Raw genomic sequence first — 102784 nt, forward strand, 5'->3', positions numbered from 1 at the left:
TATGAATTCCATTTGACTTGTTAATTCGATGAATATAAATAGAGAGGGGTAGTGAGAAGCTAAAAAAATGTGTGACTATCACTTCCCATTTGAGATTTAAAGAGCTAAGGAAGAAAACTGAAGGAAGCAGCCATAAACACTTGTGATTCAGTTATGCAGACACTTGGAATATCTTGAACAAGAAGGTGCTATACCAGAGGATGTTCTGTTTCTTCACCCGACGGTAATGAAGACTATCAGAGTACTGAAGCCGAAATGTGCTATCAAACGGCCTTATTTTTCACTTTTAAAAAGCAGTTTTTTTGCCAAAATTTTCATCTGACATAAGGAGATTGCAGAAAACGAAAAAATGAAAACAATTAACTAAATACATCAACCGAAGAAAATCCAAATAAGAAAGTATAGCACAACACTCTAGATACTAAGCTTTCTCTTCATCTTGACTAGACACATTCTTAACATCACATAGAGATTTTGTGCATTGTCTAGGAATTGGAACTGCGTATATCTGCGGATCTCTTAAACACGGAAGAGCCACAAACTCCGAAAAATCCTGTCCTGAACCCAAGTGAGAAAAAGAAATGAAACCATGGATTTGGATTCCCATTATCTGAATCTTGGCTGTTCTTATCTGCACCTTCACCATCAACTGGTTGGTACTCATTTGGAAGTGGCACACCACGAAGTTTCAAATTCCCCTAGAAGGCAGGTGAATTGAAGCTTGAGAGCTGAGTGCTTGTTGGTATTGGTCCTCTAGACTATCGTATGATACATTTAAAGATGACATGAAATTAAGAATTGCCAATGACGCTGCGATTTTCTTGACAGATGATTCATGGAGAGATCCAGCGTCTCCAAGTTTTTTAGGTTAGATATTTGGTCTGGAATGTAACCGAGTAGTTGTTAGAGATAAGATCCAATGGGTGGAGAAGCTGCAGTTGGCAAATGTCAATACGTATTTTGCCAGTAAAACAATTGTTCGGCAATAATAGTGCTTGCGGCAAGTTCTTCGAAAAATAGTTTTGATGCAAATTAAGAATTTGTACTATCAATGATAAAAATGGGGAGCTCAAGATAATTGTGGTCTGTTTGAGCTTCAGTATGTTCAGATAACAACGTTGGCAGCCTGCAAAGTTCCTTTAGAAATTCGCCTGAAATTCAGTTGAAGTCTATATTCAGATATATGATCTATACTTTTAGGCTTTAGTCACGTGTAAATTTGTCTAATATGTTATGTTATCAAACTTCCATCGTGATTTCATCAGCTGATGATTGATAGTTTGGTCCATAATTTCAGTCTAAAGAGGAGATAAAATAAATAAAACAGCTATTCAACTTACAGTCCGATTATGGAATGAACATCCTACACTCTAATAGATATTTTGCACCAGAGAATTTCTGGCTCAATCGGTACACATTAATATTTCTTCGTCTTCTGGGCAGGGAGCTTTAACTGGAACATTGAAGAGAGAGGTGGTTTGGAAGTTGTCAGGGACCATGAAAGAGTTACTGTTTGCATATTCTGACTGATTTGTACACTCAGTTTCACTATCCGGCTTGCTGCTTTTAACTTCGTCCTTTTGATTTGGGACGTGGCCTTGGGTTTTCCTGTTAACAAGAAGAACAAGACTTAACCACTGTAAACCAAATTGAAAAAAAAAAAAATGAACAAAGAGTCTAGGTTCTAGAACACTACCTTCTAAGCCTTCCCCACTTCACATAGAGCATGAATTGAACATTGTCTAGGAGTTGGAAATATGCGTATCTCCACGTCCTCTTGAGAAGCAAAGGGCAACAGAATCCCAATAACCCCACAAAGAAACCAAGCACGACGGATAACCCAAACCATAGACTTTGATCCTCATCGTTGTCCAAATCCTGCTTGTTCTCATCATCCGTAGTAATGCCATCAGCTGGTTGGCACTCATTTGGAAGTGGTGCGCCACAAAGTTTCAAATTCCCCTCGAAGGCGGACGGATTGAAGCTTTGGAGCTGGGTGCTTGTTGGTATTGGTCCCTCTAGACGATTGTATGATACATTCAAAAGTGACAAGAAATTAAGAACTGCCAATGACGCTGGGATTTCTCCTGACAGATGATTCATGGAGAGATCCACCGTCTCCAAGTTTTTGAGGTTAGATATTGTGTCTGGAATGTTACCGGAGAAGTTGTTAGAGCTAAGATCCAACGCGTGGAGAAGCTGCAGTTGGCCAATGTCAATAGGTATTTTTCCAGTTAAACAATTGTTGTGCAAGAATAGTGCTCGAGGCAAGTTCTTCGAAAAATAGTTTTGATGCAAAGAATTTGTAGCATCAATGATGAATATGGGGAGTTCAAGATAATTGTGGTCTGTTCGAGATTCAGTTTCAGATACCAACATCGGCAGCCTGCAAAGTTCCTTTGGAAATTCGCCTGAAATTCGGTTGGAGTCTATGTTTATATAAAAGAGCCTTGGCAGGGTCCCCAACCAACTAGGAATTAGGCCGGTCATTCTATTGAAAGGCAGATACAAGATCTCTAGCTTCTTGAGCTTCGATAACCAAACAGGTATCTCACCGGTGATCTCACAGTAACTCATACCCAAAATTCGAAGATTTTGGAATCCATAGAAACCAACCATGCCATCATAAGTAGGCATTTCCTCGTGTAGAAAGCTATATCGAACGAGGAGAACAGTGAGACTTTTACAACCCATCAATATCTTGATTGCCCCTGTGATATTGGTCAATTTATTTCCACCAAGGGAGAGAAAGGACAGAGATTTTAGCAAAAGAATCTCAGGTTGTATCTGCCCCTCTAGATCGTTTAAGCTCAATCGAAGTGCTTTCAGGGACTTGCACGAGTAAAGGCTTACTGGCACCATACCAGTGAAGTGATTACTCACAATGTCAAGTTTGCTAAGCTGACTAAGTTTGGAGAAATTAAGCAGGGAGATATCTCCTTCAAAGTTGTTGAATCCCAGATTTAATTCGATAAGCTTTGAGCAGTTTGTCAAGGATGGGGGAAGATAACTGTCTAGAGTGTTGAAGTGAAGGTACACAAGCTGCAATTTGGAGAGCTTACCGATGTTAACAGGAAGTGTGCCACTCAATCCGTTTGTGTTGAGGTCGAGAAGTTGAAGGTTGGTGAGGTTGCCAATTCCCTCACTTATGACTCCATACAATTGGTTCCGGGGAAATGAGATTTCTTGAAGTGTTGTAGCATTATATATGTCACTTGGAAGTAGCCCTGAGAGATTGTTGTTACCAGCACGAAAAATCTGCAGTTTGGAACACTTCCCTAATCCAAGAGGAATGTTGCCACTGAATCTATTGAAGGAAAAATCCAAGACTCTAATGAAGGGAGAAGAATGAGGACAAATAGCGGATGGGATTGACCCTGTTAAAATATTGTTGCTGATATTGAAACTAGTCAAATTCCAAGCGTCTTTGAAGAATGAAGATGAAATTTCGCCATGGAAGCGATTGCAGGACAAATCCAGCATCCGGATATTGCTAGATGGTAGAGAAAATGGTAGTTCTCCATAGAGATGGTTATAGCTCAAATCAAGAATCTCAAGACGATTCAAGGACAAGAAGAATCCGGTTTCAAGTGAACCATAAAGTGAATTGTGAGAGAAATCAAGGTGGGTGAGATGTGTCAGATTTCCGAGTGATGAGGGAAACATACCTCCTTCGAGGCCTTTTGCCGGTAAGCTCAAACGGGTGATCCAACCATAGTGATCGCAGGTGATGCCTTCCCAATGACAGCAATTAACTGAAGTCCAATTTAAAGGAGCGGAAGACTGCAGAGTGAGAGAGAAGGACATGAGAGAGCTGCGTTCGGTTAGATAGCATGCATGGATTGTAGACATAAGGGAAGAAAATAAGAGGATGGAAAGGAAGCCATGACAGCTTAGGTGACCGGGCTGCAGTAACATGCTTCTTCTTGGATTCAGATTACTAACAGGTTGGTTTGTATTTACACACACACACAGATATATATAATGAGAATGAATTCCAAATAAATAATTGAGTTATTTCGAAATCATCAATAAATTTTATATTGAAAAATCAACTTTTTTCATAGTATATGGATATGTTGTTTTATGTATGAAGCTCAACAACCATATGTGGTTCACATCATCCAATTTGTGTTATCTATTTGTTAATCTTGAAATTTTACTACATGAAAAAGAATGTTGATAATAAATCTTTCGTTAATATAAAAAAAAGATTTTGCATCTAAATATATTCTACAATATATTATATATGTACAATTCCTGACGGCTCCCGCGGCCCCGCCACCCGCAATGCATGGCACATATATTATTCTTTTTTCTGCAACGACTTCAAAGTGTTCTTTTATTCTTTAATGTTCGAGTCCTTTCCCAAGAAACTCTATAGAAATAAAATAACAAACCAAAGACTTGAAGAGTTATTTAGGATTAGAAATTTATAGACATGATAAATTAAATAATTTGGTATTTTAGTTTCTAAAAGCTAATACTTAAAGCTAAAATCAAAGTTTTAAGGAGATATTTTATTTCTTAAGTAATTAACTATGTTAATAAATAAGATTAAAGTTAAATAAAATTGGTCATAAATAATCAACTATTTATTTTTTTAATAAAAGATGTACCCATTTTTTTAGGGAACTTTAACGAAAAGCACCTGGTACTGTTCACTTTAACGAAAAACCACATTTTTACACTAAAAAGTCAATCCTGGTACTATTCACTTTACCCTTTATTTTGTCCTTATCATTAAAACTCAAAGTTTTCAAGCCCTTTTCATTAGTTTTCTTTTTTTTTAATATAAAAAGTATCCATTGTTTTTTATATAAAACGTAACACCTTTTTTTGTATGTAAAATGAACCGTATAAAAATTACTAATTTTTTGTATGTAGAATGTCATTAATTTAAGTAATGACAAATCATGGGTTTTATTTAAAAATATTTTATTTTTTACTATTTTCATCCCACAAATCATGGATTTTATTGAAAATCTCATTAATATAAGTAACTACATATATCAAATTTTAATTTAAAATTATAACAACCTACATAGAAATGCATTATTGTATTAATTTCAGGACTTCAATAAAAAAACTAAAAACTAATAAGCTTTCAATCAAAGAACGTTGATAAATAAGAACCACATTCAAAGTCACTCATTAATTATTCTCAAAGCATAACATAAACAATTAATTTATATAAAAAATGACAAACTGAACTATAGTACTAAGACAGAGACATGAAATTCACACAAGCAGTTTGGAAAATGAAACTAGTCTAAAGCAGCACATGTCTTACTAATCTCATCCAGAAAATCTTGAAGATTCTGGTCGGAGGAGCCGCCCTCAGCCACCGCCGATTCCGCTGCCAGCTTCCATTTCAATGCGTTTTGCTTCAATTCTATTGCCTTGTGTCCAACTGTTGCCTCCAACAAACACTTCCCTATCTCGTCTCTCATGCTCAATCTATTCTCAGCCGCCCCACGGCTCAATCTAAGCCCTACACCAAACACATCCACTAAGAACTTTGCATTGGTGACTTGGTCACCCCACTGGGGAAATGTCACAACTGGCACGCCTGAAGTGAGTGCTTCAACTGAAGAGTTCCAGCCACAGTGAGTTACAAAACATGCGATAGATGGGTGAGCTAAAACCTGTTCTTGTGGACTCCATTTCACCACTTTTCCTTTATCTCCAACTTTTTCTAAGAATTTATCAGGTAAAACATGTTCTTCGAATCCACACTCTTTGATGGGTGGCTTCATAACCCATAAAAATGAGACCCCAGAGCTCAATAATCCATGAGCAATCTCATCAACTTGCTCTTGCTTTAAGTACACAATACTACCAAAAGAGATGTATACAACAGATGTTGGAGGCTTGGAATCGAGCCACTCAAGACAATCATCAGCTTTCATTAGGTCTCCACTTATGGTTGTTTGGGGAGGTTTTGGGTTCTTGAATAAGGGGCCAACAGGCTTCACTATGCAGAACTGGGACATGTGCTCGATGACCTCAGGCTCGAGCTCTTGGAACGTGTCTATCAACACATATATTGATTTTGATAACTTCTTGAACTGGCCTAAAATCGCCCTCCCCAAAACCTGAAAATTATTTTGCTAATTATAAGGTATCAACTTTTTTTCCCCTTAGGAGTTAGGACTATATGTGGAAATTCAGACAAGGTACCTTTTCCCAACATAGTAGAAAGAATAACATAAGTTTCAAATTAGCTAGACTAAATACAATGAACAAATGAAACATGGTAGTTCTGTTCTAAAACTTTAGAAACTGTTTTGGTAGTATAAAGTGGGAAATGATTGCTTCCTGGATTGTTTGTCCATCCAAAAGGTACTTCCGTACTTATGATGCTAGACTGCGAAATTTGAACCATGGATCACGTTGATTCTTACCTGAATTTGCGGTATAGACTGACAATCTGCATGAACACAAGTATAAGAGATCATTTCAGTGTATAGTGTACACTCACCTGGAATCGGTCGAAAGGGTGCAAGAAGCTGGGTATCTCATCGTGCTTCAAAATTGGCATACCGGGCAGCTGAACATCCAAATTTGGCTCGGTTTCGGTCGGAAACCACACTGCCTTGCTGTGATAATGGTAATAAGCTGAGAACACAGCACACGACTGAACCCAAAGCGTGGCACGAGGGATCCCAAGCTCAGTGCCAATGTCACAAACCCATGGAATGAATGGGTTGTTCACAAGGCATGAAACTGGACGACCTTCATTGGCATGCCGTTTGATCATCTGGGTTACCAAATCCTTGCCCACAAGTTCAAGCTGTGGCATATAGTAGTCCAAGTCCGTGCGTTTAGGGTCCTGTTCTGGAAGACCATCGTCAAAAAACTCAAACCTGATAAAACCATCGCCGACAGGTGTGGGTTCATCACTGATGCCACTGTTGGCTGCTCTCATCTCTTTGCCAAAGTTTTCAGTGGTGGAGAAGCTGACTAAAAACCCCTTTGCAGCTAGGCGTTTGCCTAATCTGAGCATAGGGTTTATGTGTCCCTGTCCTGGGAAACACACAAGAACCATATGAGCGGGAATAATTTCAGTTCCCATTTTCTTGCTTAGTTTTTCCTCCTCGCATACTTGAAGATGGTTGTCATCCGAATCCTCCAGTAGTCGTAGTGTTCTCCATCAAAGATTGGAGCTTTGAGGTCGCCACCCCCAGATCCTTTCCTCTTCGACTTGTATTGACACTTAGGGTTTCAGCCTTTACCTGAACAACCCCAAAAACAGATTCCACAAAACGCCCAGATTTCAGTGATCAAGAACTAAGCTCTGAGGCCATGATAGTGTTTTATAAAGTTGATGTTTTGTATGATTGTTTTGGAAGGATTTTGGATTCAGAGAATGGTGATGATTGCACAGAAATTCAGAAGGGAATGTCGGCTATGTCAGTCTGCTATTGCAGCAGCTCATAGCACTCATATATATATGGCATCAGTAGGGTTTTAGGTGTGCACAGTCAGCCCTCATTTCCATTAGAGCTAGCTGACAAAAACTTACCTACCCTGATAGTGCAAAGCTAATCTTAGCCCTTCATTGGAGCTTTTAATCTAAGCCTTACACTTGTCAAAAACTATAACTAAAACTAACTAGCCGTTACAATTTAAATAAACTAGCCGTTGGCTCTTTTGTGTTGCTGCTGCATCCCTTCTCGATCAACCCAGAAATGGTTTAGCATCCAACAGGAATATGAATGGGTTGTTCACAAGGCATGAAACTGGACGACCTTCATTGGCATGCCGTTTGATCATCTAGGTTACCAAATCCTTGCCCACAAGTTCAAGCAGTGGCATATAGTAGTCCAAGTCCGTGCGTTTAGGGTCCTGGTCTGGAGGACCATCGTCAAAAAACTCAAACCTGATAAAACCATCGCCGACAGGTGTGGGTTCATCATTGATGCCACCGTTGGTTGCTCTCATCTCTTTGCCAAAGTTTTCAGTGGTGGAGAAGCTGACCAAAATCCCTTTTGCAGCTAGGCGTTTGCCTAATCTGAGCATAGGGTTTATGTGTCCCTGTCCTGGAAAACACACAAGAAACATATGAGTGGGAATAATTTCAGTTCCCATTTTCTTGCTTAGTTTTTCCTCCTCGCATACATGTTATTTGTATATCTCCCTACTCTTGTAAGTTTGTAACTGACCACCTACCATTCTGAGACTTGGTAGGTTACAAATAACGAAGGTTAGTTGACAGAACAAAGTATATGGGCTTAGGGGTGGATTTTTTTGCCAAATTGTCATGCCAACCGAATTGCCAACCGTGCCATACCGATTTTGTGCCAAATTTTTTGTAACAATCGGTAATGGTACGGTATTGTACCGTACCGAAATTTCATGGTACGGTATTGGTAATGGATATCATTACCACGGTATTACCGTACCATACCGAAAATACAATATAATTTATAATTTATAATTTATATAATACATAATTATATAACACATATTTATAATATTCCAATAATTTGAAAATAAAACCCTACTTATATTAGCATTGTTGTTGGTGACTTTGATCTCTTAAAATTGTGGAAATCAAACACAAAAGAGTTCCTAATTCTTTCACAAATAGCCAAAATATCTTTGTAACCCCCACTTCTACTGTTGCTAGTGAAAATGCATTTAGTTTAGGGAGGAGGATTGTGAACCCTTTTAGGGTATCCTTGACTCTTAAAATAATGGAGGCACTAGTGTGTACTAGTGGTTGGCTTAGGGCATGTGAAGTAAACTTCTACAAGGACCAACGGAAGATATGCTTCAATTTTACAAGGAAATAGAAGAAGAGAAAACAAGAAAGATATGCTTTAATTTTTTTAGTAAATTTGTTATTAAATGGTTTTCAACTTTAATTCTTCTTGCTACTAATTAATATGTTTTCTTTGTTTGTAATGTAGGCTTGACACAAACTCAATCTTCTACCAGTTCAATGCCTCATCTAAAAGTTTCGACATCTCAAGCTTGAATAACTGATAAATGAATTCTCCTTTTTGAAGTTTACTTCCAATTTTCATTTGGTTTGAAACTTTAATTTCTATTTGGATTGTTAACTTCTATTTGTTTTAGTTCGTAACTTCTATTTGGATTGTAAGCTTAATTTTCATGATGAATCTTGATACTTCATTTGAATTATTATGTGTGAGAATTGTGAATGATGAATAATAGATGAATTTAATCTATAATGTATGAGATAAAGGTACAAAAAAAAAAAGTTTTGCCCTTGAATTGGGTTAAAAAAACAAAAACATATTTTGTCCCAAAACAAAATGGCAATTACCATTGCCATACCATGCCAACCAAACTTTTGGCAATACCGAACTTCGGTATACCGAAAGTTTGGTACGGTAATGGTAATAGATTTTACCAAATCGAAAGTTTGGTACGGTAATTGGTACAAGGGTTTTGGTACGGTAACCGTACCGAACCCACCCCTATATGGGCTACTCTTTAAGTATGTAATTCACCAATTACTAGGACTCTGAGCAATTAGTTTTGTGGTACGAAAGTTGTTAAGAGATCACATGTGCATATGTACGAAGAAATATTCTACTAAATATACATTTGTATGAAAGTTGTTAAGAGATCACAATGTTTTAGGCCTCACTACTATTTTTGTCCATTTATTTTTTCAGTTTTCAAATAAAATATTCGATTTAATATACATTTGTGACTCAATAAATGGCAACAACTTTCAAATTTTTTATAAATTTTTCCTTAAACATGATGGAAAATATTTAGCAAGAATAAAAAAATTGCATTTTTTCTCAAAAAAATAGTCTAACCATCATGGTTTTTAAGCGGTTTTAAAAAACTGTTCAAAAATCGTCATAAGCTCTATATGTTTTCATCTTCATGCACTGTGATGTTTTGAAAATTCATGTAGAACTTTTCGTTGATATTCTTGAGTATAGAGTATAGTTTCGTTAATGTTTTGGGACCTACTACTATTTGTTTCCATTTATTTTTCAATTTTCAAATAAAATATTCTACTAAATATATATTCGTGGTTCAATAAATGGTAAAACCTCTTTAAATGCCTTACAAAGCATCTCTTAATGACCACATGAAATGTTTTGTGAAAATAAAAAAATTTACATTTTTTTGAAAAATGTGAGCTAACCATCACGATTTTTAGGTTGTTTTGTAGAATTACAAAAATCTATATTTTTTTCACCTGCACCATACCATGAGGTTTTGAAAGTTCATATAAGAATTTTGTTGATATTCCTGTGGATGGAGTCTCATTCCGATAATGTTTTGGGCCCCAATACCATATTTGTCCATTTATTTTTCAATTTTCGGCATAAATACTCTATTAAATATATATTTGTGGCTTACTAAACTGTAAAATCATTTTCAAATGCTTTATAAAGTTTTTCTTAACATGATAGAATATTTCGCAAAAATACAAAATTACATTTTTTCTCAAAAAAATTGGGCCATTTCGATGGGGTTGTCATGTTATAAACTGGTGTGGTTTCTTTTGCACATTTTATGCCATTTGGGTTGTCCTGCACATTTTATGCCATCTGGGATGTCCCAATCCAAGCTCCTATTGTTCGTCTAGAGGAATTTCCGATGGGGACGTTTCCTGGCCGACGAGCACACAGCTCCCCAAGAGATTGGCGCCAGTTGATATTGTCTGTCGGGCTTCTGCTTATTGGCGGGCTGTAAGAGAAGGACAGAGTTAATTCTAAAAGGTGCCTTTGTGGGGCCTTAGGTGTAGGCCTTGAGGCTCACAATCAAAATTAACTTTAGGTGTTCAGGCGTGTCACTGCCATCTTTAGCATGGCAGATGTAAAACAGATGTTTAGTTTAATTGTATATGCCCGAGAGACCAAGTTAGCTATGAAAGGTGCCTTTGTAGGGCCTTAGGTGTAGCCTTTGAGGCTCGCAATCAAAACTTAACCAAGTACTCTAACATATAGTGGTTGTTTCGTTGTTGCAGAAGTATTACAACCATTATACTTTAATCACCCGAGCCCGAAGAGCAGAACGAACCCAGATATGTGCCTTTGTAGGGCCTTAAGTATAGGCCTTGAGGCTTCCCATCAGAGTTAATTCTATACTCAAGTGTTCTGTGGCAATCATAATATAACAGAAGTAAAACTAAGAAATAGGCTAATTACTTGCGCCCCAAGTAACTTCGGACTTTTTGTTATCAAGGATTGTCGTGGATGGGTTAAGTCCACATAAAGTTCTTTTTTATGCCTTGAGACCAAGGACTTTTGATTGATAAATCTTGTATGCCCGAAAGGTTAGAACTTAAATCTGGTCATGCTATGAGTACGGATTCCAACTTTATCTTTTGCATGGTTGGGCACCATTAAACCGACCAGATCCAAGAACCAAGAAGCCTTTTAATCATAAACTTGCTAGAAATAATTTGGATACAGATGGAAGTATACATCATATCATATTACTAGATTTCTGAATGAAAAGACAAAACAAAGAGGGTCGGGCAAGGCTGATCGTCTTGCAACTTCCTCTCTTTGTGATTTACAAAGGGTTTAAGTACTAGAATGGGAGATTGGGATATGAGTTTACAGGAGAGAATCGATACTACAGCAAGATTCAGACAAGGTAGTAGAGCTTTTACAAAAGCTTTCGGTGAAGGTTGATCCTGAAAAGGATGAAGGCTTGGTGTTGACTACAGCTTCGTATGCAAATCTAGCTTGAGTAGAGTTTGTGTATTTGTTTGTTTGATTAAGTGTCCTTATCTCTGATTTCTCTTTCCCTTTTTATAGATGATTTGGCTTGGCTGCCTGCAGCATCGATCTTGCCCGAATGCGGCTGAATGGTAGTGACTCATCAGCTTTTTTATTGTACTGCCACTGTAAAGTACTTTTGGGATGATTAGCTGGCTAGTCTATATCACTTGACTTCTAGGTAGGTGAGCAAGTGGCTCAAGTGATCTGCACTTAGTCGGGAAAAAGGCTTCTTCTGCTTTCTGGGCTTTGGCTGAGCCTTGGGCTCCCTTCCTTCTATACCTTCTTCTGGGCTAACTTCCTTTTGAGCCCAAAGTACCAATTTTAACCCAAACACCTATTACCCGACAAAAGTTAAATAGGGTTGGAAGAAAGTCGGACTCTATCAATTATATTCATCAAATAATGTGTCAATGGAAGAAAAACTTTAGTAGAAATGTACTTAAGACAACTTTCATATTGAATGTGACAAACATACATAGATTTACATTTTTATAATTATTCTAACAATAACGTAACCAAGATGTTCTATCTGAAAGTGAAAAAGAACTAAAGGACATATATTATGATGATTCATTTAGAAATAAATATTTTGTGGTTAACCAACCAAAGATTGGAGTCGAATCAAGCTTTGGGGTTCATTTTCATAGACCCCGCAATCGAACACCTAAAAGGTCACGTTCACCTAGGGATATTATTATATTCTACTCACATACACATTACAACAAAAAAAACAAAAAACAAAAAACAGGTGTTTTTGCCTAAGTTAAATGCACTTTCTCAACCAATCTACTATGCCTAGCTTCTCTCACAAGTAAATGATTGAAATAAATATTTGGTAAATTACAAAAAAAATGTTGCCATCAAAGTTTGTTGAAGTATAAACTATTGCAAGTATAGCACAACAATCACTACAAGATAAGGCTAAGCAGAATAACAAACAAACTCAGGTGACAACAATTGAGTAGCTCTTGCAAGTGACCCTCTACCACAGTAGTAATGGGGACGATGCAATTCATGAGGGCTTGGGGTAGTTGCTTATTGCCATGTTCCAACGAAACCTACAGCTCAAAATCTGCAAACCTCAATTACGCATAGGCTATTAGTTCTTTATTATTATTCATAATCAACACTATCTCAATTAGGCATAGGCTATTAATTCGTTATTGTTATTCATTAGACCATCTCCAACCCTTGGTTTAAAATCTAAAATTTTAGCCTAGAAAATTTAGGTTGAATCTCTATGATGATTCAATCTTTTCTGGAATGGGTGTTCTCAAGCAGCTGTCATCTTTGCATACAACTTCCTTGCTGCTGCGTTGGGGCGACGATCTGAAGTGAAAGGCCTCAAATTTATAGAGCTTGGTGGTATGAAAGGGGGCTGTGAAATTTTATCTACTTACCATTTTTTCTAGGGTTTATGAAATGGGTTTGATGGAAGGGAAGCCGATTGCTCTGCAGTTGGTTGCGCCTCTGATTGTTTGCTTTCTGCTGGGTGCATGCGATTCACATAGGGTGAGTAAGAAAGTATGATGCTCAAGTTGTTTCAATTTTTTAATTTTTTTCTATGTAATTTGAACTGTTAAGATGTTTTACATTGTGGATTCACTTATAGAAGCTGCACTCTCATTGTTTAGGTGTATAAGGAGTCGATTCGCAGGCATTTGGTTGCTTCTGGAACTGAAGAAAGTAAAGGTGTGAGTAACCCTTTTCAGCTCAAGGTAGAAAAAGAATAGTGTTGTTGGGAAAGAGGAGGAAAAGAAGCAAAAGAGTCATACGGAGCTCGACTTTGGATTGTCAGCTGCTAAATGATTTGTTATATTATTCAATTGTAATTTTTTATTTTTCCTTATCAGTTATCGTTTGAAAGAGGTAAAAAGGGAAAGGGACACGGGAAGAGGACAAAAAGAGAACAAAAGAATGGTTTCTGCTATTTCAATGCTTTAGGTAAGAAAAAATTGGTATGCTCTCTTATAGTAGAAGGAAGCTGTTTTTTTTTTCTTTTTTTTTTTTTTTGTTGTAAAAATTTTAGTTTTTGTTCATTTTTTTTCTCAAAGGAAATCAGCTGATAGCAGTATTGCCAATTAGTTATAGAAGCTATATATTTTGTATGCAGAAATTCAAAGCATGCAGAGATCTCGAGTCGAAAACAGAGGCACCCATACCTTTTTGTTCGATTTTGGCTTTGCTCTTATCTCTGTTTTCAATTTTGGGTAGGATTTTGTGCTTTACAATTGCGTTTGATGTGAAATTTTTGAAGCAGCTAAATCTCATTCGGATCAGTTTGATTGATTGTTTATTTAGGGTTTGTTCTGTTTTGCTTGGTAGGTTTAAATTGATATGCATTTATATTTGATATCGAGTTGATTAATTTTTTATTAGTTGTAAATCATATTAGTTGTAGATCATGAAACAATTTCATATTTGCTTTAAAAGAATAGGCCTCATTCAATGAGATTTGGATTCATGAGTTATAGCCATCTGAGATAGGCAAGAGTGTTTGCATTCTTTAGAAAAATTTAGGAGCTACAAAACTATGCTTTAAATTTGAGTTATGTGATTACTATTTTTGTTCTTCATCTTACTAAAATTTTGGTAAATTTTCAGCAACTCTTGCACAGCGAAATGACTCCCACCACCCAACAAATGCAACTGCTGCAATTTCAATTGTAGTTCTTGAAGAAAGGTAAAGCTGCAACCTTTCTGTACAAAGTCTTGGATTTTTATGTGGGGGACTATCTCGACTCCTCTCTCACTTTCCTGCTGAAAAAACCAACCCAGTAGAAATTTTTCCAGTTCTTTCTCTTAAAAACTACAAATCACAACTGCCAAACTCCAAAAAAAAAAAAAAAAAAAATCTCGAATTCGAAAAGCCATTTGCTTTTCCTTGCATTTGGGTTTTGCTTCGATTCCTACGTTGTCCAAAACTTTGCCGGCTGTAGTGGAGGGGTTTGGTCATTCGTTCTTAAAGTTTTTGAGTTCCATATGTTATATTTGTGATAACTGGGTATTTTCCGATATGGGTTGCTGTTTTTCAATCCGTTAAGTCCAGATTATTTTGCGTTTGTTTATGTCTGATTTGCACCGATTTTGGTCAGTCACAGATTTACCAACAGTTCCGGCGGTCCTGTTATTTTTTGGGTAAGTTTTTTCTCTTTTCCTGGCTTGACAACTCCTTGGTTGGTGTTAAAGTAAAATATGTTTGTAATTTTTTCGAATGTTTGGAACATTAGAGTTGCAACAAGAGATCAGTGATGTGGTCGAATCAGTGGCTGAGCGTCTGAAAACTTTGAGCCGCAAGCACAAGCATGGACTTCCATCCTGTTCAGCATACACTACTTCTGGGTTGGTTTCTCTGAGGTTTCCTTTAATGATGTTGTTGGAATACAAGACGATTACTATTTCAAAGGAGAAGAAATACTACTTCTTAGATTATATGTATTTGTTTAAGCAGCAAGTTGATAAGGGTTTTTTTGTACCAGTAGGAACTAACGTGGGGGACATAAGTTTGTGGGAAGTTAGTTCGAGGGAGAAATTGCTGTCGAGAAGTTTTCAGGTATGGGATATCGGAGCGAGTTAATGATGCTGAAGGTATGTTCCCTTATCAACCGAGTCATTATACAGACGACATTTACATTTAATGTCACTGGAATCATCTTAACCGATTTGATTCTAATGACACTCAGGCAACTCTGATCAAGGATCCATGTGTCTCAGTAAAGCGTATATTATGAGCCCGATGGTACTCTATTTGGAAAGTTCTCGATTTGGTAAGCTTGAATACGATCCACGGTAGCTTTTTCTAGAAAACTTTAAGTGCAATTGTTCTTTCAAACAGGAGTTGCATATCCAATTATACGCTTATTTTGGTGGGAATGAGATTCACCAGCATTTGGAGGTAGGTTCTGCATCTTCTACCTTTTCAGTATATTTCATTTTGCTGTTCTCGCTTCTAATACTTCTATAAATTTCTAGATTGATGCTCATGCTGGTAGTGTTAATGATTTGGCGTTCTGCAACCCGGCTATGCAACTTTGTGCCCTACCTTGCGGTGATGGTAAGGCCATTAAGGTTGGTTTTGAAGAAGTGGTGATATAATAGGTCATAAAAAACACGATAAACTTATACATCGATTTGTGTTTTATGCGTACTTTCGAAGGTCATGATGCTCCCGTGCATTCTGTGTGCCCTCATAACAAGGAAAATGTCCATGTAAGGACTTCGCTTTCTCATTTTTTTAATCCCTTGATTTGTCTCTCTTCATTTGCCATCTATGAATTATTTAGTCTGTTTTGAAACTCAGCTTATGCCTTTGTGTTTCAGTTTTTCTTTTCAACATCAGTAAATGGAAAAATAAAAGCATGGCTATACGACAATATGGGATACCGGCTGGATTACGATGCTCCTGGTCACTCATCCACAACAATGGCCTATGGTGCAGATGGTAAAAGGTTGGTATACCACTCCTTTCTAATGTTAATAGTCCAATTTTTTTTTGATATGGTATTAATCTTATATGACACAATCTTTTGTATATTTGAGGCATAATTTTTCATAAAATTTGTAATCCCGCAGCAACGCGCGGGTACTATTTTCTAGTGTTTGTCCTATAAGTGAACTTTAGGGGAAAAAAGAATTTGGCTTGACTATGTTAGTTTTCTCGTTTGATTACGAGAAGGTTTTTTTTTTAAGGTAATTATTACTAGATTGAAGTTAGTTGACAAATGGATTGATGATTAGCTGATTCTATGGCTAGTTGACAATAAGAAATTAACTTGGCTCCTCAATATATGTAACTACAACAGTATTATAACATTTACCAAATGCCATGACACTATTTTTCCTGATTCACAATGCTGTTAATATTTCAAATTATCAAACACTTAACTACTAAATCTAGTTTTCAATGAATTATTCTCAAAGCATAGCATAAACAATTAATTTATACAAAAAGCTACAACAATACCGAACTATAGTACTAGGAGAGACGAAATTCACAGAAGCAGTATGGAAAATGAAAATTACTCTAAGCAGCACATGTCTTACTAATCTCATCCAGAAAATCTTGAAGATTCTGGTCGGAGGAGCAGCCCTCAGCCACCGCCGCTTCCGCTGCCAGCTTCCATTTCAATGCGTTTTGCTTCAATTCTATTGCCCTCTGTCCAACTGTTGCCTCCAACAAACACTTCCCCACCTCGTCTCTCATGCTCAATCTATTCTCAGCCGCCCCACGGCTCAATCTAAGCCCTACACCAAACACATCCACTAAGAACTTTGCATTGGTGACTTGGTCACCCCACTGAGGAAATGTCACAACTGGCACGCCTGAAGTGAGTGCTTCAACTGAAGAGTTCCAGCCACAGTGAGTTACAAAACATGCGACAGATGGGTGACCTAAAACCTGTTCTTGTGGACTCCATTTCACCACTTTTCCTTTATCCCCAACTTTTTCCAAGAACTTATCAGGTAAAACATGTTCTTCGAATCCATACTCTTTGATGGCTGGCTTCATAACCCATAAAAATGATACCCCAGAGCTCAATAATCCATGAGCAATCTCATCAACTTGCTCTTGCTTTAAGTACACAATACTACCAAAAGAGATGTATACAACAGATGTTGGAGGCTTGGAATCGAGCCACTCGAGACAATCATCAGCTTTAATTAGGTCTCCACTTATGGTTGTTTTGGGAGGTTTTGGGTTCTTGAATAAGGGGCCAACGGGCTTCACCATGCAGAACTGGGACATGTGCTCGATGACCTCTGGCTCGAGCTCTTGGAACGTGTCTATCAACACATACATTGATTTTGATAACCTCTTGAACTGGCCTAAAATCGCCCTCCCGAAAACCTGAAAAATATTTGCTAATTCTAAGGTATCAACTTTTTTTCCCCTTAGGTCTATGTGGAAATTCATACAGGGTACCTTTTCCCAACATAGTAGAAAGAATAACATAAGTTTCAAATTAGCTAGACTAAATACTATGAACAAATGAAACATGGTAGTTCTGTTCTAAAACTTTAGAAACTGTTTTGGTAGCATATAAAGTGGGAAATGATCGCTTCCTTGACTGTTTATCCATGCAAAAGGTACTTATGATGCTAGACTGTGGAATTTGAACCATTGATCAAGTTGATTCTTGCCTAAATTTGTGGTATAGACTGACAATCTGCATGAACACAAGTATAAGAGATCATTTCCGTGTATAGTGTACGCTCACCTGAAATTGGTCGGAAGGGTGCAAGAAGCTGGGTATCTCATCGTGCTTCAAAAGCGGCATACTTGGCAGCTGAACATCCAAATTTGGCTCGGTTTCCGTCGGAAATGGCACTGTCTTGCTGTGATAATGGTAATAAGCCGAGAGCACAGCACACGACTGAACCCAAAGCGTGGCACAAGGGATTCCAAGCTCAGTGCCAATGTCACAAACCCACGGAATGAATGGGTTGTTCACAAGGCATGAAACTGGACGACCTTCATTGGCATGCCGTTTGATCATCTGGGTTACCAAATCCTTGCCCACAAGTTCAAGCAGTGGCATGTAGTAGTCGAAGTCCGTGCGTTTAGGGTCCTGTTCTGGAAGACCATCGTCAAAAAACTCAAACCTGATAAAACCGTCGCCCACAGGTGTGGGTTCATCACTGATGCCACTGTTGGCTGCTCTCATCTCCTTGCCAAAGTTTTCAGTGGTGGAGAAGCTGACCAAAAACCCCTTTGCAGCTAGGCGTTTGCCTAATCTGAGCATAGGGTTTATGTGTCCCTGTCCTGGAAAACACACAAGAAACATATGAGTAGGAATAATTTCAGTTCCCATTTTCTTGCTTAGTTTTTCCTCCTCGCATACATGTTATTTATAGATCTCCCTGCTCTTGTAAGTTTGTAACTGACCACCTACCATTCTGAGACTTGGTAGGTTACGAATAACGAAGGTTAGTTGACAGGACAAAGTATATGGCCTACTCTTATAAGTATGTAATTCACCACTTACTAGGACTCTGAGAAATTAGTTTTGTGGTACGAAAGTTGTTAAGAGATCACATATGCATATGTACAAAGAAATGAAGTCCATTTGTTTGTTGCGAATGAGTATTCAAACTAGAAGTCCAGATGAGAAGATCATTGGAAATTCAATGCCTGAGGGCGAAATGAGAAACAAATACTACATTTTTTCCTTGCAATACTTACATCCACAACCTGGATTAGCTTATTCCAATCCCAACAATTTTTGTCCATTTATTTTTCAGTTTTTGTCTTAATTATTCCATTAAAAATACATTTGGGGCTCAACAAATAGTAAAATATCTTTCAATTGCCTTAAAAGGTTACTGTTAATCATAATGGATAATGTTCTCGATAATAAAAATTTGCATTTTCTCCAAAAAAAAAAAATGATCTAACCCTATCACGGTTTTTAGGCAGTTTTGCAAAAGTGTTAAAAAATGGTCATAAATACTATATGTTTTCACCTTCACTGCACCATGACGTTTTGAAAGCTTATGTAAGACCTTTTGTTGATATTCTTGTAGCTGGAGTGCTATTTTGCTATGTTTTGGGCCTCAGTACTATTTTTGTCCGTTTATTTTTTTAGTTTTCAGATAAAATATTCTATTGAATATACATTTGTGACTCAATAAATGGCAAAGCCGCTTTTAAATTTTTTATAAAGTTTTCCTTAAACATGACGGAAAATATTTAGCAAGAATAAAAAAATTGCATTTCTCAAAATAATAGTCTAACCATCATGGTTTTTAAGCGGTTTTAAAAAACTGTTCAAAAAACTGTTAGGTTTTGAAAATTCATTTAAAACTTTTCGTTGATATTCTTAAGTATAGAGAATAGTTTCGTTAATGTTTTGGGACCCACCACTATTTGTTTCCATTTATTTTTTAATTTTTAGATAAAATATTCTATTAAATATACATTAGTGGCTCAATAAATGGTAAAACCTCTTTAAATGCCTTATAAAGCTTTTCTTAACATGTCAAAAATATTTCGCAAAAAAAAAATTGCATTTTTCTCGAATAATTTGAGCCACTTCCCATGGGGTTGTCATGTTCTAACCTGGTGTGGTTTCTTCTGCACATTTTATGCCACATGGGTTGTCCCAATCCAAGCTCCTATTACAAAGCATCTCTTAATGACAAAAATCTTCATAAAATTTATATTTTTTCACCTGCACCATACCATGAGGTTTTGAAAGTTCATGGAAGAATTTTGTTGATATTATTGTGGATGGAGTTCCGTTTCGACAATGTTTTGGGCCCCAATACCATATTTGTCCATTTATTTTTTCAGTTTTTGGCATAAGTACTCTATTAAATATATATTTGTGGCTTAGTAAATTGTAAAACCACTTTCAAATGCTTTATAAAGCCTTTCTTAACATGACAAAAATATTTCGTAAAAATGAAAAAATTGCATTTTTCTCGAATAATTTGAGCCACTTCCCACGGGGTTGTCATGTTCTAAACTGGTGTGGTTTCTTCTGCACATTTTATGCCACATGGGTTGTCCCAATCCAAGCTCCTATTACCCCACAAAAAATTTAAATAGGGTTAGAGGAAAGTTTGACTCTATCAATTATATAATTTATATTCATCAAATAACGTGTCAATAGAAGAAAAACTTTATAAAAATGTACTTAAGACGACTTTCATATTGAATGTGACAAACATACACAAATTTATATTTGTGTGATTATTCTAAAAATAACGTAAGCAGCACGTTCTATTTGAAAGTGAAAAGAACTAAAAGACATAGATTATGATGATTCATTTTCATATTGAATGTGACAAATATACACAGATTTACATTTGTGTGATTATTATAAAAATAACGTAAGTAGCACGTTCTATCTGAAAGTGAAAAGAACTAAAAGACATAGATTATGATGATTCATTTAGAAATAAATATGATGTGGTTAACAACCAAAGATTGGGGTCGAATCAAGCTTTGGGGTTCATTTTCATAGACCCGCAATCTAACACCCAAAAGGTCACGCTCACCTAAGGATATTATTATATTCTACTCACATACACATTATACAATCCCAAATAAAAAAATGAAAAAAAGGTGTTTTTGCCCAAGTTAAATGCACTTTCTCAACCAATCTACTAGGCCTAGCTTATCCCACAAGTAAATGATTGAAATAAAAATTGAGTAAATTACAAAAAAAATGTTGCCATCAAAGTTTGTTGAAGTATAAACTATTGCAAGTATAGTACAACATTCGCTACAAGATAAGGCCAAGCAGAATAACAAACAAACTCAAGCAACAACAATTGACTAGCCCTCGTAAGTGGCCGCCTACCACAGTAATGGAGAGGATGCAATTCATGAGGGGTTGAGGTAGTTGCTTATTGCCATGTTCCAATGAAACCTACAGCTCAAAATCTGCAAACCTCAATTAGGCATAGGCTATTAATTCTTTATTATTATTCATAATCAACACTATCTCAGTTAGGCATAGGCTATTAATTCTTTATTATTATTCATAATCAACACTATCTCAATTAGGCATAGGCTATTAATTCATTATTGTTATTCATTAGGCCAAATTTATTTTCAGGCTGTGGTGATACACCAATTTTAATTTGACAAACCAAAATTATTAGGATAGTGTGCCCGCCTCATCTCTTACTCTCAAGTTCGAATCCTCTTTCCTGTAAATCATATTGTTGCTGCATAGAAACAATCTAATTTTCTATACTGAAAACATGAATTAGAAATCATATACTTTAGACGATCCGTTTGATGTAACTTCATAAGAAAATATTCCCAGTCATGAACGTAAAACCAGTCTTATTGACCATGTTTTTCAGTCTAAACGCATTTAAACTTTCTACACTGTCATCATGCCAATCCAGGGACCAAATTAAGAAGCAAAATAATTACCAATAGTTATTCTTTGGGCAGTGATGTGTTGAGAAAACTTCATGTTTGCTCTTTTTTTTTTTCAGCTTTGATCTTATTTATTAACACGGTTGGTCGTCTTAAGATAAGAATCACCGTTTAAATCTTAAACTTTAAGGCCTCCTTTGATGTTTTTGTTTGGATTTGCTTGGACAACTCATTAAATTCAATGAATAGTTGATGAAAATATGAATGTCAACTTGCACATTTTGTCTAAGTAAAGGTAGAAGAGGAGAAAGAAGAATACTTCTCCCTCCTAATGCCCACAAAAATAGTAGGATTGAGAGGGACAAGTTCTCTTCATGACTTCTTTATCTTCATTTTGACAAAATATGCAAGTTGATATCCTTATTTTTATTCAAAATTCAATGAATCTAATGAATAATCCAAGCTAAGTCAATTTAGAAATCAAACGAGCCCTAAGATTCTACGCTCGGATTCTAAAATCTAATGCTTAAAGCTAAAACCAAAGCTCTAAAGGGCAATTCTATCCCTTAAAGAATTAAATATGTCAATAAAAGAGATTAAAGTTATATAAAATTGGTCATAAGATGAGATATTCTAGAAATGTTTGTCCTATAAGAAAGAACGTTAATCACGTGACGTCCTTTATAGGGAATCTCCATAGTTAGAAAAATGTCTTGACAATAACAACTAAAGACACTACGGGTTCGTTTGGATGTGCTTTTAAAATGACTGAAACCGCTTTTGGTGAAAATGTTTTTGACACCAATTCTTAGTAAAAATCTAAGTGGATCCTGGAAAAGCACTTTAAGTGCTTCCTGTAAGAAGCACATATCTGGTGCTTCTTCCAAAAAGCACTTAAAGTGCTTTTGGAACTCAAAATCAATTTACCCAAAAGCACTTTCAGACATTTTAAAAGCACATCCAAACAAGCCCTACTTTGCTCCTTACATTTAAGAAAATCATCATTCCTTTACTGTAAATCATCATCTAGCAAGTAAATAAAAGTAACTCCTTAAAACTACAAAAGAAAAAAATGTACACATTTCAAACTACAATTGTAAAGAGAAATAACTCTTTATATTTGGGTGCATTTTTTCTCTATCACACTACTACAAAATTAACTATAATTGGCGGTTCAAAAACCGACAAAAAACATATATTACTGTCGGATTTTAAGCAAAATCTGACAGAAAATGGATGCAGTGGCGGATATAATAAGCGACAGAATTGTCTGCGTCAGGAAACGAATTTTCCGACAGAAAATACTCTAAAACCGACAGAAATCCTGTCGGATATATCCGACAGTATATATATTTATTTATTATAGTTTCTGTCGGATAAAACCGACAAAAATTACTAAAAATGAATGAAATCATTCCTGTCGGATAAAACCGACAAAAAATATATTAATAAAAAAAAAATTATGCATTCACCATCTGAAACCTCGCCGGAGCTCGATTTGATGGATTCAAAATGCAGTAAGGTGTAATGTTGAAGACCTTCATCTTGATTTTGAAAACACCGTGTCTTCATTTCCATCTTACATCTTTCGTTCTCAGTCTTTGCGCTCTCTATCAGTGAACTATCGGGGGATATTTTAAGCACCGTCTCTATCCTTTTCCAGTAATCTTCATTACTTGTCATTGACTTGTGTTCCTATAGAAGACGAGAGGGTTTTCCAATGGGTCTCGTGTTGCTGCAAATGCATTAAGGAGTTACATATTTATTATATTAAGGCTATGAAAAGTATCGCCATTGAAAGTTCGTCCTTGGAGTCCTTCTCTGTTTCCAGTCGTGGTGAATCCGTCCACCTTAGTGTATCTGGTGAGAAACTTGAACAAACACCCAAAAACCCAGCAGATCCCTCCATGGGCAAGAAAACACATCAGATCCCTCAAGAACTTAAACAAACACCCACTAACCCAAGAAAACACACACAAAAGCTAATAGGGATTTCTGGCGTTTATGGGTTTTTCAGATCTAAAAGAGTGAGTGCATGTTCTTCCTCAGTACAATCTCTGAGAGTGTGAGAGTGATGGAAGCTAACTAAGGACATAGAAGGAAAGATAGGAAAAAAACAGTGTGCAATCTCGAGCAGCATCAGCATCATAATGTTGTGCTAACCGTTCTGAGCGACGACATCCGCTCGTAGCACCACCACCAACAGCATCCAACCCACTGAAACAAACAACACAAAATTATTCGACATATGAGAGACAGAGAGAGAGAGAGAGAGCGAGAGGGAGAGTGTTACCTTCTTCTTCACCATATTCGAGATAGCGAATGAACTTTGGTTGCAAGTAAATGAGGAGAGGAGAAGGAGAAGGAAATGAGGAGTGGAGAAAATGTGGAAGGGAGAAGCACCGGCGCAAGGAAAAGATGGAGATGTTATAATGTGGAAGTGTTCATTACTGTCGGTTAAAACCGACACAAATTATTTTTAAAAAATAAAAACCGACAGAAACTTCTCATTAATGTCGGTTATAACCGACACCGTCCCCTCAAAATTCCCTTTGGAAATTTTAAACTTTCCCCCAAATTTTAAAATTCCCCCCCAAAATTCACTCTGAAAATTTTAAACTTTCCCCCAAATTTTAAATTCCCCCCCCCCCAATCTTGTTGAGATTTTAAAATAATAAAATAATAATAGTTTGGTTTAATAAATAAATAAATAATATGTTTTTAAAAATTAAATAAACAATTGTTTGGTTTAATAGATAATAATCCACGTAAAATATGCGATAAAGAAACAAAAAGAGAATTGTACAATGAAAATGTCTTCACACAAACTAAATATTGTTTAATCAATACTTGAAAAACATAAATAAAAATTTAGCACAAATTACTTTTCCCACTTCAAAATTTTGGCAAATTTATGCAATCTACGAAATTAGTTTCCATGATCTAACTGTCAAACTTGTTTGTAGATACTACAAGATTGCATATGTAAAAAATCATAAAAAACAAACATTCAGAGATTACGTAACGGAACAAAAGTTTTCGACTGTTATAAACAAAAAATCACAATTTAACGGTTATTTTAGCTCCGATTTTGATGATTTTTTACAGCTACACTCCTCGACCCTATTAGAATGTAATGAATAAATTTGATCTTTAATTTAAAATATTTACACTAGTGGATACCACAAAATCTTATTTTATACTTAATAGAAGTATAATATTAACTCTTAAGTGTTTGTTTAATCTACCGTTTTGATGCAATATGCATTCTACGAAACTTTTTTCAACGATCCAACCGTCAAACTTATTTGTACACAGTCCGAGATTGCATGCGTAAAAAATCGTAAAAAACAAACATTCAGAGATTGCGAAACGGAACAAAAATTTTCGACGGTTATAAATGAAAAATCACAATTTAACGGTTATTTTAGCTCCGATTTTGATATTTTTTACAGCTACACTCCTCAACCCTATTAGAATGTAATGAATAAATTCGATCTTTAATTTAAAATATTTACACTAGTAGATACCACAAAAGCTTATTTTATACTTAATAGAAGTATAATATTAACTCTTAAGTGTTTGTTTAATCTACCGTTTTGACGCAATATGCATTCTACGAAACTTTTTTCAACGATCCAACCGTCAAATTTATTTATACACAGTCCGAGATTGCATACGTAAAAAATCGTAAAAAACAAACATTCAGAGATTACGTAACGGAACAAAAGTTTTCGACGGTTATAAACGAAAATTCACAATTTAAATGTTATTTTAGCTCCGATTTTGATGATTTTTTACAACTACACTCCTCGACCTTATTAGAATGTAATGAATAAATTTGATCTTTAATTTAAAATATTTATACTAGTGGATACCACAAAATCTTATTTTATACTTAGTAGAAGTATAATATTAACTCTAAGTGTTTGTTTAATCTACCGTTTTGACGCAATATGCATTCTACGAACTTTTTTCAACGATCCAACCGTTAAACTTATTTGTACACAGTCCGAGATTGCATACTTAAAAAACAAACATTCGGAGATTACGTAACGGAACAAAAGTTTTCAACGGTTATAAACAAAAAATCACAATTTAACGGTTATTTTAGCTCCGATTTTGATGATTTTTTACAGCTACACTCATCGGCCCTATAAGAATGTAATGAATAAATTTGATCTTTAATTTAAAATATTTACACTAGTGGATACCACAAAATCTTATTTTATACTTAATAGAAGTATAATATTAACTCTAAATGTTTGTTTAATCTACCGTTTTGACGCAATATGCATTATACGAAACTTTTTTCAACTATCCAACCGTCAAACTTATTTGCACACAATCCGAGATTGCATACGTAAAAAATCGTAAAAAAAAAACATTCAGAGATTAGGTAACGGAACAAAAGTTTTCGACGGTTATAAAAGAAAATTCACAATTTAACGGTTATTTTAGCTCCGATTTTGATGATTTTTTACAGCTACACTCCTCGGCCCTATAAGAATGTAATGAATAAATTTGATCTTTAATTTAAAATATTTACACTAGTGGATACCACAAAATCTTATTTTATACTTAATAGAAGTATAATATTAACTCTAAATGTTTGTTTAATCTACCGTTTTGACGCAATATGCATTCTACGAAACTTTTTTCAACTATCCAACCGGCAAACTTATTTGTACACAATCCGAGATTGCATACGTAAAAAATCGTAAAAAAAAACATTCAAAGATTAGGTAACGGAACAAAAGTTTTCGACGGTTATAAAAGAAAATTCACAATTTAACGATTATTTTAGCTCCGATTTTGATAATTTTTTACAGCTACACTCCTCAACCCTATAAGAATGCATTGAATGAATTTGATCTTCAATTTAAAATATTTACACTAGTGGATAATTTTTTACACTTAATAACTCTTAAATGTTTGTTAAATCTATTAAATTGATAGGATATGCATTCTACGAAACTAGTTTCAACGATCCAACCGTCAAATATGTTTGTATATACTCCGAGATAGCATGTGTAAAAAATCGCAAAAAAAAAAAAAAACATTCAAAGATTAGGTAACGGGACCGTGAGTGAAAAAAAAAATTTAAACCATTTGTTTATTTATTTTTATTTATTTATTTTTAATCAATGTAACATTTTAAAATAATAAAATAGTCAATTTCTGTCGGTTATAACCGCCACTGTTAACTTAGAAACCGCCAGAATATGTTAAAAATATTTAAAAAAAAGAATTCAAAAATATTGAGGGTTACAATAATTTTATGGCGGTTAAATCCGTCAGGAAAAATCCGCCAGTAATTTATGTCGGATATATCAGACAGAAAGTAACTTTAATCCGACAATAAATAAATTATGTGTCAGATATCTTTTATCCGTCAGAATGGCTTATTAACCATCAGGATTGTCCGACACCTAAAGCTAATATTGTAGTTGTGTCACACTTCAATGGTGATAATGTTCACCACCCTAATTATTATAATTGAATGAGTTTGAATTTTGAGATTTGTGTTTATCCACTACATAAGTTTTGAATTTTAAATTCATCCAACGGTGGTAGAGTGATAAGCATCATCATCGTGTGATGAGGAAAAATATTCTTCTATATTTAAGGAGGAAATTACTTACCGACAAATAAAGAAATGGATCCACCCAAAAACAGTAATTTGCTCTATCACGCATAATCATTAAGTTAGTTTTCGGTTAGTTTAAAGCCCAAAGGGTGCGTTTGGTACGCAGACGGAACGGAACGGGACAGGACGGGACGAGACGGAACGAAACGGAGGTTCGTGTTATGTTTGGTACGCGTAGGACGGAACAGTTTGGATTTCGTGTTAAATGACTAACTTAGCCTTGTTTGTACAATTGCTGAGTGCGAGTATGAACTCAAACAATCAGACTCCAGTTTTCGTTTTCCTTCGTTTTCTCGGCAACCAATCCAGTTTCAGATCTCGTCACCAGCAAACCCTCCAATCAATTTCAGATCTCGTCACCAGCAAACAATTACAAGAAGAAAAAAAAAAGAAAAATCCCAAAATCAAACACAGAAAAATCCCAAAATCAAACACAGAAAAATCCCAAAATTCAATTCAATCAATTTCTGCAGCTTCGTCATCGTCCTCCCTGCAGCGTCGTCATCGTCTTCCCTGCAGCGTCGTCATCATCCTCCGTGCAGCGTCGTCGTCGTCGTCGGCCTGGCTATGGTGACGGCGCCAGAGAAGAAGAGGGGTTGCTGGTGACGGCTCCATGGTGACGGCGCCGGAGAAGAAGAGGGTTTGCTGGTGACGGTGGTGACGGCGCCGGAGAAGAAGAGGGGTTGCTGGTGACGGCTCCATGGTGACGGCGCCGGAGAAGAAGAGGGTTTGCTGGTGACGGTGGTGACGTCGTCGTCGTCGGATGGGTTTGCTGGGATTGGGTTACTGGGTTTGTGGTGGATGAAGAGGGAGGTTACAGGAAAGAAGGGATTGGGTTACTGGGTTTGTGGTAGAACAGAGGGAGGTTACGGGAGAGAAGGGAGGTAGACAATGTAATTAATGAAAAATAAAAGGGGTATTGTTGTCCAAAAAAAAAAAAAATTTGTCCCACGGGATGGAAAAACCTGTTCCAGGGGGGGGAGGGGGAACCAAAATCTGACCCTTTTTCGTTCCGTGGGACGCGCGTTCCACACAATTTTAACGCACCAAACGTGGGACGGAACCGTTCCGTCCCACTCTGTTCCGTCCCATCCCACGTACCAAACGCACCCAAAAGGAACACAAAGCATGCATCCTTATCCCAATCCCATGTCGAGTGTAGGGGCTACCAGTTTTCTCACTAGCTAGCCCAACAACTTCCGTTCTACATTGCCCAACCAACCTGATAGCAGTCACCTCCTCCTCTCTCTCTCTCTCTCTCCATCCTGGATGCTAAACTGCACGGTGGAGTCCTGCACAGTTGAGACCAGCGATGGAGTCAAGCTCAGCACTCGGCTCTTCAAACCCAGAGAAGAAGAAGACATCAAGGAGGGCAGCCATGTGGTGGTTCTGGTGCACCCATACTCCGTCCTTGGCGGCTGCCAAGGCCTGTTGAGAGGAATAGCAGCTGGGTTGGCAGACAGAGGTTATAAAGCTTTGACCTTTGACATGAGAGGGGTTGGGAGGTCAACAGGGAGGGCTTCTCTCACTGGGTTTGCAGAAATTAAGGATGTGATTTCTGTGTGCAAATGGGTCTGTGAGAATCTATCAGCTGATAGGATTTTGTTGGTGGGTTCTTCTGCAGGTATAAATATTTTTTAATTTTTCTGCACTTTTAGAATATGTTTCTGCAATTTTTATTGGATTAAGCATGTTGGTTATAAATTAAATGGGGTGTTTACATGTAATTAGTTGATGAATTTCTTGTTTAATTGGTTTAGGTTGATGATTTTGTTGATCTGTACTGGATTGTGTTTTAGTTTTTGGTGGTTAAAAGATTGCCTCTTTTATTGGTTTGGTGAATTGGTTTGTAGATCTGTAATTTGAATATTAGTTTGCAGAAGTGATCAGAATGTTATTTAGATACCAGCTAATTAATTTTGGAAGCATTGACGAAAAATTGAAGTTGGCTTTGGATTTCAAGGAGAATTGATTGTTTGAGGCAAGGATTTCGTTTTCTAATGTTAGATTTCTCATATGGTGTGATGAACATGAAGTTGGGATTTCATTTGGTAATGTTCTTTGGAGAATTTATTATTTCCGAGTTTCGTGTTTCTGATCAAACTGTATTTCGATCATTCAAAAGTTGGGATTTTGATCACATTCAAAGCAAATGGAACTGTGGTGAAGAATGTTATGTGCAACTATGATATGTGTCTCTAGGTACTTGAGCTGTGATTCGATAAAATCCAGTAGTGTTATAATTTCGAATTTCTCTGTAAATTGATGAACGTTTTGGATAGGTCTATTACTACAGCCTCTCACTGCTGCTCCTTCACTTACATACCTCTCTGTTGGTTCTAATTCCAAATTGCGATTTTTGGTAATCGTTGTCTTGTTTATGCTCTCCAGTAATTCCAATATGAACATAGATAGGAGGACATAAGTAAAAGTCCCGAGGTCAAACAGTTTTAGTGAGAAATAGATGGTTTTTCTGCAAATAATCTTGTGATAAACTATGAAGCATGATCTAGGATCTTTCTGGTATGAACTGCGTAGCGTTATTGTAGGCTTGGTCGTTAAATATAGGATGTTATTCATAGTCCTGTCAGTTTTGTCAGTTTAACGATCATCCTAGTCAGGGGTAACATAATTTCCTCGTATGTATAATCTAAAATTTTCGTCTGGTGTATGGTGTAGGTGCCCCAATTGCAGGCTCCGCGGTAGATCAGATAGAACAAGTCGTGGGCTATGTTAGTCTGGGGTATCCTTTCGGCATGCTTGCCTCAATCCTTTTCGGGAGACACCACAAAGCCGTACTACAATCCTCAAAACCCAAACTCTTCGTAATGGGGACTCAGGATGGGTTCACGAGCGTGAAGCAGTTAAAGAACAAGCTAAGTTCTGCAGCCGGTCGTGTTGAAACGCACCTGATTGAAGGAGCAAGCCACTTCCAAATGGAAGGCCCTGCTTATGATGCACAGATGGTGAATCTTATCCTTGAATTTATTGCTTCATTGTAGATAATCAACCATGTGTAATGGAGTTGTTCATTTCAGAACTGATCGGATCTTTCCACGCCGATCAGATCCTCGTTAGCATTGTGCTGCTGTTGTGCGTATACGCTAACTTGTTACCCTGTGTAATTTGTAGGAGCTTAGTTGGTTTCCTATGTGCCTTCAGTGTATAATTTAAGCTGCTGTCTCGGTAAATTTGAGAGAGAGAGAGAGAGCACCGTTAAATCAATCTTTACACAGGCAAGTGTCAACCGGTACAACCCCGAAAACATAAGTTACAGCAAGCGTTATCTCAACATAAGGTTAAACTAAAACTGAAACGAAACCTAAAACTTAGGCTAAGCATCCGCTTGACTTGTCATCGAATCAGAATATGGCACAAATAGTACAAGAAGGAATGTAACTGGATGTTACATTTCTCAAATGTCATATGTCGTTGCCCTCAAAACGTTGGTCATCAGATGCAATTCTGCCCTCCCTTGTCATTTTATTGCCATTTGAGCCGTCAACTGCCCGACCTTCAGCCATCTCGTCATACTGCCGCTTTCTCCATCCTCGTTCTTGGTCTAGTGATTGTCTTTGAGAGAATGTATGTTCATCTGTTTTGAAGCCAAAGAAGGAAGAAAAATGGCACATTGGTTATAAGCAAAAATTAATTAGACGTTGTGCAGCCGTACTGCTTCAGAGATGCATTCACTGCAATAATTTGCGGAAAAATATATACGTAACACGGTAGCAAGATGACGTGCTTCCACCTCACTAATGTAAAACACAAGATTTGTGATTATTTTTAACCTTGATTAAAAAAATTAGAGATAAAATTTAAATGGAGTTGTACACAGTAAGTACCAGTCAAATCTGGCTAATCAGGACTAAAGATACAACACAAGGCAGTGGAGCTTTAGTATTATAGAACATGGGTTAATGCAATTAGTTATTACCGCTTTCAACGTCAGATGCATCTTCGAGTCTTGTAATTGCATCGACCAGTGCCTGTTCATGCTCCTGCGTTTTAAATAAACCATTACAATCCCGCCAATAAAAGAACATCACACAAATAAAGCATAAAAGATGCTTGAATTCATACTTTGAGAACTTTCTTGGCTTTCTCAATCTCCATGGGGTCGGGATGGCTGGCTCTGAAAACCCTTTCCACCTATAGTTTCAAGCAAAGCGGGCAAAACAAGTTACGACCAGCTAATATGAGGAAAAGCGGGTAAGAAAAAACTTAATAGTTGTACTCATACCTCTTTAATCAACGAATCTGTATGAAGTATTTCAATATCGCTCATTGCCTTCCTGCCAATGCCATTTAGCTGCGGGGGCAAATCCTTCTTGGAACCCTTTGCAGTCCCTCTACCTCTTCCTGCACCTGAAACTAAACCGCCACGTGCCATGGACTTTTTGTTCCCTCGGCCAGGTCCAGGGCCAGGTCGACCACCTTTACGAGAAATCCCAGGATCATCAGCTTCCCACCGAATATCTTCAGGAGATATCTATGCCATTAGAAGGTACAATAACGATTAGCAAAAAGCAATCGGGAAATGAGCTCACAAGGCAAATCACAAACACAATTCAATGGGCCACAAGGTCCACAATCCATTACACTATCAGTACAATGTTAAGCACGTATTCGGTCTCCCACCACCGTTGTTCATCCCTCTTCCCCATATCTTAAGCACAAAAAGTGAAATAAAAAACTAAAAACTATATGGTTATCAAACGCACCAACGGTGAAATATATAAGAACACTGCCCAGTATAAAAAAACACAAGCTTTTGATATGAGGATTTACATACTGATAATGAGGTAACTCAAAATCAATCTGCATTCGTTATTATAAATAAAATGGTTAATGAATTGAAAAACTTAGCATTTAAGTTTCAATCATCTTAATGCCACCAGTAGTGCAGGACGTACTTCAATGTTTTTTTGTCACTCAAAAACCTATTCCATTAAAATCAATTGCAAAAATAAGCACAGAAAAGCAAAGCAACTTCAGATTCTCCTGACAGTGGAAATCATTTGTTTTTTCAGTTTTCAGTCGACAATAGATGGGATAGGGCGGGGGGAATCAAGCTGGGACCTCGGGTATAGAGGTAAATGCTCTTCACCACCAGAGCTATAAACCCGCAAAACTCATTTATAATGTGCAAAAACGTAAGAACAAAAAAATAAAAAATAAAAAAAAACTTTTATTTTGAGATTTGAAATTTAGTTATTTATGAGACAGACTATATCCTACAAAAGGATAAAAGGCCTACAAAAGAAACGAGAATCAGTTGCAGTATACCTCTTTTAGATTGACCCATTCCCATGTCTCATCCACTGTACCAATATCATAAACCAGAGCATGTAGACCCTGCCAACGTTTGACAATTATTAGACTTCACAAAGATTTATATTGGAGTCGTGTGGTCAAACTGCTAATTACTAATGCTTAATCAGGTTCAGATGAATTCACAACAAGAGCATACCTCAGCACGGTTGAAATTAGTTATAACAGCCTCATAGAAGTGGTTGTCTTCAGGCCACCTTGTCCAAACCTTTCTTCCTACTAACGGATTACTAGTTTCTCCCTCAGCAGGCTCACTCTCCAAAAAGGCACCAGCGGGACCTCGATTAGCGGCCTGGGGCCTTAGAGGAATATTTGCGGAAGGGTACTGTGTGGACTTCAAAAGCAGGCAACAAACTCCATTGAAAAAGAATAGGTAAAAACAAATCTAAGAATATATATACAGCATAGGACCATTTTCTCAACCCAGAATTATTTCAACTTACAGATTTTGGTTTCTTGTTCCGAGGTCCTGGAGGAGGACCTCGTCTCAAGGCTGAAGAGGATGGTTGCATGGATGGAGGCAGTGCAGGAGTTGGAGCACCGAGGGATAAGGACTGTGATGTTTTCTGTTTCTTCCGTGATGCTGAAACAGTTGGACTAGGTAGGGGGTCATGAACAGGCTGAGCAGCATTAAGTGTACCAGGTTGAAGCCCACTTTTTCTCCATTGCCTAGTAGTATATAATATAACATGTCTCATAAAAAATGCAGAGCTATCCAAACATAATACATATTTGGTGCTCAAACCAACATGGGATAATATTATCAGACCTTATTCTCTGGATCATGTCATCGGCATGGACCCTGGACAAAAGTTCTCTGTGCTCCTCATCAGATACTCTCAGCTCCTTTCTAAGATTTGTCATTAAAGTTTCCTTATCCTGTAAAGTACATTAGAACTGACTTTCAGGCCTAAGTTTACACAAATAATACTTTGATCCTAAGGAAAAGAAAAAGAAGAAACAACAAATAGTTAATCAAACAGCTACCCAGGTGATGGCATCAGATTGAGCACTAAATGCCCTTAGAAGTGAACAGTACGCTTCTTGCTCAATGCGGTGAATCTGGGTTTCCATGTCACCATGCATCCTAGGTAATGGAGCAGAACTGACGGCTGCAGATCTTCCATTCCCAGAAGTTCGGCCTCCTCTTTGAAACCTATTTTGATGAGACGGCGGAAAGTCATCGTCCGTTCCTGCAAATGTTTCAGAGCATAGCAAACTATTATTTCTAGCTTCAGTAACAAGCCCCTTAGGTTTTTCAAGAACTTTGCAATAGCAAAGCATAAAATCCTTTTTATTTCTAAGGCCTTTGTCCCCGCCAATAGCCACCTTCTTCAATTATACACATGTCTATATGCACGCAACATATAATAGCACGCTATTTCTTGTATCTGTGCCTCACAAAGTAGGCATAAACTATATGTATATAGAAATAAGGATCTTATATTCCAGAGTCCAGGCAAGCCACGTAAGAATGTGTTCCTTCCTCAAAATGTATCCTGACACTAGCATAAAAAGAACTAAAAATGAAAATCATACCAACATGTTCTGATAATACAGAAGATGGGTTCTAGAAGCATGCACGGTCCACTAAAAATGTTGCTATAGCATCCAAGAGCAGTATCAACGTTAAATAACAGCCTTGCAGGTATTTAAAACAAAAACATTATAATATGCTTAAAATACATCTTTCATTATTTCTACACTAAACTAAAGCATCCTTGGTTAAACTAATAGAAGCCATAACTTAGCATTAATTATCAACTTTACTGAATCGCTAAAACCCAACCAACAACAACCACACGAAATGTGGCCAATATGAAAACTCTTAATGCCAGTAGGTTTCTTTTCTCAAACAATTAGCCACTTTCTCCAACACAGTGACCTTGGCTAGAATCAGAATAGCAGGACCTAACTACCATTTACCAAATTCCACAGAGAATTACGAGTGAATTTAATCCCTAGAGGATGAAAAAACAATTCCAAGCAACAAAAAAGAGTAACTATCTTTTGGGTGTCCACCCAGTGTTCAGAATGCAAATATACAAGGTTCAAAACAACAAGCAAGACTAACTTACAGACGGGAAGAATGGAATACCCGAATCGGAGTCAATCTTCAAATAATGGCATCAAAGTACATGTTGTGGGAGAACTTAAAGGTCTTACGTGGTGTTTCCAAACCAACTTATAAGAAGTAAAAGAAAGACCAAAGCCGAATACAAAATCCTATTACCTCGGAGCACAAGCCGGGTACACTACATTACAATTAAATTTTCTTCTAATTCCACCATGGTCGACCAAAGAAGTTGAATTTCAAGACAAACCCACTAAAATGATGAATTCAAGAGTAAAAAAGTACATCCAGAGCACTAATTAAACCCAAATTCTACCACACCTAACATAAATTCAAGAGTTTGAGTCAAATTACTCTGAGAACCAATAGATTACACAATGGAAGAACAAAGGTACTTAAAAACCAAAATTGAAAAACAGATAAGCAAATTCAACTTGGCTTACCACTGCTATCAGAGAGCTCGTAGTCCATCACCGCTCCCCAAAACCAAGACTTTCGCTAAAAACCTAGCAAACCCACGTCGAAAGTCGATCAATTTAGCAAACCCACGTCGAAAATTCGATCAGTTTCATCGAGAACTTGAACTTGCACCCACTGGTACCCTCCAAAACAGATCAATTCGCCGAATTTTACCTAATTTCAAGCACAGTGCGGTCCCAAAACCTCATAGAAGTTGAAATTAGGGCACCAAGAGTGATGGAGAAGGCGATCGATTGACGTCAATGCGAGCGAATTGGGAATTGGAATACCTGTGTTAATTGTGGGGCATAAATAGAATTTCGAAGAGATGTGGGGTGAAGAGAGTGGGGATTGGACTTGGAGTGTGAATTCGAAGAAATTGAACTCCGGCAGACGGATTGGAGATTGGAGATTGGAGATAGGTCGGAAGGGAAGTCGCGGACTTCAAACTAGTTCTTGTGGCGCCCTAATGTTTTCAGTTAATAGTTCAGTTTCAGTTCCGTGTTTCCTATTGGCTGTTGGTTTTTATTTCGGGAAGCCATGTGGAGCTCAAATGTGGGCCCCACATGCGTGCCATGTCAGCGGACTAAGCGGAGGAGTTTTCATGCCACATCGAACCTTTTTAAAGTATGAGGACTATTTGATTTAAGGTGACTTTAATGAAAAGTTAAAGTTTTTAAATTTTTTTTATTACTTTTTCTAATATTATTTAATATTTTTACATTAAAAAGTTAATTATAGTATTATTCAATATACTTTTTATTTTATTTTTATCGTTAAAATTCAAAATTTTCAAAATTTTTTCATTAATTTTCCTTTGATTTTAATGATACATATTTGCACATGATAATATATTATTATAAATGCTCTCATAAGGTCCTCATTTTGAGGACATGTGATGACGTCTTTTATATGAGCTATTGGATCAGTTTAAAGATAACAAAATGATGAGGTTATATAATCTTGTTATACCTAAACAAATTGCATAGAGCGAGTTAATTAAAAACAATAATTAAGGGTTCACGCGTTAATTCTTTCTAGTCAACAGAGAGGTCTTTCTCCAATAAAGGTTTTTTCTATGAGCATTTTCAAGTAGGTTGAACTTTGAAGGAGAGCAGCGAGCACATACTTCAAATTTCGTAGAGTCCTTGGAAAATTAAAATTCTCTTTCAAGCTTCTATAAGGTATTTTCTTTGTGGTTGTATTGATTTCAACCTTTCTTTGAGTTGTTCTTGAACTCGTGAGCGATTGCATGATTTTGTTAACGCCCTCTCAACTTGATTCTCCAATTTTAGATTCTTCTTCTTGTTGATAAAAAAAAGATGGTGCTATCCATATACCTGCTTTTACCCCTTACACACTTCTCTAAATTTCTGACCGTTGGATCGAGTTAATTGAAGAAGATCAATAACAAAAAATTAACAGAGTGTGTGGAAGGTAAAAATGTGTGTTTAATTATCACTACCTAAAAAAAATTGACGTGGTACCGGTTCAAGCCCAACTCCATTTTTTTTTTTTTGCATCAGTTTTAATTTTTGCTTTTTTGCCACTCAGTGCTACGGTTTGGTGATATCCCTCTTCACTTGGAAGTGAGAAGTCTTAGGTTCGAATCTCGTGAATAGCGAATTCAACACCAAATTAGGTTGCTCATTGTGTGGCTTAACCTAACTCCTCCTCCCACTAGTGTAAAAATATCGATTGAAAAATTTCAGGAATTTTTTTCTTGAAATAAGTTAACTATGTTTTAAAAAGAATTTTTTCAATGTTAATTGCAAATTGTACGATGGAAGAACAAGTTGCAGATGAACGTAAACCCAAAGTTGGCCAATAACTTGTTTCATGATTTTTACAATTATTATGCATGAGAAGTTAGATTTAGTGTCAGAATGGGTTCAAGTAAGAAGAAAAAAGGAGCGAATGAGATTACCTAGAAATAATTTGTTTGTTTAAAGGAAGGTGTACCAGATGAGACTTATCAGAAGACAAAGAAGAATACGTCAACCAAAGAAGAAAGGAATCTTGGATCAACATGTGTGTGTTGTAAGGCCAAGTAAAACATTTCTCGTGACAAGTCTAGGACAAAGTGGTCTACTTGTAACTTTGAACAATGTCATAATCATGTACTTTCAACCCCTACAATGGTACGCCTACTACATTTACACCGCAAAGTTTCGAAAGCAAAGAAGCTTTACATGGAAAGACTACGTAGTGCAAATGTATCTACAAGTCAACAATTCAGAATAATGAAGAATGAGGCAAGTGGAATTGCAGATGTTGGATGTACTACCAAAGATTTGAGAAAGGTTGAAAGAGATTTAAAGAAAAAAAGTCAAGGGACATGAATAATTTGATTTAGAAAAGATAAAGAAACCAACCTTTATATTTCGAAGTTGATAGAGATAAGGAAAATAGGTTCATCCCATTTTTGGGTTGATTCCACTTCAAGAAAAGCTTACTTATTTTTTTGGTGATGTAGTTGCTTTTGATACGACTTACAACACAAATAAGGGATAACCATCACAACCAGACAATTATATTTGGGTGTGGTTTCATTTTATCATTCAGGTTGCCTCTTCTGAGAAAGTTTCTGGCTCCATCCATGGATGGAAGGGTAGGCAGAAACATTAATCTCCCAACAACCAAATATAAAACTTAAATGTACTTTAGGTACAAAAGAAAATTATATATATACTAAACGCCTAACATTGTGGTTAATACCCTTTGTGTCCTTTTTACTGTTCATTCGCAAGTGTTCTTCCTTTTTTACCCTTTATTTGTTTCTGTCATCACTGTTCATTCTACAGTAGAATGGCATTTTTGTCCCTGTTGTGCAACAGGGGTTCTTTTATTCGTTTGTGCCTGAAATTGAAGGAGCGGAAAAACTGGGTTGTTCGGGAGACTTCTTTCTACAATTTGATTTTGTCACCTGGCGGCTTAGCATAATGACACGTGTTGAGTGGGACGCGTGTCACTTTACCCATCTCCTCTTTCTCTGCTTTTGCTTTGCTTTAGTTTTTTGTCTCCTCTTCCAGACTCCTCCATCCTTATTCCTCAACTTTGGACAACATCTCCTCCGCTCCATCTCCTAGCTATCTTTTTCTCTCTATTTTTTCTCCGACTTCTTTTTTATTTGTTAATATCGATTTGTTTCCGTTTATAAATGATTCTCATCTTTTTTTTTTTGCAGTTTTCTATGAAGGTTTATTTGCAGTTTTCTATGAAGGTTTAGTTGAACATGGGGAAATCAAGAGTTGATGCTCACAGAAAAACTGATGCGAAGTGAGATTATGTTTTTTATTTCCGTTTTGTTATGAATTTTCACAACTTTTTGCGATTTGATTCAAGATCTCGATATGAACCGTCAATTTTGAATTTTTGTTTAATTTTCTGTACACCTGTTGGTTGCATGTCCAAGAAATTTCTTTTTTGGGTATCTTCATTGTCCAAGTTCTTGATAAGTTTCTGTATCTTTGAGAATCCGTTATTTATCATTTCTCCGTCAATGATTTTGACAGGCTGGTTCTTGAGTTTCTCTGTCTTGATTATACTTATCATCAATGTAAGTGAAAACAAATATAAAGTTGTACTGCGAACTTGACTTTTGAAAAGATCACCACAAGCTCTGTTTGATATTAACCACATATCTCATCTTTATTTGTGTGTCGGTGTTGGTTTCTGATTTTCATAGGTTGAAGAGTAAACGTGGAGATGCGAGCAAGGAGGTTGCGAAGGATCCGAACAAGCTTAAGAGGCCTGCAAGTGCCTTATTCGTTGTCATATACGTTTCGTTTTTCCAATGATTTACTTTTTGTAATTTATGAATTTTTCGTTAAATTTTATCTAGAGAGGATTTTTTGGCTAAAAATTTTTAAGATTTATTTTCCACTTTGTTTCGATTTTTGGACCTCTTGGTGTTTCAAAGACACAAACCAACACACAACCCACATATTAATAACATTATCACTCCTACCTGTTAATTTTATTATTTTTTTCAGATAAAATTTGAGGCCAAAGTTGTTCGCTTTTTTAGTTTCTGCTGCTGCTCGGCTGCCTTCAGACTATGTAATGAACTCTTCTTCCCCAAATATCTCTTCTTCTGATTGTATAATCTTCATGGTCTGTTTGGGCTGTTCGGTTTTCAATTGGATTCTCTCTGTTGGTTCTGTGTTTGAATTTGGAAAAATACATATGTTGCTTTTATAGTTTGATTAACAATTCTATTAGAATTGGCTAATTCTTTTACTAATCATTCGTTTGTACTCATATTTCTAACGTTGGAGGTTTATTCTAATTTAAGATGGAAATTGATGTTATGAAGAGTTTAAAATGTCAGGTCGAAACACTGTCTTTCTGCATGCAACTGAGCTTCTCAATTTCTTAATTTCTAAACATTTGAGGTACTCTTCTTCTTAACAATGCGTTCTCTCCACTTCCTTATCATGAGTTTGGTCACCGAGAGAGTGGAGAATGATTTCCTGAGTTCTCTTGCGTTGATTATTTAAGACTGAAACTAATGATGCCTTTGTTGAGGAATAAGCTTTTAAATGAAACTAAGCTGCAGAAACAAAGTCCAGGGTAAGTTGAGGGGTTTGAGAGGGTAAAAGTGGGATAATGAAGGGTTAGAGAGGAAAGTAAGGGTGGGACTAGGTGAAGGTTTGATGGAAGCTAACTCTTATATATGATGTCGTTGAAAAACAAAGTCAAAGATAAGTTGACGGGTTTGAGAGAAAGTAAAGGTGAGATTAATTGGAATTAGGCCATTCACTAGAATGGATATATTCTTATGTGTATTTGGAATACAAAGTAGTATAATATGTGATATATGTGGTTTATAATTTCTATACTTTTTCTTATGTCTTTTTATGCCTTGGTCCAATTACCTTTTGAATTCAATCTGTTTTTTTAGAAACTTGGTTGCAAGAAAAAGTTGGAAGGGCAACATAATTGGAAAATTGGGTTACAACAATCACCCTCTAAACTGCAGAGGAGTCTGCATTTGAAGTTCTTTTCGACTGGGATGAGAAGATTGGAGCCCCGAGAGCATTCATAATTAGAAATGAGCATCAGAGTGAGTTTTATTTGAGTTGATTACTTACCTTTATGTGCATTTTTGGTTTGGCTCTTATTTGAAATATTTTTCTAATTGTGATCATTGTGCTTCATGTTTTGTTAGGATTTTGATATTCTAATTTCTTTGTATAAGATTAGTGTATGTGTTAGGACTTTTGGGTTTAGTCATTTTTGTATACTATCACAAGATATGTGCTTGCACTTGCTAATCTTTTTTGCTATGGTTGTATAAATATGATATTGATGTGGTTATAAGAAATAAGAAAGTGACTTCAAATGCCCATTTCATTTGAGTCTTATCTGTTCCGTCTGAATATTAATAATCAGATCAAATTCTTTGACCTAAGCCGTAAATTTTGTGGGTTGAAAAAAAAAAACACTCTGAATTATGTGAAGTGGAATGAAACCATAGGTTTTTGTAATACATTTGGAAATGAACATTATTATGCTTTTGTAATATGATGCTCTCTTAATTTTATTAAGTAATTTGTTTCTGTAATACGATGATCTCTTAACTTGCTTTTGCAGATCTTCTTTGGTTCCTATGCTAGCTTTGTGTGTCTCCATCTCCAAATAATTTAGTTGAAAATCACTAATACGCATGCAAATTTGAAAGGGTTTTGATCTTTCGATGAGTTTAAAATGTTTGTTGGTGGTTGGTTGTATTGCTGTCAAATATTTGTTGGATAGTTTGGAATGGAGAAGTTCGTTGATTTAGAGAAACTGAATACACAAGGAATTTGGAAGAGTTTTTGGTCTTATATTGGTTTAACTACTTTTTTGACAATCACGAGTACTGGAGGGAACTTTTGGTGTTCCATTGAACAATTTTTGTCATATTTTATCAATGTAAATGACACAATATTTCTTAACGGTTTTTTGCATGTAAATAGCCCAAAGTTCCATAACCTTTTGTATGTAAGTACTGCTGTTGATCGAAAATCACAAAAACTACCCAAGTGGAATGTGTAATATTCTATGTACGTAGATAGCCAACACTTCTACAATTTTATGTGGAGTATCAATTAAATATAGCAATGAATTGTATTAATCTTTTATGACACAATTTTTTATATCTGTCAAACATAATCCTTTTTACATTTTTTAATCCCGCAACAACGTGCGGGCAATAATTTCTCGTATTTTCTATTTGAGTAGAAACGAAAATGGAGTACTATTAAAAAAAATATAGGAAAATATGTGAGGAATATTATTCTTCTTGTGAACCTTGAGAAATTCCTCTTGCTTCTTTGTTCATCAGCTTCTTCTTCCAGGAAAATTAATTACCTCTGCTCCGACAACCTTTTGGTCAATTCAAAATAAAGGAGAAGTATAACTCAGCAATTTGCTTTGGTTTTTGCTCTCCAAACAAATTTATAAAGCATTCTGTAATGTTAAGCTTTAATAAAAAATTCAAAGCAAAAGATAAACAATTAGGTACATTATCATAATAAGTTACTCAATTGTTGGAGATCATTGGACCCTTTTTCAATTTATTTTTAAATTCTAGTGTCAGATTGATATGTCGTCGGTAATTAATTTTGATCAGTTCAACAATTGGTACTTGATTTGTGATGATTTTAGCCATTCCCATTTCCTTAGAAGAAAATAGAGAAAATAGAAAGAAAAGGAAATGACAAATGAAAATTTATGCATGAGAGAGATGTACCTTTTCCTTAGGAAGAGGAAATGTTGCTCATTGTTTACTTGGACTTGCATATTGCTGTGGAAGTCAGAAGTAGAGGTTAAAAACTCAGGGCACTCCAGCACATGCAAGTATTCCAACGAAGGGCACAAAAGTGTAGCACTTCCAGCGAGTACGCTTGTCAGCTTTGAAAGACTTTGCAATGCTAAGTTCTTCAGTTGTGGAAAAATGATCTCGTCATCCTGCACTATTAATCCCTCACTTACGCCGAAAAGTTTGTCCAAGCTATGGCATTCCTCCACCCAAAGCTCTTCCAATTGCAGCAGACATTGAGCTATGTCGAATGTGAAGAGAGTTTTCAGTTTCTTGCACTTGGAAATTATCAAAGTTTTAAGATTATGAAACATTGCAGGCTGAGCAGGACCGTTCCATATGTTTGTCAGTTCTGGTAGATTCTCCAGTTTCATCTCTCTCAATTTTGTCAAGACCGTTTCTCCTTGTTCAAGCCCTTGAGATCTGAATGTATAAACCATGTCGGCTCCACCTACAATAAGTACTTCAAGATTTTGTAGTCTCCGCAACAGATTAGATGGAACAAGTGCATCCGTCACACCATCACACTGCTCCACCCCCAAGATCTTGAGATTTCCAAGCGACCCCTGCGGTAATTCACCAACACATAACTGCTGCAAGCAGTCCCATAAGAAGAGACGCAACTCTTCCAAGCTCTCGAGCACAGGCTTATTTGGAACCCTAGTTACTGTGTTCATCAAAGTTACCATCTCGCTGCACGCTTGGATATGCAAAAACTTTAGTCCATGTGACTTCCAATGATCGTACTCCACAAGAATGTTAGTTAAACTTCTAGGCTCCATGTAGATTATTTTCTCCGCTCTCTCCGTCACTGTGATGTTAAACCAATCTGGCAGCGTATTGATTGTTGTGTCCAGAAGCAAGGCTCTTGAAGTTGAATGTGGAGTAATAGTATTTTTTGATAATTGCACATTTATGGACCGATGAAATTGGTTTCTGCTGATACATATATCAAAATTTGCCCAGTTTCGAAGGAACCCTACATTTTTCGGAAGGCATTCTGCATCAGAAATGTCAACCTTCAAAATGTTTAAGTAACACAAGCTAATTAGCTCATCAAAACTAGCATTAGTTTTGTCATCTTCTCCTTCAACTTTCTTGCCCCAGTCAGCAAAACTCTGTTGCATGTATAGTTCTTCTAATTTGGACAGCCGCGATATCACATTGGATGGAATTGTTGCAATGTAGGCACTCAAAGTGAGATCCAACATCCTTAAATTGGTCAAATGTCCAAATTCTTCTGGCAATTCCTCAATAACAGATTCTCTCATACTAAGAACCTCCAGTTTTTTCAGTTCTCCGAGAATTGATACATCCGTTATTGTCTGACAATTATCTAGATGCAGCGCTTGGAGCTTGGTTAAGAGATTAAATGATGAGGGTAATGAAGAAATTTGGGTACTACTTATGTCGAATACCCTTAATGCATTTGGGCTTTGGAAAAAATCTTCTGGGATCTCCTCTACTTCAAAATTTGACTGTAGTAATAAAATCTGGAGTTTTGGACATACCAACTCGTCAGGAAGATTGCAGATTTCATTCCCCATTAGGGAGATTGCAGAGTAGTCTTCGAGTGAATTCTTTGGCCAATCCTTTAAGTCGCAGCCAGCTTTTACGAAGAATCCATGGCCATCCCCAGATGATGCAATTAGTATTGCCATGTCCCGAATCACATCATGCATTCTTACACATCCGTCTTCTTCACCATCCAAAACCAAGCTACAAGCTTTGAGGTACTTGGCCACCGAATGTGCTGTGCTTCTGGCTTCTTGCATTGAGTTGGCATCTCGAAACAATCCTTTCCCAATACCATACTTCAGCAAGTCTTCAATTTGGATATCAGAGTCCTCCGGGAATAAGCAGCAAAATAAGAAAAATGACTTGGCGTCATTGCCATTCAAGTAATCGTAGCTCAGCTTTATACATCTGAACACATCCCCCTCGTCATCAAGGTTGGTAGTTTGGGACATCTCTAGTCGTCGAGCTGCTTCTCTCCATTCTTCCAAGTCCTTGTCTCCGAGTGCTCTTGCAACTGCAATCAAAGCAATCGGGAGACCACCACATTCTCCAGCCACCTTCCTCGCTATGTCATAGAAATTGGTTGATTCAAAAGACCTGTTTGCCTTTTTCACAAACAAGGCCCAAGAATCTTCTTCTGATAGGATATTGAGATGAATCTTTTCTTGGCTCTTCATGGCATGACATACATTCCTTATCCTTGTGGTGAGTAGAACTTTGGCTTTGCAGTTTTGGAGCTCGTAGTGATCGGGGATCCCTATGAGAGACAAATCTATTGTCTTCCAAATGTCGTCCAAAATTATAAGGATCTTTTTTCCTCTCATTATTCTCTCCTTCAATCTAGCTGCTCTGGCTATTTCTGTCTGCTGATTCAAATTCAAGTCCAGCATTTCTGCAAGCTGTTGTTGAATCTTTACCAGGTTTGGGTTTTGGGAAACGACAGCCATAATCACATGATCAAAGAGCTTGCCTTTACCCACTTGCACACCGACATGTTTCACCATGGTCGTCTTGCCTATGCCTCCCATTCCATGGACCGCAATGACAGTGACGTTATCGTCTTTCAGTGCCTTCATGACCTGATCCATGGCTTGCCTTGTTGCTTCAAATGCTTCGAAATCTCCAGTTGACATGGTCTCAAACTCAACGGGTAGGTGAACTTGAAGCGAAACTGTTTCAAACCTTTTCTCTTCATTAAGCTTGTTCATTTCTTCTGCCTCCTTAACGGCTCTCTTGCTTAAACCGTAACGCCATTTCAAATTCGGACAGCAGCCTCCGAGGCATGTTTTGTCTTCTCCGGCTTCATTATTCAGTCTTTTGGCATCGTTTATGGCCTTGTCAACATCCTTGAGCCATTTTTGAACCTCGGACTTAACTTTGTCTCCATTCATTAACGCCGCATCCACACTTTGCTGGTAATCATTCTGCGTGGTCTCAAGCTTTTCTATCAGTTTTTCCAGAGACTGTATGTGTCTCTTGTAATGCACCAAGTAACCCACATTACGCTTCGCTGGAGTCCATAACAACTCACCAACTCGTAGTACAAAACTACAAATTTCCATACCTGTCCTTTTTAAATAAATATAAATAAATAACAGAGAAAAACAAATTGTAAGATTCAAAGATCAAACAATAAAATAGGTACCACCAAAAACGGAGAAACTATGTAGGATTTTGATAACTAGATGACTAACCTGGATCTTCTTTAGCTTCAACTGGTACAGACTTTGAGAGCGTTTTGTGCCTCGGACGAATCTCAATGACTATGAGAGGATGTTTAGGCTTGGTTCTTCTGATGTCTGATAACAGAAAAGGTAGACGAAGGATCAGCAGAGAAAGAATCCAACTATATTTTTTTCGTTTGTAGTTTTTGGAGTAGGACTGGGAACGAACTCTTTAAACACTTTCGAGCATCTCCAATCATTCTTCGAGAAATTTTCAGTTTGCCCGAGCACGGCCGTATACACCAAGTGTCATAATACAATTGGTTGAAGATTTTTTTTTTCTTTCAAATTTTCAACCAGTTGTATTATGACACTTGATGCACTCTACACCGGACGTGTTCTCGTCACCCTAAAAAATCTCTCATCCTTCCTATTTTGAAGCTAAATTAATTTTAGCTAAGCTTCAAAAGGATAGTTTGGACTTTCTAGTTGTCTGCTAATTAAAAATAGTTTGTTTTGAATCGATTCAGTCCAAAAATCTAATTTGTTTTTTAAATTGAGTCTAATTATAAGTTTGTAACATACCTATATTAATAAGACCATAAAATGTTTTAACCGAAATTTATTTAAGATAGTATTGAATACAACTAATAATGAGAGGTAGATTATAAACAAAAAAATATCTATAATATAGGCAACTAAAAATAATTTATCTGTGGTATAAGTAGATTATTGACAAAAAAGTAATAATATCTAGATATTATTTAGTAAAGAGACAGAATGCACTACAGTTGATGACACGCCCGCCCTGATATTCATCAAACATCAGGGTAGACACGTGCTGGCCGACACCTGAAGGTGACGAAGCCATATTAGGATGCATGAGAACTAAAACAAATAACCAACATAAATAAAACTTGTAAATTTAATTATAATTAATATGCAAATGAGGAACGTGTTCAGAGCATACAACTAATATAGAACATCAAAAAGAAATAATATAAAATTGAATGAACAAGGGAATAGGTCCTACACCAAGAGGACTCAAGATGTTGATGCCGGAATGCCTTGACGCAACGTATCGATTATAAGTTCTGAGGAGGCGCAAAACAAAACTTGAGTGGACCAAGTTGATACATAGATAATACTAAAATAGTTAATCTTTAATGTACTAACCCTCATGTTTAGAAAACTCGTATAGCATAATAAGTAATAGGTTTTTCCGAAATCCTAGCATGCCATAAAACCTTTCATAAAACATATATATCATATATAATGTGCTTAGCAGTGGTATATATATAAGGCATATACATATATATAATATTTCATTCGTCCGAAGGCATATAGAACACTTCTTCATTCATCCGAATGTTCTACATCACGCGCTAGTAGGTAGATCATTCGCGCGTAGGCACTACATCTCCCGGTCGAAGCCAATATAAATATCTTCCGGCCGAAGCCACTAACCTACGCCCAGCCGAAGCCAATATAAATATTTCCCGTCCGTATGCACCAACCAAACGCCAGACCGTAGCCAATATAAATACCTTCCACCTGTAGGCACCGTAGCCAATATAAGTATCAATCACCCGTAGGCTCCTACAGCACCCACTCTAAATCATATATAAAAGTATCATTCGCCCGTAGGCAGAACCGTTTGAAAAACCATTAAGTAATTACATAAGTATATATCTATCTTAATCGAAGTTCAGTAGCCAAAACGTCATATCGTAAAACCTATTAGTAGTATATAGTCATCAATCATATATACTACGAAGAACGTAAAATTGATAAAGTGTGGTACTTCAAAATATTCTCAGTAAAACATGATATCTCATAAAGTAAAATATAATTTACTCATAAAACGTAACCATTAAATCATGCTTTTCATGTATGCATTACTAATACTAAAATCATGCATTTTAGAAGAGGTCTACTCACCTTACATCATTGGCGAAGAGCTGTGTAAATAAGGGTGGATGGAAATGCCATTAATAAACATACCTAAGCACATAAAAGATCCAATTAATAAAACTCTATCATAACAATTGAATTTTGGAAAACATACATCATAAACGGGTTTAAGACGTCAAAAATTAGTCTAGGAGAGATTCCGACCGAAACCCGAAAAAATCAACCCACAGTCAACGTTGATTGTCCGGTCAACGGTCAAAATCAATGGTCAGTCAAAGTCAACGGGTCTGGGCTTGGGTTTGCGTTTTGGATTTGGGTTTGAGTTTTGGCTTGGGCTTGGGCTTGGGCTTGGGTTTCACATATGGGTTTGGTTCTGTTGGGTCAATGTGTTTGTAACTAGGTTGGGCCAAAAGTCATTTGGGTTTGGGCTTCGTAGCCCAACCCAACGGTTCTGGGTTGTATGGTTTTGGGTTTAAGGGTTATTAGATATGGGTTTGAGGATTTAGGTCTGGTCAACTTGGTTTCAGGTCATAGTTTGGCCGGTTTTTGGGCACAACTTCAAACACCCATAACTTCTTCGATACTTAACCAAATTAAGTGATTCAAAAACCAAAGTTGTAGTACTCAACGAGATGAAGAGAATGGTACCTTGCACGATGCCTAACTCACCGTGTATTGGTCAGAAAATGCCTCACAAGTGGCCGTGCTCGTCGGAAATTGGGTAAACTTTAAAAGTTCATAACTTCTTCAATACTCAACGAAATTAAGTGATTCAAAAACAAAAATCATACTTCTCGACGAGACAAAGAGAATGGTATCCTTCTCGATAGCTAACTCACCGTGGTTTGGTCGGAAAATGGCCTGAAAGGTAGCGGCCCGACTTGGTTTCGATCCCGACGATCCGGAAGGGAAGTTCGAGGTGAGTTTGGGTGTTCTAGGCTCGTGAGGACGAGACAAAGCTCGTGGTGCTCTTGGTTTGGGCGGTGGTGGAAATGTTGTCGTTGTTGTTGCTTGTAGTGCCCTCGAGGAGGGCTGGTTTTTGAGAGAGAGTGAAAGTGAGGGAGAGAGATGAGAGAGTTGTGTGAGAGAGGGAGAGCTCACAGGTCCAAAAGGGAAACAAAGGAAAGAGGGTCGGGGTACAACCAAAGGGAGTGGGCCCTTGGGCACACCAAATAAGACCCAAAAGCATAATTTTAAAATAAATGTCCCAAACTTAGTGAAACTACAAATATGCCCTTTTGTTCTGTAAATTCCGATGGATTGTTACAGTTGAAGGAATTTAATTTTACAATTCCTTAAAATTTTCAGTTTTATGACAGACTTAATAAAAAGATAATAATCAATGGACCTATTTTTAGAAAGTGGACTATTCCTCGTAATAACTCACAAATTGGATTTATATTGAATTTATCCTTACAAGAATACTAAGGTGTCTAGTTTCTGAGAATTACAACCACTAGCGGCCTATATAACTAAAGAAAGGATATTTATATAGTGATTGTAATTTGGAGCGCGTGATTATTATTTTTTTGAGTATTTACGACCATTAAAAAACATATCTATAATCTATTTGCAAGGAACTACTAGAGTTCATTTTTAAGATGCATGGTAGAGACTCAGTGCGTAGTATGGTTAGGGTTGAGTTTTTAAATTCCGACTTTAAATTTCAAGTAAATAGTTTCATTTCTAAATTTTTACAAGTTATAGTTATCATCTCCTTAACTTTTACACACCCACTACCCTCACTTCTACCATCATCATGCCACAACCACCTTGCCATTACCACCACCACGCCCACCATTATCGCAGTTAGTGCTACCGTTGCAACCGTTACCTCCACTCCCACCATCATTGTTGTAAACACCACAACTATGACTTCCACTATCAACACTGCCACTGCTGCCACCAATCATCAAACCTCCTCCACTACCCACCAGACCATCACCGTAGCCCTTAGCACATTTACCAACTACCACCTTCTGTATTTAAATTTCATTATATCTTTAGATTGGAAAATACTAGGGAAACCAAATTTCTAAACCAATTTTTGCAAAACAAATTATGTGGATTTTGATGATTGAATTATTGCTCAGTGTTGTTTAACGTGCTTATTTTCTATTTGTGACACATCATTTAGTTTGCAAACTTTATTTAAAAATTTAGTGTGACCATCTCAAACCCTTAGGTTAAAACCTAAAATTTTTAACCTAGAAAATTTAGGTTAACCACAAAGTTAGGGATAGATTAGCAGCCAAGAATTTACTTTGATTATAATTGATTATAGTTGACTTTGTATAGAATAATTAACTTGATTGTATTATTCCTTGATTATAGGATCACAGTTATATATATTTTTCAACTCAATGAATGAAATCCTTATTCTGGCAAACATCCTTTTTGTCATTCTTTACAAAAATAGCTCCAAAGTCACCGCCAAAACTCCGACGTCACGAAACTCAGTCATTTTTTATTCTGTTTATATGGATGGACTCGTGAGGATGATACGAATACGATGATGGTAATTTGGAGTCCGTTCTCTAACGTTTGATGATTTGTGTTTGAGTTGCAGAGTGAAGAAAACACACGGGTTAGAGAGAGAGATGAGTATGAGGGAGAGAGAGTGAGAATGAGAGAGAGAGAGAGAGAGTGCAAAGGTTTGAGAGAGAGAGAAGGTTAGAGAGAATGGTGGTTTAGTTTGTTAGGTAGGGAGAGTAGATGAGTGCACGGGAGATGTAGGTGAGAACGTGGGAAAAAATCTGAAATCTGACATTCAAAATTCTGTGCTGTTAAATAATACCGCTTAGTTGGTATGTACAATTTTACCTATTGTTAGCGTACTTTAAACTAATGTAAGTTCTCGTTACAAATCCGATTTGAGTCTAGTTTGCGCTTATGCGTTCGTAATTACGAGTATTATTTTAATACGATAAAATGAAAATAAAACAAAAAGGCGGATAATAATGTACACATCGGATTCCACTTTATCAACAAGGACATAATCGACATTTTACATAGGAAATTAGTGACGGGTTGTCACAGTTGAAGCAAGTTGGGGTAAGTTTAAAACCTAAAATTTAAGTTTTACTCTAAGAATTGAAGTAGGTTTTAGCATTATCTTTTTAAATTATTAGATAAATAAGAAAGGAAACTTTGGAAATATAACCATTTTGAGAACCACCTAGTGGAATATAGCCTATGTTTTTCATTTGTTATAAAATTAACCAAAATTAAAGTTAAAAAGACTTAATTACCCTTATGTAGAACTCTCACCTCCTATCTCTACTGTCTGTCTCCTACGCTCCAAGTTGAAGAAAGAGAAAGCATTCCATTTTGCAGAAGAATCTCCCAAATTCCAATCCAGCAGAACACTTTCTCATTTCTTTATCCTAAATTGAATTCCTTAAGGGAGGAAGACAATAATATCAAATGTTATATAATTTAGATTATGATACTCTATTAGAAATCAGTGCATTTAGTGTATCCATCTCTGGATTATAGCATGTATTGCTCTTCCTCTCCAGATACAGGTAGGTACTGGATCGTTCGATTTTTAAATTGTAACTGTAATCCTATCGTTTTCTTGCGTTTTCTCGGTAGCCAACCAGTCAACATTTCTTTTCCGTGCGTGCAGATTCTTGGCAACCAACCGATTGAAGGTTTCGATTCGAAATCCATTGAGGGATTGAGATTGAGATTAGCATTGAGGAATCAGGTGTGTCGGAGATAAATAGCAGAGGAGGAGAACGAGAGTTTAACTTGTTGGTTTCTTGCGAGAAGTTAGCAATGATCATTGTACACACAGATTAATTGCCTTCAACTCATCCAACCAAAAGGACTATTTAGTATTTATAAATGGAGGGTCCTGAAGATTGACTGTTTACAGTTGGAGATGACAACACGTACAAAGGCATCCAAATAAAGTCGAAGCTCATGACAAACAGTCCTAGAGAGCGAATGAGTTCTTAATTAGTAGGTAGACAGCAAACATTTTCCCAAGCAAGAATTTAAGATGGACAATATGGTGGGTGAATATTTTGGCTACAATTAAACTATTTCGTTAATTGAATCATGTTGGTTTCTTGCGAGAAGTTAGCAATGATCATTGTACACACAGATTAACTGCCTTCAACTCATCCAACCAAAAGGACTATTTAGTATTTATAAATGGAGGGTCCTGAAGATTGACTGTTTACAGTTGGAGATGGCAACACCTACAAAGGCATCCTAATAAAGTCGAAGCTCATGACGAACAGTCCCAGAGAACGAATGAGTAATGTCTCTCTTAATTAGTTAGTAGGTAGACAGCAAACATTTTCCCAAGCAAGAATTTAAGATGGACAATATGGTGGGTGAATATTTTGGCTACAATGAAACTATTTCGTTAATTGAATCATGTTGGTTTCTTGCGAGAAGTTAGCAATGATCATTGTACACACAGATTAACTGCCTTCAACTCATCCAACCAAAAGGACTATTTAGTATTTATAAATGGAGGGTCCTGAAGATTGATTGTGTACCGTTGGAGATGGCAACACCTACAAAGGCATCCAAATAAAGTCGAAGCTCATGACGAATAGTCCCATAGAGCGAATGAGTACTGTCTATCTTAATTAGTAGGTAGACAGCAAACATTTTCCCAAGCAAGAATTTAAGATGGACAATATGGTGGGTGGATATTTTGGCTACAATGAAACAATTTCGTTAATTGAATCATGTTGGTTTCTTGCGAGAAGTTAGCAATGATCATTGTACACACAGATTAACTGCCTTCAACTCATCCAACCAAAAGGACTATTTAGTATTTATAAATGGAGGGTCCTGAAGATTGACTGTTTACAGTTGGAGATGGCAACACCTACAAAGGCATCCTAATAAAGTCGAAGCTCATGACGAACAGTCCCAGAGAACGAATGAGTAATGTCTCTCTTAATTAGTTAGTAGGTAGACAGCAAACATTTTCCCAAGCAAGAATTTAAGATGGACAATATGGTGGGTGAATATTTTGGCTACAATGAAACTATTTCGTTAATTGAATCATGTTGGTTTCTTGCGAGAAGTTAGCAATGATCATTGTACACACAGATTAACTGCCTTCAACTCATCCAACCAAAAGGACTATTTAGTATTTATAAATGGAGGGTCCTGAAGATTGATTGTGTACCGTTGGAGATGGCAACACCTACAAAGGCATCCAAATAAAGTCGAAGCTCATGACGAATAGTCCCATAGAGCGAATGAGTACTGTCTATCTTAATTAGTAGGTAGACAGCAAACATTTTCCCAAGCAAGAATTTAAGATGGACAATATGGTGGGTGGATATTTTGGCTACAATGAAACAATTTCGTTAATTGAATCATGTTGGTTTCTTGCGAGAAGTTAGCAATGATCATTGTACACACAGATTAACTGCCTTCAACTCATCCAACCAAAAGGACTATTTAGTATTTATAAATGGAGGGTCCTGAAGATTGACTGTTTACAGTTGGAGATGGCAACACCTACAAAGGCATCCTAATAAAGTCGAAGCTCATGACGAACAGTCCCAGAGAACGAATGAGTAATGTCTCTCTTAATTAGTTAGTAGGTAGACAGCAAACATTTTCCCAAGCAAGAATTTAAGATGGACAATATGGTGGGTGAATATTTTGGCTACAATGAAACTATTTCGTTAATTGAATCATGTTGGTTTCTTGCGAGAAGTTAGCAATGATCATTGTACACACAGATTAACTGCCTTCAACTCATCCAACCAAAAGGACTATTTAGTATTTATAAATGGAGGGTCCTGAAGATTGATTGTGTACCGTTGGAGATGGCAACACCTACAAAGGCATCCAAATAAAGTCAAGAGAGTTTTAACAAAATACTCCCGATACTGTTCACTTTTAACGAAAAACCATATTTATACATTTCCCTGGTACTATTCACTATACCTTTAAAAATGACTTTTAATTAAAAGGGAAGTTTTTTTAGACTTTTCGGTAGTTTTCCTTAAAGTCGAAGCTCATGACGAACAGTCCTAGAGAGCGAATGAGTACTGTCTCTCTTAATTAGTAGGTAGACAGCAAGTACTAAAAATATTAAAATCCGTAAATTCAAATTCCGTCTATTTGAAATTAATTAGTACTTTTTTTTTTAGAGATGGACTTAGTCTCACAATAGACTAGCACTAATGTGGTTCAAATTCGCTTTTAGTGAAAATCAAACCTAACACCTCTACATATAAGTGAAAATGAATACTACCAATAAACCGTAGTAATTTCATTTTCTAAACAGAGAGTTAAGAAAATAACTTAGAAATAAAATGACATCCGTAAGTCACTCACTCAATTTCTAATCTAAGTAAATTAAATACATAATTTCCAACGGGTTGTACATTTGCGTTTTCTCTTTATACCTGACAACTTGATGATCCGTGCTTTGGTTCACCAACTCGACTCCGCCGCCATGGCCGTTCAGTTCAACTTCGACTAGGTTGCTGTTGGGGTGGGGTGTTAGCACAACTATTCACTTATCAGATAATTCTCTCTAGTTGTAGAGCTGTAGATGGACTCACTGTTCTAAAGATCGGTCACAAAATGGGAAAGCATATTAGACGGAAGCCTGGACAGAATTAAGCGGAGCTGGCAGGGGCTGGTCGGGGACTAAGAGGACGTATCGAGAACGCTGAAATATGGAAAAAAAATATTTGTTGCAGAGGCTGCGTTCGGTGTTCGCGCGAAGAAGAAGGCGCGTCTCTTTTTTATCTCTTCAAGATGTGGTCCCTCCATCTTCCCCTTTTATATTGTTTTAATTTAAGGTAAACTATGGTTTGACCTCTTAAATTATTACTCCAGTTGAAATTGATCACTTAAATTATTTTTTTAGTAAATTAACCTCCTAAACTATTTAAAATCTGCTAATTAACCCCTTGCCTTTAGATTCCGTCCACTATGCCGTCAAATTCAAGGGCAAGTTAAGACTTTTTATCATCAATATGGAGCAAAAAATAATCAAGAAAATTATGAAGGTAACACGTGGACTATTAGGTGAAAATGACAAAATTACCCTCGATGCGCACCGTGATTCCCACACGCATACGACGGACAATAACAGCTCAATCAAGGAAGAGTCAAAAGTGATAAAAATTGGATTTATTCAAATCTCTCTCATCACACCTCGTCAAATCCTCACTCAAAAGGTAACTCCCAATTTTTCTGTTCAATTTATGATTAATTGCCAAGTTAATTGCAAGATATTATTTTACATAATTTCTTGCAATTATACTCATATTTCTACCATATATGGCCGGTCCTTATTCTCCAAATGGAGCCGGCCACTCCCATATAAATAGTCATATTCTCCCACTAAAATGTTAAATCATTATCTACCCACAAATTCCTAAACACATTTTCTTTCAAATTCTAACTTTGACATCAGAGATTATTCGGCCAAAGTCCTCCATTCATCGTGGGCGCATGAGGCTTTTGGCCTTAATCTTAGGTGTTATGATTTTCCAGGTGCATTTTCGTCAGAGGAGAAGATGACGAAAATTTGCATCCATAATCAATTCTTACTTTTTAGTTATAACCACCAACAAAATAATGCCATGTGGACATTGAATAATTAATTCTTAGTTTTTAGTTATAACCACCAACAAAATAATGTCACGTGGACATTGAATAATTCAAAAAACTTATAACATAATAAAAAACATAAAGAAATCAAACGTTTACATAAAGGACTATTTCACATTGTCATTACACATTATTATGTGTCCACATGTCATAATTTTATTGGTGGTTATAAATGACATGTAAGAATTGATGGTAAAAATACTAATTTGCCCTTGAATTTGATAGAATAGTGGACTGAATCTAATGACAAGGGATTAATTAACATATTTCAAATAGCTAAGGGGATTAATTTACCAAAAAAAAAGGTTCAGAAGGTCAATTTTAACTGAAGTAATAGTTCAGGTAAAAAGACAATTTACTCTTTAATTTATTAGCCCCTCGTCGCCTTTTCATTTACTCCAAAAACAATCATTTTCTAACTCTTAATTTTTTTTATTCTTTTGTAGGTGTTATCCTATGAATTTTTTTTTTCGGACCTGCCATATAATATGTACTTAAAACTCTCACCTTAAACATACATTATTTTATTAAGAAAAAAAACATGTTATTCAATGTTTATTTATATAGTTAATTAAGTTAAATTAATTGACTTTCTTAATTTTGTCATAAAAAGATTTTTTAATTTTTTTTTTATTTAATTAGAATCTCATTATTATGTGAAATATCCATAATTTTTTCTAGCATGATCTAATATTATTCATTTAGTCTAAATATTTGACTTTCTTCCAGCATGGTCTAATATTAATGACTAATAATTTGCTACAAATGTTAATAATAACGTGGTACATGATATATATATCTCACCCTTACCAAACTAAAAAGACATATAAGATTGATTATGATACTAATCAGAGTCCCTTTGATAACATCTGATAAAATTGGAACTACCATGATACTTATGAAGAATATGATACAAGAATTTGAAAACCAAACATTTTCCCAAGCAAGTATTTAAGATGGACAATATGGTGGGTGAATATTTTGGCTACAATGAAACTATTTCGTTAATTGAATCATGTTGGTTTCTTGCTAGAAGTTAGCAATGATCATTGTACACACAGATTAACTGCCTTCAACTCATCCAACCAAAATGACTATTTAGTATTTATAAATGGAGGGTCCTGAAGATTGATTGTTTACCGTTGGAGATGGCAACACCTACAAAGGCATCCAAATAAAGTCTAAGCTCATGACGAACAGTCCCAGAGAGCGAATGAGTACTGTCTCTCTTAATTAGTAGGTAGACAGCAAACATTTTCACTACAAAAAAAGTAGTCATTACTGACGAAGATTTTCCGAGGGCCCAAAAAAAACCGTCGTAAAAAGCACATTTTACGACCATAAAATATGGGTCGTCGGTAACATGGCATGAAACAAATTTTTATTACCAACGCACATAATGTCCTCGGAAAAAGTCTCAAGTTTTGTCGGAAATGCATTTTTGTTTGGTGGGAAGAATTGGCGCCAGTTGTATTAACGACAAGTAAAGTTCTTATCGGAAATAGAATGGTGATTTCCGAAGGTTTACTCATGTTGACGAAATTGATTCAGTATTTTCGAGGGAAAAAAATCCTCTTGGTAATTTTTTTATATTTTTGAGGGAAAAAAAGTTCTCTCGGTAATGCTTTTAAAATCCTCAAAGAAAAAGGTAATTAAATGTCAGAATTCAAGGGGAAAGGGAAAGGAAATATGCGGCACAACTTTGAGAAAATGGGAAGGAAGATATGTGGCAGATTTTGGAGAGAAAGGGAAAGGGAGTTGCGGCAAGGAAGGATCCTTGCAGTGTGCGGCATCAATGTAGGAATGGGTAAGGCCTTCTAGAAATCAGGTTTTAGATGCCCTAATTTAATTAAGGATCATCCTTGCAGCTGGAAATTAGGTGGGAAAAGGATTAGGAAAGTTTAAGGACAAAATAAGGAAACATGGATAACTTTCCTTCTTTCTTGCTTGCATCCTTTACTTCCTTTTCTTGAATTAATTTCTTCATAACTTCAGCATAATCCTAGCCTCTTTTGGTCTTCAATTTCGTCCATCCACCTTGCTCCATACATGTGTTATCCATTCCAAGCCCAAAACTGCTCCAAAATGCACTTTCTTGCCACTTTAGCCCTTTGGACCTACAAACACACGAAAATAGCTTAAAATACTAAAATAACTAGGAACTAACAACATAAATGCAAGAAAACAAGCTAACTAAGTCGCATAAATATGCTCCTATCAACTTACACGTTTTAAATATATGCTAGCCCATTGTGTGACTAAGCCCACTCCCCTCCCCTGGATAATATCGTTTGTTAAAAAAAAAACAATCATTTGACAACCAATTTAATCACATTATTATCCACGTATTTTAATTAGTACCACACAATAGGCTAGCAATAATGTGATTCAATCACTTGTTCGTTAAATATTATTTTCTCTATTTTTAAACACATTCAAAACAACGTAAGAAGCGTATAAAGCCAACAACCCCTTTTGGGGTCACAAGCTTCACCAAAAAAATTTGGACAAAAATACCCCCAAAACAAAAAAATTCAAAAGCAACCCAAAATAATGCAAGGGTATTTTTGTCATTTTAACTGTATTTTTTAATAATTGAAACTTTTTGTACATTTTTTTAAATTAGTACCTCACAATAGGTTAGCAATCATGTGATTCAATCAGTTGTTCATTAAATATTATTTTCTCCATTTTTAACCACATTCAGAACATCTTACGAGGCGTGTGATGCCGGTTATAAAAAATGTCTTTTGCACGCACATAAGAATGTGATTAAATTAGTTGTCAAATGATTTTTTTTTACAAACGATACTATCTACACTAAGGAGGAGGGGGTGGGCTTAGCCTCACAATGGGCTAGCAATAATGTAATTAATAATGCATCAAATAATGCAGGGGTATTTTTGTTACTTTAACAGTATTTTTTTAATAATTAATTCTTTTTTGTATATTTTTATTTTAAAATGGGAAGGAGAAAAAGAGAAAAAAAGGAATGTGATTAGAGAGAGAAGTTTCTTTTTTATATGTCATTTTTTTAAAATTAGAGGATGTTAGGATCACCATTAGGTGAGGCTCTGAAAAAAAACTGTAAAACTTAGTTTGTTTAATTTACCTTATTGCTCATGATTTCTGTTTTGTGGTAGAAGACAAAATTGTATTTTTACCTTCTTTTGGTTGACAAAGAATGTTTTATGGGTAAATTACATAGTAGCCCCTCAGGTTTGAGCTCTACTGCAATCTCATACAACATCTTTAAAACATTTCACTTTCATACCTCAAGTACTATTTTATTTTAATTTCATACAACCGTTAGATTTTCCATCCATGGATCTGTTAAATGCTGACGTGGCTGCCACATATATGACACGTGGCTGCCACGTGGCAAATAAAATAATTTTTTTTTTTTTTTTAAACCTGAAATTGGAAGGAAAACAAAAAGGTCCGAGCCCAGAAGAAGAAGAAAGAGAAAGAGAAGAAGAAAGAGGAGGGAGGAGAAAGAAGAAGAAGAAGAAGAAAAAAAAAAGAAAAAAGAAAGGGGTCCGAACCCAGAAGAAAGAGGAAGAAGAAGAAAGAGGAGGAGGATGAGGAGGAAGAAGAAGAAGAAAAAAAAAGAGGGACCGAACCCAGAAAAATGAGGAAGAAGAAGAAGAAGAAGAAGAAGAAAAAAAAAAGGTCCGAACCCAGAAGAAGAAGAAGAAGAAAGAGAAGAAGAAGAAGAAAGAGAAAGAGGAGGAGGAGGGAGAAGAAGAAGAGAAGAAGAAAAAGAAGAAAAAAAAAGAAAAAAAAAAGGAGGTCCGAACCAGAAGAAAGAGAAGAAGAAGAAGAAGAAGAAAGAGAAGAAGAAGAAGAAGAAGAAGAAAGAGAGAAAAAAAAAGGAGGTCCGAACCAGAAGAAAGAGAAGAAAGAGAAGAAGAAGAAGAAGAAGAAAGAGAAAGAGAAGAAGAAGAAGAAGAAGAAAGAGAAAAAAAGAAGAAGAAAGGGACCGAACCCAGAAGAAGAAGGAGGAAGAAGAAGAAGAGAAGAAGAAAGAGGAGGAGGAGGGAGAAGAAGAAGAAGAAGAAGAAGAAAAAAAAAAAAAGGAGGTCCGAACCCAGAAGAAGAAGAAAGAGAAAGAGAAGAAGAAGAAGAAAGAGAGAGAAGAAGAAGAAAGAGAAAAAAAAAAGTGGAAGATATGTTTTTTTTTTTTTTTAAATTAAAAAATTATTTTATTTGCCATGTGGCAGACATTTGGCAGCCACGTGTCATATATGTGACAGCCACGTCAGCATTTAACAGATCCATGGATGGAAAATCTAACGGTTGTATGAAATTGAAATAAAATAGTACTTGAGGTATGAAAGTGAAATGTTTTAAAGATGTTGTATGAGATTGCAATAGAGCTCAAACCTGAGGGGCTACTATGTAATTTACCCATGTTTTATTAATGTAGTTTTAGATTAGCCCACACTCCTTTTAAAATTTTTGCCTCCGCCCTTATATAAACAAGTGCTACGTCAGTGCAAGGCATCTTTTCAGTTTTTAGACTTTTGTGTCCAGTTTGTCCTTGATAATTCAAAAAAGAGAAATGCTAAGAAGACTCTCAAAGTAGAATTCTTTATGGACTTTCCATCACCTTATATTTTTGGCATATTGGTACCAGAATTGTGCCAAAAACATGAAGTGGCGGGAATTGTGCCAAACTAAACCAAACCTTTGGTGCATTTTAGGCGGTTCAATTGGTTTTTTTTTTTTAAATGCCCAACCCTGGTCTAGACCTTCTAGTTAAAAAAAGTTGACCAACAGTACATGAAGTATAGAATGGCAGGCAATGGAAAAAGGGAAATTATCATAAGAGAAATTTTATTTGAATCCATATTTTGTATCTCAACACCCAGCTTACTTTTTATATCCACATTGTATTTGATTTATCTATCATTATCTATTTACACCCAACATTATTTCCGAAACCACCCTTACTTATCAAAACTCAACTCAATCAAACTTCTTTTTACACCCAACTCAATCTAATTAAAAATAAAAAATAAAACGCTAACCAGTCCATCATCTCCATGGAACAAATCCCTTCTTTCTGTCTTTAAAAAATCCTTCCATATCCCATGGTTGTCATTTTGCAACCCCATTTACTCCTCCGTAGTCATCCAAACCTCTTCCTCTTCCCTTTCTTCATCATTTGACATCTCTAAATTTCTAGAGCACTAATTAGCTTAATAATCGGTATGAACTTCTGGTTAGAGTGTTTAATGAGTTTGGTATGTTTCAATTAAATAAGAATCTTCTAGACTCTATATTCCTATATGTGGTAGAAAAATGGGTACGTCCAGGATAACTTTTTGTAGATCAATGAATATTTTTAACCGTGGATATTTATTAGATACAAAAGTTGCGAACAACAATTAACATTACATTGAATTGTGGCTAAAAAGTATATCGCCTTTGCACATTTTATAGGCGAACTCATAGCTAAGCAATTTTTATTGTGGAGCAAAATTTCGGGAATTGATCTAACCTGGATGTGTAATTGAGTTTATGCATTTTAATGATTAAACTTATAAATATTTCGACCATATATGGATTTAATATCGTATATCTTTTAGCCTCTATATGCCACAAAAGTTGCGGACAAAAATTCACACTACATAGAACTGTGGTTAAAAAGTACATCGCATGTGCACGTTTTATAGGTGAACTCATAGGTAAGTAGTTTTATTGTTGACCAAAACTTCGGGAATTGATCTAACTTGAATGTATAATTGAGCTTATGCATTTTAATGATTAAATTCATAAATATCTCGACCACATATGAATTTAATAGCGTATTGTCTTTTAGCCTCTATATTGGTATCTGTGGCAAAAAAAATGGGTACCTTCATGAGAAAATTTTGTAGATCGGTGAATATTTTCAATCTGGATATTTATTAGATACCAGAAATTATAAGTCCATTTGTGAAAGTCTAAGTCAATGCCACGTACAATATTTGTTAAGACATATTTAGGGAACTGTTATTAGCACTCCAAAAATCTCATTCTACACTCCGCACAAGTGTATTTTTCTTTCTAATTATAGAAAGTTTGGAGTGCAAAATGAGATTTTTAGAGTGCTAATAACAATTTTCTATATTTATATACATTTTATTTTAGTTTGGAAGTCGTCTTCCTTTTTTTTCTTTCTTTATCAAGTTGGGAGTATTACTGACTGTGACCATGTGCAACTAGTTGTTGATTCGTTTTGAATAATCAACATTATTTCTTTCAATATCTTAGGCGTATGAATAACAGAAAGAAAACGGTCATGATACAAGCTGAATAAGAGTAGTACTAATTAGTAAACAACTTTTGCATGATGTTTGCTTATAACCAAGTGGCATGAAGGGACAAATGTATAGGTTTCATGCACGACTTGGAATAGTATTAGTAAATGCATGATGTTTGCTTATAACCAAGTGGCATGAAGGGACAAATGTGTATGTTTCATGCATGACTTGAAATAGTATTAGTCGTCGGGAGATTTTGCATCAATTTGTTTTTGTTTTTAATATGTATATATTAAGTTCTATTTTAATGGGATTGCTCACCACCCCTAAGTTGTGATAATGCCTTTATTTATCATTGTTATGTGAGTTTAATTAAATTTTGAGATTGTGTTTATCCACTACATACATTTTGATTTTTTTTTTTTTTGAGTTGAGCAATAGCATTAGTAAGTTAGATGTTAGATTAGTCACCGAAAAAATTCGAACCCACGCTGTCATGCAAGCAAGGACGAAGCTAGAGATCTGCATGGATGGGGGCATCCTCAAATAGCAAAGTCACAAATTAAAAGTTCAAGAATGTACTCAACAAAATACTTACATATTAATCCATAAGGTTTTTTATACAACTTATTACAATATCTCTCAACACGTTTCATGTTTTCAAACGTTGAATGACAACTTCATTACTAATACCATCAAATCTCTCTCTATAAAAAAAATAATCATGTTATCATTTATCTATTGATCTCTCATCCAATTTCTCAACAGAAATTTTACAGCTGAATATGCTCTTCCAACGATGGCAATAGTGCATAAAAGATTTAATACTAATGTCACAAGCAACTAAAATAGTATATTTTTTTTCAACCAAAAATAATTAGGTGGGGGCATCCGCCCCCGCTGAGCCTAAGCCAGCTCCATCCATGCATGCAAGAGCACAACACTTATTCACCACTGTGGTAAAGGGCCACTTCCCAACAAGTTGATTGCCCTGTGTGACTTTACTAATACTATTCCAAGTCATGCATGAAACATACACATTTGTCCCTTCATGCCAATTGGTTATAAGCAAACATCATGCACAAATTGTTTATTAATTAGTACTACTCTTATTCAGCTTGTATCATGACTGTTTTCTTTCTGTTATTCATACGCCCAAGACATTGTAAGAAATAATGTTGATTATTCAAAACGACTCAACAACTAGTTGTACAAGGTCACAGTCAGTGATACTCCCAACTTGATAAAGAAAGGAAAAAAAAAAGGAAGTTGACTTCCAAACTAAAATAAAATGTATATAAAAATAGAAAATTGTTATTAGCAGTCCAAAAATCTCATTTGGTACTCCAAACTTTCTATAATTAGAAAGAAAAATACCCTTGTGCAAAGTGTTGAATGAGATTTTTGGAGTGCTAATAATAGTTCTCTAAATATATCTTAACAAATATTGTACGTGGCATTGACTTAGACTTTCGTGAATAGACTTATAATTTATGGTATCTAATAAATATTCAGATTGAAAATATTCATTGATCTACAAAATTTTCTCATGGATGTACCCATTTTTTTGCCACAGATACCAATATAGAGGCTAAAAGACACTATTAAATTCATATACGGTCGAGATATTTATGAATTTAATCATTAAAATGCTTAAGTTCAATTATACATTCAAGTTAGATCAATTCCCGAAGTTTTGGTCAACAATAAAAACTGCTTACCTATGAGTTCACCTATAAAACGTGCAAAGGCGATATACTTTTTTACCACAATTCTATGTATTGTGATTTTTTGTCCGCAACTTTTGTGGCATATAGAGGCTAAAAGATACTACGATATGAAATCCATATGTTGTTGAAATATTTATCAATTTAATCATTAAAATGCATAAACTCTATTACACATCCAGGTTAGATCAATTTCTGAAGTTTTGCTCCATAATAAAAACTGCTTAGCTATGAGTTCGCCTTTAAAACATGCAAAGGCGATATACTTTTTAGCCACAGTTCAATGTAATGTGAATTGTTGTCAGCAACTTTTGTATCTAATAAATATCCACGATTTCGACCAAAAAAAAAATTATTCACGGTTAAAAATATTCATTGATCTACCAAAAGTTATCATGGACGTACCAATTTTTCTACCACATATAGGAATATAGAGTCTAGAAGATTCTCATTTAATTGAAACATACCAAACTCATTAAACACTCTAACCAGAAGCTCATTTAATTGAAAAGAAAAGGGAATTAATACGTAAAAATTGAACCAATCAATTGAACACATACCCATTATTAAGCTAATTAGTGCCCTAGAAATTTAGAGATGTCAAATGATGAAGAAAAGGAAGAGGAAGATGTTTGGATGACTACGGAGTAGTAGATGGGGGTGCAGAATGACAACCATGGGAGATGGAAGGATTTTTTAAAGAGAGAGAGAAGGGCATTTGCTCCATGGAGATGATGGACTGGTTAGGGTTTTATTTTTTATTTTTAAGTAGATTTGAGTTGGGTGTAAAAAGAAGTTTGATTGAGTTGAGTTTTGATAAGTAAGGGCGGTTTTGGAAATAACGTTGGGCGTAAAAAGATAATGATAGATAAATCAAATACAATGTGGATATAAAAAGTAAGCTGGGTGTTGAGATATAAAATATGGGTTCAAATAAAATTTCCCTTACCATAACTATAACCAAATCGAATAACAATCCTTATAAGGTTCACACCGATATTCATACCATACATTTGAAATAAGGAAATAAAAGAATATTTGTAAAATTGCATGAGTACATGCGAAAAGACGGAAATCTATCAAATCAAGCGTAGCAGCTCTTGAGTTGACTCCCTTGAATGGAATAAGTTGTCGATGTAGTGTATCAGAGGAGCTAATGCAGTAACTGTCCTTTGCATCTGAACAAAAGCCGATGCTTCTGATAAAATTGAATACCAAACAAACTGTGTTACCAATGAAGTCCAACCCTAAAATACCCATGTACATATAGCATTCATAGTAAATTCATGTTAATTATATATGCTCAATATCTGGACGTAAGATTTTTTTTTTTCTTCTTCTCTATATTGGATATGAAAATAAAGAACCTGCAACCGGCCACGGTAGCTACCGCTACCATGAGCAGTCAAACCGATCAATCCCAAATCTCTAGCCTAATGTCAATAGGTATGAGCTAGTCTGCTAGAGACCTGGTTTGGAAGCGGATAGTATGACAATGATGAGTTACATACTTGAATAGTCTTACCATCTAATTTTACCCTTTTGAAGAACAGTGACTTTGTAGGAAGGGTGTGCAGTGCACCCACAAAAGTCTTTCTGAGAGCCCATCCGTGGTAGGGGTACAAAACTTGGTTATATGCTGTTTTAACCGGATCCATGATTGATTTTTCGCTGCCCAAGTAAAAAAAAAAGAGAAAAGAAAAAAAAATCAAGTTATAAGTAACTGTGAATCTGTGATAGTAAAATAAGAGGTAGCTGCAAAATTATAGAGACATACAAAAAATAAGAGATAGTAGTCATTGATTTAGGGTTTGTTCTTTTGTGAATAATTAATTCAAACATTAGTCAATAAATAATTATGTGCCTTAAGTAGAATAATTAAGTCATAGTATAATGGATATCATGAGTTTAGAACGAGAAGAGTCTATGAGCTCGTTTGAAAGTACTTTTAAAATGATTAAAAATGCGTCTGATAAGAGTATTTTTGAAACAAATCCTTAGTAAAAATGCAAGTAAATCTTGAAAAAACACTTGAAGTGTTTCCTGCAAAAATCACATAATTGATACTTTCTAGCAAGAAGCACTTTAAGTGCTCTTGAAACCCAAAAACACTTTCATTAAAAGTACTTGATGAATATTAAACATTAAAAAAATTCATGATGAACGGAAATATAAATTAAGTGGATATGAGAAAATAGAACATATGAGTGGACGTAGCAGCAGACTTAAGATGAAATTGCATTTCCAAACGAAAATGATTTTAGACATGTTAATGAAACAATGAATTCAGAGAAGATCGAGGCTAGGTTTGAGACAAGTAAAACCTTGAGGCCATAGTTTGCTCGAATATTATCTTAAGCATCTCAAGTGAACGCCTCACTCTGATGAGGGATCTCGAAGCACTATTATGGGGCTTAAAGGTATTCTGTTGTATTTCACGGTCAAGCGAATCTTCTAGGGTATTAACTGACTTTCCTGCCTTTTCAATCACACTAACCTGGTAACCACCACATTAGCCAAAATTTAATTAAACAAAACCAAAGAAACACTCACATCAAAGGGAAGTATATGAACAAAATAAAAAAGAAAATATAAATAATTAAGATCATCTTTGAAATATGTAAAATGTCTTAAATGTGTATTATATAACTTAAAAATATATTTGAAATTCAGTGCACCGGAATTTCAATATCGAAATTACTCACCCTCACCAGAAGATGTAAAAAAAAAAGTAGTATATTTTCATTTTTACATCTCATGCATCACCATACATATGAATAATAAGAAATATTTAGGAATTTACATAATTGAGTTTTTTATTTAGTATTTTTACCTTCCTTTTATTGTTTTAACGCAATGAATAAAAATTTCATCACATTAATTTTTTTTTAAATCAATAACAAAAAAAAGTTAGATGCATTTCATTTTCATCATGAAATTTATATTCTCCTACTACAGCAAAACATGTCTCTAGAGTTATAAAATGTTCATTTACATTTCTCAATTTTACATATCCTTGCACAGGAAGTTGCTCTAAGAAACTAAATTAGCTATAACTTATAAACTATTAAATCAACATGTGGTCCAATATCCTAGTGTGTATGGTGTTGAGTTTCTATCCATTTCGAGTTTGAAACTTTTGCTCTTCTAAATAATTGTAATAGTTTAAAACCCTCTCCCCCCATTAATAATAATAATTTTTTTTTATAAAAAATCCATTTAATCTAAAGGAAATACGAGCAAATCAATTATAAAGTTGAGGAACACTGAATAAACAATAAGGACGTATATAAAATAAAATTTGGTCCCTTTTTATTGTCTGTATAGTATCCTCAAGTTTTATTATGTATTTAAAAATGAGTAACTGATTTAATCATGTGTATATTTCCCATGAGTCAAATGCACCAAAGAAATCAAAGCACTCATCAATCACAATCCACCAAACCCTAAAGAACACCCAAGTTTTATATCAAACTTTTGAAATTTGATGCAAATGTAGAAGGCAATGACAAGGTTGCAACCCAAATCTCCCCTTCACCAAAAAGCATCAAACTCTCAAGTTTAAGAGATGAATAATACCTTAGCAGAGTACTCTATGTCGGCGAACTTCGAAGCGACGCCTAGGTGTCGAATGAGAGGAGAAACGAGACGACAGGCTTGGGTGAACTTGCCAATTTCCATGGTGATCGGTGCCGGAGAGTTCAGCTGAGCGGCCAGTTGTTCGAACTCATCTGCCAGCCTTGTCATAATTCTCTCATCTTTCCTTACCACTACCCTTTCCATTCTATAACTTCTTTTCACCAAGTCTCTGCTCCTCTCTCAGACTCTTTCATTTTATAGGGAAATTTGAAAACTATTTAAAATTTGGATCCCAAATAAAATTAAGGTCACCACTTTAAAACTTTAAATTTACTAATTTAGGACAATACTTAGACACTGACTATTCAGTACGACAAGTATACTGACTCTCAAATGGCCCACTAACAAACATACACGTATATGTTTGTAAAATTCAATATATATTAAAATTGAAAACAACTGAAATACTGTTCATAATCACAGTGTAGTTCCGACTTTACCCTTGCTTATTTTGTATTATTACAAGGCTGCCATTCAACCTGCTGGGTTCTTAGCTGTAGTTCATTTTCTTCGATAGCATAGCGAGAAAATTCAGTTTCCTCATCCATCTCTTCGTTCCTGCTCTGACTAGCTGCACACTCCATCAAACCCAAAGAGGGAAAAATGTGTGCATGTGCAAATATATCTGCAGTAAATGCAGATGCAGGTGCAAATGCATATAAACAAATGACAAAGAACTGTTGGAAATATATCCATACACCATGAAAAAAAAACTGTCAAGTTGTGGATAACTTCTATTACTTTTTGGATGATTAACTGTGTTAAGCTTATGAATTCATCTTTATGAAATGCATTTACTCACGTCTTTATCAGATTGGGTTACTTTTTTTTTTTTTTTGTAGAATTCTTCGTTCAAATTTTCAGGGTTTAGGAAAAAAATTCTGAAGTTATGGGTTCTTTTAATTTGATTTCATTTTATTTGAATTATTCATTCAATTTTTGAGATGTTATATCAAATCTCCAAATTAACTCATAGTCATTAGGCCTTACAAATTTACGAAGTAGGAGATTACCCAGATGAAATTTGTGATTAAATTTTGTTCAATTTTTTTTTAGTATTTAACTCTTAGTCATTAATCACAAATTTCTATGATTTATTAGTATTTAACTCTTCTCCTAATTCTTTCCTTTGACCCTTTTAATCTTCTTCTTTTTTTTTCGATTTTGATAATTACCCAGATGAAATTTGTGATTAAATTTTGTTGGATTTTTTTATATTTAATTTAGTCTTTAATTTTTGTAAAATATGCAAGAGAGTTCAAAGTCAAGATGCGGTTATGCCTCTCAATCTGATTGTTTATAGATTTTGTACGATTTTTAATAAGGCTATCTATCAAATCTTTTGTATGCAAATAGTATGTACACATCAAGTATTATCATTTGTATGTAAATAGTACTATATACAAACTTTATTTTGTCTTTATCGTTAAAACTCAAAGTTTTCAAGCCATTTTCATTAGTTTTCCTTTTTCTAAACCCATCGAGATTCTTGTTGTCTAGGTGTGTCGGAGTGTCGGACACGCCCCCAATATAGGTTGGACACAGTTAACGATTTGGACACGGTCAAGACACCTTTGTACATGCCACGGACACGGTCAACGGAATTTTGTTAGGCTATTTCAGGCTAGGAGGCAAATTCATATCCGCTAGGCTCTTTCAAAAGTCATAGATCTTCACACAGGGAGGTAGATTCAGATCCGCTAGTCTTTTTCAGGCTAGCCGTCAGGAAAAAGTAAGTCATCTTCTAATCGGATATGCATTTTTCAGATAGGGAGTTTAATCAGAAATGGGATAGTAGAGGAAAGAGAGAAATTTGCTTTTGGTTCTTTGGAGAAGAAGACGGGGAAGAGAGAGCCATTATCCTATTTGCTTTTGGTTCTTTGGAGAAATTTGCTTTTGGTTTGCATATTTGATTTAAAAATTTGGTCTCTTTAGCATTATTCTTTTTAATTTCCAACTTTTAATTTTTTATTAGTTTTATTAGTGGGACCCATGCAAAACAATTACTCTAGGATGAAGATCCTTCCTAGATCCTCTTTACGGGGATCTTAGGAATCCTCACATCCTAACTGTTCCTCGTATATTGTGCACCTAATTTTCATTAGGTACTATTTGTATTTAATTTTAAATGATAAAATTTAAATAATTTTTTTACTGCACGATATATTATAAATGACAAAGATGTGAGGATCTGTAGGATCCCCACAATTTGAATCTGGATGGGATCCAAATCCATTACTCTAAGGTCAAAACAACTATACAACTTTATCAAAACAGCTATACATTTTGCTAGGATGTAGCAAAACTTTTTTTTCATTTCTTTGTTCCCCTCATTTTAGGGGTATGTTTATTTTCAAACCCTGAATTATAACAATTTAATTGATTATGTTTGTGTTATAATTATTATATATGGTGAATGAAATTGATGAACATAAGTACTTTGTTATATTATGATTTTAAAATATTGTTTTTAATATATGTAATATGTTGTGGCCTATATTTAACTGACAGGGAGAGAGGGTTGACGGCACAGAGAAAATATAGAGAGAGATGTGTTTGTAAGGTTGTGTAGAGAATATGTTATTCCCCCTACGCAGTGCCTTTTTTTATAGTAATAAGAGAGAGAAGAAAAGAAATCATTCTCCTCCAAGGAATACAAGTCATAATAGGAAAGAATAACTAGAATCAAATCTAATCTAATATTTACAAAATCACACTTAAATAAGAAGTTTATAACACTCCCCCTTGAGTGTGTAAATACTTAAGTAGATTTGGCATCATGTAGAGTTGAGGAAGTCGACTCGTCGGCACTGATTCTGGGAACACGCTATTCTCAAATAAGGTAGGAACTTGCATAAGGAAGTAAGTCTTACACAAAAAAACCCTAAGGCTATGGTAAAAACCCGAGTAGGGACAAAATCCACAATCCAAGGAAAAATGCGTGAGTAATGCAAAGTCAAATGAATGGATTTGCATGACTTCAATCTTATGATGCTCTTATTGTTGATGTGAGAAGAAAAACTTTGGCACAATGTGCTTGGTGTTGTCTCCTTTGATGTAACCCTTCTTGAGCTGTTCGATACATGCTACGTTGTCTTCATAGATCGTCGCTGGGACGTCTATGACGAGGTAAAGATCGTAAGAGCTTCAAATATGGCCCACAATTGCTCTCAGCCAAAAGAATTCCCAAGTTGCTTCATGTAAGGCAAGAATTTCAGCATGGTTAGACAAAGTGGCTGCTAAGGTATGTTTAGTTGACCTCCAAGAGATTGCGGTGCGTCCAACAGTAATGACATAACCCTTTTGAGAACTTGTGCGGATCAGATAAGTATCATACGTCGACATAACCAACAAGGTGAGAATTGACTCGAGATAATGGGGTGCGGCATCACTCGAGGATCCGTAGGGATATAGCAAACCCAAATCCGTAGTACTCTTAAGGTAACGAAAGATGTCTTTAACACCAGTCCAATGTCTGCATGTTGGTGAATTATTGTATCTTGCCAAAAGATTAACAACGAAAGAGATGTCGAGTCTAGTGCATTGAGCTAAGTACAATAAAGCGCCTATCGCACTTAGATAAGGAACTTCATCCTCATTTGGAAAGGAAGGATCTCGTTTTGCATCTAGCGATTGAACAACCATAGGAGTACTCGAAGGCTTCGCTATTTCTTTGTTAAAGTGGCGCAACACCTTCTGGGTGCAAAGACTGGTAAATTTATTGAAAATAGTTGATGTTTCACTATACAACCAATTGACAATACGAGGAGTAACCTACATTACTACGGGAACTTTAACGAAAAGCACCCGGTACTGTTCACTTTAACGAAAAACCACATTTTTACACTAAAAAGTCAATCCTGATACTATTCACTTTATCCTTTATTTTGTCCTTATCATTAAAACTCAAAGTTTTCAAGCCATTTTCATTAGTTTTCCTAATTACTTAATGTGAGATTCAGTCTTAACATTTACAATTTTCACATACATCTTCCATATTCTTAGTTGTATTATTACTTGCACTAATTCGAAAGTGGGGACCTGCGAAGTATCGGGTTGCCCTCAATAGCAGTGCATTGAGGCGAAGTCTCGGGTTGCCCTCAACGGCAGTGCATTGAGGTCTTGGACGAAGACTCCGATAGTGACGCTAGGATTCTGTCGGATAGATGATTGCCTGAGACGTCTAAATCGTCTCTCCAAGTTGGTGAGGCTGGAATCTGGTCAGGAATAATGCCAAAGAAGTTAGTCGTCGCTAAGATCCATTACATATACTAGAGAAATAAGTGTAGAAAATGTAGATAGACTTCAAAGCATCAGTTTCACAAGAGGCCCATACAAGGTTTTTGGATTATTCCTTTCCGACTTTGATGACTTTAGAAACAGGGCATGAAAGTTATAGATGGTTCATCAGCTTACTACTAATCAAACAAAATACTGGTCACATGTGCAAACCAATAGTTGGGCCAACCCGTGACTTCAGCGTTTTAAATTCATTGTTCCAATTTGGGTAAAGACAATATAGTGCCCCAATCGAGGTTTTTAACTTTTTGATGCGGAGCATGCTTCAATTGAGGTTTTAGAGATGGTTTATTAGCTCACTACTAGTTGAACATTGACATTGACCACATGTACAAACCAATATATAGTTGGGTTAACTTGAAACTTTAGTTTTTTAACAAATTTATTGTCCCAATTAAGGAAGAGACAATCTAGTGACCCACTACTAATGAACCAAGGTTTTCTAGGTTTTTGATGTGAGACATGGTTGGTTGAGGTTGAAAATAAAAATGTAAATAGTTGCAAAAATCAAATATAACAATTAAAACTCCCATACTATTGAATAATGCGTAGCATAAAAGCCACACCGGTGAGACATGCTTCAACTAGGGTTTTCAAATCTTATGCTAAGAGATAGTGAGCCTTGTCTTTCAATTTATATTAATTCACATGTCCCTTCGTATCGTTGTAGTTCTCACTAAAAAAGTAGGTTTAAAAAGGTAGGTGGGTTTTAGATATTTGTCCACAATATTTGAAATTTGAAATCTTTGCTTTCATGTACACAATATATAGACTGAAATATCAGTAGTAGTGAGTGAAAATAGTTCACGTTTGAAGGTTTACATACTTTTTTTTTTTTGGTAAAAAAGAAGGTTTTACATACTTTGACAATGAGTCCCACAATACTTGTAATCACTAGACAGGTTTTTAGATGCAATCAAGTTAAGGAAATTCGTGAATAACGAAAATAGGAGCCACTAAATGATAATTTCGTTTTCAGTTTCAATTTTCACTTTTATTAAAAAATGAAACTTAATATATATTTGGTAACTATTTTTAGTTTTCCAAAAATAAAAATTGATAGTTTTTTTGAGTTTTCAAAATGGGAGGTGAATTGTCACTTAGTACTACGGTTTAGTGATATTTCTCTTCAGTTGTAAGTGAGACATTTTAGGTTCTATTCTTACCAAAGAAGAATTTGAATCACATTATTGCTACTACTAGACCATATTACTAAGTGACTATTTCTAGATATTAAATTGAATAAACCAAATAGAATCCACGACTATAATTAAGTAGGAGTGTGTAAATAGCTAAATTTGTGTGCGATTGTCAATTTCCTTCCAAAATTAGTTTTTTTTTACTTGCCTTTTTTATTTAACATTTTTGAAAATTGAAATGATTATAAAACAAGTAGGAAAAAAGTTTTCCAAATTAAGAAGAGAACCTAGAAAATTTAACTATCAGATGACAACAACCATTTCAACTGGAGTCGATTCAGATTAAAATTAATTGTAAAATCATATCAACAATTATTTCATTCAGCATTCGTAATTGTGCACTTTTGATTTTTCAATGAATTTATTTACCTAAACAAAAAGCAATTAATGTTAAATGCAGTAGTACTAGTACTTAGATGGCATACCATGTTGATTTTTTTCACAATTATATGCAAGTCTTTTTCTTGACTTAAAAAGATTTTGCAGATGGACACATGGCCACTTATCTAAGTTGATAGCAATTACTGTTAAATGCGGTAGTACTAGTACTTAGATGGCATACCATGTTGATTTTTTTCACAATTATATGTAAGTCTTTTTTTTTTTTTTTTTGGTAAACTGGAATTTATAGCCAGGGCAAAGATGCCAAAGCATACACCGAAAGCCCACAATGAGGCAAACAACCAAAAAACAAAGCCGGAAGTGCAAGGGGAAGAAAACTCGACACTACCAGGAAGCAGGAGTGTCACCCCTTGCACAACCGAATAAAACTAATGTGGGCAAGGTAGTCCATCTTTATTAAGTACATCAACAAGTGAAGATGGGGGTCGGTCAACCCAAATAAAATCACACATCTCCACACACCTGTGCGACGCCAACCTATCGGCCGCCATATTGGCTGATCTTGGAGTCCAAGACCAGCAACAGTCATGGAAAGAATTACCAACTTGCCTGCACTTGGATAAGATTGGAAACGCCTCCCACTGTCATTTGTGATGCTACCCTATAAACACGAAATAGACTGCAAGGAATCAGATTCAATAACCACACGAGTGAGACTCAAAGAGTGACCCAACTCACAACCACGAAGAATGGCTAGAGCCTCAGCCGCCTGAACACAAGGGCCCTAAAAAATGTAAGTCTTTTTCTTGACTTTAAAAGCAAAGCCACAATAATTTTGCAGATGGACACATGGCCACTTATCTAAGTTGATTCTCAGTGGTTTAATTAAGTCATGAGCAAGGGAAACCAATGGAGCATTTTGTTTTCTTTTTAGTTGGGTAAGATGCTTTATTCAAACGGCATGGAAATGCATATGCAAATTTCCACGCAAACAATGCACTAATCAGATTACTATGCCGAGAAATGTTAAAGAGACTTTCTCAACAATGAGACTTTCCATAGACTTTCTGTTATTTATTTATTTTTATTTTTTTGCATAGTGTTTTATAATGTTGTTACTATAATTGACGTTAAACTATGAAGTGACAGAGAATACATGAAAAATCCCACTTTCAGAAAATCCGCTTAGCATTTCTCTAGTATTCCTATATGTAGGAAACTTTAATCCATTGAGACAATAAATAATTAGGAATCAAGAGGGAAAATATGAAAAAGAAAAAGAAATAGGAGATGAATAGCCCCAATTAACTTGAAATATCAATCCTTGTATACATACAGACGATGGGAGCCTCGGAATTTTTTGCTTCTAAGGCCACTGCGAATCCATCAACGTTGCAATGATTTAGGAGATTAAATTTTTACCCGCAATCCTATGGTTTAGGATTATTTTATTCTTTAAATGTTTCAGAAAAGAAAAAGAAAAATAATCTTGAAATCAAGAGATTAAATACTTGTGTGATAAATTTGGTATAGAAATAAAGATGTGGGACTCATCGGACCTATTTCAATCGTAACAAATAAAGTGGATTATTTATAAAATTGGCTCACAAAATTGTAGTTATATTCCAAGTTTTAAAAGGCGTTAAGCGCTAGTCAGGCAGTGAGCAAAGATATAACGTTTAAGAGTTTAGGCGGGGCAGCCTAGACGTTTTTTTAATTAAATTTATTATATAATATATAAATAAATATCTATTTATATTAAAAAAATACATAATTGTATTTGATACATAAATTGTAAAACAGAATGACATAAAGATTATAAAGTATTATAACACATTGAAAACATGTGAAACAAACATATAATGAGTGTTGATCTAAATATTCAACAAGTCTTTTATAATTTATTATAAAAATAAAATGCAAAATGAAAGTTATCTATTTTCTGTCAAAATAAGAGTCGCGACTTAAGAAAGTTTAGACAGAGTCTAAACAGATCTAAACTCTCTTTCTTAATTTTACATGCCTATATATTAATCAAATGGTGACCAATTAACGCCTACACATGAACTGTGTAGCGCTAGTCGAAATTTTTTAGAACAATGGTTATATATCAATTTTACTCAAATTTTATTTAGATAGACAAAAAATCCCGACAGAAGAAAATGTAAATCCTATCGCATTTCTCCTCTAAAGCCTCCTCCTCACTCTCCTCCCTTCCCCTCCCACGCCTCTCTCTCTCTCTACCGCCCTCAAGGGCCTCAACTTCCGCCGTCGCCCTTCCAAATTCCCATTTTACCCCTCCAACCACTTTGGAATTCCCAGGCTGCCCCTCCTCGCATGCAACCTCAGCTCCGGCCGCAGCCAACAGCAAGCTCCCATGGACTCACCCCCGCCGGAGGCCAGCGCCGCGTCGGTCGACTCCGTGACGCACGATTTGCAGAATCAGAGCTTGGCCGGCGATGAGAAGATGGTGTAAGTAACACTCAGAGGGTTAGGTTGAAGCTCGAAGATCTAAATTGGGACAACTTGTTTACCGGAGAGCTACCTGGCGATCCCCGGACTGATACCATTCCACGAGAGATTAGCTTTGATTTTTTATGTGTATTAGGAATTGGGTTATTTTCTGTTTGGTTGCTGAGAAAGTGGAGGAAAAAGGAAAGTTTATCGTACATGTGGGGTGTGTCACGTGTTTGCTACTAGCTCAAGGCTTCCACTTGCGTTTTTGAATTGTGCCAACTCGGAAAAGTTGTTAAATTTAACCATAAATTCTTTGAACATTGTAGTTACTCAATCGAGAAATCGCCAAGTGACTTACGATTTGTGTGTTGTGAATTGGGTTCTGTTTGGTTGCTGAGAAAGTGGAGGAAAACCAAACAAGAAAATGAAACATATGTGGGGTGTGTGTTTGTGTACCAGTTAAAGGCTTTCACTTTTGCGCTGTTGTTTCGGGCCCAAATCAGAAAAGTTGTTAAATATATTCATAACTGCTTAGAAATTTATACTTACTAATCAAGAAATTGCTGAGTGGCTTACAGTCCGAGTGTTGTTAGTTGGGTTAGCTTAAATTGGCTATGGAACTGTGCCATTGATAGGTTTGATTGTGATTTGATTTCTTGCTTTGAGCTCCAGTTGATTTTTACTAGCTGAGGGGGTGTTATGTTGTAATTAGAATCGTGAAAGACGGATAGATCCTTCTTATCGAGCTCGCTTGATTTGGCAATGGAATTGTGTCATTGATAGGGTTGATTGTGATAGATCTCTTGCTTTGATGGAATTGTGCCAAAGATGGATAGATCCTCCTAAAGAGTGAGTATTCGTGTTTCTTGTGCTCCAGGGAACATCAAGTGTTAATGCTTTTTGTGAACATGGATGAGAAAATAAACTTCATCTTAAGAGTGAGTTTAGTAGAATCAGAAAGAACAAAAAAAAAATGTGTTTGACAGCATATATTATGGGTAATGATTTTGATGGTCCTTCGATGTCGAATGTGGATCTGTTTTTACCTCTGCACAAGAACCTTGTGGTTGGCACTTTAGGAAATTAGATCAGTTTGTAAATAACATGACACTATTATAACTCGTATGTGGAAATATGCTAAATTAGTCCCCCAGATATTTGTACATATGGAGTCACCAAATTTCCACATGTTTTCTCAAGATTTCTGTTATTGATTGAAATTTCCTTTTCTTCGAGTTCTGATATTTTGCTGAGGCTATTGCTTGCTATCTACATGTGTTTTTCATCTTGTATCTCGGATGATTGCTTTGGTTTACTTACTGTACCTTGAACCATTGACTGATATACCATACTTCACTTTGATGAATGATGCATGAGTACGTATGTCTTGCATGTGTGGTATGCCATGTTTCATGGGACTAATTTGCCACCTTGTTTGGAGTTACAGATTTGAAAGGCCAGATTTTCTGCTTATATTCTCTGGGCGTCTCATTCAGTGGGATCGTAAGTGCTTCTATGAATATTATGTTATGAGACTCGAATTTGGGCTTCTTGTATTTTTTCATGCAGCCTGGATGGATGCTTTATTTTATGCAGGTTCCCTTATGCTCAATGCTATGGTGGACATCAATTCGGCATGTGGGCTGGTCAGTTGGGAGATGGGTGGGCTATTACTCTTGGGGAGGTTCTTAATTCTAAGTCAGAAAGGTGGGAACTTCAGCTTAAAGGTGCTGGAAAGACTCCTTACAGTCGGTTTGCAGATGGCCTTGCTGTGCTTCGTAGTAGCATCCAGGAATTCCTCTGGAGTGAAGCAATGCATAATCTGGGAATTCCAACAACTCGAGCTCTCTGTCTTGTGACCACAGGAAAATTTGTCACGCGCGACATGTTCTATGAGTGTGTTAATTAGATTTCTATGCAATGAGTATTTTTATACCTAATCATGTTTTACTGTGAGAACCATACACGATTTTGTTCCCTATTGAGATAATTTCTCTTTGTTCTTTGATATTATTAGCCTACTTGCTTTGATCTTTCCCTATTGAGATAATTTCTCTTTGTTCTTTGATATTATTAGCCTACTTGCTTTGATCTTTCCCTATTGAGATAATTTCTCTTTGTTCTTTGATATTATTAGCCTACTTGCTTTGATCTTATGCTAAAATATCAATATCTTGCTCGAAAAGGAATAAATTTTAGGAATATATGTTCCTCATGTTCTCTTGTTAAAAGAATTTCTCTTTGTTCTTTGATATTATTAGCCTACTTGCTTTGATCTTATGCTAAAATATCAATATCTTGCTCAAAAAGGAATAAATTTTAGGAATACATGTTCCTCATGTTCTCTTGTTAAAAGAAATTCCTCATGTCCTTATTTGCACTGGCAGTCCAAAAGAGGAGCCTGGTGCAATTGTTTGCAGGGTTTCTCCATCCTTTGTCCGTTTTGGGTCATACCAAATACACGCCTCTAGAGAAAAAGAGGACCTTGACAACTATATTTGGCCCAATGTTTTCCGCTTATCTGCCACATTTTGAAGCTCGTGTCTACGAGTTCGAGACTACTGAAAAATGTGAAGAAAGATGGAAGCATGCATTATTGCAACATAGTGCATTGGAGAATCACGAATGGCTGCACCTAAGATACAACTCCGAAAGCAATAAGGTTCCGCATTTTGCATGCATATATTTCTGCAGGAGTAGTTACAGAGTTGAAAGTGGGGATACTTTCTTCAAGAAATATGTTTCAAAACGCAACTCTTTATGGGATTTTGTAACATGATTTGAAGCCATTATTTCCAGTTGAAAAGCATATGCATGGTTTATACACAGAAACAATATTTTTAAAGTTCCAGGATGAAATGATTTAATATACTGCTTATTTAAAGTGTGATGTTATAAGGGAGGACGAAAAGGAATGTGTTTATGTTATACGTGCTGATGCAAAAAATTCAAAATTGTGACATATTGTTCACGATAAAGTATATATATCAAAATCAAATGTTTAATTGAATTTAATCATTCGAATTGTCCTTATTATCGAAAGTTTCTAGCTCCGTCCATTAATGAAAGGGTATGCAGAAAAATTCAAGAAACATTACTCTCCCAACAACCAAACAAAAAAGAAAGAAAAAAGAATAAATTAAATGTATCTTAGGTGCAAAAGAAAATATTTTCTACTTGAGTAGAAACAAAAATGGATGTATTTTTAAAAGATATATAGGAAAATATGTGAGGAATATTATTCTTCTTGTGGACCTGGAAAAATCTCCTCTCTTGCTTCTTTGTTCATCAGCTTCTTCTTCTAGGAAAATTAATTACCTCTGCTCCCAAAACCTTTTGGTCAATTCAAAATAAAGGAGAAGTATAAGTCAGCAATTTGCTTTGGTTTTTGCACTCCAAACATATTTAGAACTGTTTCTGTAATGTTCAGCTTTAAAAGAAGGATATAGAGAAAAGAATGAAAAGGAAAAGACTGATGAAATTTATGCACGAGAGAGATGTACCTTTTCCCAAGAAACTTCCAGAAAGTTTTTCTGGAAACGTCAAAAGAACTATCTACAACACAAGATCAAAAGAAAGAATTAAACACTCAAAATACAGAAATCTTCAAACTTGAAAAGAAAAGATAGAAAGCTTTGGTTGCCTCCCAAGAAGTGTTTTAATTAATATGTAGAGCTAAACATCCTGTTGGCAATTCATCTCAACTAACATCCATCAAAGTGATGGAATCTGTAGCAAGATCATAAGGGGACTCATTGAACAACTTTAAGCGGTGTCCCTGAACTTTGAAAACAAAACCGGTGTGCATATTTTGAATATCCACAGCTCCCTAAGGATGGACCAGTACGACAAGTTATGGGCCTTTCCAACGTGATTTGAGCTTTCTTGGGAACAGCTTCACCCTTGAGTTAAAGCGCAAAACTTTCTATTCGGGATGAAATTCTTTTCGACAGATGTGAGCATCATGAAACTTCTTGGCTTTATCCTTATAAATTTCTACATTCTCCTATGCATCATTCCTTATTTCTTCGTTTTCATTTGGATGTAGCTTCTGCTTCTCTCTTAGATAAGCATACCCAAGGTGGATTGGCAAAGGCTTGAGCTCTAACTTGGGAGTTCGCTCGCTTGAAGGAAGAAGAGGTTGCTTAGGCCCTCCAAGGCTTTCATACACATGTCACCACTTTGAATTCTGAACTGGTGTACTATCTACTACAACAATGAGGTTCACCGCATTTTCTTTCGTATGTGAATTAGCATCTTTGGTTAATGAGGCAATTTAATGGTTCATCATTGGATGATCGTGAGGCAAAGTTTGCATGCACAATCCCATCCAAGATATCAATATGAAAACACTTCTCTGATTTGAGAGGACACTTGACAGCTTCAAAGAGTTTGAGCACAACTGAATTTCCTTGCACTCTTAAGGTCAATGTACTTGCTTCCACATCAATAAGTGTTCGGGCAGTGGCCATGGATGGTCGGCCCAATATGAGTGGCACTCCCTTGTCTTTCTTCCATGTCAAGTACAATGAAAAAAGCTGGAAGATGGAATCGATCCACCTTAATAATTACATCTTCCAAAATACCCAAGGGATATTTCATAGACCTGTCCGCTAATTGAAGACTCACATATGTTGGCTTGAGTTCTCATTTACCTAATTTCTTAAACACATAATAAGGCATAAGGTTAACACTATCACCTAAGTCTATCAACACTTGGATCTTTCTTCTTGGGTGGTAGCTTATGTAGTAGGACATCACTGCATTGCTCCGTTAGAACTACCTTCTCATATATTCCAATAACTTTTTCTTATTGGAACACAGCTCCTTCAGAAATTTGGCATATGATGGGATCATTTTGATAGCATCCAATAAAGGCGAGTTGATTTGAACCTTAGCCAAAGTTTTCATGAAATCAGTGGCTTGTTGATCCTTGGAATGTTGTTGTTGCCTTTGTGGAAATGGCAAAGGTGGAACGTATGGTGGCATATCATAAGGTGCAAACAAAGTGTCAAGATCCTTTTTCCTTATTTGCATGAGATTTAGGTCAAGAAAGCACTTCAGATTGCACTACATCACTTGTTGTAGGATCAGCTACGAAAACAGCTCCTGGTTGAGAGTTTGCAATTTACTGGCGCTTCTTCATATGGCTCTTCTTGGTCCAATTCATCCTCATGGTGAACAACTTCTTTATTGTCAACTTTTGCCACTTCTCAGAGTCCTTATCACCTTGCAGTGTTCCATCCCTCTTGGATTTTGCTAAGGTTGACTTGGAAACCTTCAATTCTCTCTTTTGTTGAACTTTGTAACAAGTTGTCCAACTTGAGTCTCCAGATTTTATTTAAAAGGGGACCAAATTTTATTTTATGCACGTCCTTATTGTTTATTCAGTGTTCCTCAACTTTATAATTGATTTGCTCATATTTCCTTTTGATTTAATGGATTTTTTTATAAAAAAATTTATTATTATTAATGGGAGAGGGAGGGTTTTAAACTATTATAATAAGTTAAGAGAGAGGGATTCAAACTTGAAATGAGTGGAAATCCAACACCATATACACTATGATATTGAACATGATGATTTAATGGTTTACAAGTTATAGCTAATTTAGTTTCTTAGAGCAACTTCCAGTGCAAGGACAAGGATGTAAAATTGAGAATGTAAATGAACATTTTATAACTCTAGAGACATGTTTTGCTCTAGTAGGAGAATATAAATTTCATGATGAAAATGAAATGCATCTAACTTTTTCTGTTATTGATTTTTTTTTAAATATTGAATGTGATGAAATTTTTATTCATTGCGTTAAAATAATAAAAGGAAGGCAAAAATACTAAATAAAAAACTCAATTATATAAATTCCCAAATATTTCTTATTATTCTTATGTATGGTGATGCATGAGATGTAAAAATGAAAATATACTACTTTTTTTACTTCTTCTGGTGAGGGTGAGTAATTTCGATATTGAAATTCCGGTGCATTGAATTTCAAATATATTTTTAAGTTATATAATACACACATTTTCAGACATTTTACATATTTCAAAGATGATCTTAATTATTTATATTTTCCTTTTGATTTTGTTCATATATACTTCCCTTTGAATGTGAGCTTTGGTTTATTTGTATTTTTATTTTTTTTAAATTAAATTTTGATTAATGTGGTTGCCAGGTTAGTGGGATTGAAAAGGCAGGAAAGTCGGTAAAATGCCCTAGAAGATTTGCTTGACTGTGAAATACAACATAATACTATTAGGGTGTGTTTGTTGCACCGGATTATCTCGGATTGGATTAGTTTTAGGGACTAAGCTGGACTGGCTTAGACTAGACTAAGTTGGATTAACTTAGTGAAGCGTTTGGTGCAGTGTCAGACTAAAAAATAGGATAATTAATAAACTTTAATATTATATTATTTAACCAATATCTATTAATATTTTAATATTAATATATTTATTTATTCTTTTATAATTTCTTCCTCTCTCTTAACCTCTCTTTTTCTCCGCCCATGGTCTTCCTGCCCTTTCTCATTTTTACTCTCTTTTTTCTTCGTCCATTGTCACCCTCCCTACTCTTTCTTTTTCGCCATTTTCACTCAAATTACTTTGCTCTGTTCTTCTCTTCTTCAAAATATGAAACTTTGAAATTGTTTTGATATTTAAATTTCAGTTCTTTGAGATTACAATTTCAGTTCTTGGGGTTGGATTAAATCCAAAGCAAATCCAACTAGGTATTCCTTCTTGAAGCAAAGAGGGGAAATATGGGTTGTGGGTTGGGTTTCATAAGAGGGAGAGAAATCAATTTGAAGCAAATAGAAGGTTGGGTTTGCGAGACGAAGGAGATCAGCAAGACGACAAGATTTGGTGATGGGTTTGCGGGGATGATGGAGATCGACGAGACCATAGGATTTGATGACTGGATTTGGCAACACATGGTTGCAGATCGCAAACGATGCAGATATTAGAGAGGTGGGATTAGCAATCCCAACCTTTTCAGGGGTCCTAGCTAAGATGAGGTAGCGAAGCCTTTAGTCGGAACGAGTCCGACTTAATCCCATTAAAGACAGTCCCGGATCAAACCAAACATAGACTAGTAAGCCAGTCTAGTCCAATGAAACCTAAGGAGCTCAAACAAACACACCCTTAAGCACCAAAGTGGTGCTTCGACAATTCTCATCAGAGTGAAGCGTTCACTTGAGATGCTTAAGTTAATATTCGAGCAAACTATGGCCTCAAGGTTTTATTTATCTCAAACCTAGCCTCGATCTTCTCTGAATTCACTGCATCATTAACATGTCTAAAATCATTTTCGTTTGCAAATGCAATTTCATCTTGAAGTGTGCTGCTACGTCCACTCATATGTTCTATTTTCTCATATCCACTTAATTTATATTTCCATTCATCATGATTTTTTTTTTAATATTTAATATTCATTAAGTACTTATAAAATGACTGAAAGCGCTTTTCAATGGAAGTGTTTTTGGATTTCAAGAGCACTTAAAGTGATTCTTGCAAGAAGTATCAATTATCTGATTTTTGCAGGTAACACTTCAGGTAACACTTCGACACTCGTTGTTTCTGTCTGGATTGAATGAAGTTGCTGACGTTATTAGAAGGGATGGCTATATGTTGAGCAAGCTGGGACATTTGGTTTTTAAGAGATGGCTTACTTGGCTCATTGGTTGGCTGGTGGGGATGTTGGTATTGGCAAGCCTGTTCGTTGCCACCCCAATTAAGAATGGGATGGTGCCTCCACCCCGGATTATATGTATTGGAAAAAGGGTCATTCTTAGGTATATTATAATTATTTACCATATTGACATGCTCTTGCATGAGCTTAGGTTAACATCCTTGTTGGGGCACTGAATAATGTCATGAGTTGTCACACTACAAATGACACAATCTTCTTGGACATTGGGCACGGAGGAGCCATGCATTAAGGCATCAAACTTGGCGTTGAGAGTTTTATCCAACTTAAAATTTTGGGTAGAAACATTAGGATAACCTTGAGAAATTTCGAAAACTCCCCTCTTTTGTGTTTGTTCTTCTGTCCATTGTTGGGATTCTAGAGCCATCATATCATACAACTCAAAAGCTTCCCTTGCTAATTTCGACAGTAGTGACCCTCCAACAGATGCTTCACTTGACTTTTGGTGGTGACATTGAGACCATCTTAAAAGATGTTCATTTGAAGGTCAGAATTAACCCAGCATGAGGACATTTTACTTACAGCTCATTGTAACGTTCCCACGCTTCATGGAAATATTTGTTTGGCTTTTGGGTGAATGCCAATATCTCCTTCTTAAAGTGCAAGAGTCTTGAAAGATGGAAAGAACTTGTTGAGAAACTTTTCTTGCAACTGTGTCCAAGTTGACATGTTATTGGTAGGAAGAGAGTGTAGCCACGTCTTGGCTTTGTCCTTCATAGAGAAAGGAAACAAGCAACCTCTTATTATGGTGTTATCACATGCTTCAAGAAAATCAGTCAAATGCATGTTAGGGTCGCTGTTTGGCAACCCATGAAAGGATGGCAAAATGTTGAGGATGTGTTCTAGGTATACAATGCACCTTGGCAGTGCATTGACTCTTGCAGCCAATGAATTCCTCAAAGGCTGACCTGCAGCAGGTAGGGCAAGTGCGATGGTTGAGATCAGGGCCAAAGGCTGGAAAATAGTTGCGCTGCTCTCAGTATCACGAAACAACTTTTCAAGAAAAGTGTCACGTAGGCTGGGATCTTGCACTAAATATCTTTCTCTAGCGAACCTCCCTGCAATTCTCTTTGGTTCAGGGTCAAAGGCAGCAAGAGCTTGATTCTTAAACCTTGTTCCAATTACCATATGCTACCTCTAATTGTGATCAAACAAACCAAAATTTTATTTTATTTATTTAGTTTTTTATTATATATTAAAAATATATATTTTACATTTTTTTTATTTTACAATTTATTTCTTTTTAAGTTTTAAGTTTTTATTTTTAGGCAGTAATTATTAATAAATAAAACTACTTTTTTTTTTTAAAGAAAGACAATAACTATGAATTAATTGTCACTTAGTACTACGATCTAATGATACAAATTTGTTACAGATAATTTGTGTGGAACAAAAAGAAATTAGTTACACATAATTATACAAATACATACAACAGTATACGTGAAGAAATAAAGAGGGAGGACAACCCGTTTTACAAGGTTTCCTCCTGAGCTCTCCATATTCTTTCTGCAACCCGCAACCAAAGACTCCAACCTAATGCACAATGGACGGCTCAGATTAAATCTCAACCAATCCAATGATCCAACAATTTTTAAAATTTAATTTAATATATATAATTATTATAATTTGTAGGGGTATAAAATTGTTAATTTAATATATATAATTATTATAGTATTTTTTTAGGATTACAAAATTATAAAATTAATATTTTGCTTTGTGTATTATGTTACTCATGTGTATACCCGAACCAACCCGTTATCTTACCAGGTGCTTATCGGGTTACCCAATAACAACCCGATTCGTTATCGTGTCGACCCAAACACCTGTTAATTTCGTGTCATATCGTGTCGAATTATCGAGTCGTGTCAGGAATTACCAGGTCTAGTCCCAGTGCCGAGAGCTCACTCTCTTATCTCACTTTAAATCACTTTATTTTATTACTTCCTTTTCAGCCCACCTGTTCCTTCGAATTCCATTTCTTTTACCATCATGCTAGATTCCCCACCATAGAAATATTAATTATTGCAACGTTCGGCTACGAGAGTCCAACTGGAGTGTAGGTTGATTATTAAACCGAATGGAACACATTTTAATGGGCTACTTGTTTCAGAGGCGCGTTTGTTTTTTGTAAACCTTGTAGAGAGCATAGTATTGCTAAAACAAAGGAAGAACAAAATGGTCAGTTTTAGGCCTGGTTTCGTACTGAGGTGATTCTGAAAAAAAGTCGATATCAAAAAAAGTTGGAAGCTTTTTTGTGTTTGGTAAACATTCAGCTTCAGCTTTTTTTTCACAGTTTTGGGTGAAAAAAGGCCAAAAACAAGAAGCTGCAAAACCCAGCTTTGAAAAACCGATTTTTTTTCACATCTGTTTTACATAAAAGTTTACCAAACACTATAATAATGTTTTTTTTTTTTTTTCAAAAGCATTTTTACAAAAAAGTTTACCAAACACTCTATAGCTTTATTTCACAACCGCTTAATCTCACAGCACAACAGAAGCAACTTTTTTCGAATCACAGCAATACCAAACCAACCCTTCGTTTACAGAATAAAAGAAATTCAAGAGCATATTGAAAAGGGTGTTATTCCAATTAATACCTGTACATTCTGGCATGTCTTGAGCTCTTCCTCATCCAAGGTATACTCGTGCATCACCCAATCGGTGCGCTCCCCACTAGGTGCACGGCCTTTGTAATAAACTAAGGTCTTCTTCAATCCAACAGACCGTGAATAGCATACAAGGTACGATCCTTTCCTGTAGCTTTCCAATACCCGTGTCTGGTTGCCCTGCTTGATCTTCCTCCATTAGGGTATTTCCGATCTCTTGGACTGAAAAAGAACCATTGCCTGTCTCCAGTTTCAACAGAGAGAGTTCTGCATATCACATTCACAAGTTAGTAACCAAATTCAATCAACAAAAAACGTGAGAGGTTAAACAACAAAAATTGTGAGAGGCTAAACAAGAAAAAATGTGAGAGGTTAAACAGCTATCTAATACATAAAACTAAGATTAGCAGATGAATTAAAATTAATGAAAATCAGAACCATTCAAAACCATTTCCATTCCAAACGCAACCGGATTAACAGACACATATACTTGGCATTTTAAAGTTGGGATTTATAAACCAAGGGCTAAGAACAAATATTAAATTACTTTACTCCTAAATGCGTAGCTTTATATAGCATTGTATTTTCAGTTTCTCCTGACAGTGGAAATCATTTGTTTTTTCAGTTTTCAGTCAACAATAGATGGGATAGGGCAGGGGGAATCAAGCTGGGACCTCGGGTATAGAGGTAAATTCTCTTCACCACAGGGCTATAAACCCGCACAAACTCATTTATCATAATGTGCAAAAACGTAAGAACAGAAAAGAAAAAAAAATTAGTTATTTATGAGACAGACTATATCCTACAAAAGGATAAAAGGCCTACGAAAGAAACGAGAATCAGTTGCAGTATACCTATTTTAGATTGACCCATTCCCATGTCTCATCCACTGTACCAATATCATAAACCAGAGCATGTAGTGTTGGGTTTTTTCCAGCCCATGATTAGTTGTCCTAAGTCTATTGGGAATTAATAGTCTTAGAGGATTAAATTGTTTTCCCAGTTGGAATTATTTACCCAATTAGAGTTAGTTTCTCAATTGGAGTAGGATTCATAACTAGATTCCAATTAAGATTAATAATCCTTATTGAAGAAGACCTTTATTATGTCTATATAAAGGGGCTATTGTACTAGTTTTGAAAAAGGAGCAAAACAATAAGTTGTATATCACTCAAGGGATTAGAGTGAGAGAATATTGTGTGTGCGAGAGAAAAGAAAAGAGATAGTGTATTTCTTGTTCTTGTTTTTTCAGGTTTTTTCGTCAAGTCCTAGTTCTAGAGATTTGGCAAGATTATTGGTTGTACTCATTATTGATATAATGAAAGATTGTTGTTGCTGTCCCGTGGACGTAGGCACATATTGCCGAACCACGTAAATTCTTGGTGTTATTTATCTTGGTTATTTGTTTTTCGATTTCCGGAGTTTGTTCTTGTTTTTCCCATTCTTAAACGCAATATTCTCAACAAGTGGTATCAGAGCCTGGTTCGACTGATATCCGTTTAGAATGGAGGGTGCAATTATGATGAAACTCACCCGCTCCAACTGGGTTACGTGGAAATCAAGAATGGAGGACATGCTTTATTGTAAAGATCTCCATGAGCCAATTGAAGGTGTTAAGAGCAAGCCAAAAAATATGTCTGATGCCAATTGGACCAAGATGAATCGTAAAACTATTGGTACGATTAGACAATGGGTGGACGAGAGCATCTATCACCATGTGTCTAAAGAAACTGATGCGCAAACTCTTTGGAAGAAGTTAGAATCCCTCTTTGAGAAGAAGACCGTTGCCAAGAAAGCATTCCTTATCAAAGAGCTTGTCAACACGAAGTATGCGGAAGTTGTTAGTGTAACCGAGCACTTGAACAACTTTCAGAACGTGATCAATTAGGTAGCCACTATGGGTTTGAATATTGAAGAAGAGCTGCTAGCACTTTTATTGCAAGGATCCTTGCCAGATAGTTGGGAAACCTTCGTCGTAACTGTAAGCAATTCGACTTCTAATGGTGTACTGTCTATGGATGCAGTTAAGGATAGCATGTTTAATGAAGAAACAAGGAGAAAAGCTTCAGGTGCAGGCGCTGGACAACTCTTTGTCACAGAGAAAAGAGGCAAAAATTCTAGTGAGACGAGATTCAATGGTGACTGCCACTATTGTGGAAAAAAGGGTCACATGAAGAAGCATTGTCGTAAATGGAAAAAGGAACAAAAGGATGGGAACAATACTGCAAGTGTTATGACTTACGATGAAGAGCTTCTCTAATGCAGATGATTGATGGTTTTCTGGCAAAGAAGTCTGTAATTGCCTTTGCCAATGACGATGGGTGTTGCGATCAGGGGGAGCCTGGTCAAGAGAAGTCTAATCAAGAGGGTCTTGGTTAATGAGTAGTTCGATCAATAGGAGTTTGATCAAGAGGAGCAATCCTTATTTGGTATACCTTCCTCATGGTCTGGAGGGGGAGATTGTTGGGTTTTTTCCAGCCCATGATTAGTTGTCCTAAGTCTATTGGGAATTAATAGTCTTAGAGGATTAAATTGTTTTCCCAGTTGGAGTTGTTTACCCAATTGGAGTTAGTTTCTCAATTGGAGTAGGATTCATTACTAGATTCCAATTAGAATTAATAATCCTTATTGAAGAAGACCTTTATTATGTCTATATAAAAGGGCTATTGTACTAGTTTTGAAGAGGGAGCAAAACAATAAGTTGTATATCACTCAAGGGAGGGATTAGAGTGAGAGAAGGGATTAGAGTGAGAGAATATTGTGTGTGCGAGAGAAAAGAAAAGAGATAGTGTATTTCTTGTTCTTGTTCTTTCAGGTTTTTTCGTCAAGTCCTAGTTCTAGAGATTTGGCAAGATTATTAGTTGTACTCATTATTGATATAGTGAAAGATTGTTGTTGCTGTCCCATGGGCGTAGGCACATATTGCCGAACCACGTAAATTCTTGGTGTTATTTATCTTGGTTATTTGTTTTTTGATTTCCGGAGTTTGTTCTTGTTTTTCCCATTCTTAAACGCGATATTCTCAACATGTAGACCCTGCCAACGTTTGACAATTGTTAGACTTCACAAAGATTTATATTGGAGTCGTGTGGTCAAACTGCTAATTACCAATGCTTAATCAGGTTCAGATGAATTCACAACAAGAGCATACCTCAGCACGGTTGAAATTAGTTATAACAGCCTCATAGAAGTGGTTGTCTTCAGGCCACCTTGTCCAAACCTTTCTTCCTACTAACGGATCACTAGTTTCTCCCCCAGCAGGCTCACTCTCCAAAAAGGCACCAGCGGGACCTCAATTAGCAGCCTGGGGCCTTAGAGGAATATTTGCGGAAGGGTACTGTGTGGACTTCAAAAGCAGGCAACAAATTCCATTGAAAAAGAATAGGTAAAAACTAATCTAAGAATATATAAACAGCACAGGACCATTTTCTCAACCCAGAATTATTTCAACTTACAGATTTTGGTTTCTTGTTCCGAGGTCCTGGAGGAGGACCTCGTCTCAAGGCTGAAGAGGATGGTTGCATGGATTGAGGCAGTTCAGGAGTTGGAGCACCGAGGGATAAGGACTGTGATGTTTTCTGTTTCTTACGTGATGCTGAAACAGTTGGACTAGGTAGGGGGTCATGAACAGGCTGAGCAGCATTAAGTGTACCAGGTTGAAGCCCACTTTTTCTCCATTGCCTAATAGTATATAATATAACATGTCTCGTAAAAAATGCAGAGCTATCCAAACGTAATACATATTTGGTGCTCAAACCAACATGGGATAATATTATCACACCTTATTCTCTGGATCATGTCATCGGCCTGGACCCTGGACAAAAGTTCTCTGTGCTCCTCATCAGATACTCTCAGCTCCTTTCTAAGATTTGTCATTAAAGTTTCCTTATCCTGTAAAGTACATTAGAACTGACTTTCAGGCCTAAGTTTACACAAATAATACTTTGATCCTAAGGAAAAGCAAAAGAAGAAACAACAAATAATTAATCAAACAGCTACCCAGGTGATGGCATCAGATTGAGCACTAAATGCTCTTAGAAGTGAACAGTATGCTTCTTGCTCAATGCGGTGAATCTGGGTTTCCATGTCACCATGCATCCTAGGTAAAGGAGCAGAACTGACGGCTGCAGATCTTCCATTCCCAGAAGTTCGGCCTCCTCTTTGAAACCTATTTTGATGAGACGGCAGAAAGTCATCGTCCGTTCCTGCAAATGTTTCAGAGCATAGCAAACTATTATTTCTAGCTTCAGTAACAAGCCCCTTAGGTATTTCAAGAACTTTGCAATAGCAAAGCATAAAATCCTTTTTATTTCTAAGGCCCTTGTCCCCGCCAATAGCCACCTTTTTCAATTATATACATGTCCATATGCACGCAACATATAATAGCATGCTATTTCTTGTATCTGTGCCTCACAAAGTAGGCATAAACTATATGTATATAGAAAAATGGATCTTATATTCCAGAGTCCAGGCAAGCCACGTAAGAATGTGTTCCTTCCTCAAAATGTATCCTGACACTAGCATAAAACGAACTAAAAATGAAAATCAAACCAACATGTTCTGATAATACAGAAGATGGGTTCTAGAAGCATGCACGGTCCACTAAAAATGTTGCTATAGCATCCAAGAGCAGTATCAACGTTAAATAACAGCCTTGCAGATATTTAAAACAAAAACATTATAATATGCTTAAAATACATCTTTCATTATTTCTACACTAAACTAAAGCATCCTGGGTTAAACTAATATAAGCCATAACTTAGCATTAATTATCAACTTTCCTGAATCGCTAAAACCAAACCAACAACAACCACACGAAATGTGGCCAATATGAAAACTCTTAATGCCAGTAGGTTTCTTTTCTTAAACAATTAGCCACCTTCTCCAACACAGTGACCTTGGCTAGAATCAGAATAGTAGGACCTAACTACCATTCACCAAATTCCACAGAGAATTACAAGTGACTTTAATCCCTGGAGGATGAAGAAACAATTCCAAGCAACAAAAAAGAGTAACTATCTTTTGGGTGTCCACCCAGTGTTCAGAATGCAAATATACAAGGTTCAAAACAATAAGCAAGACCAACTTACAGACGGGAAGAATGGAATACCCGAATCGGAGTCAATCTTCAAATAATGGCATCAAAGTACATGTTGTGGGAGAACTTAAAGTTCTTACATGGTGCTTCCAAACCAACTTATAAGAAGTAAAAGAAGGATCAAAGCCGAATAAAAAATCCTATTACCTCGGAGCACAAGCCGGGTACACTACATTACAATTAAATTTTCTTCTAATTCTACCATGGTCGACCAAAGAAGTTAAATTTCAAGACAATCCCACGAAAATGATGAATTCAACAGTAAAAAAGCAGTAATTAAACCCAAATTCTACCACACCTAACATAAATTCAAGAATTTGAGTCAAAATTACTCTTGAGAACCAATAGATTACACAATGGAAGAACAAAGGTACTTAAACCAAAATTGAAAAACAGATAAGCAAATTCAACTTAGCTTACCACTGCTATCAGAGAGCTCGTAGTCCATCACCGCTCCTCAAAACCAAGACTTTCGCTAAAAACCTAGCAAACCCACGTCGAAAGTCGATCAATTTAGCAAACCCACGTCGAAAATTCGATCAGTTTAATCGAGAACTTGAACTTGCACCCACTGGTACCCTCCAAAACAGATCAATTCGCCGAATTTTACCTAATTTCAAGTACAGTGCGGTCCCAAAACCTCATAGAAGTTGAAATTAGGGCAGCACGAGTGATGGAGAAGGCGATCGATTGACGTCAATGCGAGCGAATTGGGAATTGGAATACCTGTGTTAATTGTGGGGCATAAATAGAATTTCGAAGAGATGTGGGGTGAAGAGAGTGGGGAATGGACTTGGAGAGTGAATTCGAAGAAATTGAATTCCGGCAGACGGATTGGAGATTGGAGATAGGTCGGAAGCGAAGTCGCGGACTTCAAACTATTCTTGTGGCGCCCTAATGTTTTCAGTTAATAGTTCAGTTTCAGTTCCGTGTTTCCTATTGGCTGTTGGTTTTTATTTCGGGAATCCATGTGGCGCTCAAATGTGGGCCTCACATGCGTGCCATGTCAGCGGACTAAGCGGAGGAGTCTTCATGCCACATCAAACCTTTTTAATATACGAGAGATCCAGATCTCCTCCGCATCCAATAAAACTGTGTCTGTTGAGCAAACAATCCGAATCATTGAAATTTGATCCAACAGCTACGAACAAGGATCCTTAAGTTATAATAATTGTAGATATTATATCAAATTTCAACGGCTCGGATCGCCTATTCAGCAAGCTCAGTGTATATAGAATCGGTTCCATATATGAGGACTGTTTGATTTAATGATACATATTTGCACTTGACAATATATTATTATAGATGCTCTTATAAGAAAGATAAGGAAAACTAATGAAAAGAGCTTGAAAACTTTGAGTTTTAATGATAAGGACAAAATAAAGGGTAAAGTGAATAGTACCAAGATTGACTTTTTAGTGTAAAAATGTGGTTTTTCGTTAAAGTGAACCGTACCAGGTGCTTTTCGTTAAAGTTCCCTATAAGATATTCATTTTGAGGACATGTGACGACGTCTTTTATATGAGCTGTTAAATCAGTTTAATGATAACAAAATTATGAGGTTATATAATCTTGTTATACCTAAACAAATTGAGTGAGTTAATTAAAAAAAAAAAATTAAGGGTTCACGCGTTAATTCTTTGTAGTCAACACAGAGGTCTTTCTCCAATAAAGGTTTTTTCTATGAGCTTCTTCTATAGTAGGTTGAAGGAGAGCAGGGCGCACATACTTCAAATTTCGTAAAGTCGTCAGAAAATTAAAATTCTCTTTCAAGCTTCTATAAGGTATTTTCTTTGTGGTTGTATTGATTTCAACCTTTCTTCGAGTTGTTCATGAACTCGTGAGCGATTGCATGATTTCGTTAACGCCATCTCAACTTGATTCTTCAATTTTAGATTCTTCTTCTTGTTGATAAAAAAAACGATGCAGTCCATACACCTATTTTTACCTTTTACACACCCCTCTTAATTTCTGGCCGTTAGATCGAGTTAATTGAAAAAGAACAATGACAAAAAATTAACAAGAATGTGTGGAAAGTAAAAAGATGTGTTTAAATATCCTTGCTTTAAAAAAAATTGACGTGGTACCGGTTCAAGCCCAACTCCATTTTTTTTATGCTTTAGTTTTAATTTTTGTTTTTTTGCCACTCAGTATTACGGTCTGATGGTATTTGTCTTCACTTAGAAATGAGAAGTCTTATGTTCGAATCTCGTGAATGGCGAATTCAACACCAAATTAGGTTGTCTATTGTGTGACTTAACCGAACTCTCCCTCTTTTAGTGTAAAAATATCAATGTATTAATAAATAAATGAGGTTTCAGATTAAAAAATTTCAGGAATTTATTTCTTGAAATAAGTTAACTATGTTTTAAAAAGATTTTTTTCAATGTTAATTGCAACTTGTACGATGGAAGAACAAGTTGCAGATGAACGTGTTTGCTCCCTAAATCCGCCATGGTGCCTTGCGGGCAAGCCGGGGATTTACTTCACATACGAGATTGGTGGGTGCGGGCGTGCCACTACTAGATGCCGCTAGTAGACGGGATTTGAATGATTGAGGTTGCGCCTGAGTTTGACTTCGAACCAAGAGATTGTGTCATTGAGTGGGAGTTGCTCAAATTAAGGTTCTTTGTTTGCCTTAAAAATAAGGACTTTACTTATATGGAGAGATAGAACAATATGTAAATGACAAGGTTGCTTGGAAATATAAATGACAGAGGAAAGTGACTAATATTGCAGATTGCTTGTAATTTATATGGCTGGAAATGAGTACATAAAAGCTATAAATGAGATCGATACCGCAAGTGAGCAGCAGAGCTAATAAACTTAGATAAAAGAAGGCTTTCGGCAAATCTGGTTTGAGCAGAGTTTGTGCTTTTGTTTGTTTGTTTGAGTGTCTATAATCCTTGTGTATCTGCTCCCTTTTATAGAGGTCTGGAGGAAACCCTCCTGCTGAGGTTTTGTACTTGCCCGAAAGAAGCTTGGGCAGCTTGTATTTCCTTACTTGGGTAGCTTGCATTGCTTTTGCCAACTTGCACGTAGAAACAATATTAAAAGGGGAATTTGCATCTCCACCACATGTTTTTAGCACATGTTTTCCCACTTGTAATAAACTAACAATTAAAAGAAGCAAGTTGGCTTCTTTCATTTGTTCCTTATCCAAAGGCTCTCCCATCCACTTGCAATACATGCATGTATCTTTATTAAACAAAGGCTTGACAAACCTCCACCATCCAAACAAATGGGAAAAACAATATTATAGTGCCAAACCCATCTACTTGCAGCCAAATATCTTTCCAAGTTAGCTTTCTTGCATATTAATCCTCCAAATGCCATATTTTACCCAAATTGCCCAAATAAGTAAAAATGGGTATATTTTGAGTGCAAACAGAACGTAAACCCAAAGTTGGCCAAGAACTTGTATCAATAACGGAAGCATCTGATTTTTACAATCATTATGCATGGGAAGTTGGATTTCGTGTTAGAATGGGTTCAAGTAAGAAGAAAAAAGGAATGAATGAAATTACCTGGAAATAATTTGTTTGTTTAAAGGAAGGTGTACCGGATGAGACTTATGACAAAGAAATACGTCAACCAAAGAAGAAAGGAATCTTGGATCAACGCATGTGTGTTGTAAGGCCAAGTTAAACATTTCTCGTGACAAGTCTAGAACAAAGTGGTCTACTTGTAACTTTGAACAATGTCATAATTATGTACTTTCAACCCCTACAAGAGTACGCCTACTACATTTACACCGCAAAGTTTCGTAAGCAAAGAAGCTTTACATGGAAAGACTACGTAGTGCAAATGTATCTACAAGTCAACAATTCAGAATAATGGAGAATGAGGCAAGTGGAATTGCAAATGTTGGATGTACTGACAAAGATTTGAGAAAGGTTGAAAGAGATTAAAAGAAAAAGTCAAAGGGACATGATGCTAACATTGTTTCTTGAATAATTTGATTCAGAAAAGGAAAAGAAACCAACCTTTATATTTCGAAGTTGATAGAGATGAGGAATTCAGCCCATTTTTGGGTTGATTCTACTTCAAGAAAAGCTTACTTCTTTTTTTGGTAATGTAGTTGCTTTTGATACAACTTACAACACAAATAAGGGATAACCATCACAACCAAACAATTATATTTGGGTGTGGATTTCATTTTATCATTCAAGTTGCCTCTTTTGAGAAAGTTTCTGGCTCCATCCATGGATGGAAGGGTAGGCAGAAAAAAACCTAGAAACATTAATCTCCCAACAACCAAAAATATAAAACTTAAATGTATTTTAGGTACAAAAGAAAATATTTTCTATTTGAGTAGAAACGAAAATGGAGTACTATTAAAAAAATATAGGAAAATATGTGAGGAATATTATTCTTCTTGTGGACCTTGAGAAATTCCTCTTGCTTCTTTGTTCATCAGCTTCTTCTTCCAGGAAAATTAATTACCTCTGCTCCCACAACCTTTTGGTCAATTCAAAATAAAGGAGAAGTATAACTCAGCAATTTTCTTTGGTTTTTGCTCTCCAAACAAATTTATAAAGCATTCTGTAATGTTAAGCTTTAAAAAAAATTCAAAGCAAAAGATAAACAATTAGGTGCATTATCATAATAAGTTACTCAATTGTTGGAGATCATTGGACCCTTTTTCAATTTATTTTTAAATTCCAGTGAGATTGATATGTCGTTGGTATTTAATTTTGATCAGTTCAACAATTGGTATTTGATTTGTGATGATTTTAGCCATTTCCTTAGAAGGAAATAGAGAAAATAGATAGAAAAGGAAATGACAAATGAAAATTTCTGCATGAGAGAGATGTACCTTTTCCTTAGGAGGAGGAAATGTTGCTCATTGTTTACTTGGACTTGCATATTGCTGTGGAAGTCAGAAGTAGAGTTTAAAAACACGGGGCAGTCCAGCACATGCAAGTATTCCAATGAAGGGCACACAAGTGTTGCACTTCCAGCGAGTACGCTTGTCAGCTTTGAAAGACTTTGCAATGCTAAGTTCTTCAGTTGTGGAAAAATGATCTCGTCATCCTGCACAATTAATCCCTCGTTTAGGCCGAAAAGTTTGTCCAAGTTATGGCATTCCTCCACCCAAAGCTCTTCCAATTGCAGCAGACATTGAGCTACGTCGAATGTGAAGAGAGTTTTCAATTTCTTGCTCTTGGAAATCGCCAGAGTTTTAAGGTTATGGAACATTGCAGGCTGAGCAGGACCGTTCAATATGTTTGTCAGTTCCGGTAGATTCTCCAGTTTCATCTCTCTCAATTTTGTCAAGACCGTTTCTCCTTGTTCAAGCCCTAGAGATTTGAATATATCAACCATACCAGCGGTACATACAATTAGTACTTCAAGATTTTGTAGTCTCTGCAACAGATTAGATGGAACAAGCGCATCAGCCACACCTTCACACTGCTCCACCTCCAATAACTTGAGATTTCCAAGCGACCCCTGCGGTAATTCACCAACACATAACTCTTGCAAGCGGTCCCAGTAGAAGACATGCAACTCTTCCAAGCTCTCGAGCACAGGCTTATTTAGAACCCTAGTTTCTGTGTTCATCAAAGTTACCATCTCACGGCACTCTTGGAGATGCAAAAACTTGAGTCCGTGCAACTTCCCATGATTGTACTCCACAAGAATGTCAGTTAAACTTCTAGGCTCCATGTAGATTATTTTCTCCACTCTCTCCGTCACTGTGCTGTTAAACCAATCCGGCAGCGTATTGATTGTTGTGTCCAGAAGCAAGGCTCTTGAAAATGGAGAACTGGTATTCTTTGATAATTGCACATTCATGGACCGATAAAATTGGTTTTCTGCTATACATATATCAAAATTTCCCCAATTTCGAAGAAACCCTACATTTTTCGGAAGGCATTCTACATCAGAAATGTCAACCTTCAAAATCTTTAAGTAACACAAGCTAATTAGCTCATCAAAACTAGCATTAGTTTTGTCATCTTCTCCTTCAACTTTCTTGCCCCAGTCAGCGAAACTCTGTTGCATGTATAGTTCTTCTAATTTGGACAACCGTGATATCACATTGGATGGAATTGTTGCAATGTAGGTACTCATAGTGAGATCCAACATCCTTAAATTGGTCAAATGTCCAATTTCTTCCGGCAATTCCTCAATACCAGATTCTCTCAAACTAAGAACCTCCAGTTTTTTCAGTTCTCCGAGAATTGATACATCCGTTATTGACTGACAACGATCTAGATGCAGCGTTTGGAGCTTGGTTAAGAGATTAAATGATGATGGTAATGAAGAAATTTCGGTACTACTTATGTCGAATACCCTTAATGCATTTGGGCTTTTGAAAAAATCTTCTGGGATCTCCTGTACTTCAAAATTTGACTGTAGTAATAAAATCTGGAGTTTTGGACATACCAACTCGTCAGGAAGATTGCAAATTTCATTCCCCATTAGGGAGATTGCAGAGTAGTCTTCAAGTGAATTCGTTGGCCAATCCTTTAAGTTGCAGCCAGCTTTTACGAAAAATCCTTGGCCATCCCCAGATGATGCAATTCGTATTGCCATGTCCCGAATCACATCATGCATTCTTACACATCCATCTTGTTCACCATCCAAAACCAAGCTACAAGCTTTAAGGTACTTGGCCACTAAATGTGCTGTGCTTCTGGCATCTTGCATTGAATTGGCATCTCGAAACAATCCTTTCCCAAAACCATACTTCAGCAAGTCTTCGATTTGGATATCAGAGTCCTCCGGGAATAAGCAGCAAAGTAAGAAAAATGACTTGGCGTCATTTCCTTTCAAGTAATCGTAGCTCAGCTTTATACATCTGAACACATCCTCCTCGTCATCAAGGTTGGTAGTTTGGGACATCTCTAGTCGTCGAGCTGCTTCTCTCCATTCTTCCAAGTCCTTATCTCCGAGTGCTCTTGCAACTGCAATCAAAGCAATTGGGAGACCACCACATTCTCTGGCTACCTTCCTTGCTATGTCACATAAATTGGTTGATTCAAAAGACCTGTTTGCCTTCTTCACAAACAAGGCCCAAGAATCTTCTTCTGATAGGATATCGAGATGAATCTTTTCTTGGCTCTTCATGGCATGACATACATTCCATATCCTTGTGGTGAGTAGAACTTTGGAATTGCAGTTTTGGAGCTCGTAGTGATCGGGGATCCCTATGAGAGACAAATCTATTGTCTTCCAAATGTCGTCCAAAATTATCAGGATCTTTTTCCCTCTCATTATTCTCTCCTTTAATCTACCTGCTCTGGCTATTTCTGTCTGCTCACTCAAATTCAAGGCCAGCATTTCTGCAAGCTGTTTTTGAATCTTTACCAGGTTCGGGTTTTGGGAAACGACAGCCATAATCACATGATCAAAGAGCTTGCCTTTACGCGCTTGCACGCCAACATGTTTCACCATGGTCGTCTTGCCTATGCCTCCCATTCCATAGACCGCAATGACAGTGACGTTATCGTCTTTCAGTGCCTTCATGACCCCATCCATGGCCTCCCTTGTTGCTTCAAATGCTTCGAAATCTCCTGTTGACATGGTGGACTCGAACTCAACGGGTCGGTGAACTTGAAGCGAAACTGTTTCAAACCTTTTCTCTTCTTTAAGATTGTTCATTTCTTCTGCCTCCTTAACGGCCCTCTTGCTTAAACTGTAACGCCATTTCAAATTCGGACAGCAGCCGCCGAGGCATGTTTTGTCTTCTCCGGCTTCTTTATTTAGTCTTTTCGCATCGATTATGGCCTTGTCAGCATCCTTGAGCCATTTTTGAACCTCGGATTTAACTTCGTCTCCTTTCATTAGTGCCGCATCCACGTCTCGCTGGTAATCATTCTGCCTGGCCTCTAGCTTTTCGACCAGAACTTCAAGAGACTGCATGTGGCTCTTGTAATGCACCAAGTAACCCACATGATGCTTCACTGGAGTCCATAACCACTCACCAACTTGTACTACGAAACTAACAATTTCCATGCCTGTCCTTCTTTAAAAAAATTGACAGAGAAAAACAAATTGTAAGATTCAAATTTCAAACAATAAAATAGGTACCACCAAAAAGGGAGAGAAACTATGTAGGGATTTGATAACTAAATGACTAACCTGGATCTTCCTTAGCTTCAACTGCTAGAGACTTTGAGAACGTTATTTTTGTGCGTTGGACGAATGTCAATGACTATGAGAGGATGGTTAGACTTGGTTCTTCAGATGTCTGATAACTGAAAAGGTATACGAAGGATCAGCAGAGAAAAGAATCCAACTAATATTTTATTGGTTTGTTTGTAGTTTTTGGAGTAGGACTGGGATGAGACTCGATACACTTTCGTGCATCTCCAATCATACTTTCTATTTTGAAGTTAAATTAAATTTTAGCTAAATTCAACTGGACTTTTTAGTTGTTCCTTATTTAAAAAAAAAGGGCAGTTTAGATCCAGGTCTAAAATTCCAATTTGTTTTTTCAATTGAGTACAATTGTAGCATACATAGCTATATCATAAGAAGACTACAAATTTTTTGAAATGAAATATGTTTGAGACAGAGTTGAATACAACTAATTCTGAAGAGGTAGATTACAAGCAAAAAATATCTATAATATGGTAACTAAAAAGACTTATTTTTGATATAGGTAGATTGTCGACAGAAAATCTATAATATAGGTATATTAAATAAGTAAAATGACTAAAATGACTACAATCTATAATATAGGTAGTTTCTGAGAGAGTTACAGTGACTAGAGGCCGCTAGAACTAAAAAAAAATGTTTATACAGTGATTATAATTTGGAGTGCGTGATAACTATATTTCGAGTATTTGCAATCGTTAAAAAAATGATATCTATAAGTATAATCTATTTATAAGGAACTACTGGAGTTCAATTTAAAGATGGTAGAGACTTGGTATGTAGTATGGTTGGGGTTGGGTTTTTAAATTCTGACTTTAAATTTCATGGAAATAGTATCATTTTTAAATGACCAAATTGGATTATTCATCCCCGTGGTCATAGGAAACTTGCATGATGACCCCCTTGGTGAAAAAATTAGAAATTAAACCCCTGTGATCAAGAATGTTAGCAAATTTAGTCTAAAAGTAAGATTTATGTTAAATGACTGTTAAAAGTATAGGTAAAACTGTATTTTTAGTTCCAATTGACATTTAAAATAAATAATTTTTTTATAACAATTAACAAAAAAAAATAATGCTTAATTTTTTAAATAAAAAAAAAGACCCAATTCAATGTCAATTGGAACTGAAAATACAGTTTTACCCCAACTTTTAACAGTTCTTTAACATAAATTTTACTTTTGGACTAAATTTGCTAACATTCTAGACCACAGGGGTTTAATTCCTAGTTTTTTCACCACGGGGGTGATCATGCAAGTGTCATATGACCACAGGGATGAACAATCCAATTTAGCCTTTTTAAATTTCTATAAGTGAGAGCTATAATCATTTTCATTATTACACACCCACCACCCACTTTTGTACCACCATCATGCTTTGCCATCACCACCACCACGCCCACCATTATTGTCGTTGGTGCCGCCACCACAACCATTACCTCCACTCCCACCACCAACGTTGTACAACACCACAACTATGGCTTCCATTACCATCGCCGCCACCACCACCACCCATTATCAAACTGCCTCCACCACCCACCAAATCATCACCATAACTGATCCTAGACAAATAAGAAAACTTACAAATTTAAAAAAAAATTCAAATTCAAATTCCATCATCTTGAAATTACTTAGTAATTTTAAATTTCCTCTTCTAGACTGCAGAGAATTAAGAAAATAACTTGGAAAATAAAATGACATCCTTAATTCACTTACTTAAAAATATTTTCCTCTTTTCTATTTTTCTAACACCTCTCGGACTCATGTTGACATACCGCATCATGATCAGTTTGCTAAAAAAAAAAAAAATTCAAGCCAATCTCTAATCAAGTAAATTAAATACATAATTTCGAACAGGTTGTACATCTGCGTTTTCTCTCCATACCAGACAACTTGATGATCTGAGCTCTCATTCACCAACTCGACTCTGCCGCCTTGGCCGTCCAGTTCAACTTCGATTAGGTTGCAGTTGGGTGGGGTGTTAGCACAGCTATTCACTCATAAGAGCTGTAGATGGACTCTCTCTGTAGAGGTTTATGCATAGACTTCTCTGCTTTCAAAAACAAATTTTAATTCTCTGCCAAACGGCGACCCTAAGCATCAGAAATGCCTTTTATTTACATTGTTTCACTATAACTTTAGATAACTTGTTTCTTAAGATTGCCTAGTCAGCAAGTATAGTGGGCATATTGTTATTTATGCATAAATTCTCCACATGTACGCTCATTGAAGGTTAATGAGAATACATTCTTCAGATACAATCTCTCTATGAACTTTACCTCTCTCTCTGACAGATTCTCTCATAACTGTCACATTTTCTACAGTTAGCCCTCCCAACCAGCTTTAGATAACTTGTTTCTTAAACTTTACCCTTAAAATATATGCACAAGTCATATTTTCTTAATTCAATTCATGCCACTTGCATCTTTTAAGTTTTACAATTCAAATCTCCTCAATATCCATATATAGTTTTTTTAACAAATATTAGCCCACACTCCTTTTAAAACTCTTGCCTCTGCCCTAACATAATGACAAGTGCTACGTCAGTGCAAGACATCTTTTTAGTTTTCAGACTTTTGTGTTCAGTTTGTCCATAATTAAAAAAAGAGAAATGCTAATAAGACTCTATCAAAGTATAACTCTTCATAGACTCTTCGTCACCTCATATTTGTGGCATGATATTTTATAATGTTGGCACGAGAATTGTGCCAAAAAAATGTACTAGTACTGGCATATTGTTTAAATAGTTGTTGCTTTCCTTCATATCAAAGCAAACCCGGAACTGTCCGCAACCTTTGTGCTTTTATTGACCAAAAAAAAAAGTCACACCCGGCCCGGAACAACCAATCAAAACAAGGACGAACGCAAAACGGGGGGAAGCCCTCAACAACCCAAGAGGATAGGCAAGTTTTGCTTGCACCCCTAGGGAAACTATGTGACGTCCTGAGCCAATATAGATTGATATGTGTAAATCTCTTTATTGGTTCAAAATGTTAATACAATGACGAACTCGGTACAGATAAGTTCTTCTCAACTACAAGTGATGACTGCGAAAGAAATATATGGTATGTTTACCAATCGAATTGGGATGAAATGAAATGGAATCATTCCCCATTGAAAGGATTCCAATGTTTACTCAGCCTCTTGGGAATAAAAACATGGTGGGGTGAACTGAAAATCAGGAATTCAATTCCGGAATTTGGAGGAATTGTATTCAATTCTCACCATCACCTCAGTAATCCAATTCCTCCAAATTCTGGAATTGAATTCCTGATTTTCAGTGGACCTCACCATGTTTTTGGCACAATTTATGTGTCAACATTATAAAATATTATGACAAAAATATGAAAGGGCGGAGAGTCCATAAAGAGTTCTATTTTGAAAGAGTCTTCTTAGCATTTCTCTTTTTTTAATTGCCAAGAACAAACTGAACACAAAAGTTTGAAAACTGAAAAGATGCCTTGCACTGACGTAGCACTTGTCATTTTATAAGGGCGGAGGCAAGAATTTTGGGAGTGTGGGCTAATATTTGTTAAAGAAAAAAACTATATATGGACATTGAAGAGACCCCTAAATTTAAATTGTAAAACTTGAAAGGTGCAAGTGGCATGAATTGAATTAAGAAAATATGACCTTTGTATTAGGGCTGGGCACGGGCCGGGGCGAGCCGGGCCGAACCTAAGTTTATAGGAACCTAACATTACTCGAAACGGGCCGGGACGGGACGGGGATTGGATTTTCTTGTATAGGAACCGGACATTACCCGGCCCGGTTAAAACGGGCCGGGTCCACGGGTACCCTTTTTTTTTTTTTTTTTAACTGCACTGCACAGTTTGCAAACTGCACAGATTGCAATTTGCAACTGCACAATCACAGTGACACTGCATTTATGCAGATTTTGCACAAATTCACCATTATTCACATCTAATCTAAATACAAAGTCTAACATCCAAGTTCATAAATTAAGTTTTAACAATACATCCAAAATAACAATATTATATCGTCCTCCAACATCTAAAAATGAAATCCACATACAAAATATCCGAAAGTCCAAGACATCCAAATTGCACATGTATGCTCGATCTGTATAAAACCAAACTGCACATATATCAAAACTGCACATATATAAATCAAAACTGCACATGTATAAATCAAAACTGCACATATATAAAAACTGCACATATAAGTATAACAAGGAACTTGAGGACATGAATTTGAAATTACCTTCTCGTTTAAGGAATTGACTGAGAACACACACACACACAGAACACAGAACACACACACAACACAACACAGAACACACACACACACAAAACAAAACACACACACACACAAAACAAAACACACACACACACACACACAGAACATACACACACACACACACACGCACGCACACAGAACACAGAACACACACACACGCACACACACACAGACAGAGAACACACACACGCACATACACACAGATCAGAGACAAAGGCGTTTGGAGAGAGTGAGAGTTAATCGATAAACCCTGAAAATTTAAATAGTTACCTGAAAATTTAAACAGATCAGAGACAAAGTCGCAGCTGGTGATGCTTTGTGGATGGCGGCTTGTGGCGCAGATGGTTTACAAATTATCAAACTTATCAAAAGTTACCTTCAATTGCAAGTGATAGAATCGGTGTTCTTTGAAATAATCATAACACTTGACATACAAAACCGAATGCAGAAAACACAAACTGAAATAACACTCGTATTAAGAATCAA

General features: G+C 36.1%; 9 protein-coding genes and 3 long non-coding RNA genes across 43 annotated transcripts; 6 read left to right on the plus strand and 6 right to left on the minus strand.

Moving 5' to 3' along the window:
* Positions 1 to 1222: 1222 nt before the first annotated feature.
* Positions 1223 to 18553, minus strand: LOC126590620 (putative UDP-glucose glucosyltransferase). Of its 7 annotated transcripts, XM_050256099.1 has the most exons (4): positions 17951 to 18553; positions 16776 to 17580; positions 5294 to 5402; positions 3677 to 3783 (listed from the first exon to the last, which is right to left on the minus strand). In XM_050256099.1, exons 1-3 carry the CDS (start codon positions 18542 to 18544, stop codon positions 5341 to 5343), a joined length of 1461 nt encoding a protein of 486 aa, XP_050112056.1. In that variant the 5' UTR covers positions 18545 to 18553; the 3' UTR covers positions 3677 to 3783; positions 5294 to 5340. The 7 variants fall into 7 exon arrangements, with proteins under 7 accessions (XP_050112055.1, XP_050112054.1, XP_050112059.1 ...); XM_050256098.1 differs by lacking the exons at positions 5294 to 5402; positions 17951 to 18553 and adding an exon at positions 1223 to 1608 and having other exon boundaries at positions 1697 to 3783; positions 16776 to 16919; XM_050256097.1 differs by lacking the exons at positions 16776 to 17580; positions 17951 to 18553 and adding an exon at positions 1223 to 1608 and having other exon boundaries at positions 1697 to 3783; positions 5294 to 5427.
* On the plus strand, positions 7748 to 18908 carry LOC126590634 (uncharacterized). Its single transcript, XR_007612120.1, has 2 exons — positions 7748 to 8209; positions 18660 to 18908. It is a non-coding gene; the product is annotated as an uncharacterized LOC126590634 (long non-coding RNA).
* LOC126590626 (uncharacterized) lies at positions 12990 to 17905 on the plus strand. 3 transcript variants are annotated; one of them, XR_007612111.1, is made up of 13 exons: positions 12990 to 13244; positions 13367 to 13676; positions 13846 to 13942; positions 14337 to 14415; positions 14828 to 14870; positions 14963 to 15074; positions 15212 to 15285; positions 15416 to 15499; positions 15568 to 15627; positions 15705 to 15800; positions 15889 to 15941; positions 16053 to 16180; positions 17891 to 17905. XR_007612111.1 is itself a non-coding variant. In XM_050256109.1 (6 exons), exons 1-6 carry the CDS (start codon positions 13317 to 13319, stop codon positions 15011 to 15013), a joined length of 411 nt encoding a protein of 136 aa, XP_050112066.1. In that variant the 5' UTR covers positions 13286 to 13316; the 3' UTR covers positions 15014 to 15175. The 3 variants fall into 3 exon arrangements, 1 of the variants encoding a protein (XP_050112066.1); XR_007612110.1 differs by having other exon boundaries at positions 13010 to 13244; positions 15212 to 15320; XM_050256109.1 differs by lacking the exons at positions 12990 to 13244; positions 15212 to 15285; positions 15416 to 15499; ... (3 more) ...; positions 16053 to 16180; positions 17891 to 17905 and having other exon boundaries at positions 13286 to 13424; positions 13586 to 13676; positions 13846 to 13884; positions 14963 to 15175.
* A 9447-nt stretch (positions 18909 to 28355) lies between the features above and the next one.
* LOC126589258 (uncharacterized) lies at positions 28356 to 30371 on the plus strand. Its single transcript, XM_050254509.1, has 2 exons — positions 28356 to 28844; positions 29900 to 30371. The coding sequence occupies exons 1-2, from the start codon at positions 28490 to 28492 to the stop codon at positions 30220 to 30222; spliced, it is 678 nt and encodes a 225-aa protein (XP_050110466.1). The 5' UTR covers positions 28356 to 28489; the 3' UTR covers positions 30223 to 30371.
* Positions 30372 to 30425: 54 nt separating this feature from the next.
* Positions 30426 to 90851, minus strand: LOC126589255 (protein EMSY-LIKE 3-like). 6 transcript variants are annotated; one of them, XM_050254497.1, is made up of 12 exons: positions 90658 to 90849; positions 35262 to 35377; positions 35072 to 35134; positions 33542 to 33747; positions 33324 to 33433; positions 32998 to 33223; positions 32694 to 32888; positions 32510 to 32578; positions 31464 to 31712; positions 31304 to 31372; positions 31158 to 31221; positions 30426 to 30815 (listed from the first exon to the last, which is right to left on the minus strand). In XM_050254497.1, exons 3-12 carry the CDS (start codon positions 35097 to 35099, stop codon positions 30643 to 30645), a joined length of 1389 nt encoding a protein of 462 aa, XP_050110454.1. In that variant the 5' UTR covers positions 35100 to 35134; positions 35262 to 35377; positions 90658 to 90849; the 3' UTR covers positions 30426 to 30642. The 6 variants fall into 6 exon arrangements, 5 of the variants coding, with proteins under 5 accessions (XP_050110454.1, XP_050110455.1, XP_050110456.1 ...); XM_050254498.1 differs by lacking the exons at positions 33542 to 33747; positions 35072 to 35134; positions 35262 to 35377 and adding an exon at positions 88833 to 89038 and having other exon boundaries at positions 90352 to 90851; XM_050254499.1 differs by lacking the exons at positions 32998 to 33223; positions 33324 to 33433; positions 33542 to 33747; positions 35072 to 35134; positions 35262 to 35377 and adding exons at positions 88289 to 88514; positions 88615 to 88724; positions 88833 to 89038 and having other exon boundaries at positions 90352 to 90851.
* Positions 37948 to 41029, plus strand: LOC126589264 (uncharacterized). 5 transcript variants are annotated; one of them, XR_007611779.1, is made up of 6 exons: positions 38024 to 38366; positions 38776 to 38842; positions 39083 to 39149; positions 39421 to 39484; positions 39994 to 40155; positions 40686 to 41029. XR_007611779.1 is itself a non-coding variant. In XM_050254519.1 (5 exons), exons 1-5 carry the CDS (start codon positions 38323 to 38325, stop codon positions 40732 to 40734), a joined length of 291 nt encoding a protein of 96 aa, XP_050110476.1. In that variant the 5' UTR covers positions 37948 to 38322; the 3' UTR covers positions 40735 to 41029. The 5 variants fall into 5 exon arrangements, 1 of the variants encoding a protein (XP_050110476.1); XR_007611780.1 differs by adding an exon at positions 38603 to 38646 and having other exon boundaries at positions 38029 to 38366; positions 38776 to 39149; XM_050254519.1 differs by lacking the exon at positions 39994 to 40155 and having other exon boundaries at positions 37948 to 38366.
* LOC126589247 (probable disease resistance protein At4g27220) lies at positions 41183 to 48142 on the minus strand. Of its 11 annotated transcripts, XM_050254475.1 has the most exons (7): positions 47661 to 48141; positions 47019 to 47081; positions 46545 to 46631; positions 46111 to 46171; positions 45108 to 45212; positions 41827 to 44977; positions 41183 to 41459 (listed from the first exon to the last, which is right to left on the minus strand). In XM_050254475.1, exons 6-7 carry the CDS (start codon positions 44973 to 44975, stop codon positions 41441 to 41443), a joined length of 3168 nt encoding a protein of 1055 aa, XP_050110432.1. In that variant the 5' UTR covers positions 44976 to 44977; positions 45108 to 45212; positions 46111 to 46171; positions 46545 to 46631; positions 47019 to 47081; positions 47661 to 48141; the 3' UTR covers positions 41183 to 41440. The 11 variants fall into 11 exon arrangements, with proteins under 11 accessions (XP_050110432.1, XP_050110436.1, XP_050110428.1 ...); XM_050254479.1 differs by lacking the exon at positions 46111 to 46171 and having other exon boundaries at positions 41827 to 44982; positions 47661 to 48142; XM_050254471.1 differs by having other exon boundaries at positions 41827 to 44982; positions 46111 to 46631; positions 47661 to 48142.
* LOC126589269 (uncharacterized) lies at positions 50316 to 51069 on the plus strand. The gene is made up of 2 exons (XR_007611787.1): positions 50316 to 50518; positions 50623 to 51069. It is a non-coding gene; the product is annotated as an uncharacterized LOC126589269 (long non-coding RNA).
* Positions 51947 to 53785, minus strand: LOC126589268 (uncharacterized). Of its 2 annotated transcripts, none has more exons than XR_007611786.1 (2): positions 53390 to 53785; positions 51947 to 52170 (listed from the first exon to the last, which is right to left on the minus strand). It is a non-coding gene; the product is annotated as an uncharacterized LOC126589268 (long non-coding RNA). The 2 variants fall into 2 exon arrangements; XR_007611785.1 differs by lacking the exon at positions 51947 to 52170 and adding an exon at positions 52591 to 52814.
* On the minus strand, positions 63511 to 66449 carry LOC126589261 (accelerated cell death 11-like). The gene is made up of 4 exons (XM_050254515.1): positions 66166 to 66449; positions 64911 to 65083; positions 64112 to 64257; positions 63511 to 63784 (listed from the first exon to the last, which is right to left on the minus strand). The coding sequence occupies exons 1-4, from the start codon at positions 66367 to 66369 to the stop codon at positions 63666 to 63668; spliced, it is 642 nt and encodes a 213-aa protein (XP_050110472.1). The 5' UTR covers positions 66370 to 66449; the 3' UTR covers positions 63511 to 63665.
* On the plus strand, positions 74128 to 76530 carry LOC126589263 (uncharacterized). The gene is made up of 3 exons (XM_050254518.1): positions 74128 to 75371; positions 75970 to 76025; positions 76119 to 76530. Exons 1-3 carry the CDS (start codon positions 75334 to 75336, stop codon positions 76379 to 76381), a joined length of 357 nt encoding a protein of 118 aa, XP_050110475.1. The 5' UTR covers positions 74128 to 75333; the 3' UTR covers positions 76382 to 76530.
* Positions 90852 to 94040: 3189 nt separating the features above from the next.
* Positions 94041 to 100130, minus strand: LOC126589250 (disease resistance protein At4g27190-like). 4 transcript variants are annotated; one of them, XM_050254486.1, is made up of 5 exons: positions 99924 to 100130; positions 99390 to 99600; positions 98023 to 98138; positions 94751 to 97906; positions 94041 to 94392 (listed from the first exon to the last, which is right to left on the minus strand). In XM_050254486.1, exons 4-5 carry the CDS (start codon positions 97894 to 97896, stop codon positions 94374 to 94376), a joined length of 3165 nt encoding a protein of 1054 aa, XP_050110443.1. In that variant the 5' UTR covers positions 97897 to 97906; positions 98023 to 98138; positions 99390 to 99600; positions 99924 to 100130; the 3' UTR covers positions 94041 to 94373. The 4 variants fall into 4 exon arrangements, with proteins under 4 accessions (XP_050110443.1, XP_050110445.1, XP_050110444.1 ...); XM_050254488.1 differs by lacking the exon at positions 99390 to 99600 and having other exon boundaries at positions 94751 to 97898; XM_050254487.1 differs by lacking the exon at positions 99390 to 99600 and having other exon boundaries at positions 94751 to 97903.
* Positions 100131 to 102784: the final 2654 nt, after the last annotated feature.

Source organism: Malus sylvestris, chromosome 11 (genome assembly GCF_916048215.2).
Source record: "Malus sylvestris chromosome 11, drMalSylv7.2, whole genome shotgun sequence".
Lineage (NCBI taxonomy): Eukaryota > Viridiplantae > Streptophyta > Magnoliopsida > Rosales > Rosaceae > Malus > Malus sylvestris.

What these genes read in the sequence shown, in the direction of transcription:
- LOC126590626 (XM_050256109.1), top strand. Translation starts at nt 13,317, where the DNA reads ATGTTTTACATTGTGGATTCACTTATAGAAGCTGCACTCTCATTGTTT. An exon ending in TGGAACTGAAGAAAGTAAAG is followed by an intron (nt 13,425 to 13,585) that starts GTGTGAGTAACC and finishes TTTCCTTATCAG; the next exon opens with TTATCGTTTGAAAGAGGTAA. An exon ending in ATTGTAGTTCTTGAAGAAAG is followed by an intron (nt 14,416 to 14,827) that starts GTAAAGCTGCAA and finishes GATTTTGGTCAG; the next exon opens with TCACAGATTTACCAACAGTT.
- LOC126590620 (XM_050256098.1), bottom strand. An exon ending in AAGTGGGGAAGGCTTAGAAG is followed by an intron (nt 1,609 to 1,696) that starts GTAGTGTTCTAG and finishes TCTTGTTAACAG; the next exon opens with GAAAACCCAAGGCCACGTCC.
- LOC126589258 (XM_050254509.1), top strand. Translation starts at nt 28,490, where the DNA reads ATGCTAAACTGCACGGTGGAGTCCTGCACAGTTGAGACCAGCGATGGA. An exon ending in GTTGGTGGGTTCTTCTGCAG is followed by an intron (nt 28,845 to 29,899) that starts GTATAAATATTT and finishes TGTATGGTGTAG; the next exon opens with GTGCCCCAATTGCAGGCTCC.
- LOC126589264 (XM_050254519.1), top strand. Translation starts at nt 38,323, where the DNA reads ATGGGGAAATCAAGAGTTGATGCTCACAGAAAAACTGATGCGAA. An exon ending in CGAACAAGCTTAAGAGGCCT is followed by an intron (nt 38,843 to 39,082) that starts GCAAGTGCCTTA and finishes TATTTTTTTCAG; the next exon opens with ATAAAATTTGAGGCCAAAGT. An exon ending in CTCGGCTGCCTTCAGACTAT is followed by an intron (nt 39,150 to 39,420) that starts GTAATGAACTCT and finishes TTAAAATGTCAG; the next exon opens with GTCGAAACACTGTCTTTCTG.
- LOC126589247 (XM_050254481.1), bottom strand. Translation starts at nt 44,975, where the DNA reads ATGGAAATTTGTAGTTTTGTACTACGAGTTGGTGAGTTGTTATGGACT.
- LOC126589261 (XM_050254515.1), bottom strand. Translation starts at nt 66,369, where the DNA reads ATGGAAAGGGTAGTGGTAAGGAAAGATGAGAGAATTATGACAAGGCTG. An exon ending in ACATAGAGTACTCTGCTAAG is followed by an intron (nt 65,084 to 66,165) that starts GTATTATTCATC and finishes GGTGGTTACCAG; the next exon opens with GTTAGTGTGATTGAAAAGGC. An exon ending in GAGCAAACTATGGCCTCAAG is followed by an intron (nt 64,258 to 64,910) that starts GTTTTACTTGTC and finishes TTACTTGGGCAG; the next exon opens with CGAAAAATCAATCATGGATC.
- LOC126589263 (XM_050254518.1), top strand. Translation starts at nt 75,334, where the DNA reads ATGGAATTGTGCCAAAGATGGATAGATCCTCCTAAAGA. An exon ending in TGGATAGATCCTCCTAAAGA is followed by an intron (nt 75,372 to 75,969) that starts GTGAGTATTCGT and finishes TTGGAGTTACAG; the next exon opens with ATTTGAAAGGCCAGATTTTC. An exon ending in GCGTCTCATTCAGTGGGATC is followed by an intron (nt 76,026 to 76,118) that starts GTAAGTGCTTCT and finishes TATTTTATGCAG; the next exon opens with GTTCCCTTATGCTCAATGCT.
- LOC126589255 (XM_050254498.1), bottom strand. Translation starts at nt 90,379, where the DNA reads ATGGACTACGAGCTCTCTGATAGCAGTG. An exon ending in CAGATTCGTTGATTAAAGAG is followed by an intron (nt 31,373 to 31,463) that starts GTATGAGTACAA and finishes TTGAAACTATAG; the next exon opens with GTGGAAAGGGTTTTCAGAGC. An exon ending in TGCATCTGACGTTGAAAGCG is followed by an intron (nt 30,816 to 31,157) that starts GTAATAACTAAT and finishes GCTTCAAAACAG; the next exon opens with ATGAACATACATTCTCTCAA.
- LOC126589250 (XM_050254488.1), bottom strand. Translation starts at nt 97,896, where the DNA reads ATGGAAATTGTTAGTTTCGTAGTACAAGTTGGTGAGTGGTTATGGACT.